General features: G+C 35.3%; 10 protein-coding genes across 15 annotated transcripts; 6 read left to right on the top strand and 4 right to left on the bottom strand.

Moving 5' to 3' along the window:
* Positions 1 to 1289: 1289 nt before the first annotated feature.
* On the bottom strand, positions 1290 to 3333 carry LOC132059270 (uncharacterized). The gene is made up of 2 exons (XM_059451835.1): positions 2810 to 3333; positions 1290 to 1901 (listed from the first exon to the last, which is right to left on the bottom strand). Exons 1-2 carry the CDS (start codon positions 3134 to 3136, stop codon positions 1431 to 1433), a joined length of 798 nt encoding a protein of 265 aa, XP_059307818.1. The 5' UTR covers positions 3137 to 3333; the 3' UTR covers positions 1290 to 1430.
* Positions 3334 to 3776: 443 nt separating this feature from the next.
* On the bottom strand, positions 3777 to 6967 carry LOC132059267 (protein GAMETE EXPRESSED 1). Of its 2 annotated transcripts, none has more exons than XM_059451831.1 (6): positions 6398 to 6967; positions 5340 to 5927; positions 4910 to 5036; positions 4643 to 4829; positions 4257 to 4404; positions 3777 to 4172 (listed from the first exon to the last, which is right to left on the bottom strand). In XM_059451831.1, the coding sequence occupies exons 1-6, from the start codon at positions 6862 to 6864 to the stop codon at positions 3896 to 3898; spliced, it is 1794 nt and encodes a 597-aa protein (XP_059307814.1). In that variant the 5' UTR covers positions 6865 to 6967; the 3' UTR covers positions 3777 to 3895. The 2 variants fall into 2 exon arrangements, with proteins under 2 accessions (XP_059307814.1, XP_059307813.1); XM_059451830.1 differs by having other exon boundaries at positions 6359 to 6966.
* Positions 6968 to 10270: 3303 nt separating this feature from the next.
* Positions 10271 to 36173, bottom strand: LOC132059265 (ubiquitin C-terminal hydrolase 13-like). 4 transcript variants are annotated; one of them, XM_059451827.1, is made up of 34 exons: positions 36037 to 36104; positions 34475 to 34493; positions 34039 to 34095; positions 33441 to 33507; positions 32904 to 33051; positions 32647 to 32804; positions 26990 to 27255; positions 26698 to 26916; positions 26476 to 26584; positions 26262 to 26377; positions 25646 to 25744; positions 23656 to 23765; positions 21874 to 21948; positions 21484 to 21562; positions 21244 to 21390; positions 21079 to 21159; positions 20872 to 20991; positions 20028 to 20150; positions 17787 to 17864; positions 17568 to 17656; positions 16742 to 16850; positions 16577 to 16645; positions 16341 to 16451; positions 15993 to 16048; positions 15737 to 15914; positions 15509 to 15610; positions 15341 to 15412; positions 13812 to 13877; positions 13401 to 13466; positions 12140 to 12226; positions 11910 to 12026; positions 11696 to 11770; positions 11499 to 11585; positions 10271 to 11001 (listed from the first exon to the last, which is right to left on the bottom strand). In XM_059451827.1, the coding sequence occupies exons 4-34, from the start codon at positions 33490 to 33492 to the stop codon at positions 10960 to 10962; spliced, it is 3306 nt and encodes a 1101-aa protein (XP_059307810.1). In that variant the 5' UTR covers positions 33493 to 33507; positions 34039 to 34095; positions 34475 to 34493; positions 36037 to 36104; the 3' UTR covers positions 10271 to 10959. The 4 variants fall into 4 exon arrangements, with proteins under 4 accessions (XP_059307810.1, XP_059307809.1, XP_059307811.1 ...); XM_059451826.1 differs by lacking the exons at positions 34039 to 34095; positions 34475 to 34493 and having other exon boundaries at positions 36037 to 36173; XM_059451828.1 differs by lacking the exons at positions 34039 to 34095; positions 34475 to 34493; positions 36037 to 36104 and adding an exon at positions 34298 to 34355.
* A 23190-nt stretch (positions 36174 to 59363) lies between these two features.
* LOC132060631 (probable LRR receptor-like serine/threonine-protein kinase At3g47570) lies at positions 59364 to 62820 on the top strand. Its single transcript, XM_059453613.1, has 2 exons — positions 59364 to 62018; positions 62351 to 62820. The coding sequence occupies exons 1-2, from the start codon at positions 60044 to 60046 to the stop codon at positions 62743 to 62745; spliced, it is 2370 nt and encodes a 789-aa protein (XP_059309596.1). The 5' UTR covers positions 59364 to 60043; the 3' UTR covers positions 62746 to 62820.
* A 4985-nt stretch (positions 62821 to 67805) lies between these two features.
* LOC132059264 (phosphoribosylaminoimidazole carboxylase, chloroplastic) lies at positions 67806 to 75934 on the top strand. Of its 2 annotated transcripts, XM_059451824.1 has the most exons (16): positions 67806 to 68129; positions 69078 to 69287; positions 69358 to 69469; positions 69569 to 69631; positions 69724 to 69862; positions 70221 to 70276; positions 71143 to 71216; positions 71352 to 71499; positions 71642 to 71815; positions 72196 to 72283; positions 72443 to 72559; positions 72915 to 73012; positions 73118 to 73235; positions 73316 to 73410; positions 74874 to 74980; positions 75363 to 75934. In XM_059451824.1, the coding sequence occupies exons 1-16, from the start codon at positions 67936 to 67938 to the stop codon at positions 75454 to 75456; spliced, it is 1887 nt and encodes a 628-aa protein (XP_059307807.1). In that variant the 5' UTR covers positions 67806 to 67935; the 3' UTR covers positions 75457 to 75934. The 2 variants fall into 2 exon arrangements, with proteins under 2 accessions (XP_059307807.1, XP_059307808.1); XM_059451825.1 differs by lacking the exons at positions 67806 to 68129; positions 69078 to 69287; positions 69358 to 69469; ... (2 more) ...; positions 70221 to 70276; positions 71143 to 71216 and having other exon boundaries at positions 71357 to 71499; positions 71632 to 71815.
* Positions 75935 to 77811: 1877 nt separating this feature from the next.
* LOC132059263 (uncharacterized) lies at positions 77812 to 79962 on the bottom strand. Its single transcript, XM_059451823.1, has 2 exons — positions 79270 to 79962; positions 77812 to 78816 (listed from the first exon to the last, which is right to left on the bottom strand). Exons 1-2 carry the CDS (start codon positions 79817 to 79819, stop codon positions 78080 to 78082), a joined length of 1287 nt encoding a protein of 428 aa, XP_059307806.1. The 5' UTR covers positions 79820 to 79962; the 3' UTR covers positions 77812 to 78079.
* Positions 79963 to 87718: 7756 nt separating this feature from the next.
* On the top strand, positions 87719 to 95638 carry LOC132059262 (calcium-dependent protein kinase 1-like). The gene is made up of 7 exons (XM_059451822.1): positions 87719 to 89151; positions 90225 to 90368; positions 91937 to 92089; positions 93168 to 93283; positions 93398 to 93565; positions 94234 to 94458; positions 95280 to 95638. Exons 1-7 carry the CDS (start codon positions 88344 to 88346, stop codon positions 95403 to 95405), a joined length of 1740 nt encoding a protein of 579 aa, XP_059307805.1. The 5' UTR covers positions 87719 to 88343; the 3' UTR covers positions 95406 to 95638.
* Positions 95639 to 97981: 2343 nt separating this feature from the next.
* LOC132059261 (large ribosomal subunit protein mL101 (rPPR4)) lies at positions 97982 to 102322 on the top strand. Its single transcript, XM_059451821.1, has 2 exons — positions 97982 to 98366; positions 100684 to 102322. Exons 1-2 carry the CDS (start codon positions 98130 to 98132, stop codon positions 101926 to 101928), a joined length of 1482 nt encoding a protein of 493 aa, XP_059307804.1. The 5' UTR covers positions 97982 to 98129; the 3' UTR covers positions 101929 to 102322.
* Positions 102323 to 107317: 4995 nt separating this feature from the next.
* On the top strand, positions 107318 to 117079 carry LOC132059260 (nuclear pore complex protein NUP1-like). Its single transcript, XM_059451819.1, is given in 10 exon segments — positions 107318 to 107644; positions 109350 to 109396; positions 110271 to 110386; positions 111472 to 111664; positions 111782 to 111888; positions 111890 to 112082; positions 112170 to 112256; positions 112378 to 113019; positions 113514 to 113836; positions 114798 to 117079. Coding segments are annotated over 10 exon segments (3915 nt in total). The 5' UTR covers positions 107318 to 107367; the 3' UTR covers positions 116728 to 117079.
* Positions 117080 to 119039: 1960 nt separating this feature from the next.
* LOC132059259 (mitochondrial acidic protein MAM33) lies at positions 119040 to 125139 on the top strand. The gene is made up of 3 exons (XM_059451818.1): positions 119040 to 119265; positions 122166 to 122500; positions 124614 to 125139. The coding sequence occupies exons 1-3, from the start codon at positions 119092 to 119094 to the stop codon at positions 124795 to 124797; spliced, it is 693 nt and encodes a 230-aa protein (XP_059307801.1). The 5' UTR covers positions 119040 to 119091; the 3' UTR covers positions 124798 to 125139.
* The last annotated feature ends 19040 nt before the right edge of the window (positions 125140 to 144179 follow it).

Genomic DNA, 144179 nt, shown 5'->3' with positions numbered 1-144179 from the left:
TTTTCCCTTTCTTTTGAATTATAGGAGTATTTACTTATGTAGTACCTTATGTAATGTTGGAATTTGACATAAGAGTATTATGTTAAAAAAATTCTTTCGGATTTTGAATTTAGGTTATATTTTTGACTTTAATTTATTTATCTTATTGATTTGTTAGCATTCTTGTTGTTTATTTTTCACTTATAATTGATAGAATTTTTGTTAAACATTTGAATAATATTGTGGCATTATATTTATAATTTTTTTCAAACATCAAATCCCATGATGTTCTCACAAAAAAAGTATGCTTTTAAGTTTTATAATCAATTAAAATAAAAATATTATTAATTTGAAATTATATATCAACTATTTTTTACAATATTAGTTACAAATATATGATTATTAATTAACATATTTTCAAGAAACAATGTGTTATTTTATAGCTAATTTAATATCATTTATAAAGGCACATATTTTTTAAATATTTATTTTAAATTTTTATAGTTAATAAGTTTTATTTTTAAATTAAACTAAGTGTGTAAACTTAGCAGTAATAATTACATTAGTATGTAATTCTAGGTTGTGTAATTACTAGGGTAGTAATTACACCAATTCCAATTACTGGTGGCTTTCCAAACAGACCCTTAATCTCTTGTTTGATTGCACTGACCAAAAAAATAAACGAGATTGTAGCTACCTATTTGCCACGATTCATAACTATCAAGCATTTAACTTCTCAACAATGATAAAGGTTTATAGCCATATATGTAATAGTGTTACGTTATATATTCAGATGCAAGTGCAAACTTGAAATCAGTATGTATCACAAATAATTCACGGTAGATGTAGAATTTGTGAATAGACAATTCTTGGGTGCATATGTTTTGAAACGAGATTGTAGCTACCTATTTGCCTCTAAACTTAGCAGATAAAAAGAAATAGCATAGTGTTTGTTGTTACAATTGAAATTTAAACCTTGGACTTGCAGATTTTTCTTACTTCATTAAGCACTTCGCCACACCTTTGGATGGTTAAATCTCGCCATAACACCATTAAGAAAACTAAGTCCTCCCCTTTGGTACAATAGCACTTTGAGGGGTCGATATTCTCTCCCACTTAAGAATATGCTTCCACGAATATAAAAGTAGGTATACTTGTGCTTTGGAAAAGGTGAGGATATCTTTCCTTCATGTTCTCCTCAACTTCCATGTTGCCACGTTGGTCAAATGGTTCCGCCAAAGAACTTGGACCAATATTTTAGTTACATAAACTCAGTACAAGCTAGTATATATTGAAGACGAGTATGAATGTGTACCCCTTACAAAATCGTTCACTTTTTATTAAGCTGCAATATTTTTGAAGGATCTTTACAAATTAAGAATCCATGATCATGCTATACTTGTTCAACATAGGTACATAAACAAAAATTGAAGGTCCCTATATAAAGTAGCCTAAAATATGTAAGGAATAAGTGCCTTGATATCCTTTGGAAAATCATCAAACTTTGACTTGTACCATCTTCTTGTAGCAATGCTCCTTCCCATCAAGTAAAAGGTAGTGCCCAAAGTGAAGGAAATAGCATATAAGGTTTGAGAAGTGCAAGAAATTCCTACAAAGATAAGAATCTCAAAGAGATAGTGTGGGCATATGGCAAAATTGAATAGGCCACCTTGAGGAATTTTGTACTCTTTTTCACCCTTTGTTCTCAATTTAGAAAGCAAATAATGATGGTATAAGTTGCCTATTATACCAACCAAAAATATTATGAATCCACCATACTTGAGATCAATTGATGGCTCTGGCAAACCCTGAGTTAGGTGTTGATTATAAATCATGATAACTGTGGAGAGGAAATAACTAAATGATATTGTAATTGTAGCTTCCACATCCATTGAACCGCTGTATTTGTGAACAAATAGGACCTATCAACAAAGCAAAGGCATTAGAATTTGTTCAAGATAAGTTAGCAGCTTCAATCTTCTAATTGCTATTATAACAACTGCATGTAAAAGAGACTCATTAATTTTTCCAAAAGTTAAAAGGATACACAAATTTTTAATTTGGCTTTGGGGCCCCACTAGTTCAGATTCCACCCCAAAAGTTCAACTTTGGAGGTAATACTTTCGATATCAAAGGTGACTACATTCTCAGGGCTCGAGATCTATGTTACTCTGACTCTCTAAAATGATTTCGCACCAGTGTTGGATCCTCCGAAAATGCACTATTTTTGGAGAATCCGATACGGACCCGACGGCATTTTTAAAGAGCCCGAGCAACATAGCTCGAGAACTCTGATTAGCGGGGGAAGAGTATCTCCACCACAATCTTTAGTGGTATTAAAAGAACACATTCATTCACAAGTACCAAACTACATAGTGGTGGACCTGGTTGTTCTCAGGTTTTAAGGAACATAAGGCTATAAATACACTGAAATTTGGACCACAATCATGTCTGGTGGCAATAACACTTCGGCATATGGTTCACATTAGCTCGAATTGTAGTTTGAATGATGACCTCTTGACGACAGGGTTGTTCCTTAGGATTTAATACATATTATAAGTATATTGCTATATGCTTGAAATTAGAATGAATTTACATTTTATGCACTGACGTCATTGTAAAAAACACACTGGTCACTTATAACGTAGCTATATTTACTTCTAATCTTAATAAGCATTGGTAAAAATGATCACTAACTTGTCATCACAGATTAAAATACATTGTTAGTATTTAATAAGTTTTAACATTGTCAGTATTTATAACGTAAATCCTAATAAAAAAGCAAATTAAAAATACCAAAAAGTATATAAAGAGACTAGTTGAACAGTACCTCAAATACTCTCTTGAAGAAATGTATGGTTAAAGCAGAACACACCAAAGCAAATCTGAAATCCTCATCTGGGAAAATTGCAAAAGATGCAACACCAGCAAGAAATGCAGGGCTATACAACAAAAGCATGCCTTTTTTACTCTCAATTCTGGCCTTCTCATTTTCACTTTTAGCTGTTCCAATGAACTTCGAATACTGCATATGCTTTCCTCTAATTTCCAAGAATCCAGCATTTGCTAATGAAGCAAAGCTTATAACAGACATTGTATTAATAAACAAAGATGGGGGTGGAGAGTATAGAAAATTCAACAATGTAGACATCACCATTTTTCAAATTCTTGAAATGTAGTATTTTTTTTTTCCAGATGTTAAGGAAATATGTGTATGTGTATATAAGTAACAAGACACCCTAATTTTTGTGCTACTTGTACTCTTCTTGGATTTGGTGTATTTGACCAGTTGGAAAAGCAGAATTTTAAGGGCTACAATTATGTGGGAGTAACAGATTTGGAGAAAGAGAGGGAAAGAAGATATGTATCTAAAGTTGTGAATGGTATTTGGACAGTTGAAAGACCAACGTGGTCACAAATTTTACCATTAAAATTTATAGGTTGGCCTAGTGACCAGGGTCCAACGCAGGGACTACTATTTCTTCCTTGTTTGAGGATGTCACTTTCCAAAAAGCTGGTACAAGTTCCACTTGAGATCACCACAAGGGGCAAAAAGAGGAATAAAGGTCTAAAAGATGGCACAACATAGATCGTAGGGTAACTCTATGGGTATGAAAACAAAGTCTCGTGTTGAAAGTTGATAAACAAAGAGATTACATTTTTTTGGGAGACTAACTTGCCTAACGTGCATGATACTCTTTATGTTGTGAGATTTTAGACTCATAACGCATATGTGCAATGTGCAGATTAGTAAATAACTTAATTAGTTCGTCTAATACAAAAACAGCCCAAGATGGTTCAAATGAATAATCAAGTCCCAAAATTAATATATATAACTAGTATTAGTATAAGAGAAAACACTGAATCAAGAACATTATGTTCCTCTTGATAGTTCTGAAAAAAATTGTTAATAACTTCAATATGTCAAAAGGTGATTCCTTAGGTTGTATCTCCTTGTAATTGACTTGCTTCCTACTGAATTCTCAGCAACTTCTTCAGGAAATACGAAGTCAGGATCCTTCAATTTGTCAACATCTTCTGGTAATTCAGCTTCAATCCATGAAGACCAATCCACGTCACTGTCCGAATCGTCGTTCTCCATTTCCCATGACAAGTACTCCTTGTGTTTCTGAATTCCATTCACCTTCTCCACCAGTGTTTTTAACATCTTATAGTTCAGCACTTCATAATCCCTGCAACATTTTGTGGATGTTTTATGAAAATTTGTTATGATAAAAAGAAGTTTTAAAGTTTATGTTTGTTCTGTTTGTATGTACCTGTATGTCCAAATGGAATATAGAAGCTGGCATGAGGCCAGTAGCACAAATAGTGTCCTAACTATGCTCACAATCCATGCCTGATTCTCCATTTCGTTCGTTCCGTATCGAAGTATGGCTAGCTCAATCAAGAATGTGAGTACTAATCCTACATCAAAGCAAGAAATGATGCAACAATGATGAGAAAAGATTATGAAGTGCAACCTTCCCGAGCTTAGAAATCCAAATTAGCGAAATAACAAAGTTGATTTTGCATTTTGGGGCTTAATATAGTGTACCACGTCTGAGAGGCACCAGGTTCCAAACTGGGCGCCCATTCCAGTGCCCGCTGTTTTCAACAATGTAGTGAATAAAAAGAATCTTTTTTGAAAAATGTGATATTTTACCTATGTAAAGCCTAGGTCGCACGTCATACGTTTGCTTCGTGCTAGTGAACATGTAGAGGAGAAAGATGGACAATGAATAAAGCAAGAAAGCTTTGATGAGTCTTGATTCAAGAAGCATGGCATTGTGCAAGGTGAACAGCTTCTCTAAGGCAAGAAACATGCTTGCTTGTTTAGATTCAAAGGTTTCCTGTTGAGACAATTGATGAAATTAGTGAACAAGTACAAGATATCCAAGTGAGTTTCTTTCTTTAATATGAAGTAACAAACCTGAGCAGCTAATATTGATTTTGATTTCTCAAATAGGTGATCATGGGTTTGCTGGAGTTGCTTTTGCCTACTAAGAAGCTCCTCTTGTTGCTCGTGCCCTAATTGAGCCAATTGTTTCAGAGTTCCCCTGTAAAAGTATAAGATAATGCATTACTTCCACGGATACGGCCAACATGCTTAGGTTAAGTTGACCCACATGTGGAGTAATAACCTGCTATAACTAGTTAAATTGCACCGATGGAGTAAATGGTTTATATAACATAATTCCTTGAATATAAGAACCACACAAGTTATCCTTCATGGTCTTTACTTGAAGTCTATGTTCGGTGGTCAATGTTAAAACTTTCCACAGCATCATGTTAAATTGAACTACAACAATTGCACATAGAAATTCTTTACATTGTGAACGTATATAACTTAAACTCTTTACCTGCTCTCTTCAAGTGCTTGAGACTGAACTTTATTGAGGAGTTGAAGGCCAACTAGAGCTTTAGATTGTCCATCCAAAACTTGTTTCTGTTTATCCAAAGCTTGGCCAGCAATATTCCCAATATCATCAGCTTTACTCTGCAATTTGTCCATCCTAGAACTCATTTCATCCCCAACTTTCACAATCTCATCCTCAATTCCCTCCGTTTTAGTCCTCAAACCATTGATCCCATGGTCTAAGTTAGTATACGATTCATGAACTATCGCCATGTTTTCCTGCAAAGTCTCCTTCATTTTCGACTGGCCTTCGTTCAGCTCTATTTGTGAAGCTGCTATTCCTTTAGATTGCTCCAGAATCACTTCTGACTGACTCAACACAGCGTTCACCTGGCCTTCAACATTCTTGGAAGTCTCCTCTACTTGTTGAGTACGAACATCAATCGAGGTTAAAGATTCTTGGACATTTTTCGAGTTTTGCAATAGCGACTCCCCTACTTGTAGTATGTTCTCTAATTTTTCCTCAGCAACTTCACCAGAATCCTTCAAATTATTCACCAACCTCTCTACTGCATTCTTCCACGCATCCCTCCTGCAATTATCAAAAAGCATAAGAGTAAGACCCTCAATTTATTAACAATATTTTTGGATGGTTGTTACCTATTGTATTGCATCATATTGTAACTTTAAATGCAATGTTTTTTTTTTATTGCTACTTAAACTTTATAGCATAGTATCGTTAAAGCCATCGTCATATATCGATGAAATGTCCCGACATAACAACCATTTTGGTGTGATCGGGTCATTACCTTTTACTTATAATAACTCTACAAGGTATCCTACTTTTTTTTATTATTGTAATATTATTCGAGAAAAACGATACAATCTATCGTACCATTGTATTCATCGAAAGAATATCATACAATACAATACGATACGTTATGAAACAATACGCAACAATCATCCAAACAAGCTGTAACTTTCACTAAAGCAACAAAAAATATAAAAGGAGAGAAAACTTACTGCAATTGATGGCAAATGGCAGGGGTTTCAAGAAAGAACTGTAAATATATCTTTTGAACACCATCATCTATTTTCTTGAGACAATTGGTAACTGGTGTATTTGCATCACAATGAGGCAAAGGAGACCTTCCAGTGTGTTGCTGAAAGCAATCACATAAATTCCAAGAAAGCCTAGACTTCATTTCATCATCAGGAAGAACCTTTGAACACACAGTAAATAAGTTCTGATATGCTCTCTGCCAACAAGAACTGGAAACTAACATCTTTTGTTTAGCGTTTTCGACGAGTTCAACTCCCTTTTGATTCTCAAAAGCATCCATTGAGAATTCAGACATCAACTTAACCATTTGGTTTTTAGAAGAATATTTGCCTGAATCAGTCTCTTCTTGTTTATAATCATTCTTGTTATTATTATTAGATGAAAAGAACCAACCCCATGATGATGAATTTTGTAACAGCAAAACCAATATCAAAATCGACAATTTTCGTATACGAAACCAATCCATTTTTGTTCTCAATCTGCACAACAACTCTGCAATATCAGAAACTCAAAATCAAAAAGCTTATGATTTTCTTTTTCTTTCTTTACTTTGACAAAAATATGAGACTTACCAGTTATACATACTCTAGAAAGTAAAAATCAAACTACAAAATCAAAGTGTATATAAAGGTTTTACAAACTTGGGGAGAAAGTATCGGATGTATGCATGTATGTATCATAATGCTTTAAAGTGAAGTAAAAGAAAGAGACATAAAGAATTTAATATAAGAATCTACAAATATCAGGAGTCAACAATTTGGAAATTTTATCATAACGTAAAAGGAAGAAACTTCCATGTTTGCATTATTTTATGTTTGATGCATGACCTTATTTGATATGGTAAAATTAGTGATAAACAAGAATGTCAGTGTCACTAATAATTAAAGTATTTCCAAGTGAACACTTGCCTAGTTAGTACGATTAATAAAAGGAAACAAAACTTTCCTATTAGAGAGGATTAAAAAATGTAAGAAAAGAAACTCATTGAATTATTTTTCAATTAAAACAGTAAAGGGAAGACAACTTATACCAGGATTAATCCCTAAGACGATGAATCTAATAATTAAGCCTCTGTCTTTTATTAATTATTATTATTATAATTATTAATAATAAAAACCACGAACAGTTATGAGTTTCGCGGCCTTTCATTACCGGTTGTGTCTTTTCCCTTTTAATCACTCTTTTCAAAATTGGAAAAAGAAAAAAAAAACTGTGTTTTGGTTGTTTTTAATTCTTTTTAGATTACACTAATGCTGCGTATTTTATGGTGATTGTTTGTATTCATAATCTTCTTTTGCATATGGCGATTGTCATTTGAGGTAGGTAGTGGAACCGTGTAAGGCAAGTTTCAAAAATTATTAGATCCATTTAGTGGGAAATATAATATACGCTCTTTGTTCCAATTTATATGATACAATTTGAATTTTGAGAGTTAAAACTTTTTTATTTTGACCGTGATTTCGTACCTATAATCTTTAAGTTTTTCGAAATGTAATTTACATAGTTAAAAACTACATAAAAAGTACTATAAAGTATAAATCACAATAGTTAATAATTTAAAATATTTAAAGGAGATATGAATAAATCGCAGTGAAAGATTTTTTGTTTGTTTCTCGAAATCTAACTTCACATAAATTGAAACAGAGGGAGATATATATATCGGAAACACGTTGTGACAACTCGAATTCCTAATGACCAGAACGTCACAGCGGCTCAAACCTTGTCTATCCCCCATTAAATACGTTAGAAATAGAACGTATTGAGGAAATAATGAAAAATATATTTTTGAGCGCTATTAAAGAATGATTCGTTCAAATATGAGTATTAATAAAGAGGTTTGAAATTTGGAAATTTCTAACAAAATAGTTATGGGTATCATTTTAACTTTTAAGCATCGAATAAATTGTCATTGACAGCAAGACATGATAGATTTCAACTGCATAGTAGTATAGTACTCGCTGTGTCCCATTTTAACCGTAGCTTTAATTTAAGAAGATAAAAAAGAGCAGTCCAACACACTAAACTATAGCCTTTTTTTTTTTCCGCAGATTTCCCTTCATTTGGGCTGGTCTTTGAATTGGTGTTCTTTAAGTTTTAAATTGTCGAAGGGCAAAATTTAAAGACCACCATTTTAAGGGGTAAAAATTAAAGACCACCCCTAGCAAAGGGCAATCCTGCAAATTGCCCAACTATCGCTATGGGGCAATTCGCGAATTGCCTTTTTTTGGTCTTTAAATTTTTCATATTTTGAAATCTTTAAAATTTGCCCTTCGGCTAACACCCATAGGTTTTGTTCGAACGCGCTGGCAAAATTTTAAAAAAAAATTCGCAAGGCGAGTTTAAATTTCGCTATAGGTGGGACTAGGCATACTTATGCCTTGTGACTTGGCATAAGTATCTCTTGGGATCGGCATAACTTTGATAATTCCTTCACAGTTAAAAATAAAAGTTTATGGATAAAGTGGATCCGTGCCTACTATGTCAAAGAGTAGGATTTGACCAATTTAGGGTGCTTGGCAACATATTGGATGGTTAGACAAATTATTGGTTCTTGGAGAATCTGGAGCAAGTGACTGGAAAAAGCTTGATTCGAACTAAATTCTTGCAATTATTAGGTAATCCCGAAAACCGAAAATTTATGGTGTTTACAACTCGACGAAAATATATTTCACAATGTGATTGTCTTATGGAAGCTACGATCGCTAATAGGATCATACAATGGGGCTTGAGTGTAGAACCAATTTGTGTTATGTGCAAGTGTTGTGATGAAGAAAGTTTGCCCATTAAAAGTATACCACCGGCATAACTTTGTGAAGGAATTATCAAAGTTATCTTGGGACCGCATACTTATGCCACTTAGCATAAGTATCTTAGGGTAACTTTGATAATTCCTTCACAAAGTTATGGGATCCGACATAAAAGTTTATGGATAAAGTGGATCCATACCTACTATGTCAAAGAGTAGGATTTGACCAATTTAACGATGCTGAACATATTGGATGGTTAGACAAATTATTGGTTCTTGGAGAATCGGAAGTGCATACTTCTTCTCAACTCCGGAAAAAGCCGAACTAAATTCTTGCAATTATTAGGTAATCCTGAAAGAGTCACCGAAAATTTATGGTGTTTCAACATGCCACTCGACCAAAATATCGGAAGGCTATTTGACCGCTAATAGGATCATACAATGGGGCTTGAGTGTAGAACCAATTTGTGTTATGTGCAAGTGTTGTGATGAAGAAAGTTTGCCCATTAAAAGTATTTTGTGAAGAAATTAAGTTATAGCATACTTATGCCAGCATAAGGTATGAGTATGCGGGTTCGGCATAAAATTTGTAATTCCTTAACAAAAGTATGCACAACACGCGATTGACCCTTGTCTTGCGATTTTTTTTTTTTTTTAATTTTTGTGAGCGAGGTTCGAACTCGGGCACACACGAAGGGCAAAAATTAAAGACCGGCAATATGAGGGGGCGTAATTTCGAAATATGAGGGGCAAAATTTAAAGACCACCCAAAAAAGGGCACTCCGCGCAAAAAATTGATCGCTATGTGCGGCCTCCGAAAAAGGGCCGAACCACAATAATTAGCTTAAAAAGACTGTCCCAAAATAATAGCATTATTTTAAGAATTCAAGACTAAAGTTGATAATTACCTCCAAATATGCTCGATATGCTCTTAGCATTCGAGAAGTCTCAAAAAAACAATTGTTACTAATAAATAGAGGTAAATTAGTAAACTGTACCTTGCACTTGTTGTTTTTCTTAATTGTGTGAAAGAGCTAAAGCACACTTATGGAGGGAATAATTTTCCAGATTTTGGAGAAATTATATTAAAGGTCGATAATACTGTAGCAGATATAAAAACAGATGAACCAAATTGTAGACGGTTAAGCATTCTGTTACCTCTTTTCATTTAAATTTAAAATAGAAAAATAGAAGTACAATTATTCTGACCTAAGCGACAACAACCATCCTCTTTTTGCATTGACCTAATAAACTGAACATCTTACAAATCTCCCATCTCTACCACCTATGACTTGGACATTTTGCAAACAAAGACGCTAAAAACTGCGATATATCCCTTTCAACTGTTCTACAACAATGTCACTATGGAATATCCCAGCCTTTTGTTCTTCCCGATCGTTATTTACGAGACATCTAATTATGGGAGAACTGAGAATGTCAAAAAGGAGGAACAGGAACTACGACAAAAAAAAAAAAAAAAAAACAAAAACAAAAAAAAAAACAAAAAACAAAACAAAACAATGTCAAAACGAACATCTATACCCTCTATACATGCCCACCCGAAAATCATGTGCATCGACTAAAATTACAATTGATCAACGTTTTCTGCCACCTAAACCTGCTTGAATCAAATAAGGTGTTGCTTGTCAAATAGAATGTAAGCTCATATGCTCAACCACGTCCCCACAAAAGTTATATTACCACCGAGATGTCACTGCATTAACTGTCAGGCTGCTATCTTCTGATGATCCTAGTGCTGCTTCTTCGTGAGATCTTACATGCCCCATCAAAGATATTGATCAGTCATTTAGAAGACTAATTGTAGATCCGAACAGGCTTCTCAAAAGTTTGTCGATTCTGCAGTACCAACATGAGCCAGTTATACACCAACTAATTCAAGGTATTATCACTCGTGAATTAAGCATTATCAAATTGGCTTTGGGTTGGATTAATATATAACGATACGTTCTGATTTTTAATTTGAAGGTAGGCCAAACGATATGTTCCTGAATTCTGTGATATATTGCAATACAAGACTACCACTGAGCCCACAGGTAAAAGATTAAGAGAAACCAATTTCAAGCAACCAAGAATCGTGAGCAGTGAAGTACTCTTATAATGCTAATATATGTTGACGTATATAAAAGTATTCCGGTCCAGCAGCATGGTGAAATCTAGTGTTTCCTTACGTTGACCGATGGGGGTAGTTGTCGCTCAACCAGCGTCAAAAGACATCCCAGAAAAACGGACCTCAAAAAATATTTGCTGTTATATTTTTGCATTTCAATGATTAAAGACTTGGATGGTGGTCTTCGATGCCCCTCATCACCAGGATAACAGAAAAAGTAGCATACCTGGTTGGTAGCATATGACCTTTTAGGAGCATTGTCCGCATGCTCTAATCCAAGATACTGCTCCCAAGCACCATAAACATCTCTCCTCTGGAAACCAGTTAGGGAAACAGAATAACCAAACATTACACGAGGACAATAGAGGGAAGGGGTTTGGTGGGTGGGAGTGGGGGGGATATGGAAGGAAAAGGGGCAAATACCTGAAAGCGACTGGACACAATATCTGAATCCTGGAGGTAGTCAGGACGGCCCAGGGACAAAAACGCAAACTTCCACTGCATAGTGAAAGTAGAACGTGTAAATAACAAAAAATAAATAAAACACATGAACCATTTTTTACTTCAAGTGAACATAGAAATTTTCCAAGACTACTCTCTATAGAAACAAGGAGGCAAAGCAAGGAAGCTTGAATACCTTTGAAAACTCCTCATTGGGAACCTGCAATTTTTTCTGAATGCGTGCTTTTACTTCAGTCAGTGTCTCACCCTCATGAATAACCAGAAAAAATGGCTCGCCAAAGTTTTGTACATGCTGCAAAAGGATGGCATCAGAAACGATTAATTGAGGAAAGAACCTCACCATATACACTGATGTAACTATAGCTATATATATAAGCACTTCTCAATTCCTACAGATGTACTTACTGCTTGATTTTGAGTTGCGTCCTTCGTAAAATGGTAAACATGAATCAAGCGATCATGAGGACCCAGGTTTTTCTCCTCTTCAGGGATCTGTAATGGAGAAAAGTTAGTCATTAATTGGATAACCATCTAAGAAATGTCCTACAAGATTACAACTCCAACTGAAGGTTATAAACTTAATTTATCACCAGACAATTTTTTTTTTTTTTTTTGGTGAAGATTTTACGCCTTTGTCTTCCCGGATTTATTTGGTCGGTCCAGTCCATAAGTGACTACCATATATGTGGAGAAATAAACAGGACAACACAAATGACCTAAGCAAAGCCTATTGGACCAGCTGAACTGCAGATACTCAACCTTGCCCGCTCAGCACTCAGCAGCACCACAACATTAAGGGAAAGAAGTGCAGAGTAAAACTCAAAAGTTAAGTGCATCATCAGGACCCTTGGCTTCCCCAGCCACAAAGAGTTCTGACTACAACCCCCCAACCACCCCTGCTTCCTTTAATCAATATATTATCTCCCCAGACTACAGCTGTCCATTAATGATCAAAGGACTAGTTCTAATTTTCAATTGATGAATATCCAGAAAGACTTTTGTGCAGTTGAATAACTACTTCATTAGCACATTGTCGCACTACCAGTATTATTTCCAAAATTTTCTTCATGATGTTCACATATTTATCAGGTAAAAGACACATTAGAAAAACAACAGGTACATGATTCAGCAGATAAACCATTCTGAGATTTGTGCAGCTTTTTGAGGCCACTGAATTGCAAATTTCTGCCCAGGACTTCAAATTTGATATTTACCTTGGGTTTATGGAATATCCAAGGCATCCACAAACAATAAATCTTACTTCTTAAATTCCCAAAACCAAAAATTCAATAATCTTTTCCATACCCAAAATAATAAAAGAGTTTCCAATTATAAGAACGAGAATAAAGTAGGTGTATCTGGTATTTCATAGCTTTTGCATAGGGTATAGCAAGCAAAACAGACTTACAGCACAACAACGACATCCAAGAATGGTCGATTGAATTAATTTAAGAAAAGAAAGCGAGAGCAAGAGAAAAGAGCCCATATAATTATTTGATCAAAGTATACTGGATGGTCTAGTTGACAAGAAATGAGACAATCATAAAGATTACAGCAAAACATTCAAATAGATGCACAATCACCCCTAACTGCATATCCCCAGTAAAATCGGGATCTGCTCTTCTGCATAAAATAAACAAAAATACCAACAGAACATTTGGCGTACCTCCTCTGCACGCAAAGTCCAGTACTGATCATTTATGTTCTCAATCCTTTCAGTAGGTGGAAAAATCTGCAAAACAAATGTGGAGGATATGTTACAAAGGCTACCAAGAAGCAAAGCTGAGAAGCACGATGCCGCGTGTCCTTTCATGAATTCTTATCTACTTCAAAATACATCAAACTGTTTGTGTGTGTTTTGTGTGTTGTCCTGTGTGTTTATATCTGTCTCTGTCTGTCCGTTTGTATATATCTAATGTATATCTGTATGCATGGGCACACAGACTGAAAGATCATTTAGAAGACAAAGAAAGGGTATCGTGCAATACTCCAACAACAACTTTATCTGAACACTGAAGAAGCATTTTCAGAAGATACAAAACTACAGCAGAAGGAAGTTATGCAACATACATGGTACCTTATATATCTTGTGATAGAAAACTTCCAGCAATCTCAGTTCAGCCTCTGGATGTGACAACTCAACCTATTCCATAACATGAGACAAGATCAGCAAAAACAACAACATACCCCATGAAATCCCACAAAACGGGGTCTGGGGAGGGTAGAATGTACGCAGACCTTACCCCTACCTAGGGAGGTAGGAGGTTGTTTCTGTTAGACCCTTGGCACAAGAACATGCAATTCAAAGCAGTATAAAAAGTCATGGCGAAAGACAAGAGACTACAAGAATAATACTATGCCTACTAGTATGACACACTCAACTAACTACTAACCTTCTACCCTAATCTGTGTCCTCCATAACCTCCTATCTAAGGTCATGTCCTCGGTAAGTCGGACCTGCGCCATGTCCTATCTAATCACCTCTCCTCAATACTTCTTCGGCCTACCTCTACCCCTCCTAAAACCGTCCATAGCCAATCTCTCACACCTCCGAACTGGTGCATCCGTGCATATCCCATGTACATGCCCGAACCATCCTGCATCTTATCCTCCACAGAGGCCACTCCCACCTTGTCCCAGATTTCTCACCCATCGCAACATCCTCATTTCTGCAACTTTCATCTTCTGAACGTGAGAGTTCTTGACTGGTCAACACTCCGCCCCATAAAACATAGTTGGTCTGACCACCACTCTGTAAAACTTGACTTTAAGTTTAGGTGGCACCTTCTTATCACACAAAACTCCGGATGTGAGCCTCCATTTCATCCACCCTGCACCAATACGATGTGTGACATCATCGTCAATCTCTCCATTTACTTGAATAATAGACCCAAGATACTTGGAACTTCCTTTCTTTTGAATGGCCTGAGTACCCAGCTTCACTTCCCCATCCACATACTACGTCCCGCTATTGAACTTGCACTCCAAGTATTCTGTCTTGGTCCTAATCAACCTGAACCCCTTAAACTCCAGAGTCCGTCTCCAAACCTCCAACTTAGCGTCAACACCGCTGCGAGTCTCGTCAATCAGAACGTTGTCGTCCGCGAATAACATACACCATGGCATCTCACCTTAGATTTGCTGCGTTAGTCCATCCATCACTAAGGCAAACAAAAATGGGCTAAGAGTTGATCCCTGGTGCAACCCCATCATCAATGGAAAGTGCTCCGAGTCTCCTCCGACTAGTCTTACCCGGGTCTTGGCTCCATCGTACATGTCCTTAATCGCCCTAGTGTACGCCACAGGTGCACCTCTAGCCTCCAAGCACCTCCTCAGAAATGAATCTAACAGTGTACTGATCAGAGAACCTTCCACTAATATAAGTTACCAGATGACATATCTCAATGCAGACATCAGGTAGTTCTTTCTAAATTAACAGTGACATTGTATGGCTGGGGCAAGACATGAAATGTTTTTCCTACATTTCTTCCTAATTTCTACTTTCAGGTTTAATAGTTTAGGGCAGTAAAAACAATTTTAAGAAGGCATCACATTTTTTTTAACCGAGGCATTACATTTTATAGCAATAGAAAAATTCAAAAGTACCTTTGTCTTCAGATGATTAAGGACATCACCTACAGTACTTTGTTTGGGCAATCTAATAGTATGGATTGTCACCTGAAAATGAACAGCCCAAGATTTTATATAAGAGTGTAGGAGACTGTATAAACCCTTATCAAAGGGCACTCTGCATAAAATGTATCAAATACTTACTTCATCTTTTGCAGCATTATAAAAGGCGACTTTGAGAGTTTTTAAGCCCTGTAACTCTGGTAATGGAATATCGAGGACTTCATAATACAAAATGTCTGAAGTCTATCCAAAGAGAAAGGATGGTAAGAAAATGTAGTTGCTGGTAAATAACTACGAGCCGCAAAATTTTATTTACAAAGAAAAGTTCCAATTAGCCCTAACCAGAGTAGATACTGTTCCAACAATTACCTGATTATAGTGAACAAGCATTTCCGTAAGACGGTCCACTCCTCGATACTTTATTGGCTGAGGTTTTGGCTGCTGTGAGTAGCAGTTATGTGATGTAAGCCTTATTTTTGATGGGTCATCCAAGCCGAGATGGCGAGCCAAACTTTCAACTACTTCATCATAATTGTTCTGCTTTGACCTAGAGTTTGTTTATCATCAATGAGTTAACCAGTACAGGAAAAAGCTTCTCACTGAACTTACTGAAACAGATACATACAACTCAAGACTAAAATCATCCTCCTTGGGTTTGTCCAATGAGCGGAAGCGAACAACCTGGGAGCGATCACATGGAAAACTCATAACCACGATAAATACAACATCTTGAGATTTACAAGACGATCAAGGTAAACTTTTATCTTAGCTATCAAGCCAAAAAAATTATTCAGAGCACTTTTGAAACTTAATACAAATGAAACAGTGTCACATGAATTAAAGTGAGTACAATGGAGTAAAGGCCTGTACTACCAGAGGAACTGCCTTCATCAAAGGGAAACAATTCTATTTCAGAGAGAACTACCCATCTAGCTACAAGAGGCAATATGACATATCAAGGTGCAACACATACCTGGCGATTGTGCACATACTCTAAAAATGAGGGAACGTCAGGAAATCGGTACTGTTCACTAGTTTGACTTCGAAGAGGTTTCTGAATGCAAATAATGTCCCCATCTTCAAGCTGCAAAAGCAGAGGAGTATCATTTAACAAATCCAGCACAAGAAATGAAAACCAGAACAATCGAAAGCAATTGGTCAAGACGGCGAATGGATAATAATATACAAATGGCAAGTAATAGCACATACCTGACTGCCACGAAATGTTTGCTTCCGGTCAATAGGTTCACACATCACATTGGGTTCAAATTTTATTTCCTGTCAATAGAACATGGTATTAAGCACAACCTGAAAAGTCACGTTTATTACTACTGCAGGTCAACAAACTGGTAGCAAGATAAGAAAGACATGTACCTCAAAGAGTTCAATCTCTTCATCAGGTGAAAAGCCAGCCAACTCATTTAGCTTGGTCAATATCTCCAGTGGCTTGCCACTGCCTTCTACAAAGAGCCGCCCAACATACCTGACAACAAGAAGGAAAACCAAGTAAAGAATAGACAAAGGCCCATCGATTGCATGGCCACTTGTATACAGACACCAAAATACGTGGACACTGACATCACAAGTTTCAATATCTCAAATACGTTTAAAATTTGAATTGTTCCCTACGACATAGAATTTACAGAACGAGGTTTCAATGATTAACTAATATTTTTCATGACAATAATACCTATAACAAACTATATTTAATGTCTACATCAACTCATCAAGTACAAGAAATTGCATAGACTGCAATGGAACTGAAGTAGTCTTTTTCCCATAGTAATCTCAGGTTCACTAAATATAGTTAGAGGAGTTAGATGCCCACCATGTTGAACGGTCTGACATCAAGTTGTTAACCTTAGTCGCTATGCGAACACTTAACACAAGACTGAAAGATTAGTGGTTTATGAATCAGCCATCAAGGATCTTAGCCAAGCGATGACCTGCTGCGTGAGCTCTTTGCGCTCAGGTTTCTCGATCGGACTTGACAAATTGTCATTGTCACATTTCATATACCTACCATGTCTGCAGGCTCTAAGAATGAGAAGAACATGATGCACTTTCTATTTTTCTTTGATAACCAATGATGCACTTTCCAGTTAGAAATCATATTTAGAGATCCCAAATTAGACAAGCATGGAAACAGCTACTCTTTTAAGGCAAGGATTTCAACCTATAGAGAGGCAAGAAGAAATACCTCATCTCCTCTTTCAGAGGGTCATAGAGTTTGAAAAATAGAAGAATATTGTCTTTGGTCTTCTCAGGTGGAGGACAAGGTAGCAAATCCTGCAACAATACAAAACACAAAAATTTGCAAAAAATAAAACTTGATATACACAAAAGTATAGCACCTGCGCCCACATAAATTCCAAGCGTGAACCCTAAATAGAAAAATGAGTAGGCAATATTCCATTACCAGGCCAACTTCAACCTCCAAATAAAGTTTTAGCTCAGCGTTATTTGTTTTAGTAGAGACATCTTTCAATTGTCCAACCTGAAATACATTGAGCAAGATCATTAGCACCAAGTCAATCAAGCACCAATCTTAGTAATTCGACAGACAAAAATACCATTCATAGGAAGAAAAAAACACCACTGAATATAAGTGGCCGAAATAACTGCAGCAGCTGTTAAACAATAACATTTGTCGACTTCATAAGGTAGGATGAGTCCTGCACGAATAAACCTATCATCCTGGGATGATTACTACTTCCCCTCCCCCAGATTAATAGAATGCTCATCCTGGCAACTTTTCCACATCCAAAGAGGACTAGTCACCTTATTAATCAAAAAAAAAAAAAAAAAAAAAAAAAAAAAAAAAAAAAGAGGATGAGTCATCTTAATGACTCCCCATCTCACATCCAAAGACAGGATGAGATGATGACTCGTCCTGATGTCTCCTCATCCACTCTCATCATGCTAATTGTTACAAAATGGACCTTAGGTCTAACTTAACAACAAAACTAGCTCATGAGATGAGGATTGTCCAAGACCATATAAGAAAACGAGAGTCCACACCCTCAACCAATGTAGGCACTCTGAACATCCCCCATCATCCCCCTCCCCCCCCGCGCCTCTTCTTTCCCCCCAAGAGCAAGCCACCCAAGGCTGGACAATTGGAGCATGGGCAACATAACAGTGAACCCAACATTGAGTAAACCAAAAATAAAGTGCAAAGAACATGGAACTTGGATCAAACTTAAGTCAAAAGCTAGCTCATCGCCCTATGACATGTAAAAGACAACTGCCCATACCATCAACCGATGTGGGAAACACTCACACAAACCATGGCAAGCCTTCCACACCCAAAGAGGATGAGTCATCTTGTTTATCGGGAAAAAAAGGATAACTCGTTTTGTTCACATCCAAAGACAGGATGAGATATGACTCATCATGATGTCTCTTCACGCAAATCAAACATACACTAAAAGGGAAGCTCTAATGTAAGAATGTCCAAACACTGAATATCCCCAAAAGCATATGTCTCATCCCTTTTTCCTGAGAGGGAGAGGACAGCGGAAAAGGGAGAAATCATCTGTGAACAAAAATAAACAGCAAAGCGTATCCAGTTACTCAGCAATAAACTCTGTTTAGACACTCTATTTTGCAGAGCAAGACAAGATCTGGGCGAGAAGCTCATAATCAATTTTAGGATAGCAGATTTAAGATCACCACAAAAACACATATGATACTCAACGACTCAAGGAAACATACTACTTTTTGTGTTACAAATTAAAGCAGTGCAAGGTACGAGTACAGAAATATCAATATGCAGAAGGAAGATCAGATGTCTCCCGCATAAGTAAATATGTGTTTCACAGAGAAACAACAGAAGCAACAACCAAAAAAAAAAATATGACTTGCGTTATTAGGGATAAATGGTAATAAAAAAAGGTCAACAGTTATCCCTATTCCCTAATTGTTGTTTTCCTAGCCATTTACACCTACTACAATGCAATAGATACACAGATAACAAACCACTGCACTAACAAATCCCACGAAATTTCATGCTTGATCTTAGCATTTTTCTTTGCTTGTTATTTTTTTTTTTTTGCTGACAAGGGAACCCGCAACCGCTACCCTTTGGGTGCGCACAGGGTAAACCCCGCTCATGTGCAATAGCCCACAGACCACACCGGAGAGATAACCCGCACTAGGCAAGCCCCCGTGTCGAGCTCGACCCAGAAGGCAAATCCCCTGCTGTCATAGGTAGGGGGTTTCGAACCTGAGACCTCCATTATGGAAGCCCCATGTTCAACCAACTGAGCCACCATTGCGGGTATTTTTCTTTGCTTGTGTAATTACTGGACATTCCCTTGATGATCTGCAGATGTATATGAAAGTATATATTCATTATTTCTCTCTTAGTCTGTTTCTTAACAAAAATCTTTTTTTTAACCAAAGTTTTATTTCTACTAAATGTCAGTCAAATTGTACTGATAGATGGCACGGAGAGTAAATATGACACTTATCCTGGAATCTTTTGATCAGTATGTCAATACAAGCAGAATAGTAGAAGTGATTGGAAAGCTAGCGGGGTTTAAATATGGCAGCTGCGCACCACCTGAAAACAGAGGACACTTTCTAGAATCTGGATACAACTGCAGTGTACTCTTAATTCAGCTCCACAGAACACAATATAAGTCAGATAACTTACAGACTGAATTTCCTCTTGAGGTGTCAACGGCCGATTAGGCCGATATGTGTGGTTTTGTCGTTTTGCCCATAGCCAGTACCGCTGAAACTGCACCGGTATACCCAATTCCTTAGCAACCTCCTCCTGGAAAAAGACTTGCCATTAAAATAATTACAAACATAAGAGGTACAAGCATTGACCAAATACACAAATATAGTCTATAACTGTTTGACTTAGCATAGAGCATACAAAAAGCTGAACCATCATATTCCAGCCATGAGATCCCATTTTTTCAAGAATCATTCACCTAAATTTGCAATCAGAATCTGAAGTTTATCTTTAACTCAAGGTTAGATATTAAAATCTCAACACCGAAATTGACATCCCATTACCCATATTTCAAAAGACATAAAAGTGGCACATGAACCTCCATTGTTAGTTACTTGGACTCCAAGAGTCTATATGTTCTTGTTGAATTACGTTATCACATCATCTAAAAGCCTATATTGTTTGAGAGGGGGCACTTCTATCCTATTGTTTTATGCATCAACATGCCCCTTTACGTGTTGACCTAATTCTTTTTCTCGGGCCCAACTTTTTTCTTGAGCCAAGCGCGTGAGAATATCTTATTCAAGGGTATCTGTGGGACTCAAAATCCGAACTTTTGTCCGCTTTGATACCATATTTAATCATGTAACTACGCAATCTAAAAAATCAAGTTGTTCAAGAGGAGACATTTCTATTATGTTCGTAATTCTGAAGCATATTTTGTGCAGTATCTACAGATTATGCTTCAGAAGAGCAACCAAAACAGCAATGATGATGTGTAAGTAAATATGTACAAAAATAAATTGCAAAACAATACCTTGAATTGCGTAAATGCCATCTGTTTCTGGATACGGAAACTACGGACTTTGTCATGATCCACAAGATCAAAATAAATCTCATTTCCAATTTGTTCACCAAGGTCTTCATCACGAGCAACCTAAGTATACAACACAAGTGTTTTCAGTAATTTCCAATTTACAAAGATGCAAGCAGTAAGGGATGGAGACCAGGTTTTAAAGGATACCTTGATGATAGTATAAAGGTGAGCCTCTGCTTTTTCCTTTCTCTTTTGCTCCTTTTCATCTTGCTCTTTCTTTAGCCTTACCTGCAATATAATGTTAGATAGAAGATGACACGACTCAACCATATTATCATGAATTAAATGGACAGAGTTATGTAGCACACACACCCTGAGATGCTCCGCAATGTCCTTCTCGTCCACATTGCAGACAATCTTTTCTTTGTCACTTTCACGTATATAAACAAGCATATATGCGTTTGAATATTTTGTAAATTTGAATGGTGAATTGTTGAACCCAGGGTTTGCATGAGGTAACTGTTGCAAGAACAGTGAATGAATAATAGCTATAATACAAGAAAATAATGCATATGCATATAACTTAAAGGACAGCAAGAATTGGACAAATACCTCTTCCTCACCACCATACTGCTCTTCCAAAGCCCTCTTTAAATCTTCTTTTGTCACACGCTCATCATCAAATTTAAACCTAAAAGTAATAAGCAAATAGTGAATCTTAAAAATCAAGACAGGCAGCAGAAACCAGAAAGATTCTGTCAAGGAAGTGAACTAGCTATAAACAATGCTCAAAGGGTGGCTGCTGCCTGAAATCTATCATGCATCATTTTATTTCGAAAAGAAAAAAGGACAATATAATAAATTATATCGCCTTAACGATGATTAAACTTTCCTTCTGATGACCCAGATTAAGTGAGAGAACGCTAAAAATTACATGGCACAGAAAAACCAAAGAATTAAAGGATAAAGAAACATGTCTACCGACCGCAACATAATACATACCATTGATCAGAGAGTGTTGGCCTGATATAAGCATAATAGTGTCCCCCATGGACTCCACCACTGTGAACCAAAACACTGAAAACAAAAATAAAAGGATCAAATAAAACTCATTACCTAGTAATCCTGTCATTCAGAAATATGCCAAGTATACAAAGATTAAGAATCAAAATATATCATAGTCTAGACTGCAAAAACAAACCCATATATCTTTCTTTTTTCAGAAGCAGAATATATCAAACTACAACGCAGAATGGAGGGGGAGCAGATGATAACAACGTTCACAATTGCAAAAGCAGTTAGTTGAGGGCGAGGGAAAGGAAGAGAGGAAGTGGGGGAGACAAAAAAGGAGGGTGCTATTTCCATTTAGACAGTATCATCCAATTATATAGGTATTTCAATGAATCCTCACTGCTCTAATTAAGCAAAAATAGTAAAATATTAGTTAACTCGGAGTCCTCTTTAGATGAATAGGACACTAAGAACACTAGCTGTGTAATCTCCTATTAGGAGCATAGATGGAATGGACTCACCTCTGACCAATCGTGCTACTAAGCTTTTAGTATATGAATAGGACACTAAGAACACGAGCTGTGTAGTCTCCTATTAGGAGCATTGAGGGAATGGACTCACCTCTGAGCAATCGTGCTACTAAGCTTTTAGTGTGTAGCATAATATAGTAGCAGGATGATATTCAAGATTAAGCACCGTTAAAAATTAGAAAGGTGTAATAGGAAGTACAGAAACGATTTGATCAAAATAAACATGTACTAAACCATGAGGTAGGAGTGTTCGAAGTTCTATGATACAGTATGTGGCCATTAAAATAAGGTTACAAATTGAGGTAGAGTATACAGCATAAATTCAATGCCTAAGTTTTAAATCCTACAATCCTTCAGGCAAAAGCAAGTCATGTCCACATTATCATATCCCTTGCATGATGACCAATGCATGATTTCTGACGTTAGAATTGTAGTGGACAACAGAAATCAGCATTGAAAAGAAAACAAACGAAAACAATTAAGGTAAATTAACTTGGAAACAGAAGATGCACACAGGCAGAGGCCATACCTCATGTACCAAAACTCAAAAACTTGCTAGGGGGTAAAAATAAAACTTGGTTCACTGTGGAAGGACCTCAATTTCCTAATTACATGTTTACTGAAAAAACTATACTGTTCTGTGAAATGTTCTGAGTGAAATCCAAAGTGATGGAATGCTGCAGTAAGAGTCCTTCCTATTGCTACCATTGCAGTGATGTTAGATTATTCAAATAGAGAAAGTTCACAAAGGCGGAAATAATATAAACCCAATTTGACAAAGGGAATTAAGAAGAAATTATATTTCTCGACAGATGGCTGATTTTGCACCATGGAACCAGTGGGAAATCAAGTTGTTAGTACTTAAAAGCAATCTTCTTATGTCTCAGAAACTTAAGAGCCTGCGGCACATCTAGCTTAAATAAGCCACATTGTCAAGTAAAAGTTGATTGGCCATGGAAAACAACAAAGAATTATGCATAACCGTAGGCAGAAAAAGAAGAAGTAAACAGAATGATCAAATTGATGTAATGTGGCTCTTATGATTAGAATATCCAAATCTGTATGCAAAAATGGGTAGATCTGACATGCTCAACTAATCACAAGCATAAAGAAAGCAAATTAACCAGGAGAAATTTGTCAACACGAAGAATGCGAGATGATGAAGGAATTCTCTTAATGCAACCACATGCCAGAGCATTAAGAAAATAGAAAAACATTTATATCATGGAAAAGAGATTGATACCTGTGAAGAGTATAGAGATTCCGAACGCTTCGATCTGCATCAGGAGATAAATATTTGCCATTTTCTCTATCAAGATCGAGTTGTAAAGGAAACTCATATCTGTCATTTATCTATTTAATCAATTCAACAAGAGAATCAGTAATTATCATAAAATATTTTCTTGGAATGTAAGGGGGTTAAATATAGAGAATAAAAGAGCTTTGGTTAGAGGAATAATTCAACAATGGGTGCTGATTTCAATGATTTGGTAGAAACTAAGACTCAAATTTATTACAACATCTGTGGTATAACACACAGATGGGTGAATTACATATGGATGCAATAGGGAGAAGTGGAGGAATAGTGGTGATGTGGGAGAGAAGGTACTGGAAAGGGGAGTTAGTGGACTGTGGTAAAGGTACTGGAAAGGGGAGTTAGTGGACTGTGGTAATCAGATGATAACTTGCAAGTTTGTGGTCATTAATCGGGAGTTGAGTTGGTTCCTGAGTGCAGTATATGCAGATTATGATAGAATTGAGAGAGGGGAGCTCTGGTAGGAGTTGTCTGCTGTTAGAAGTATATGTGATGGGCCTTGGGTGATATATGGAGATTTTAACATTACCAGATACCCTTCTGAGAGAACAAATTGCCACAGAATATCAGGGGCAATGGCTGAATTCTCGGAGTAGATTAATGATATGGAACTGTTTGATCCTCCTTTATTTGGAGGATCTTATAGTTGGAGAAGGAGAGAAAACCATAGGAGTGCATCAAGAATTGACAGGTTCCTTTACTTTTAAAGTGGCAGGAACTGTTCCTACAGATCAAACAGTCCATCCTTCCTAAGCTTGGTTCTGATCATAATCCAATTTTGCTCGCATGTGGTGTTTGGGAATACAAGAAGTCTTGTTTTAAGTTTGAACAATGGTGGCTTGGACTGGAAGGATTCAGGGACAAAGTTCAAGAATGGTGGCAGTCCTTCAATGCCACTGGTCCACCATGTTTTATTTCGGCATCTAAAATGAGGCTTCCTAAGGAAAAGCTAAAGGAATGGGGCAAGGAAAATAGGAACAACTTGAAGCATAGGAGGGATAATATTATAAGCCAGATTCCCAGTCTTGAAAGCATCCAGGAGCAGAGACCACTTTCAGAGGATGAACTACTACAGAAACTCATCTAGCCATGGACATTGAAGAAGTTGCTAGGAATGAGGAGGTAGCATGGAGGCAGAGATCAGGAATTCAGTGGTTAAAAGTGGGGATAAAAAGACCAAGTTCTTCCACAGAATTGCCACAGCTCATAAAAGGTTCAACTCCATTGATACTTTAGAGGTAGAAGGGGCAACAATCACTGACCGTGAAGACATTAAAGTGGCCATCCAAAGCTTTTACCAGAAGCTTCTGTAATTGATAATGAAGAGCAGGAATGACTACAATGACAGTTTGAAGAGCAGGAAGTTTTTAGCTGTATCAATTATGTGCCAGGGATAAGGCTCCTGGACCTGATGGCTTTCCTATGAGTTTTTTCCAGTCTTTTTGGGAGATGCTCAAAGTAGATATCATGAATCCTTTGCATCACTTTCATTTACTCAGGTTTTTGAGAAGAGTTTTAATGCTACATATGTGGCCCTCATACCCTAGAAGAATAGTGCTTCTGAGCTCAGAGGTTTCAGGCCTATAAGTCTCATGGGAGGTGTCTAAAAGATTATTGCCAAGGTGCTAGCAAAAAGGTTGAAAAGGGTGGTGAGTAAGCTGATAAACAAACATCAGATGGCATTCAAAAAACGGAGACAAATAGTGAATGCGTGGATTCAAGATTAAGAGGTGAAGATCCAGGTATTATGTGCAAAATGAGCATTGAAGATCCAGGTATTATGTGCAAACTGAGCATTGAAAAGGCATATGATGTTAATTGGGAGTATCTCCTTAATATTCTGAAGCAGATGGATTTTGGAGTGAGATGGCTGAATTGTGGGTTTTTGCATCAAAACTGAGAGGAATAAATTAAATACCTTGACCATAGTATCCCGTGCAAAATCATATTCAAATCGTTTTAACTGAAGCTGAAGAACAGGGGGGAAGTCAATGAAAAGGACACCTTTCCTAGCATCCTGAAAAAAAGGAAGTTCAGGTTAACAGCAATAAACATAAACATAACAGATGTCATTATCCTTCTCAAAAAGTAAACAGAGACCATTATACTAATAACCAACCAACTACCTCCTCATTCTATTTCTCTCTCTTTTTTTTTTTTTTGGATGAATACAAAGGAAGGTAAAGAAGTGCTGTTTTTTTCTGATAACTAATCAAAGGTAAAGAAGTGCTGCTTGCGGGACTTGAATCTGCATTGGCGGCGAGACTCTTTAAAAAGGCGACTTAGAGCAATTGAGCTAATGCTGCCCTCAAATGTAGAAAAAGCAGCATTATAAGGTGCGTTTTCCAAATTTCACCTCCTTGATTTTTGTTATTTTGTGAGTAACAGTTAGTAGCATCCTTTTGTCTCTCCATATACATCTGACTTCAAGTACCAAGTTATATCCTTCCTTTTATGGCTCAAAGTAATGGCACGAATTTAATATCTAACCAACTCTGCAAACCATCATCCAAAAATCAATGAAGGGATTTGACCTGTAAACCATATTTCTCTGCATGGTATTTATTATCACCCTCAAGGCGTTCTACTTCAACATACTTGTCAAACGAAGCATAGACATCACGACACCCTTTGACGTCAAGCTGCAAGTCTGTCAAAAGAGATATGATTGCAAGTTAAACTGATAATGAGGCATTCCGTGTTTTACAAGAAAAAACATGAATAAATAAATATTGGTTCCAAAAATACCATAAAAAGATTCTTTTCTTGTTGATCTATAGTCCACATTGATACATTCAATATAATTCATATGATGCCCCTCGAACAGTTGTTGTATTGTGCCTTCTACAACGGTTCCCTGAGCCAAACAAACCCAAATAATCCATACAAACTAGTCTCGAATCTAAATAAGCATACCATCTATGGTACTATTTCTTTTAAGTTCACGTGTGTTACACAATTACAAATTACCTTCATTTTATCTTCAAGTTTTTCACAAAGAACCCTGTTAAGTTCTTGTACATCATGCTGCATGAAAGAATCATATGTGTCCCATCCAAAGGACTTCGTCAACTCTTTTGTTGCTACACTAGTGTCACTGTACTGTAGCTTATAGAACAAACTCTGCAAAGCCAAAGGGATGCTCCCAGATGGATTGTCATTCTCAGTTGTTGGCATATGATACACAGCCTGAAACATGTGTGAATTAGTCATCTGCGGGAAAATAACATCAAGGAAATTACTCATGCTTTTCTAGGCTAACCTTTCTAAAATAAGGAATATGGTACAACGTTTGGAGGAGAGAGTTCATATAACAAGTGGCTCCCTGATTCTTAAGGCCAACACAACCAGTCTCCTTCTTAGAGTCATGGGACCAGTAATCAACGACCCTACGAACAGCAACATCAGCTTCAACTATGACTGTATCATCCATAAGATAGCCTCTGCTAGGATCATATAATTCACTAAGGGGCATGAAGGATGTGAAACCCCAGTCACTCTCTCTTGCATTAAACTGGTGTTGAGTATCTAGCATAACAATCATTTTTTAGACGTAAGTTTCATAGATTGCACCAAGAAGATGCCAATATGTACAGCAAATGTCTGCCATAAGAATCATAACATCAACGAAATAGCCAGCAGTTTACTTATCAAATCATAATAATATTTGGCACAAATTAGAACCTTCAAAAGGGAGAGAACACCAAAAACAGCATCCGTAAGGATTAAAAAGCTAAAGAGGCATAAATTAGAGAATGCTCGGACTCTTGCTTATTGCAAAATAAGAAATAGAGATTAAAGATACTCTCAAGAAAAGATGTCAGTAGAACTAAGATTATCCTTCCAGGCATCCCCCAATCGCATCAGTCTATATTCCGATGCAAAGGTATGTCAATCCTAGCATCAGCTAATTTTCTCTAATGAGCTACTTCAAAATCCTTTATCCGAGCTTTAATGCTTCATTTCGAAGCTCAACAAACCTTTATAGCATTTCCACATTCGACTTCACGAAACATCATAGGCTTAAAATAAGGTCAAGAATATTGTCAGCAAGATAAACAAAGCAAATGAAGCAACAGTTAGTAGTAAATATTGAAGAATTCTACTATGCGAAAAAACTAAATAATACTACTAAAGAAGATGAATCACCCTAACCAGCAGATAGCCAACTGGCCTTGGAAACACATCTGGAAAACTAAAATTCCCCATAAGGTTGCATGTTTTGTGTGGTTACTTGCTAAAGAAGCAGCTCTTACACAAGAAAATGTAATGAAAAGAGGACCTCCTTTATGTTCCAGATGCTATTTGTGTGGAGTAACAGCAGAGACAGTTAACTCAACTGTGGAGAATTATTCTAAACCTCAAAGGAATCTCTTGGAACATGCCGGGAAAGGTCACAGATGCTCTCAAAAGTTGGGAGGAAATAGGCTTACAGGCAAAGGACAGGAGCAGATGGAGAATTGTTCCTGCCTGCATTTGGTGGACAATTTGGAAGGAGAGAAATTCCAGATGATTTGAGAATGTGGAGAATGGGTTGCAGAAGATTGAGCTAAACTTTATCTTGCTTTTGTGTTTTTGGTGCAATCAGATCTACTCAAATGATACTGTCTCTATAATTGATGTTTTAGATTCAATAGAAATTGGACATTAAGATTTACAGTTTGTTGTAAATATGGTTTCAGTACTACCTAAGTACTGTTTTGCTACATTTGAAATATAAAAGATACAGTTACCAGTTTCAAAAAAAAAAAAAAAAACTACTACATAAGGAGAAGATGAGAAGAGGAGACTAGCCCCTGCCTCTCCCACATAAAAGTAGGGCAACACTCGGCTACCTACTACCCTTCTACCCTAATCTTCGACCTCCATACCTTCCTATCCAGGGTCATGTCCTTAGTAAGCTGAAGATGTGCGAGCAAATGAGTAAACCATTCATGTAATTCGTTTCGGGATTTGACCGGTTTGACTGAGAGTTGACATTTAGGGTTGACTTTGATTAACTATTCCTAAAATTATTTACTTTAGGAAAGGGGATATTTACTTGTCCAAAAAAAAAAAAAAAAGGTTAGGGTATATTTAATCTGCTTTCCTGAAATGAATGAAAAACTCAGATAATCAACTAAATCCCTCAGCGCAAGCATGTACATTAGGCAGAAAAGCAGAAGAAGACAGAAAATAGGTAAAGTATAGAATATAATCATTTTATTTATTTTTTATTGTTTAAAGTAGTACTATATGATTTTCAGCAGCAAGAATTGTGGAGATAATTATGTGTGCGTTTGTGGGGGTGGGTAGTCCAAAAATTTACATCTGGAATAGCCAAATTGTTGAAAAGAGTCTGCCAATGTTAGTAACTTTTAGCTTTTTTCCAATTTTATGCATTAGCATTTTCCAAGGTTGTACACACCTATTCCCCATGTGCTTTAAAAATAACCCTTTTTTGTTCTTTACTTTGTTTAACACCCTATATGCAATGCTTTACATAAAATATACATTGATTATACATGTAATAACATACATTATTTTTTGGATGAAGATACATTTTTGGATAATGTAATAACATACATTATTTATACAGTGAATATACATCACCTGAAGCCAAAAACTCTAAACTCGACTCTATCATTATATACACTACTCCCTCCGTTTCAATTTATGTGAACCTATTTCCTTATTAGTCCGTGCCAAAAAGATTGACCCATTTCTATATTTGGAAACAATTTACCTTTATGCAATGATTTATAGCCACACAAAATATATATGTGACTCATTTAACACCACAAGTTTAAAAGTTTTCTCTTTCTTCTTAAACTTTGTGCCCAGTCAAATGGGTTCACGTAAATTGAAACGAAGGAAATATTGTATATTATATATACAGTGTATAAATGATGTAACTTCTCTGTATAGCCATATATAAATATAAATATTGTATAACTGTGTATAATCATTAAAATTTGGTAAACGTAAAAAGAAACATGCATTGGGTTGAACACAACGTTTCTGATGTGTGAAAGTTAGCCAGAGATCTCGTGACTCATATTCCTATAGAACATAATATTTCACACCCCAATGCATAGGGTTGTAGGATAAATGCCCTCAATTCCGATTTACAAACAGTTTGGTAGCATTTTTCCCATTTTAATACCAATAAAAGTGTTAGATTCAAGCTTCTTCATTGATTTTGAAGTAACTTGCTATGGGATATGAAAAACACCATTGGAGACAATGAAAAAACTCGAAGAAATTTGAAATGAGTCTCTTTAATTTCGTTGATGCTAGCACAAATCAATATTTGGGGTTTGATCCTAGAATTATTTGTAGCTTGTGGTTGAAATTTTAACACTTAGGAGTAGAGACTAGAGAGAGAAGGCAGAGATAGAGAGAGAAGAGACAAGCGAGAAGCAGTCATGCGTGAGAAGAAGCAGCTGAGAAAGATTAAAAAATAGGGTTTTAATTAGGCTGAAAAAAAATTCAAAACATATACAATTTGGCTAAAACTGGGACAAATAAGGAAGTTTAGCCATTTTTGGTAGGCTAGATGACCGAAATGTTCTGGGACGTAATTATCTCCAATTACAGGAGGTGCGGGTGGGGGTTACATTATGAAATATAGACTAATTATATACCGGAGATGTGGGGGAGGGGTGGGGGGGTTGGGGGGGGGGGGGGTGGAATACATTATGAATTATAGACTATAATAATTTAATGCAAGACTTACCTCTAAACATAAGAAGAAACAATTAGAGCTTCTTGTACTAGTGAAAAACTCAAATGCTTGTTTTTCTTATTCTTTTTCTACTTCTATTTTTAAGATAAGTAAGATGAATTTCAGTACTTGAACCATGAAGGTGCTACCGTGCATAAGCCTTGCTAACTATAAATCTACACAAAGGAACAATGATTCCTCGAGGTAATACAGAGAACTGTTCACAGCATCCAATAAGATATCACAGAACGAACAATGTCAAGTGCAAAAAAAAAAAAAAAAAGATTGCACATAAATAATAGTATCTTCTACGTACACAACAAGATAAATATATTTGGAAACTCTGTTAAATGACTGATTAAGAAAATATAGTCAAGATCCTAAAATGACTAAGACGAGGCAGACTAATGACCAGATATTGTAAGAATTAATGAATCTACCTTTCATCAATGTCATCCCCACGAAGTCCAATTGTCCAATATTAAATAGGCCCTCTTAAGAAATATCAGAAGTGCAGATTACGGTGATAAAGATGAACCTGCTACTACGTCATAAGCAGTATTGTCGGCGCGCTTAAGCACTGAAGCGAGGCTCAAAAGATGTTAAGCGCTTCGCCACGCTTTATGTGCGCTTCAGTGTCATCATCAAGGCTCTAAGTCATACTTTTCCTTGCTAATGAGCCTCTCTTGAAGATGTGACACTAGATAATTGATACTTCACTTTATCGTAATGTTTTTACAATTTCTTTGTCCATAGATTTGTTATTCATGCTCATTATTATTAGTCTTGGCTATATATATATATACATATATATTTGTTTTTTGCACCATTGCGCCTTTTTTCATTAAAGCCCACGATTTATTAGCGCTTTGCGCTTAAAGCCCCAGCTGACCTTAGAGCTTTTTTGCGTTTTTCACTTTTGATAACACCGATCATAAGATGAAGCACACTTACAAATTAGCATTCACACATGTCTATACCAACATGACAGCTATGCAACCTCTCTTTCCCTTCACTTATCATTGTTGAAAATGCATTGCAAAATAAAAAAGGGCAGCAGCAGAGTCCGGGGAAGGGCCGCACCCCAAGGGGTATGATGTAGACAGCCTACCCTACTACAAGCACTTGTGGCTACTTCCACGGCTCAAACCCGTGACCTATAGGTCACACGGAGACACCTTTACCGTTTCAAAATATATAATTCTTTATCAGTATAGAAAATTTCATTCCAAAAGACAGCACTAAGAAGACGCTGAAATATGTACATTTAAACTAAGTAGCTCAGACACAAGTGCAGGTGTCCGATGCAGGTGCGGATCTAGAGGTCGAATCCTTCATGACCTAAATTTTAAGATTTGGGGGTACAGATTCGATTAAAATAATTTAAATATCAACATAGAGTTATAAAAATATGTCTAAATTATGAGACATTATGTGAAAAATTTATAAGGTATTCTGAGCAGAAAATATTGATCAAAAGGAGAATTCCGTGAGGAAATAAAAGGAAAAGGACTAGCATAGAAATTTCTAGATAGAAGGTATTCCATTTTCTTCAATTTCACCTTAACTATTCTTTTTATCTGTCTCGAATTTCTCCGTCGATTTTGGTCAAAGTATCCAAGATCGGTTGACCAGATTGGATAAGGATCCCATACCCACACCCATGTCGTGTGGACACGGGTGCGGCACCGAATGTGAAGTGTCCAAGCAACTTAGCATCCAAATCAAAAGAGGAATTTCATTACTCTTGTATGGAACTAATGAAATCTGTTAAAGTTTCAGGCTCATTTACATTTCCATGCTACATCAAAAACTAAGCAAAGGTATAAAGTTAAGCTTGATCTGGTACACTCAGCTTTTCCCTGAAAACATATTGGTTTCTCTCTTTCCACAATGTCCACCAAAAGCAGGCTGGTACAGTGTTCCAGATTCATCTCTGTTCTTCGCTCAACCCTTTCATTACACTCGGTTCTTTATAATCAAAAAGCTAACAGTGACGCACGTGACACGCCTGTACTAAGTAAAACCTGGAGAATCTATTATTTCACAACCTATCTCCAAGTAACGAGCAATGTCTCGAAAGGCTCAAACACATCACTTCTTCAACCAACAGTCAATCTTTTCTCAGCGGTTAAATTTGACAAATTCATGTCTCTTATTCAATAAACAAGATTTCTGTTCATGTCTCTTATTTAATAGACAAGAATTCTGACCTTTTCTCACTGTAAACTTGTTATGGGCTTGGTTGAGCACAGCTAAGCTAAACTGAGCATATCTACTCCACCCATAAGGCAATGACGGTGAATCTGCAACATCCAAATACATTGACAAATGGTCCACGTTGTTCCCTTTAGGAAATATCAATATCCTCCTGCCATACATAATGCACCATTAAGTACATCTAATCACTTACATATTAAAACAATAAAGCAATCCAGCAAAAGAAACACCTAGATACTTAAAAGATTACCATTTGTATCCTCCTACATGGAAAACTTCTGAGTATAGCTTCTTCACATTCAACCTCGAAAAGTTCTCTATCGTCCACGTAAACCGAGCAGATGGCGGATCATCCACTGGTGGACCATCCACCGTACTAGCTGTATCCGCAGTCGCAACTACCAACAATAAAAAGTGCAACTTCAAAACGAAATCTCATAATCCACAAGGCCACAAATAGACATTCAGAAACATGCTAGTAGCAGGAAAAAACAAAGGCATAATACATAGATAGACACTTAAACTTGGCCTCTACTGTGTCAATTGAATACTCCAACTTACTAAATGATCATATAGACACCTCCAAGATTTATGTGTCACGTCAGCATCAGGACACAGTGGAAACGAGTTGAGGTGTCTAGATGTGCATTTTCAAAGTTGGAGAATTTAGTTGTTAGTTGAGGCCAAGTTAAGGTGTCTATCTATATATTATGCCAAAAGCAAAAGTGGATTCAGATAACTACAATCAATTACTGCAATATATCAGTGTAAAGAAGGTAAAAACTACCTTCCATTGGCTGAGGACCTTCAACAGGAAAATCTGAATTAGGAACAAGCATCTCGTCTTCTTCAGGCTGCCAAAAAAAAAAAAAAAAAGGCAACTAAAGTAAGATATTAGATCTAACAATACCTCGCACTTCCGATTAACCTAATCCCTAGAAATTCACCATTGCCGCATTTACATAAAGTTCACCCTGCAATTGCTTGTAAATGAAAATTCACTACTTATCCAATCCAAAAAATATCAAAAATCTACGAAACTCCACCATATGAAGCTCCTTTTCAAAGTTAAAAAAATAAAACACTCCACGACAAAGTGAATTTCACCATTGCCGCGTTTAAAATAAAAACAAAGCAAGTAAAGTGAGATATTCGATCTAACAATAACTTACACTTCCAATTAACCTAATACCTAGAATTTCACCAATGCCACATTTAAATTAAGACGTTTGACAAAATACTTCACTCCGACATCGCTTTTAAATGAAAATTCACCACTTATCCAATCCAATGACTATCAAAAATTTATGGAACTCCACTAAGCGAAGTTCCTTTTCAAAGTTAACAAAACAAAACAAAACAAAGCAACTAAAGTGAAACATTACCTTTCACTTCTGATTAACCTAATCCCTAGAATTTCACCATTGCCGCATTTAAATCAAGATGTTTTACATAAAACTTCACTCCGCCATCGCTTTTAAATGAAAATTCACTACTTATCCAATCCAATAACTATCAAAAATCTACAAAACTCCACTACATGAAGCTCCTTTTCAACGTTAACCAAATAAAACACTCCACGACAAAGTGAATTTCACCATTGTCGCATTTAAAACAAAAACAAAGCAAGCAAGTAAATGTTACCTTTCACTTCCGATTAACCTAATCCCTAGAATTTCACTATTGCCACATCTAAATCAAACACATTTTACATAAAAGTTCACTCCGCCATCTCTTTTAAACGAAAATTCACCAGTTATAAACATAAAAAATTTACGAAACTCCACTACACAAAGCTCCTTCTCAAAGTTAAACAAAACAAAACAAAGTGAATTTTGCCCTGTAAGAAGTGCACGACAACGTGAATTTCACCATTGCCGCATGTAAAACAAAAACAAATCAAGTAAAGTGAGATATTCGATCTAATCCAATTAACCTAATCCCTAAAATTTCACCATCGCCGCATTAAAATCAAACACGTTTTACATAAAACTTCACTCCGCCACCGCTTTTAAATAACATTCACCGCTTATCCAATCCAATAACTATCAAAAATCTATAAAACTCCACTAAACAAAGCTCCTTTTCAAAGCTAACAAAAACCAACTAAAGTGAGATATTCGATCTAACGCTACCTTTCACTTCCAATTAACCTAATACCTAGAATTTCACCATCGCCGCATTAAAATCAAACACGTTTTACATAAAACTTCACTCCGCCACCGCTTTTAAATAACATTCACCACTTATCCAATCCAATAACTATCAAAAATCTATAAAACTCCACTACACAAAGCTCCTTTTCAAAGCTAACAAAAAACCAACTAAAGTGAGATATTCGATCTAACGCTACCTTTCACTTCCAATTAACCTAATACCTAGAATTTCACCATCGCCGCATTAAAATCAAAACACGTTTACATAAAACTTCACTCCGCCACCGCTTTTAAATAACATTCACCACTTATCCAATCCAATAACTATCAAAAATCTATAAAACTCCACTACACAAAGCTCCTTTTCAAAGCTAACAAAAAACCAACTAAAGTGAGATATTCGATCTAACGCTACCTTTCACTTCCAATTAACCTAATACCTAGAATTTCACCATCGCCGCATTAAAATCAAACACGTTTTACATAAAACTTCACTCCGCCACCGCTTTTAAATAACATTCACCACTTATCCAATCCAATAACTATCAAAAATCTATAAAACTCCACTACACAAAGCTCTTTTCAAAGCTAACAAAACCAACTAAATGAAAATTCATCAATTAACCTTATAGAACAATCCATTAAAATAAACACGTTTTACATAAAAATCTTTTAAATAACATTCACCACTTATCCAATCCAATAACTATCAAAAATCTATAAAACTCCACTATACGAAGCTCCTTTCCAAAGTTAACAAAACAAAATAAAGTGAGATATTCGATCTAACGTTACCTTTCACTTCCAATTAACCTAATACCTAGAATTTCACCATCGCCGCATTAAAATCAAACACGTTTTACATAAAACTTCACTCCACCAGCTCTTTTAAATGAAAATTCATCACTTATACAATCCAAAATAAACATAAAAAATCAAAAAATCCACTATACGAAGCTCCTTTCCAAAGTTAACAAAACAAGTAAAGGTAAGATATTCGATCTAACGTTACCTTTCACTTCCGATTAACCTAATCCTTAGAATTTCACCATTGCCGCATTTAAATGTTTACTCCGCCATCACTTTTAAATGAAAATTCACCACTTATACAATCCAATAACAATCAAAAATCTACTACACGAAGCTCCCTTACAAAATTAAACAACAACAAAAAAAAAACACTCTACAATTAAGTGAATTTGGCGTGTAAGAAGTATTATTACGTACATCAACTGAAAGAGTATCAATGAGAGTCATTTACAGTGACCCGAAAATGGGCGAATCGGTGATGAAGAAATCGCTAAAAACGAAGAAGAATGCAAATCGAATGGATCCAAGGACCTTTTGTTTCTTCAGTTTGAGTCTAGTTTAGTGTGAAAGAAAGAAAAATTAAAGAGGGATTTAAAATTGCTAAGGGTAAAATGGGAATTTAACTGGTTCTTTTATTATTTAATTTGTTACCCTCTTCTTTTTGGATTTATTTACCTTATAAATTTTGGCAATGTGATTTATTTTGTTGTGAGATTATACTGGGTGTGTTGTTGTTATTGTTGTAATTTATTTTGTTCCATGCATTTTATCTTGTGTAGTTGGTCATTTACTTTATCACTACCAGTATTAACAGATTAAGCTTTATTACATTGGCACTTTGCTACTATAGGTCATTTTAGGGGGTGCAAGGAGGGGGGAGGGGCCAAAAAAAAAAAAAAGTTACTCCTTTCGGATAAAAAAAAAAAGTCATTTACCATTATTTGCACATCCTTTTTAAAATACTAACTCCTAAACAAAAATATGTAATTTGACAAAACTACCCCTAATTAAATAGGCATTAGGATTTGGTCATATAACAATTAATAGGGGCAAATATGAAAAAATAAGGTTAATTCTTTCTTGATTTGCTAAGTGGATTCTTTTTTTTATTCAAGAAAAAAAGGTTAAGTGGACTCTTTTTTTTATCCGGAGGGAGTAAGATAAAAGATAGAAATTTAGTATAGTGAAAGGAAAATCAAATTTAGAGAAATTAGTATACTGAAATTTTTATTATTTTGTTATCCTCTTTCTTTATGGAGTTAAAATTGACAAAGGTGACTTGGGAATTTAACCGGCAATTTTTATTATTTTGTTATCCTCTTCTTTATGGATTTAACTTCCTTTTGTTCCCACTTTTGGGAGTTGTTTATCTCATAGATATTTGCAATCTGATTTATTGTTTTACCTGCATTTTATGTTTATCTTGTTATAGTTGATCATTTAATTTACTTCCAATTAGGGGTGGGTTTTTGGTTAATATCATAATCAAATAAATTTAGTCAGTTTTTTAAGTACTTAATTAGCATATTTAATATATAGGAATTTAACATTTTTTTAATTTTAGGTTGCTTTTTCATTATCTCACTTGAAATTATTTAAAATTTATTTTATCAACTGAATATCTGTGCGTATGATTTTTACTGTATAAAGGTTTAAAGTGTTTAACTTTAAGAAACAAGGATATACTAAATGTTGTAGCATTTTCATTATATATGACATATAAGTATTTGATTTAAAAATATAAAAAGTGTCTTTGCAATAGAGTCAAGTAATTTACACAAACATTAAATGATAACAAAAATGTTAAGGTTAATGAGCGTCATATTTTATTGGAGATACTCTTGTTCTTCTATTTTACTTGTCTAGTTTGTATTTTGCACCCCGTTAACAAAATAAAAAATAATAATTGTTTTACAATGCTGTCCTCATTAACTATGATAGAAAATCTAAACTAGACTACTAGTACTCTAATATAATGACAAAATGGTTATTTTAAAAAAAATCTTTAATTGTTTAAATGGACTAATATAGTAATAAACAATCAACTTTTAGTTTAGTGTCCGACACAAGTTAAAAAAAGGACGGACAAAAAGCAGTAAGAAAAATCAATTTACTGTGGCCGGTGGGGATTATATTTTTCAGATTTTATTCTCTTTTTCACTTTTTTACTTTTAGTGTTGTTGGGAAAATAATTTGTACTATTTTAAGGAATAATTGTTGTCAATGTAAGAATCTTTTTTACTTTTAGTGTTGTTGGGAAAATAATTTGTACTATTTTTTTAAGGAATAATTGTTGTCAATGTAAGAATGATTGAATGCATTTTGTTAAGGACAAGTCATGCCATATTCTCAGAAAAAGTTAACCAAGGTAAAAGTTATCAACCAACCAATCAATCACTTAATCTTCATTTTCAAACTAGTGAACTTATCCGCGCTTCGCACGATTGTATATTAAATTATAAATTTAATTGTACTGATAAAATAAATATTTTATAATACCAAAAATTACGCACAAATATATCGTAAAAACATGTAGAAGCAAAAAAAAAAAAACAAATTTATAATAAAACATACATAGAAAACATTAAACATAAAAACAAATCCGTGCATACTTTTTTTGTTGATTTATAATGAAAAAGTTCTTGCAGAAATGAATTATCAACCATTTGGGAAAAAGAAATTAACTTTTATTAGTAATTTTATTTAGATGTAGTTTCTAGTTTTCATCCATAATGAGAGATTTTTTATATTATGAAGGTTCTCTCACTGAAAAATAGTGTTGTTAAACGCTTAGTTAAACTGTGCCTAAATCCTGAAGTTCGGTAAAGCCAGGCCTCACCTCATCTTATCTTTTGTACTTTAGTATAGGCATTAAGATGTTAAGCCATGTGCATCTTCAATCTCCACGAATGAATTCTATCTTTAATGACACAATACTATATACATAAGTTAATTAATTACATATGTTTTCATTATTTTGTCCAAATAGTTAATTCTTTGTGTTTACAGTTATAACTTACAACTTTTTATCTCCATTGTTAACCCAAAAAAAAAAAGTTTTTATCTCCATAACTTTTTAATATATGAGTTTACAATTAAATTTGGGTAGTTAAACTTTGTGAGAATTTGAATGCCTCCTCGTTAGGCAACTTTTCATTCATCTTTGGAATGAAAAAACATAAGCACGTTTAACTTCTATAATTAATAGAGTGATTCATAAAAAGGAGAAAAATATAATTATATTTTTTAGTCAAGAGAGGTGCCACATCACTCTTCTTTTGCACTTAAAGCTCCAATATACTTAACGCTTTTTGACACTTTTCGCTCTTGATTAATTTGTTCATAATTAAAAATAAAAAAAATTAAATAGTTTATTGCTCTCACCGAAATATTTTGAATTTTTATATTTTATTATTTTGAAAATGCAAAAATAAATATTGTTCTTAGCAAGGAGAAGTGCAAGAAAAAAAAAATGGATTTCTCATAAGTAACTTCTTAAGATCTCTCTATTAAATTCACCATTGTACAACGGTTTCTTATTCTTAATAAGTAGTCATATTTGATCATGCTGCAAATTATTCCTGCTACATAAAATTGTAGCCAAGTAACTATACCGGTACTATATGCTAATCTTGTTTAAGCAAAACAATAGTGAGTTATAATTAACACCAAAATAGAAAACATATAATTGAACATCAATTCTGAACTATGATTTCTTGGTAAAATAACAATCTTCTCCATGAAAAAAGATAAGGAATAGAAAATACGAAAAATAAAAAGTTATCAAGAGGATAATCATATCTAATTAAGCTCATCATCAAGCACATCCAAGATGCTCCCTGCAAAACGTTAGTGAATGAACATCAATTTGAACTATGATTTCTTGGTTAAATGACAATCTTCTTCAAGAAAAAAGATAATGAATAGAAAATATGAAAAATAAGACAATTAGACAATAAAAAGATACTGAGAGAATAATCATGTCTAATTAAGCTTATCATCAAGCCGCACTACACATTCGAGATGCCACCTGTGCTTGGTTTCTCTCCTTTCTCTGATGAAATCTCTATTGTTGGATCTTGAGGATTTACATGAATGTAATGGGTGATGACCCAACAACCACAATTGTTATATAGCCTACCTTCATAACTTACAACTTTTCATCTCCATAGCTTTTTAATATATGAGTTTATTATAATTAAATATAGCCATTATTGGGGTAGTTAATTTTTGTAAGGACTTCAATGCCCCATACTCTTCAGACGGTTTCAATATTAATCTACCTTTGGAATGAACAAACGTTAGCACATTTTACGTTTCATTCATTTTTGAAATAAAAAAAACTTTAGCACATTTAACAGAGAAGAGAGTTAATTAATTATTGATTTTTTTTAGTTTTTTTCCTTAGCATATAAATGAGAAAAATAGGGAAAATGTCAAAAAAAAAAATGCGTTGCTTGGCCAAAGAGAGGTGTCACATCACTTTTTCTATTCCTTGCTATATATATATAAAATCATGTTGGTGATTTTAATTAGGTGTCATAACTTGTATACTAAATTAGAATTATGAAATTAATTACTAATACTAATTAATACTATAAGTTATGAAGATTAAGGGGTGTGAGTTATGGAGATGAATTTTTAAATTGAAATAAAATAATTAAAAATGATATAAAAAGCCAAAAAAAAGGAGAAAAAAGATAAATAGAATCCTTGGACATTGAGAGGTGCCACATAGGATTGTTTATTCCTAGTTTTATATTATATATTGATTACTAACGGAAGTATCCCATTCAATCACTTAACTTTTTATTTTCAAGTTAATTAAGAGTAAATTCTACTCTTCAACAGTTAAAATCTTTTAGTTTTGTAAAACAATAATCTTTCACTTCTTCAATTAAATGGGTTGCTCCTCCTTTAATCAGAGGTCTCGTGTTCGAGTTTTGGGTATGAAATTTTTTTTGGTAGGAAGTACTTTCCCCAAATGTGGCCCTATGCGGCGCGAAGCCGAATATAGTTGGGCTCCAATACGGGTATCAGACACGGGTGAGAAACAAACGAACCCCCATTGACTTAACAATCAACGGCAAAAGACAATACACTCATTGTCAAAATACCACCAATTTTATGGATTATAATACGTTTTTTAATAGAAAAAAGGCATAAATCCACCCCTAAACTTGCACCGAAAACTCATTTTAACAATTAAACTTAACTTGTAATTCTTTACCCCCTAAACAAACTATACGTGAATTATATTAGACCTTTCAATGCCCAGACCAGTTGTGACCTGGGTGTTGTTACACCACACCTCTGCTGATAGGTACACGTCATTTAATGATTATTTATTTTATTAATTCGCTAAAATTAATTTAAAACTAAATAATTAATTCCCCAACCCACCCCAACTAAAAAACCAGACCCACTCCCATACAAATACCTCTAATCCTAAACGAATCGTCATTCTAAACCCAATTTCACCCGATCAAAAGTAATAGCACACCCAAAATCGCCCACCAACACAAATCTTCACTTCATTGTTTCGCATTTTGGTTCGTATTTTGCAGTATTGAAGTGTTCACTGACGTACACAAAGAGCCAGATTAGTATTTTGCAGTTAGGGCTAGGTTTAAATTTGGGTTTAGTGTTATACTTAAAAAAAACCGGATCTTCGACTTGTATTTCGTTTTGTTTGTGAAAAATGTGAGTTACTAAGCTTGTATTTTGTTATTGTTTTCAGTTTGAAGATGGCAGATGTGTACATCACTTTAAGGTTTCACCATGGAGGAAAATTACAACAAAAACCTCGTATTAAGTACACGGCAGGTATTGTCACTGATTGTTTTAATGATGATGTTGATAAATTCTCATATTTTGAGTTTGTGGACTATGTTAAAGAAATTGGCTACAACTGTTCGTCTTGCATTGTATATATTAGACCACCTAAATGTCGACATTTAGTAGCAGTTACTAGTGATAGGGACATTATTGATATTGTACCTCTATTAAAAAATGGGAATATTGTTGAACTCTTATGACCTACTTAGCTAGAGAACTTGTTGTGGTCCCCCCTCCTCTTCCATACGTAAAACATGTGGGTGGAGAATCTAGAGCTGCTTTTGATAAATCTGATCAAACTTTTGGGGGTAGTGAAGGTTTAGGGTTTGAAGAGCCTGCATAAACTCAAAATTGTGCTGAGGAGGCTGTGGGTGAGGAGTCTTGTGCTTTTGATAAAGAGGGTAGTAAAGGTGTAGGTTTTGAAGAGGTTAGTGTTAGGGAACAGTTGGGTGGGACTGCTGGTGTTGGGGAGGAGTTGGGTAGGGCTGTTGCTGCTCTTACATCAATTGATGCTCCATCTCTTGATGTTCCAATAGTGGATTCTGATTGGGAAAGTGAAACTGAAGCTTGTGAAGAGTCAAAAAATGTAGTGTTAGAGGAAGGTCAAGAAGAATATGGTAGTGATGTTCATGAGGAGGTAGGATTCTTAGGCAAGAAAGAGTTGTTGCCAATACAAAGAAAACTAGAGAAAAAGGGAAGAGAAGTGAAGGGGTTGATTTAGGTAAAAAAAAAAAAAAAAAGGGGGGGGGGGGGTGATAAGACAAAAATACATATATAAATTAAGTTGTTATTTAATTTTAAATATTAATATTTCTATATTTTATTTGCAGGAGACACCATAATTTTAATAAATAAATCAACATAGCAAAATCAAGAAGAAGAATGAGAAAAGAAGAAGCAGAGGGGAACGGAAAGGTGCAGCAAAATGGAAAGCAAATTGTGCAAGTTTTCCTTAGTGTGGGACCCACAAGAAGAAAAGAAAAGCAAAATCTCATCAAATGAAGAAAGAGGAGTATAGTACCTGCAAGTCTCCATTTTGGAAATGTACCGTGCTCACTAATTGAAGAAGCAAGTTGCATAAACCAATCAATTTGATTGGCTGAAGAAGTTGGAAATCATTGCTATAAATAGAGGCACCCTTTTCCATTTGAAAGGGGACGAATTGAGAGATTTTTGAGAGCAAAAGGGAGGACTGCAAAATATATTGTTCCTTTCTTCAGTTCTTCTACTATTTCTTCAATTGTTTAATGTTAGGAAATTATTCTAGGTCCTACTTTTAATTAAATAGTGGAATTATTCTTCTTGAATATTTCTTCTATTTTCTTATTAATGGATAAGAATATTTCCATTAGCTGTATTAACTCCAGTATGGAGTAACTTTTCTTGTGTTGGGAGAATGACGGATCTTGATATTTCTATATAATAGTAGATAATATTATTCCTCAATTTCACATGTTTGAGCGGAAGCTTTCTATTTAACTTTTATATGCTTTACAGTTAGATGTTATTTTATTTGTTAACGTTTATCTAATTTATACTACCAATTAATTTGTTACTAATTCTGTAATCGAGAGAGGCGGAAGAAGTAACATAGTTAATTGTCGTATTGATAGATGTTAATATTTATTTAGTGACATCTATCTCTTTTATGTTATAATTAATTTTACACTTATTTGTAATCGAGAGGCGGATAGTGTATTGATTAGTTATAGCAAGTAAGGTAACCGAAAGGGACTTACTATAAAGAGCATGTTTGCTCAATATATATTTTGGGTGCTTTAATATTACTATTTTGATAATTAATTTGTATAACCGAGAGGAGTGCGATTAATTCTTCAACTTAAGTAATAATATATAAATGTAATCGGAGAGGCATTTATACATTTATGAGAAATAGAAATTGAAGATTAAAGCATTTACTTTATAATAGAAATATCATGAAGTCAGATCCCAACACCTTTTAGTGCGTTTGTGAAAAATTAAAATATTTCTCCATTGCTTTAATTACATATTTTTAGTTAATTAATTCACCAATCAACTCTCTTCTAATATTCTCAAATAGTAATTAAAATAAGAAACGTCTGTAGAATAGATAAACCAATCTTTGTGGGTTCGACATCTTTCTATACTATAATTTGACAGAGTACGAGTAAAAATATATATACGCCGTACACTCGTCGGGGGGGGGGGGAGTGGTAGATATGGGCATGATGAGTATTTGTCTAGAAATAAGAGTACTTTTGAAGGTAAAATAGCTAGTGATGATCCATATTATGATTCAGATGAATATGTTAGCTTTGAAATAAATACAGATGATGATGCTGATGATGAAGGTGAGGTTCAACAACCTTAAAAGAAAAAAAGGCAAGGGGAGCAAAAAAGAAACAGAAATAAGGTGATTTTTTATCCTAGTTGTAGTTTAATAGTTTGGGACACTAGGCTTGCTTTTGAAAGTGTTAAATAGTTTAGAGAAGCCATTACTAGGTATCTAGTTCAAGAACATGTAGAAAAGAAAAATATGTGAATGAACCAACTAGGTTGAGGGTAAAGTGTACTGCTGGTTGTCCTTGGCTATTGTTTGGCAGTTATGATTCTAGGACAAAATATTTTGTAGTGAAGAATTACAATCATGTGCACAAGTGCACTGGCACAACCAAGAACAAACTTGTGAATTTCAAGTATGTGTCAGAAAGGTACAAGGATAGAATTATTTATGAGCCTGGCATAAGAGTTTTTCAGTTGCAAGGAGTTGGAGGTGTATATTGGGAGGACAGTGGCTAGAAAAGCTAGAAACATTGTTTTGCAATAGATTATAGGTGACCAATGATAAGAATCGACTTGGGGAAAACACCAAATCAATACCTAAATGTGGAAATTAAAGATAACAAGAAATTGGGATGAAAATTGAAGAAAGGGGATGAGAAAAAGAGGGATAGAAGCTAGACTCTAATGATAATGAATCTATAGACAAACCTAGATATATCAAACCTAGACCCTTCCAATTGGATTCAATCAAGAGAACCTAAACTATTTGAATTCAAATCAAGAGAAATCAAATGAATCCACAAATGACAACTCTCATGAAAATCAATGGATAATGATTCATAGCCAGCAAAGGAATCCACCTATGATGAACTATCACTAAATCTATAGCTAAACAAACTCTCAATATCCAAATAGTATTCTCAATACATAATTCATCTAATCTAAGTAAATGAAATGACCAAGTATAGTCTTTATACTAACAAGCTAAAGAAAGCTAGGCTAGCTATTACAATAATACCCTTAATGAAGTAAGGGGTCATTTGGTAGGAGGGATTAGATGAGATGGGATTATTAGTCCCATGGGATTAGAATTATCCCATGTTTAGTTGGTGGGATAACTCCTTTGTTAACCCACACAATCCCATCTATTTGGGATAATAGGTGGGATAAGTAATCTCATATAGAAGGTGAGATAAGTTATTCCATCTTATCCTACCCAATCCCATATAATTGGGATAACTTATCTCTCCTACCAAACGACCCCTAAGGGCCTTGTTTGGTAGCCTTCTTTAGGGATGATGGCTTGAATTTTGAAAATAGCCCTCTGCATAGCTAGCCACCATCGTGTCTCATCTTCTCATCTTCACTCCATGCGACCAAACAATCATCCACACATCATATGATCTCTTAGAAAGCTCCTCAAAGGTCTCCAACGCCTCTCTTTGTAGCATCATGGCTTGTGAGGCTTGAAGTTCCCTGGCTTGGCCTCGGATGAAGGAACTTGAATCATGTGTGCTCCTTGGGATCGTATCACCATGTGGAGGAGTTTCAAAGAATTTTGGAATGAGCTTTTAAAGACTAATCCGGGCAGCACATGTGTGGTAAGGCTTAGTGAAGAAACATTTGAAGGTGGAGTCAAAATGTTTCCTATTCTCAAGATATGCTTTGATGCTTTGAATAAGGCATTCAAAGCTGGTTGTAAAAGATGTATTGGATTTGATGGTTGTTTTTTGAAAGGTATTAGTAAAGGGCAACTATTTGTGGCTATTTGTAAGGATGGTAACAACCAGATGGCCAGTGGTTGATGTTGAGAATACCTTTACTTGGAGATGGTTTGTCAATCTTGTAAAGAATGATCTTGAGCTTAGAGATGAAACAAAAGTGACAACTCTCTCAGATATGCAAAAGCTAATGTATTATTTTTTTTCTGTTATTTGAATTTCCTAATGTTAAATTGTGCTACACTACCATCACCTAATATGTTTCAAATGTTGTTGTAGGGTCTTGATATAGCTATAAAGGAGTTAATGCCAAATGCAGAACAAAGAATGTGTGTGTCACGATCCAACCCCGTAGGCCGCGACTAGTGCCCGATCTGGGCACCCGTACACACCCAGTAACCCGAAATAGCGTACAAGTAGCTCATACCGTGTACAAATTACAAATATTTACAGAAAAGTAGAACGTCGCCCCAAAGCTGTCACAAATGTACGAATATACATATCGTTATCATAACCCAACAGATAATATCACAAATAAGCCGGTAAGGCTATCATAGTGTAGGGGACGTCCAAATCACAAATCACACAAACATGACCGAACAGTGAATACCCATAACCCACACATATATGTCTACAGACCTCTAAGAGTCATAACGGAATCATATGACGGGACAGGGCCCCGCCGTACCCGTGAATAAACATATACATATGCAAACAATGCATCCGGATCGGAATAGAACAGGCTCCGAGAACAAGGAGCGCTCCAAGACACCGAACAGAATCCTAAGTCGGTGGATCCTCCAAATAAATGTCGTATTCGCGCGGCATGAAACGCACCCCCCCGAAGAAGTGGGGTCGGCACGGAATATGTCGAGTATGCCAAGCACGAAATATAGTAAACAAGATCATAGTCAAAACCGAAGTACGGAAAGTAAATGCGATATTCAAAATATCAAAATGCTTACTCATAAAATACAAATCATGCATAGGTGGCTCTTAGAACGGTGGTCGCCGCCCGTCGTTGGCGCCACGCCACAAAGATCACACCGGAAGGTTCATATCTCCGTACCCGACATATCCCCATAACACATCATAGCCTACCATAACGCCATAACACAAGATAACACCAAATATAAACGGAACCCGGCCTCAGCGAGGAGCTCGGTGAACCGTAGCACAAGATCACACCGGAAAATAACATAGTGCGCATTTATATATAAACGGCCCGGACTCGGTGAAGGAGGTAACAAACATATGCACGAGCAGAGTCGTGAGCAACTAAATGCGCAATTTTTAAAACATTTTTCAAAAACTCATAAAATAATCAAAGTGGATTATCATTTAAAACCAAGGCGAAAATAGTCAAATCAAGTTTCTTTCAAACGTCGATCGGGGACAAATGGAATCGAACTTTAAGACTCGTAGACACATATCAAACCATATGAATAGCTTATGGAAATTAAGGGCATAGTCATCATTACAAAGTCGTTAGAGAAGTAAGTAGTCAACGTCCGAAGTTTAAGACAATAATTATACTCAATCCTTTCGAAAGTCACTAAGATTACACAAAGGAGAGTCTCGGGGCCCACGGACGAGTATCGAACCAATCCGGGTCCATTCATGAAAGTTGGAGACCTTATCCATTATAGAATCTCCCGCGAACGTTTCGAAGCGATCCGAGCTCGTCTATGAAAGTTACGATTGTTCGTAGTTACAAAGCCTTTTAAAAGCAATATTCTTTATGCAAAACTTGAAATCCAACTATACAAAAGACTTATGAACCATAGCTTGACCATATCAAGAACATTGACATCCGAAGGAAACAAGAATCGTATACGGCTCGGATTTTAAGAGTGGAGTTACCCCGAGACTCGTGTTCTAGCCTACATACAATCAAGACATGCCAATAGAAAGAAGAGTTAGGCTTTACGTACCTCGTCCGCTTCCTAAATTAACCCAAACTTACGTCTTGGCTTCTTCAAAATCTACAATAACATCATTAGACGCCAACCATTAGTTATACACACTTAGGAATCTAATTCTAGGCTAGCACTTTATTTACAAAAATTTGGACAGCATCTCCCCTGTAAATTCAACATCCCCGAGATTACAACTCGGCTAAGTCTTCAACAACAATACCAACAACCATTCTAACAACATCAATAATTAATTCAAAAGGCATTCTACCACCAATAACTCTTTTCTACATATTTCGACGACATTCCATTTTTATTCAACTCAACCACTTACATTCAAACCAATATCAACGCTTATATATTCAAATACTAATCCAGATCTATACAAACAATATTCAAGAATATTTTAAACGATTCACACAATATTTCAAACGGCCCAAATATCACTCCAACTCACCCGAATTCCCCTCCAAACCCGAGAACAATCCAACACACATTCTTCTCCTCCAAATTCATAAATTACGCCACTAATCCACACATTAACAATGCCATTCTCATACATACAAAAATTACATTAAAGACACACTAACTTCCAAATCAGTCCATAACCATACAACATCCATTTGAATCATTAAACTTGCATTTTTCGACATAGAATTCACAACGACAACAACCCAAAATGCTAAAGAAAGTTAATTCATTCTTTGTTGTGAAACTTGACCTACATTCGGCCAACTACACACACACACACATTGATGATTCTCTTCCATTCCAACACACTACAACAACACTAGGCATGTTACATAGAACTTAGTCCATCACCCCAACACAACAACACACACACGGCCCAACTACCATGCATACGACTTCAACTTCACATGCAAATTTTTCATGAAATTCATCCATTTTGGCATACTACAACACACATAAACCATTTATAACACCTAAAAACAAGATAAAACTCACCTTTCTTCACTTAGTTCTTCACTTGGCCAAGGTTGAGAACTTGCATAAACCAAGGATTTGCTTGCCCTAACAATTGTTCCATGATGTTTAGCACCTTCCAATGAATGGAAAACATAGAAGAAAATAATTTTTTGATGGTCAAATCTTGGCCTCAATTTTTTTTGAGCTTTGGGTCGTGAGCCTCTCTCTCTTTCTCAAAGTTTCTTGATTTTTCTCTCAAGTGAAGAAGATGAAGAATAAGATGACTAAGTCATCTTTATTTTCATATTATGGCCATCCATGTGGCCATGGCCCACCCCAAGGTGGCCGGCCACATGGCCCCTTATAACTATTTTTTTTTTGCTCCTTTTTCATGAATAAATGCTTTCCAAAAATAAAATTCAACCCCAAATGTTTCCTTAATGCTTCCATGCCAATAACATCATACACAACTCATGCCTATAAAACAACTAAAAGTCTCTACTTCATCTCCCGGAATAATCTTGTCCTTAACTTATCGTAGTTAACTCGGAATGTCACAATGTACAAAAATACGGGATATAACATCCTCCCCCCCTTTAAAACATTCGTCCTCGAATGTTAAACTAATCTTATAGGGTCTCATAGATGCTTCGGGGGGAGGGTCCTCTTTTTATCGCTGTCACACATAGCCCCTTTATCAATTAACGTAACCAATTAGGGAATTTGATCGCTTGTAGGCACAGGAGACAGGTAGGGATATGCATTCTGCATCTCTTTTCTGCCATTGTTCCGCCACAATACCTTAACGAAAGTTACGCCTGTAGTATGTAATCTTTTCACCTGACGACTCAGTATAGTTATAGGCTGTTCCTCGTGGGCTAATTTCTCTGCCGCCTGGATATCCTCTATAGGGGATACTCTGGAGGGTCGCCTATACTTTTACGAAACATTAGTATGAGTGGGGACCGGACGCGCACCTTCGGTGGTAGGTCTAACGTATAGTAGCCTTGCCTCGCTTTACGGCCGATCCGACAAGATCTAACATATCTTGAACCGAGCTTCCCTTTCTCGCCGAATCTCATGGCACCCTTCAAGGGATACTCCAAAGATACCCAATCGTCGACCCAAAACTCTGGTGTCGACGTCGAGTATCCGCATATGACTTCGTTGCCTCCGAGTCGCTAATAACCGCTCCCGAATGAGTTCCACTTTGTCGATTACTTACCGAATCGTATCTGGGCCAATTAACTTAGTCTTGCCAACAACGAAGTAGTTAGCCGGCGATCTGCTCTTCCGTTACACGAAGTCTCATACGGTTATCTAGAGGTTAGGATGGTAGGTATTGTTATATCCAAATTCACCGGTGGCAAATGGTTATCTTAGCTATTTTTGAAACCGCTAACATAGGCCCGCAACATAACCCTTAGCGTCCGGATAGTACGCTCGGTCTGCCCGTCAGTCTGAGGGTGACATACTGTATCGAAATTCGTCTGTGACCCCATCCTTTCTGGAGTGACCTCCAGAAGTTAGCTGTAATTGAGCTCCTCCGTCTGAGATCATAAATGTGGGAGCTTTATGAAATTTCTCTATATAATCGCATATATCCTTTAATCGGATAAGTGGTCCCGAATATGCTCTCGTACCGACTCGCGTTCAACAACCAGTGTCATCAGTCCTTATGTCTTTGTTACCCTTACTGTTTACCTTCCGAATGCTCACTCAACCTAATTTTTGTATTTGGTGCGTACAATGGTTATATCCTTCAAACTATTCCTCCTGATTCCTCCTCTGGACTATTTTCCCCCGACCTAAAACAGGTATACACGTAATGGTTCTGCACCCTTCACTATTCTTTACGGTACAACTACACTTATGGCAACTCATGATTTGAGTTCAAACTAAATCTTTGGGCTCTCGTCACAACTCTCCCCTTAGCTTCTTGCCCTCAAATCTCACCGTATAACTCAAACGCTTCGGGCTACGAAAATTCTTACTCCTTTACAATTTTTTCATACCACAAGTGTATGTATTTCCGATTCCCTTGTATTGGCGATCATTTCGAACGCTAGCTCTAGGCTAATAAATTTGCCTTCAGTCAGCAATGAGGATGCCATAATCCCTTCCAAGTTCACTATGTTCTCCCCCCCCCCCCTTTTACTAAGGGGTCCTAATACACCAATAATAATAATAATTTTTGATATCCGTCACCCTCGGTACTTATTCTTCGCAAGTTAGAAATCTCTTAGCATCATTGCACGGCCTCGTCTTTCTTTCCTTTACTTTCATTCTTCGTTGTGGTCATCTTACCTCCCGTCCGCTTATCTTCTTTCTTTCCCAAGTATCGTTATCTTAGAACTTTCCAAGCTTGACTCCGTAGGAAAACAAGATCGCCTTGCCTCATAACATTTGTGCCATTTTCGTTTTCTTTCTTTTTGAATTTTCTTACTCATCGATTAATCGCCTTCCAATATGTCTCAAAGATCGATTTTGAATTCAACATAACCATATAAGGGACATCATATACATACATATGCATAATTCCTTCCATCTTATTCATAAAATATTTCTAGTACTATTCACAAATTTTACCCCGTTTCTAAAGCTATAAGGCACCTTCCTCCGTTTTCACTAATTCAATCTCGTCCTGGCTCTACACAACCTCTTGCGGGGTTTTCGCCGCTCGCGTACTCTAGTTGTTTCTTAGACTAACTTAGCTTCACATTTGCTTCTTACGTCTAAATTGTAAGACTTCAAGAAAACTTCCCAGGGGGTCACCCATCCTAAAATTGCTCCCACTCCAGCACGCTTAACTTTAGGAATCTGACGAAATTCGATGCTCTAACGCCAATATGACCGCGTCGATTTTGCTACACAACTCCGAATGCCTTCCAATATCTGGAGTAAGTTGTAGTCTTGACAGATTCCGAAACGCCCTCGTAACACATCCCCCGCCGAATTAAAAGGGGTCTCTTACTTCGACCCAATAATTGTTTAATACTTGTAGTTATTCCAAATTCTCCGTTAGGTGGCATTTATATTCCAACGATAAGTGTCCAAAATTCTCTTGGAATAATATTTTTATCGCCGCTTATATCATCCGCTTCTTTGGATGAAATTATATTGCACCATCTGCTCCTTAAGCCTACCGTCTATGTCGCTTAAAGATCCCATTATTTCTAGGGTGAAGTCGTGTGCACATAGTACCCTTTTATGTTTTATGCCTTTTTACGCCATCGAGTACCCAGCACGGGGTCCCGACTTACTCAAACATACCAAGTCCGTCTCCATAACGGTCTTATCTTATCGTCGTATCGTCGTACTACACCTTTAGATTCATAACTAGGTGTTCTCTTTGCGTTCCATAATCGTACTCATTTAATTGCATCTATCTCGGGTGCTTCCCTTAGTATCCCCTTACAACACATTTTTTTTTTCCAGTCTATGATTACCCCTTTCTTGTTCTGCGCACGAGGAGCTTTATAATACCGCTACATTTTCGTAAATATTGCTCCTACCTAATCCCTTTCTCATTTTCAAATCATATTTTGTTCACCCCTATTTGTTTTCATATTCCTATCGTGTCAGTCATTTCCTAGTACTGCCCCTACTTCGTTGTTCGTCTCTCTATAATCCGGGTCTTTCAAGGGCCCATTGCTGATAACACTCATAGTCACGGCTACACATGCCATCACCTACATCGCTTCCGTTATCTTACCCGCGTTTCCTTTTTATCTCTTTCTTTTTTTTTTTTTTTTTTTTGTGCTCGCTATCATTTCCGTTATCTCGTAGCTTCTATTCTGTATTTTCCCTATAGAAGAACTTCATAAATCCCTCTCTCTCTTTTTTTGACCACTAGCTCACCCTCATACTTTTAATTGCACGGGTCGCGTCATATCCTTTGGTTGCTTCCTCGCTAAGCTTGCTCATTTTCATAACATTCCTTATTATATCCACATAATATTCTGTTCGTAACCAACTTTGTAGCGTCGCACTTCTTAACTTTTTGCCCTTTCCGATCAATCTTATCTTTAATATCCCGCAAACTGTCTTGTCAGCACATTTATATCCGTCACTCATTTTTTAACTCATCTCTTAGTGTCACAACCCCTTTTCCGAATGCTTTTTACCATATCAATATCAACCTCCTAATTACCATTACCGCCAATTCCGTAGTTAACTTATTTTTCAAGGTCCACCGTACTTGCAACTTAGTCAAATTCTGTCTTTACTATTAACACGACCTTGCATGGCATATTACAAATCCCTACCTCATTCTCGTTTTATTCCTGGAAAAATTTCGGCAGAGTTTCCTCTATATCTCTTATTATCGCAAAACATGTACGCAAGAAATACCAACAATGCCTCACAGGGCCAACATATTCATATATATACACATCATATCACAACACACACGGGGCTCGATTATGCCAATAGCATGAAAATGGTAAATTTACCTCGTATGTCCATCTTGGACTGCACCTGTTACGCTTTTCTGTTTACTTTTCCTTTCTAAAATTTTTGACTTTACATCTCAATCATACGTTAATGCCTTAGCCGACATGTGTCTTCCGTACATTTGCTTACCTGCGTGCTTTGTATCTTCCAATGTCGTCAATCGCTTCCTTCCGTCGATGTCATTCCTTACCGAAATTAAAGGTTAGTACGGAGAGAATCTCATTTCCTATGACTTGGCCTCTATCGCACGATCTAAGACAGAAAAAGGGTCACCGATTCCTAAATGCCCCGTGTACCTCCCGTTTATGAGCGTGGCCGGCTTCACACCATAAATAAGATCACGGACACGGCTCGTAGACAATCCGAGGACTAACCGTCTGATACCACTTTTGTCACGATTTTTCAGAGGCCGCGACTAGTGCCCAACTCGGGCACTCGTACACACCCAAAAGAACCCGAAATAGCGTACAAGTAGCTTATACCGTGTACAAATTACAAATATTTACGAGCAAAAGTGGAACGTCGCCCCAAAGTCACAAATGTACGAATATACATATATCGTTATCATAACCCAAACGTATAATATCACAAGTAAGCGGTAAGGCTATCATATATGTAAGGGTTATGGGTATTCACCGTTCGGTCATGTTTGTGTGATTTGTGATTTGGACGTCCCCCACACTATGATAGCACTTACCGGCTTACTTGTGATATTATTCGTTGGGTTATGATAACGATATGTATATTCGTGTGACAGCTTTGGGGCGACGTTCCACTTTTCTGTAAATATTTGTGATTTGTACACGGTATAAGCTACTTGTACGCTATTTCGGGTTACTGGGTGTGTACGGGTGCCCAGATCGGGCACTAGTCGCGGCCTACGGGGTTGGGTCGTGACAGTGTGCTAGGCATGTCTTTGCCAACTGGTCCAAGGATTGGAAAGGCATTGAGAAAAGAAACTGCTTCTGGAGATGTGCCAAGTCTACATATGAGCAAGAGTTGACCAGAAATTTGAATCATATAGAGAAGCTAGGGGATGAAATAAATGAGGATCTGCTCTATTACAACATAGAGAGGTGGTCCAAGGTCTACTTCAAGACTTTCAGCTGTTGTGATAGTGTTGACAACAACATGGTGGAAAGCTTCAATTCATGGATATTGCATCCGAGGCACAAGACCATCATCACAATGCTTGAGGAAATAAGGATCAAAATGATGAGAAGAATAGGACAACTGAGCAAGTTCTCTAATACTTGGATAATTGATATTTCTCCAATGACACAAAAAGTATTGCAAGAAAACACATCAAAGTCAATGAAGTGTAATCTTGAATGGAATGGTGAACATGGGCTTGAGATTAAGGACAGTTACGGAAATAAATTTATAGTGATTCTGAACAACAAGACTTGTAGATCTTGGGTGTTGAAAGGTATACCCTGCTGTCATGCTATTGCTGCACTTCATTTAAGAAGATTGGAACCTATTCACTATGTTGCCCATTGGTATACTAAGGAGACTTACCTCAAGGTGTACAATTACTTCATTCAACCTGTTACAAATTTGGACCTCAGATAAGTGCTTTCCTTATCCTCCACGAATAAAAGTCGTAAGATCTTGGACCCTTTAATTTTATGAAAAATAATGAAGGAATTAGTGTTGTGAAAATTAATACAAACTAAAATATAAATTTTACTAAATGAATCTTCTAATTACCCCATAATAAGGACACGCCCAATTTCTTCTATCGGGATTTCTAGTAGTCCAAGATGTTTTCAAAGGAACCACAAAGCCATGATTGCAATGAACTTCTTCCTTCAAAGCAGGATTTTTCTCTTCGATAAAAAAATTTGTCAAATTAACTGATCGCATTGTGTTAAGAAATTTCAAAATTCAGCCACTCCTTTCAAAATCTTAAATTTAGGTTTGAACAAAATTTGGGTTGATTGAAGGTGTGAGAGAGAAGAAATTTCAGGAATGGAGCAACATTTGGGGCTGATTGAAGGTAAGGAAGAAGAGAAATTAGGGTTCTTATTAATAGGGTCGGGTGTGGGTTTGGGAACGGTAATATAACCGTTGAACCCATTAAAATATATTATGTCATATTAAAAAAAAAAATCGTTAAAATAAGTGAATGACGCGCCCAGCTGCTATGGCACGCGCACATGTCTGGGTATTGAAAGGTCTAATATAATTCACGTATAGTTTGTTTAGGGGGGTAAAGAATTACAAATAAAGTTTAATTGCTAAAGTGAATTTTCGGTGCAAGTTTAAGGATGAATTTATGCCTTTTCTCTTTTTTTATAATGAAAAAGATTAACTCAAAGTATTGTGTAAAACTGGAATACTTGTCTTGCCTGATGGGTTTTTTATTCCCTAGTTTTCAAATGTTGATCAGACCGACGTTATTAATAATTACAGTTATGAAAATTTTAGTTTACTAGTCAATGTTGTTTCAACTTTCCAGGATCTTTTTTTCTTCTAATTCATGCCATTCTACTTATCCAATTTTTAAAATATCACATAAGAGATTATTTTAAAATAAAAATGACAACATTAAAAGTTAAAAGTTTTAAAATAAAAATGACAACAATTTAAAGATATTTCAAAATTGTGAAATAAACCTGGAAAAGTTAGCTCCATAAGGATGCTTTATATTTCATTCAAAAGTGAAGGCAGCAGTATTGTCTCATAAATCCAAGAGGTTAGACTTTTATGATTTTAATACAATACTATTGGATAAAATTCTCGTTTACAAAAATAAAAAATGGTGTAGTGGTCATTTTTGACATTTTAAGAGTTTTGGTAATCCCTATCTCGTTTGACCATTAACTTTGATCAGAAGAGGTTTGTTATTGCATTTTCAAAAGATAAAGTGGCTATTGTTTTTTGTTTAAAGATTTTGAGTATGATTTACTTTCCAAGTAATGTATTATAGTTGACAGCATACTACAATGAAAAACACTTACTGTTCCTGATATTTGCACGAAATTATCGGAAATAAGTAATGTCGGCTTACACTCACCATTTTCATATTCCACTTGTGAAATCACACTGAGTATGTTATTGTTGATATTTCCACAAAATTAATTTAACCATTGATAGAAAATAGGCATATATACGCAGCGGAAGCAAACATCCAAGATCATATTCTTACATGTAAACTAGACAAACATAATCAAATACGAGATTATAACACTAACCTTTTGAAGTTGTTGCACAAGTCTTCAATAGCGTCCTTGCTCTCCAGGTCTACGATCTTCTACTGTGTATCCTGAACTTCTATGAACGTAATACTTGAAGTGGCAAGTATTCGGCTAAAGAGCAATAATATCACTTAGGGTTTTATGGCTTTCTTTATATACACACGTTTTAGGGTAAACCCTAGCCAAAAACGTGTAGCCCCTTCCTAACCCACCAAGGATATTATTTTTCCTTTTATTTTCCTTGTTCTAGAATATTCGTACGGCGGGGACCACGATTTAATAACGAGGCTTCCTATTGTGGTATTAATTCGGAATGTGAATGAATTAATCCTACCACAATAAATTATAATTTATTCCACTAGAAAACTGTAATTGCACTCCTCTGTTTAATTTCGAAATCATTCATTAAAAACTTATTTAACTCCCCATGTTAAGATTACAAACACCAATCAAATAAATTAAATTATCGACAATTTAACTCATCGACTAATTTAATCCTTTATACTTCCGCTTAACTTATTTCATGTGACGGATACAAAATCCACTGTGTGGTTTTCACATGAAAACTTATAAGCATCCATAAAGGGTATCATTAATCTCAAGGTCGAGACACGGATTCTATCAACTAATTATTATTTCACAAATGCACTTTGCCATTATCCAATTTACGTAGAATACATTAACTCGCAGTTGAGTCGCACCTTTTAATAAATCAAAACAATGAACGAAGCACATTGATCATAACAATCATATCAAGATTAAGAGTATAAGAACATTTAATGAGCTAGAGAGGTAGTTTTATATATTCAGCACAAAACACTTATCTCTACTTGGTCCGTCCAATACACACAAAAATGTACTAGCATAAGAAGTTGGAACATAACCATTCCCATAATCAAGATAGATTATATTTTAATCTTATGCTACAATCATCAAGATACTTTGCCCAGTTTCATCTTTGATTGTGAACATTAACTTTATAACTTATAAGAACCGACAATTTAATCTTCCGCGCATGAGCTAAAACTCCATACACTAAATCGTCTACTATATAAGTAAAGGGCACACATGAACAAATGATCTATTTAAATTAAGACTTTATTAAATTGAATAAATAAATAAATAATTGTTCCAAAAGAAATAAGAAATAATACTATAATCAAACCGCATGGTTAATAGTATATCCTAACAACCATAACAAACACAAATTAAAAATATGAATACATATCACTTAAATATAATTGAATTGAGCTCTATTTGCAATCATTGAAGCTATATTATACTAGATGCTACTTGCAAGAGATGGAACTATTAATGAATGAGAGGAGCCGTGTTGTACATCTTAGGGTTTGTTTGGTACGGAGGAGTTCGAAGCTAAAAAATGTTTTTCAATTTTTTCATATTTGGTTGATCAAAATATTTTAGAAAGTATTTTCTCTTAAAAAACAATTAGTTTCTTACAAAAATAAGGAAATGACTTGCTAATAGGTGTAGAAAAACAAGTTTCGTACGTGTCATTCGATTCATTGTCTCATTTCCACCATCCAATACCCCACCCCGACCTGATCCCACCTTTCATTACCCACCCCACCTCCCGCCCATAAGGTTTACCTAGATTATATACAAATATTCTTGGAATAATATTTTCTACTTATCAAACATCAATAAGTAAAAAAGTAACTTATTTTTTGGAAAAAGTATTTTCCAAGAAAACATTTTTATTGACAAAGATTTTCATTCATACCAAACACAACCTTAGTTTTGTCATTTTAATTATCAAATTCCATGTACAATTGATTATATATATATGTATGTCATTATAGCAGTATTTGTCAGGGACAGCTTAGAAGAGCCCATTTCCTGTTTTCTTTTTTTCCCTTCATTGTCTTGGTCATTTTTTTCTTATAACTATAAAATTTCTTAATCCAATGGTATGAAATAATGCTTGGCTGTTGAAATGAAAGTTTATTCTACATAAATTTCTGCTTTTAGGTGCTACTTATATCATTGCTATAATACCATGTTGTCACTTTTAGCGTTGCTAATTGGAATATAATTAAGATTACAAAGTTAAAAAGATAGGGAGAACTTAATAATGTGGCACAATAGTTGAAATAGCCACATGAACTTCAGGAGATTTTCCTCAAGTTCAGAAGTGTTGCAAGTGAAATGTCATAACAGTGTCAACTAAACTTATACAAGTCGAACTACTGCAACTGAAACTCAAGGATTGTGTTCAAGAGTTTGAAACTTATACAAGTTAAACTCTGGGACACTGCCCTGAAGAAACTTATACAAGTCGAACTTCTACAACTGAAACTCTAGGTTAGGATCCAGGAGGTCGAAACGTATACAAGTGAATTGCTGAAAATGAAACTCCGGACAATGTCCTGGAGGTCAAAACTTATACAAGTGAAATTCTAGGACTTCAAAACTTATACAAGTGAAATTTTAGGACAGTGTCCTGGAGTTAGTGCATATAGTTAATGTCAGGTTATATTTTATTATTCCCTCGTGAATTCTGGTCGTCCTCGTATTTTCAATCTAGTTCTTTTGGCCTTTTCACTCTTTTACAATTGTTTTTGGATAGAATTATTTGGAAGATAGGGGAAGGAGAGTGTAAAAGTCTAGTTTTCTGCTAAGATGTACTCTCATCTATTCTAATTTCCAGAGAACATAGTCTCTGAATGTAGAGTTTATTGTAGATTCATTTAACTTTATGACTACATCAACTAATTTGGTAAACTTCAAGTGACAGGTTAACAGTTGCATCTTTTTTTGTTTCTCTCCGTATCTTGTCTGTTTGAAGTAGAACAAGCGCAGAAGAAGAAGTGCGTGTGTGTGTTAGCTGCTTTGTTAAGTTATGACTAATTTGCAAATGCATATTTCAAGCATAGTACACTAGCAAACATTCAGTAGTACAAGAATGTTTGGGATTCTATCATTACTAAGAAGACTTTGAGCAGCAGCTTTTGACTTAATTTGTATTATAGTGCTTGTTTCTTCCTCTCATCTTCTTCTGAGAAAAATAAGATTTTATAGTCATTTAATGGTTTGACATTGACCCATAAGTTGCCCCATCCCATCAGGTTCTTTGTACCTGTAACCATCAAACACCTTGAAAAGATCATCAAGAAATGTTTTAGTTTGATAGTTGACCAAATCAAAGGCTACACTATGGTAACTCATGTGGTGTTTATCGTTTTCTCACGCGTTGTAATTTCAACAAAAACTGTTAAAAAATCTGCCCCCTTTTAAAATTATTTATAGCTGCTTTATAATCTACCAACCGTGTTTACAAACTCATAACTTGCATTTCCCATAAGCCGGCCTCTGTCTACTCTTGCCTTAGTATATATTAGAATTTGAATTGCTCCTGAAAACTTTTGTAGTCACTTATTGCTCCAGGCATGAAGTCTCATAATGTTTTCCTTTGTCTTATGCTTTCTTGTTTATTACGTGTTCTCTCTGTAGCTGTATCTTCCAGGCTTGCTGGAAATGAAACTGATAGATTATCCCTTCTCAGCATCAAAGCACAAATAGCATATGATCCTTTTGGTGTTACCAATTCTTGGAATGATTCCTTTCATCATTGCAGCTGGCAAGGCGTTACATGTAGCGCCCGACATCAAAGGGTGACCGTGCTGGATTTAAGCTCCAAGCAGGTTGTAGGAACATTAGTTCCTCAGATAGGGAATATGAGTTTTCTTAGAGAACTAATTCTTCGAAATAACACCTTCAACGGTGAGATACCACAGGAAATTGGAAGGCTATTCAGGTTGCAGAACTTAAGCCTCAAGGATAACTCATTTACTGGTGAAATTCCAGTTGAACTATCAAATTGCTCTAGGCTTATATATCTTGATTTGGATGGTAATGCATTGACTGGGAAAATCCACGCGTGGAGCTTGGTTTGTCTTTGAGAAATCTTGAGGTACTTTTTCTTAGATCAAACAATTTAACAGGTGAGCTGCCTTATTCTTTGGGTAATCTTTCATCCCTTATTGCCTTAGCAGCACCAGAGAATAGGTTAGAAGGATGTATACCGTATTCGTTCGGCCAATTGACTAACTTGAGCTATATCTCCCTTGGTGATAACATGCTTTCTGGTGCTATTCCCCTTTCAGTGTTTAACTTATCCTCTCTTTATCATCTTGCTGCTCCAGTTAACCAACTTAAAGGAACTCTTCCCATAGATATTGGATTCACTCTTCCGAGTCTTCGATTACTTTATTTGTTCTCAAACTTATTGAGTGGGGTGCTTCCAAGTTCCATTGCCAATTTAACCAATCTTGAAATTATCTCATTATCAAGAAACCAGATGTCTGGGAAAATCCCTTCTCTTGAAAATCTCCATAATCTTCGGGGACTAGGAATGCATTTCAATAATCTTGGAACCGGAAGAGAAGACGACATGGATTTCTTTTCTTCCTTGGCTAACATTACCAGATTTAAAGAACTGAGTTTGAGTGTGAATAATATAGGAGGCCAGTTGCCTAAGAATATTGGCAACTTCTCAACCAATTTTAGGTCTATCGGTTTTGCTAGGAACAAACTATTCGGACGAATACCTGATGGATTTGTAAATCTCAGCAACATGGAAATAGTAAGTTTGGAGTATAACCAATTGACAGGGGAAATTCCAGCTAGTCTTGGTAAACTTCAAAAGCTCAAGTATTTCTATGTTAAAGCAAACAAGCTTTCTGGGGAAATCCCTTATTCCGTTGGAAATTTAACATCCTTGTATGGACTTAATCTAGCTCAAAATAACATAGAAGGGACTATTCCTTCTGTTCTTGGAAATTGCCAGTTGTTGCAAATGTTGTATCTTTCGCGTAACAGACTCAGTGGCACAATACCGAAAGAGGTTCTTAGTATTTCAGCCTTGTCGATCCAACTAGACCTCTCTGGAAACCAATTAAGTGGCTCTCTTCCACTTGAAGTAGGAAGTTTAATCAATCTCGGGTATCTTGATATCTCCGATAACAAGTTATCCGGAAAACTTCCCAACACTTTAGGCAATTGCATCAAGTTGGAAAACCTCTATATTCAGGGTAATCTGTTTGAAGGTGTGATCCCACAATCTGTAAGTTCCTTGAGAGGGCTGTCATATTTGGACTTCTCGCGTAATAATTTCACTGGTTTTATTCCAAATTTCTTTGAAACTTTCACATCATTGAAAAGTTTAAACCTGTCATTTAACAATTTTGAGGGCGAAGTACCTAAAGGAGGAGTTTTTAGTAACGCAAGTGCGGCAATAATCAGTGGAAACAGAAATCTATGTGGAGGTTCTTCCATGCTAAAGCTACCACTATGTAAGGTTCCAATGCCGAAAAAGGGAAGATTGTCATCAACCCTGAAGATAATTATTTCTGTTGCCAGTGGATTATTTGGAATAACACTTGTTTTGGTACTTCTAATTTTGTGTTTCTTACGGAGGAAACGTAGTCCTTCACCTGATTTAACAGATGATTCGTTCTTGAAAATCTCCTATGGGGAACTGCTGAAAGCAACTAATGGATTCTCTTCAGAAAATTTAATAGGTAAGGGTGGTTTTGGTTCTGTATACAAGGGAATTTTTAGTCCAGATGAAAAAACTATGGCGATCAAAGTACTCGATTTGCAGCATAGAGGAGCTTTGAAGAGCTTCAAGGCTGAATGTGAAGTCCTTAAAAACCTCAGGCATAGAAATCTTGTCAAGTTAATAACTGCATGTTCAGGTACTGACTTTCAGGGCAATGATTTTAAGGCCCTGATTTATGAGTTCATGGTCAATGGTAGCCTGGACGAGTGGCTGCATTCGTTTACCAATGATGGTAGTCAGCACGTTCGATATCTTGATCTGTATCAGAGAATAAACATTGCAATGGATGTTGCTTTCACACTCGAGTATCTTCATCATGGAAGCCAAATACCAGTTGTTCATTGTGATTTGAAGCCAAGCAATGTCCTTCTAGACGAGGACATGACTGCCCGTCTGGGCGATTTTGGTTTGTCAAGATTCCTCCAAGAAACAGTTCAAAGAGAAACTAGAACTATTGGTATTAAAGGATCAGTTGGCTATGCAGCTCCAGGTAACCATTTTAAGCATTCTTATAGTAGATTTTGCAGTAGATTTTGCACAATGAGCTTTAATTTTAGTATTTTTATTTTTGTCTCGTCGGCCAAAATTAATTACTGGTGCTAGCCAAAATATACAAATTATATACACTGATTATGTATATATATGTATATTATATGTATATTGTATGTATTTTTATACTTAATATGCAAAGCCTATACATTTTCCAGCTATTATTTCTTAGAGTGGTCCAAAAACATAATTATCCCTTTAATTTTCTTGGACACACTTAGCTAATAATTACTAAGTGATTGTCTTTTGATATGACATTACTAAAATTTGCAGAATATGGAATAGGAAGTGAAGTATCAACTAATGGTGACATATACAGCTATGGCATTATGATACTGGAGATGTTAACAGGGAAAAAGCCGACAGATGACGCCTTTTCAAATGGATTGAACCTTCACAACTATGTTAAAATGGCTTTCTCTACTGGTAGAGTCATGGAAATTGTTGATCCATTGCTATGCCACAATTTGCAAGAAGAGGAGACCTCCAACAGTACTATTGCTCAAAGGAAAACCAAAGATTACATTAAAGAATGTTTAATTTCTATGTGTAAAATTGGGATTTCTTGCACTATGGAATCACCAAAAGAAAGATTGGGAATCAGTGATGTTGTTAAAGAGTTGCAGTTAGTCAAAGAAGCTTTGTGTAAATGTGATAGGGTATTATGATAATAGAAGTGCAGTTCATTTGAGGTATATGTAAATGTATTCAAGCTATTTTTGAGCATTTTATTGGTAAAGATTTCCTTATTTGATATATAACTTCAAAAAGACTTCTTTGCCATTGTTAAACATTCCCATAGCGACAACTACAGCATTTCTAGTAAGTAGGAATATTGCAAATTTGCAATCACAAAACCAAACAGATTTAGATACAAATTATGATGGCACATCTAAATTGATAATAGAATCTGAGCTGTCTACTGTTTTAGCCAAGCTTTTGGGACATTATTATTTTATTTTTATTTTTAGATTTAAGGTGTTCGGCAAAATTCAGCATAAAATTCGGAAAAGCATGAACTATATATACTATTTGATCAATAGTTTGGTTCTGATGCCATCGAAAGAAGCTCATCCATCATGTTTCTATTGCACAAACTATATGACACTTAGTCACCAATTAGAGGTCCAGTTAATTAAATCAACACAAATTAAATCCTAAATTAAACTGACCCACAAATTTGTCTTCTGTTTAATTAAAATGGATCTAAACCTAAAAGATATTTTAAAAACGGATGAATATGACTAATAAGAAAATAGACTTTTCCGTAAAATATATACTATTTGATTGGCTGAATAAGAAGAATCATTGCACAACTAATGCAACCATTAGTTATTAATACTACATTGTTGTAAAATCAACCTAAAAGAGTAACAATATGAAATAAGAATAGACAGGAAATATAGAGAGCAAACTGTTGGGACCGAAATAACAGGGCGTCATGCGGAAGCTTACAATTGCAAACCTTGAATGACGATAAATCGGACAACAAAGAAAATATATTAAAAAGCATAATATTATAATATGGTTTGGTCAAGTGACCTATATATTAAAAAAACTATTTTAAAAGAAAGCATTAAAAACTATGGAGAGAATAATCTCCCATAAACAAGACTCTTTAGTGACTATACTATGGATGGTATTGTGTGTTCTCTAATTGTGAGAAAGAGGTCTTCAATTTATAGATGTCCAAAACTTTTCCTCCAAGAAAAGGGTTACTCAAATATGGAAGATTTGCATTTTCCTTTTGAAAAAAGTAAAATCAGTTATGGTAAGCTATTTGCCTTTCCATCAAGAAAAGATAAAATCAAAATATGGTAAGAAAATTAGGGCAAAACCCTAACAAATCTCTCCTTTTGGCTTGGATTTTCTTGACAAAACTTGATCCGCCTTCTTCATGAATCTTCATCACTGCTGCTTGCCATTATTAAAAATAAGGTAAAAATATTATGGGTTAAAAATTGGTTTAAAAATATTTGTTTTATTTTTAAAGATGCAACAGCAGAGATGTTTAAATTATGGTCGAAACTCATCTCCACATGTAGTACTCCTAGATAAAATCTTTATTATCGTGAAATTGGTTGCTCTTGATTTGAAACCGCCTTGAACATGTCCTGAACATCGCCGAATCATTGGCTGAACCTTTGGCTCTGATACCACTTGTTGAGATCGAAATAACAGGGCGTCATGCAAAAGCTTGCAATTGCAAACCTTGAATGACGATAAATCGGACAATAAAGAAAATATACTACAACAACAACAACAACAAGCCCAGTATAGACAACAAAGAAAAATATACTAAAAAGCATAATATTATAATATGGTTTAGTCAAGTGACCTACATATTAAAAAACCTAATTTAAAAGAAAGCATTAAAAACTATAAATAGAATAATCTTCCCATACACAAGACTCTTTAGTGACTACATTGTGGATGTTATTGTGTGTTCTCTAATTGTGAGAAGGAGGTCTTCAATTTATAGATGTCAAAAACTTTTCTTCCAAGAAAAGGGTTACTCAAATATGGAAGATTTGCATTTTTCTTTTGGAAAAAGTAAAATCAATTATGGTAAACTCTTTACCCTTCCATCAAGAAAAGGTAAAATCCAAATATGGTAAGAAAATCAGGGCAAAACCCTAACACAAACGAGAACTTTATTCATCCTTCCAAGTGTTGTTCAAGTATACAACTATTACATACTCCCTCTGTTCACTTTTACTTGTCCACTTTGGACTTTTCACGCTGTTTAAGAAATAATAAATAGAGTACATAATTTACCAATATACCCATATTAATTTATGCATATTTTTATTGGATTTGAAAAATGATTTGAAGTGAATAATTAATACTATGAATAAAACATGAAAAAAAATATTATCTTATCTTGATATGTGAAAATGACAAGTAAAAATGATAATCTATTTTAGGAATAGTGGACAAGTAAAAGTGAATGAAGGGAGTACAATCCAACTATATATAGGAATACATTAAGAACACTAAAAGGTGTGTCATAAACATGGGTAGTAACTATTTGGGGGTTATAGAAATAAAGTATGGCAATAGTGGTCATGAAGTAATGGGGTTATTTCTACAAGAGTTATGAATATAAAGTAGTGGGAGTTATATGAAGAGAAGTAATAGACATCCACACATTAATATTTTCATAACATAAATAATATCTACATTAAATTAAACTATTTAGAGATAAAATGCTCATTTTTAATAACACCATAATGATCATCTCATTATTAATCTAACTCAACTAATTCCTAGATTATCAATCGTTGCTTCGCGAATAGACCCGTCCAAAAGGCGGACACGAGTCCTTCACGACTATAAGAGGGTGATAAAAGCCTTAACGTATATACGAGGACTCGGTGAAACTAGGTTCGTCAAAGGGAACGGAGTACAAGTTATGTTGGGAAGGATTCTATGGGTATTGAACTAATGAATAGTTAGTAGGGTCTTGAGGACGAGTTATAACGTCCGTTAGATTGTTAAGGATGTGTTACACAAGTACCAAGAAGGTTCTATCAGGATTCGAGATCAAACGAAGCGACGAAAACGAATTCGGAAAAACTGGGGATTATACGACCATATATACGAACCGTACATTTTATACGGCCCGTATACTTGACCATAGAACCCTTCCAGTGAAGGGTGACTTTTCTCGAGTTTCTGGAAGAAACATACGGTCCGTATATGAATTGTATATTCCGGGTGGTCCGAATCTATTTTTATATATGCACGGTTCTCTCTTCTTTTTCTCACTTTTCACCTCTCCAATCTTCCAAAAACCTCTAGAACTCTCTTCATAACACCTTAATACATATCCAAGAAGGGGAAATCAAGAATCAAATACCAAAAGTTGGTAGAATTGTCTGTGAATGCTTCTAAGGGTTAATAGAAGTTGAAAATCTCTTTGGTATTGAGTTCTTCTAAAGTGAAGTATTCTCATCCAAAGACCATCTTTACATAAAAAAAGGTGAGTTTTACGATTATTTCACCCATTAATGATGTTGAGGGAGTATTGTGTAAATGATAAGCATGAAGTTGTATTATAGTTATGGTTATGGGGAATTCCGGAAATGAGTTTGGAAATTGAACAATGTTTAACTTGAGGGAATTTGCGTACTATGATATTATGGATGTCGTTGTTTTGTTATATGAGGGAAAGTTGTCGAAACAAACGAAACCCAATTTTTGTTAGCCTTATCCGCTTTAGTTTAAGCTTAAGTATGCCTTCAACAATCTAACCTTTACGAATCCCTTTGTATGTAGAATCGTAAGTCGGAAGGAAAGCTTTTAGTCGACGTCGTTAAGGTTTTGATGTAAGGCTATCCCCTTTTCCTTTCAAGGCATGATTCCTATGTTTTGTCCATAATCTTCTTACTCCTAGAAATGTCAGAAGTCTATAGTCTCTGAAGCATCATACGATGACTCCAATTCGAAAGATTTTCAAGCCTAAAATTCTAATGATTTCATGACGTGACTGAGTGGGCTATAAAGCATATGGCCTCGGAATGTTCGAGTGAGTTATATAATATGGCAAATTGCATATAAAGCATATGGCCTTTTCGCTTACGTCGAGCGAGTTATATAACAATCTTATAAAGCATATGCCTCTTGAGCTATATAACATATGGCCTGGTTAATGTCATGGATCACAAGATTGCATACCTAATGATGATGATGACGCCATAATGTGATGTGAGGTTTACGACCTTACGTCACTCCGAGAAAGTGCACTTTCTTGAATGCATTAGTGGTTACGTATATTATGGTATATATGTATATATATATATATGTATATTTTGAGGCGCTATAATTTGAGGTTTGCATATTATGATCTTTAAAGACGCGGGATTGAACGCATTAGTGGTTGATGGATCGGCCGTACGTTCCACGGCAATATATTGACATGATGATACGTGGATTCGTTCCGCAGCAATACATGATACGATATTTACGCGTATGCATGCATGGAATCTTTAAAGTTTCTTCTTATCTTGAATTTTCTTGTTTATTAGTGGATTAGTTCTTGGTACAAATCGTGCATATACCGACATCCTTTCTTTTTGGATGCGTAATTTGATGTGGGGTTTGCTCAAGTATCTTTAAAGTTGCCATCTTGAATGCATTAGTGGTTAGTTTGGTACAAATTGCATATAATCGTTCTCCCGTCGAGTTAATTTGATGTGGGGTTTCGTAGATACTCGTATAAAGTGCCATGTGATGGGACCCTCGATGTATATTTTATACATTATTCATATAATCGTTCTTTTATGTAGATATGTGATGTGTTTTATGAGGCATATATTTAAAGTTGCCATCTTGAATGCATTAGTGGTTAGTTCTTGGTGTCAAATTGCATATGCGGGTCGTGACATTAATTCCTAGATTATAATTAGTACTCCCTCCGTCCCAAAAAGATTGTTCTCATTTTGACTTGATGCAAGTTTAGTGGTTTTTTGGTACAAATGCGTGGCATAAATAAGTCTTTTAGATATTTGATGTAAAAACCCACCCCCAAAAAAAAAATTATCTCATAGAATCTTTAAATTGTTTTTAAATATAGTGGATAATTTTTTTGGTACAAATTGCATATAACAATCTTTTGAGATTTGATGTGGGAGTATATAATTTATGCATATCTTTGTGTATGTGTGAATCAAATCTATTTTCCTTGACGGGTCTTCCTTTTTGTTAAAACTCAAAACCCACCCCCCAAAAAAACCTAGTTTTAACTTTCCTAACTAAAACAGAACTGTGCTACAGCTTCAGCCTTGTCTTTGCTCTGTTCCTATTGCTCCTCCTTTATACTTTGTCACTTGTTTGGAGGAAAAATTAGAGAGGGAATGCTGAGCCTAAGCAACACTCTCCCAACACTTTCTGCCCATAAAAGGACCACTTTTGCCTCTCAAAAGAGTACCCTTTTTGGCAGTATGGTTAAAAATCAAAGCTTTTTGTTCTCATCATCACAACAAGTTCAGAACAGTTCTGCTGTATTGTCTTGCAAAGCTTCATTGGATGTTGTACAGGACAAACCCAGGTGCTTGTCTCCCACCTTGCTTGATTTTTTTTAATTTATTTAGTGTATGTTTTTTAGTCTGTATAGCTGGAAGTATATTTTTTTGGCTTAGTTTTGATGTGGGGTTTTCTCAAGAATCTTTAAAGTTGCTATCTAGAATGGATTAGTGGTTAGTTCTTGGTGAAAATTGCATATAGTATTTCTTTTTTTCTTAATTTTGATGTGGGCTTTGCTCAAGAATCTTTAAAGTTGCTAACTTGAATGTAGGAGCGGTTAGTTCTTGGTGCAAATTGCATATAATCATTCTTTTTGCTTAATTTGATGTGGGGTTTGCTCAAGAATCTTTAAAGTTGCCATCTTGAATGCATTAGTGGTTAGTTCTTGGTACAAATTGCATATAATCGTTCTTTTCGCTTAATTTGATGTGGGGTTTGCTCAAGAATCTTTAAAGTTGCCATCTTGAATGCATTAGTGGTTTGTTCTTGGTGTAAATTGCATATAATGCTGCTGCACATTGATTTTTATGGGTTTATGGTGGGGTGGTGTTGCGCCGAGGGTCTATCGGAAACAGCCTCTCCACCTATACAAGGTAGGGGTACACTCTTCCCTCCCAGACCCCACCTGGTGGGATTATACTAGGTGTGTTGTAGTTGTTGTTATGATGGGGTGGCGCTAATTAAAATTTGGTGCTTTACTTGCTCAGCTTTTATTGGGATTTTATTGAAATTGATTTCCTATGTCTTTTTGAGATTTCATACATATTCTAGTCACTTCTTGTACTTGGAAGTTTATGCGATATTGTGCTCTTCATGAACATTGCTAAGAAAAGCTTTGTAGTTCATATTGTTTCAATGCGTAAGATAGATACTTTTTATATGGTTCTGTAAATTTCTAGTGCTACTTTTAATTTTTTTTTTTTAAAATTATTAATGGTGCTCTGTAATGTGTCAACTGTCAAATTTGATGCAGTGGTTCAGCAGTCCATGGACTATCGGGAACGGTTGTGGGTGTTTTGGGAGGAGGGCAGCTGGGTCGTATGCTGTGTGAAGCGGCATCCGAAATGGCAATCAAAGTGATTGTCTTGGACCCGATGGAGAATTGTCCTGCTAGTGCACTAGCACATCAACACGTGGTAGGAAGCTATGATGACAGTGCCACAGTTGAAGAATTTGGGAAAAGGTTCAGTATTTACTTATCATATGTTTATGGATTTTGATTTTTCGGTAAACTTATTTGGACGTGAAAGCAGGTGCGGAGTACTGACCGTTGAGATCGAGCATGTTGACGTTGCTACACTTGAGAAGCTTGAGAAACAAGGTGTGGATTGCCAACCCAAGGCTTCTACCATTCGCATAATCCAGGTTAGCCTTTTAATATGTCTTAATTTGGATGAAAGTGAGGTCTTTGCTCTACAATGTTTAAGATTATTTCATACGTTAACTCATTTTTTCTTGTAACAGGATAAATATCTTCAGAAGGTCCACTTTTCTCGTAACGGTATCCCACTTTCTAAGTTTATGCAGGTTTGCTTTTGGTGGCATTGCTATTTTTATTTTTCTGCCCTCTTTGATAAAATTTGATATTTTCACTTACGTAAGAAATACAACACAAGCAGATTGATAATCTTGAAGGTGCTAGAAGAGCAGGGGAACTCTTTGGTTATCCTCTTATGATAAAGAGCAGGAGGTTGGCATATGATGGACGTGGCAATGCTGTTGCTAAAAGTGAGGAGGAGCTTTCATCTGCTGTTAATGGTACTATGCCAACCTGTACAAATTCGCTATTTCTTTGCTTCTAAATTTTTATCGAGTGCGAAAATAGGGCTTTGGGAGAAGAAATGACTAGATAAATAGTTTCCATGGGTTTTCTAATTTTGTATGTTTTTGAAATTGTTCTAAGAAGCCACGTGGAGGTTTATTAACACATTTATGGGCTTTATATTGAGATGATACTATCTCAGGGGTACATCATCTGCTAATAATAGTTTGAGAGCTTCTTTGGTTAAGAATCAATTTTTTTTCCCACTTTTTTCTCTCAATAGGAATGTATGACACCCTACTTTATTGAAGCTTAATCAGGCTGTAATAATATGTGCTTCAATTTAATTTTCAGTGCTTGGAGGATATGATCGTGGTTTATATGTTGAGAAATGGGCACCATTTGTGAAGGTTAGAATTTGCTTCGTTATTCAATGGGTGTTCAATATGCATTTACCAATCACTTTCTACAAAAAGGAATAGAACTATATTTGTCTTTGCTTTATGCAACTATACAAGGTATCACATTCATGTGGTGCTATTTATACCAAGACGTTATATTAATCAGATCTCATTGCCTCTATCTTGAAGCTCAAAGTCAACACGACAACCACTCTCTCTTTCTTGTTTCAGAAGGCATCATTAGCTTTACATAGATATTGAAGCTGATTTTAGCCTAACTTGTATTTCTGGATGCAAAACCTACCATCTTGCAATAAGGGTTGTTCAAGACAAACCGAAAATTCACATCAAATTGATGTAATAAATATCAACTTGTAGCTTGATTTGAATTTGTTTGGTGCTAGTTTGGTTTTGATATTCGTACACAAATCATTTGTGGGATTTTTTATTTTTTTTTAATTTTTTTTATTTAAGGATAAAATACATGTTGAAAGGGGAATAATCTTCAGATATGTCTTCTAAAGTGAATATAAAAGTTATCCATGTTGAGTGACTATTTGCCATTAATCTAACAGTGAAAGCTTTGAGCTTAAAAAGTTTGAGAAAGAGAAGTTTGCCATATTCCTATGGTTCTGGGCTTAAGGAGTTCGAAAATATAAGTTTTCCATTGCTACTGTTTTAGCAATCTTTTTTTGAGAAAGGTAACAATATATTAATCATCAGCACAAGGCTTATTAACACTAGACAGGAAGTTTTCATTATACCTGACAGGGCATTTCAGATACTTGAAACATGTGTAGAAATGACCACCTTCCGCTACTGCTTAAGCAGGGATTGGCCTGTCTTTTCTAACTTCTTTTATCTTTTTATTTCAGGAGCTCTCTGTGATTGTGGCGAGGGGAAGGGATAGTTCAATTGCATGTTACCCTGCTGTAGAAACTATTCACAGGTTTGATTGTCTTTCTTTGCCAATATCCTTTGTGTTAATATGACCTATCAAAAACAAATCCTTTGTGTTAATATGAACTTTTTCAGAAGTTGACTCTTGCGTAAATCCTGATTACTGGAATTTGTGTGTTGATAGGGACAACATTTGTCATATCGTAAAGTCGCCTGCTAATGTATCTTGGAAGATTATGAAGCTTGCAACAGACGTTGCACACAAAGCTGTTAGTTCATTAGAAGGTGCAGGAGTCTTCGCTGTTGAGTTGTTTTTGACAGATGATGGTCAGGTTGTCTGGCAATTTCCACACGCATTCAATATTTTTTTTTGTTTTATAAGGAACTTTATCAGTAGTTATGTATTTACAGATATATTCAAAAGTATTCCTGTTTTTTAAACTTAACCTCCCTGTAATTGTTAGCTTTTTGCAGATTTTACTAAATGAAGTAGCTCCTCGACCTCATAATAGTGGGCATCACACCATTGAGGCTTGCTTCACCTCACAATTTGAGCAGCATTTGCGGGCTGTCGTTGGCCTTCCACTTGGTGATCCATCAATGAAAACTCCTGCTGCTGTCATGTATAACATATTGGGGGAAGATGATGTAATCTTTCTTAGTAATTCTTCTTCTTTCCCTCGACAATTGACTGAGATTTAGTAAATGCTAATTACTGAAGTAGTGTTTAATTGCTTTAGGAAATTTTGAAGACATGGGCGTTCTGTCTTTTCCAATATGCATTTTCACATTAGTCTCAAAAAAGTTTCATGCATTTTCACATGAATGTGCTGAAGGACAATTGCTTTTACCATCTGTTTCCCAAATACATTTGCTTGCGTGCAACGATTGGTGTTTAAAATAATGTCGCATCTTCACAAAATTCGTTGTCATGCATTTTTTAAGTTCGTATTTGTTGTTTGCATTAATACAAGTTGCAGGAGCAGCAACTCTCATATGCTTGTCTGACATTGTCTTTTTGCTTCCAGGGTGAACCTGGATTTCTTTTGGCTAATCAACTTATGGGAAGGGCATTGGGAATTCCGGGGGCATCTATTCATTGGTATGACAAGCCAGGTTGGTGGATTTGACCTCGTATAGCTGGTCTTTGTCTCCTTCATTCCTCATATACATTTTTGGATGTAACCTTAAACACACTCTTTCCCATTTAAAAAAAAAAAAAAGCATGCATGTATGCCACCAAACAGTAAAACTGTATGCTTCAATGACTTGTAGAGATGCGAAGGCAACGCAAGATGGGACACATCACAATAGTTGGCCCTTCTATGGGCATTGTGGAAGCGCAGCTAAGGATGATGCTAAATGAAGAAAGTGTTCATGACCAGCATGCAGGTTAGTTGTCGAAGTGCTTTCATAAACATTTATTTCTTGCTTTCTTTGCTAGAAGAAATCTCTGTGCTTGTGTCATTCTCAAAAAGAAATCTCTGTGCTTTTGTGCTATTGTGGGCAGTCAAATGGGGTATCTGGTCATGCTTCACATGATAATTGGGCTTTAAGAATGTTAAATCACAATTGAACAATAGTTCTTTTGTGTTATAGTGGTATAGTGTCGTGTTTTATAGACACAAACTAGCTTATCCAAATAAATTAAGGGACCGGTAAAATTAGTTTTTTTTTCTTCAGTTGCAGATTATTGTTTGAATATTTACTTGAACATAATCATTCTTGTTTTTCATTCACTATGCAGTTGCACCACGTGTTGGGATCATAATGGGATCTGATTCAGATCTTCCTGTTATGAAGGATGCTGCCAAAATTTTAAAAGAGTTTGATGTTCCTGCTGAAGTATTTACCATTAACTATTTCACCTCATCTTCATCTCATTTGACGTCTTGCCTAATGTATGTATCATCACCTCCTAAGTGACCGAAGAATCTTGTAATGATGCAGGTAAAAATAGTTTCAGCCCATCGTACACCTGCGATGATGTTTTCTTATGCTTTGTCTGCACGGGAACGTGGTATCCAAGTAATAATTGCTGGGGCTGGTGGTGCTGCCCACTTACCTGGTTGGTGTCTTACCCTACAAAATAACTTACCCTGTTGTAGGTCTTCTAGTACACTAAATGTGGCCTTTTTGCTTGGGCAGGAATGGTTGCTGCATTGACTCCGCTACCTGTTATTGGTGTTCCAGTACGGGCTTCCACATTAGATGGACTTGACTCCCTATTGTCCATTGTTCAGGTACTTTTGGTCTCTACTCTAGAATAATACTCTCTCCGTCCCAATTTATGTGACAGCCTTTCCTTTTTAATCAATCCCAAAAAGAATGACACCTTTCTAAATTTAGTAACCATTTAAGTTTAAACTTCCCATTTTACCTTTAATGAGATGACTTTTAGCCACACAAGTATCTATAGCTTATTTTAGACCACAAGTTCCAAAAGTCTTCCTTTCATTTCTTAAACTCCGTGCCCAATCAAACACCTTCAATAAATTGGGACTGAGGGAGTAGTATTCAGTCATATCAAACTCAGTAGTTATGGGGGTCTAGTATCTTTTATAAGCTCAATGACATTGTGGGCCAGCTAGCTGGAAACATACATAAGAAAAAGGGCAAAGGGTAAAAAATACCCCTCTACTTTGGGAAAAGGGCTAAAAATATCCTCCATTACAAATTTGGGTCAAAAATACCCCTCCCGTCATTAAAGTTTTCAAATATATCCCTGTCTTAACGGAATCCCAACATAACCCGATTTCATTTTTAAATCCGCTCCATTTAAACCCGACCCAACTAAATAAAAAACCCATATGGTTACCCGCTTCTGTGCCTAGTCGCTCTAGATGTAGGACTCGGGCACAAGTTGGTTGGATATGGGTTTTTTTTATGTAGTTGGGTCGGGTTTAAATAGAGCGGGTTTAAAAATGAAATCGGGTTATGTTGCGGATTTCCGTTAAGACGGGGATATATTTGAAAACTTTAATGACGGGAGGGGTATTTTTTTTACCCAAATTTGTAATGGAGGATATTTTTAGCCCTTTTCCCAAAGTAGAGGGGCATTTTTGACCCTTTTCCCTAAGAAAAATTAATAATGATAACAATTTAGGCTTTTGAGTTCACAGAGAGAGAGATAAGAATTGCAAAGAATAACGTGTGGTGCGTTATTTAGAGGACAAAGTGTCCTTATCATTAAATATCTTGGTAAAAATAGATATATGTACATTCTTAGTTGGACTAGTGCTCAAGTACAATTACGCTTCAATCCAAGCTAGTTGGTCAGCTACGTGAATCCTCACAGTTCATTTCGCTCCACTTGGAGTGAATTACCTAGGTTTTTCTTCGACCGAGCTCTATGCTTTACTGTAATATAATACCTTGGACTCATGAATGGAACCGTTTCACAGCTTGATTTTGCCTAAAATTTCTGCAGGTAGCGGCAATCCGCCCTGACCTATTAAAGGCCTATTTTTGTTTAAAAATGCTTTAGGAGTAAAGTTTATCTTTGTTCCTTTTCTCTTTAAATGCAACCTTGCTGTTATGGGAGTGGTATTTTTGGGCAAATATTTTTAGTTGCCTGTGTAATCAAGCAGAGGCTTAAAAGTGACAACTTAGTAATTGGGGATGTTTCTTACCAGTTTTATTCATAAGGCTTGTAAGACATTTTAGGTCATAGCAGTTGACAGATCATGGTTTCTCATTTATGTAGATGCCAAGAGGAGTCCCAGTTGCAACGGTTGCAATCAACAACGCGACAAATGCTGGTCTGCTGGCAGTAAGATTGTTAGGGATCAGCGACATAAAGTTGCAAGCTAGGTAATAAAACCTTCCTCTCATCTTTTCCTGTAAAAACTTCTTCTTCCCTTCCCCCTTTTCCCACATCCTATTTATAGTCATTAGAAGAAAAATGAAAAGAACTTAAAAAAAAAAAAAATTCTTGTAAAGAGTAAGTCAGAGATTATCTTCCCTTATCCTTCGAAACAATAAATAAATAAATGAGCAAGTATGAGATGTCAGTAAACGGAAGAATGAATGACTTCAAGATTCTTTTTCCAATGGAAGTAACAACATTATTATGTTCCAAGGCTAGTAGCTCTTTTTACCCAAATAGCTTTTTTTTTTTTTTTTTTTTTTTTTTTTTTTGCTCGACCCTGTTGAAATTATGAGAATGACGTGGAATTTAATGATCTCCTTGCAGGATGGCCCAGTACCAAGAGGACAGAAGAGATGAGGTTTTGGTCAAGGGGGAAAGACTAGAAAAAGTTGGCTTTGAAGAGTATCTGAACTCTTAAACTATTGCTCGGGGTTGGATAATCTATCAAATGCCGATTCAGTGTGGAGGATATAGGTTGTTTAAGAAGAGAGTCATTTCAGCACCAGCTGTTTCTAACGTGCACTAAAGTGTACCAGCACAATGTTACCTTCATTGTACAATAGTCGATATTTAGATAGCATAAGCACAAGCAGTAGTCAACAGTGTATTCGTGCTGTTCGGGAGAAAATGCATTTTTGAGGCAGGTGAGCAAAAGGCACGATGCAAGATTATTTTGAACAAGCTTTCTACTTGGAATCTTGTTAAAGATTTGTTCTTTCTTATCCTTTTTTTTTAATTCTAATTTGAATTTGAGAGGTCACGAGATTTTTATTGTTCAAAACTGAACTACTGCCCCTGTTGTGCAGAGCATTTTGATCTACTTTGCCAATTTAAAATGATGATAATTACTATTTCTGATATATGAGATTAAGGAAGAATATTGAGTTTTTGCTGCATTCTTACATGCTTCTAATTAACACCACCCCTCACTTTCTGGGGCTCCTTCCTATGAGTTAATTTATAATAACCCGAGATCATTGCATAATTCAAGAATTCCTTAATAGTGAGCTAAGTTATGTGTAGGTTGAGCCGTCTTCACATTACATGTTTTTAAATGTACAACAAGGCTTATAATACTCTTCCAAGTTCACATCAAAACATGAAGTGATTTAGGCTCTGCTCAAGTCATGTCCGCCAACTATATTTTATTTAGTTTGGTATATAAAATCAGATAATTAAGTTAATGTTAAGTCGATATAGAAGAGAGGGGCAAATATACTTCGCAGATAATGCTTCATGCATGCTCACTATTTGCATCGAACCCTATTAGCCTTAAAATCTTCAATTCATCTGTATGCCTTGCATTCCTAGGTATTTTCTTTGTTGCTCATCTTAGTTGGTGGGTTAACAACATTTGCAAGATCTTCCATCATATCTCCTCAGCTTTGTGAATTATACCGACTACGTTCTGTTGAGTGAATTTTATGCGTTGGGAGGTCGGAACGTTCTTGTTTTTGCCTGTCCTAAGCTATTCTTCCATGTATGTAACACTTACGTCTCCATAGATACGTTCTTGATTACTGTAAATTTTATCTGATGAAACTCGTTTTACTTTGCTGCCTTTGTTTTAGCTTTATTTGATCTCTAACATTAAGTTTATGTTTCACAGTTTGCCTAACAACTTAGCAATGACCACCAAACTTCTACTTGAAATCTAGAACTTCTGCTGTTTTGCTTCGTGTTTGGAGTTTCGCTCTTTTGCTATCTATCTTGTCGTGTTGACTGTTGCTGGACTGCAGAGACAAATTTTTATTTAATTACATGCTGCCCAACATATTGGAACCTTGGTGATATTTAATACTCCCTCCGTCCCAATTTATGTGGCACCATCTGACTTAGCACTGGATTTTAAGAAAGAAATGAATTTTTTTTGAAATTTGTGTTCTAAAACAAGTCTTAGATATTTGTGTGGTCGTAAATCATTTTATAAAATTAAATTATTTTTAAATATAGAAAGATAATTTTTTTTTTAGACAAATTAAAAAGAAAAGTGTGCTGTGGGACAAAGGGAGTACTAGTCTCTGGGTCGACGTGCATGTACCTCGTCGAGAGGCGCTAGCACATTCTGAGTCTGACTACTATGCATGAGTTACATAATATGATTCAACATTTTCTCCGTCCAGTTTTATTTATCCACTATATTAAAAATAGTTATCTAATTTTACTTGTCCACCTTAGAAAATCAAGAGATAATTTACAACATTTTTCCTATTTTACCCTTAGTATTACTAAGTCAAAATTTTGAATTTCCTTTTCCAACACTTTGATATTATACTAGTCAAACTTAGCTTAATATGAAAATTTTGGCTCCAAACTAACTTTTTACGGAATATGTGAATTGTTGGAACACATTACTTAATTAGTTAGCTGCACATTTTTATTTTGTAAGCTTTAATTGATTTTAATCATTAGGTAATTAGCAATTATTAGGATAATATGGTAAATTTTTAATTTTATTTTTAGCTCCTTAATAGGCGTGTCAAGTTAATATGTGACAAGTAAAACTGGATGGAGGGAATAACATCTTATGACGATGCTTCAAGCGGAAAAAAACCATAACTCAGTCCTTTCAGTGTAGATAGGAGTTAATCTATGAGTTAATCAAAAATGGGAAGACGTTGATTTCAGTATCTAAAGCTATTTGTTTGGATTGCGACAAAAATACATTAAAAAAAGAAAAGAAACGTCAACAAATACAGTAAAATACAAACACTGATGAAATCCCACAAACAGACATAATAGCCATCGTGGTGAATTATTGCTGTAATAAAAGTCACAAAAATCATGATGGATGCCAAATAAGTCCGATAGCATCTTATTTATTTTAATTGCTTTCACTAATGTTTATTAAGGAGCACTTGTCAACCAACTTGAACCAAAAGAAGAAGTAACACCTCAAGGGTCCGATACTCAACAAACAGATTGATAGATAATATAGAAGCGAAGGAAGGATCTTTCCCCAGATTTTATTAGAAACACTAGACAACCAACTTGAACTAAATCTTAGACATTTAACATAAACAAAAAAAATAAAAATAGATTTACCTAACTAGACCCAAATTAAGAATACCCCATGAATTTTGTGGCCAAGACTTCTCTTTAGCCTTCATCAACAAAACTCTAGTCCAAGCAATCCAACCTTCCCAAGACATTCTCTTATCCCATGGACTCCCCCATTCCAATATAAGTCTTAACCCCTTTTCAGCTTCTTTTTCTGCCTCTTCAAACTTCCCTTTACTTAAATAAATCTGTCCCAATACAACATGTGGCTCTCCCACAAAAGAATTCTTCTCAACACTCTTCAATAACTTCTCCTCAGCCCAATCTAAACCTCTATTAGACCCTTCACAAACACCTTCCCAATACAACTCTCTTGCCTCTTTTTGCTCTTCTGCATCCAAAACTCTTGTACAATTTTCAAACACTGGTGGTATTACAAGCTCAATTTCTTCATCTCTTCCTTCTACAATCCCATTTTCGCCGTTTTTCTTTCGTTTTTCAATCATAATCTCTTCTTCTCTGACTATTAAACTGTAAATAGCTCCCATTCTTGAAACAGAATTCATCCATAGCCCTGGTTTTCCATCACCGGGCCATAGAGTTATTTGAGAATTGTTTCCAGTAAATTCCAACCTACCATTGGAGTTATCAAACAATAAATCCTGAAAATTAAACAGTTGATCACTAAAATCAGCCATTGTCATGAGCAGAAACACAGCTACCAATCTCCTGGAAACCAACATATCTTCCCCTGTCTTAATATGCTTCACTGTTATACCTGTTATGGAATCCAAGAGATTATGGAGAAAATCAGATAGAGAGAATGAATGAAAACTCGTTGTAATGATTCTTGCATTAAATATACTATTTTCCTTATAAATATTACTCCCAACTGTAACAATTTATGTGATACTTTTCGATTCCCAAGATTCAAATCGCAAGAACTTTGACCAATATTTCAAGAAGTATTTGTGCATCAAATTGATATGAGAAAAACTGCAACTTATACTACTTTTCATATAGTTTTCCAATATACAAATTTTAATTTTAAAATATTAAATTAATCTAATTTAATCCAATATTAGTCAAATTGACTTTCAAAAATAAAAAATATAACTAGATCTGAGACTCTGAAGGAAAAAAATATATTCTAAAATATTCCTAGACTAAAAAAGAAAGTAAAAATTTCTATGTAACTCATAAAGTAAAGGAAAGTAAATTGTAACAATACCGTTTTCCGGCAAGATTGACTGCAATTTCTTCCTCCAGGCTTCATCTTCATTAAACAAACTCTTTTCCTTAGCATTTTTTACCGAAATTTCAGAAACCTTAAGGTGTTCAATAAGTTCCAAATCACTATACTTAAACAACAAGTCATCATGAATCAAAGGCTGACGTGGGACAATACAGAAAAGATGAATTAACCTCTCAGCATCATCACCAACATGAGCACGTACAGTTTCACGACCAGTATTAGGATCAAAGATAGCAAGATTAACATAAGAGTTAGAATAAGCTGAATGAAAAAGACCACAAAGACAAACAGAATCTGGTGCTTTCCATATTTTAAGAATCTTGTAAATATCGATTAAGTGGTCGAGAAAGCTGCCATGTTTGTGCCAACATTCACCAGCGCCAACGGAACGTAAGACTGTGATGAGAGTTGGGAGATTTTTGTCGATGGATTCGAGTTCACCACGAAGGAAAGGACGGCATGATTCAAGAAGGGTATGGAGATATGGGTTTGAGGTTGAAGATAGAGAAGGTAGTGATGAAGGCATTTTCTTGATTGTTTGGAGAAAACAATTGAAGGACACAACTATATGGACTATATGTTGAATTTATGGGATTAGCGTATGTAGGATGAGACGTATAATAGTAGGAGTTTGATTAGTAGAATTTAGTATTGTATAGATGATTGTTAAAGATAAGGATAAGGAACTTAAATAAAAGGAGTGGGGGTAGTATATACAAGTTGACAAGAGGTGGACTGTGCAAACACTATTTTCACTTAAAAGTTCATCCGGTAAAAGGGCCAAAAATGTCTCTGGGCTATCTCAAAAAATCTAAATATATCTTTTATCCACTTATCTCTCCGCCACTTTTATGGTTCACTTTTACCCTTAAAACTAACAAAACTCTTTTTTATTTTATTTTTGGGTTAAATTTTAAGAATCTTGAAAATATCGATTAAGTGGTCGAGGAAGCTGCCAACGTTTGTGGCAACGGAACGTAAGACTGTGATGAGAGTAGGGAGATGTTTGTCGATGGATTCGAGTTCTCCACGGAGGAAAGGACGGCATGATTCAAGAAGGGTATGGAGATATGGGTTTGAGGTTGGGGATAGAGAAGAAGGGAGTGCTGAAGATTGTTTGATTGTGGAGAAAACTATGGAATAATGGAAGGATTTGGCTAGGGTTATGTGGTGGCTATATTGGATTAGCATGCAGAATGAGACGTATTAGTGGTGGTTTTGTACGCGGCAAAATTATTCCGGTATTATAATATGGGTCTAATTTATCCCATCTAAAAGGTGGGATAAAATAATTTAAGCTTAATGAGATATCTCATTTTTAAGATTGTCTTTCCCATATTTATACTCTATTGACAAATAAACTAGTTAAAACCTACGCTTCGTCGCGATAAATTTATATTAACATACCTTCCATCAAAATATGGATAAAATTAATATTTACATATCTCATCTGTTTATATATATATATATATATATATATATATAAACATACACCAAATTGATTATTGTGACTTGTCATTATCAAACTACTCCTTTTGTTTCAATTTAAGTGTTTTAATTTGACTTGATACAAAATTTAAAAAATAAAAAGAAACTTTGGGACATATAAAAAAGGAAGTAAAACACTTAAATTGAAACTGAGGGAGTAGTTTTTTGTTTTTGGTAATTAGTGGAGTATTATGTATCCTTTTAATTTTATAAGTAATATGGTACCTACTACTTTTGTTAAATGTTTTAGGAAAATTGGTAGTAGTACTTTTTTAGATTTACAAATAATTAAATTTCTAGAAGGGTATGGAGATATGGGGGTGAGGTGGGAGAGAGAAAAGTGAGGGATGACGGCATTTTCTTGAATTGTGTGGAGAAAACTATGGATGGACGCCCAACCATATGGACTATATATGTTGAATTTATGGATTAGTTAGCGTGTAGGATGAGACGTATAATAGTTGTGAGTTTGCTTAGAATTTATCGTTGTGTAGATGATTGTTTAAGGATCTGAATAATAGGAGTGGGGGAGTACATACAGAGAGACAACTACAAGTTGACCAGAGGAGGACTGTGCAAACACCATTTTCACGTCAAACTTGTCCATTAAAGCGATACAGCAGATACTTTATTAATTAGTGGGCGTTCCAAAAATCGATTGTGCACGCATAAATCTCATTCGTCGAATGCGATTATCATTTGGTAAATGTGATCTTGTACCCTTTAACCTTGTTTTTTTTAGGTGTCTTCCCAATTATTATTCAAATTAAAACTGAATATATTAGAAATAATCAGAAATAAAAAATAGTGGGACACCCTCATTCCATTGAATCAGACATAGAAACATCCGCCCTAGCCTAAAAGCGTGAAATTTTAATTAGCTGATTTTCTAAGTAGAGAAACATACATTAATTAAAAATCTTTTATTAGTGTCTTATTAGAATAATAAACAAGAGAATCAAAATAAGAATTATTTGATATGTTTCCTTCGAGAGCTTGATAAACTAGTTGATTATCCATCTCAATCACCACACAATTATTAGCAAAGCCGCTCTTTTACCAGCTGAGAGCTTCCCGAACGCCCATAATTTTTGCAACTTACAGGCTAGATACTTTATTAAAACACCTTGCTTCCCCCGCCAATGAAATCTCCTCTATCAATATGTATCAACATTCTTACTCTCGTCAGCCTACTGTGAATATCCAAGCTAGCATTTGTGTTACATTTAATTCCATTCTCATTCGATTTTTGCCATTTAATAACTTAATTTTTAGTGGATGGAACACCTCGTGACAACAGGGACTTTGCCATACAGTATCTTTCTACAAGTTGATTCAATAAAATAATTTGTTTAATATTATTATGATTACCATTTTTCTTTTCACGCAATAAATTTTGCGTGAGTACTCAACAAACAAGTCACAAAATAAAAAAAAGCTGCATTATGCTATGTCATCTACCTCATCAATTATTTGGCGACGTTGTTGGTAGATATTAAAAACGAGTACAGTCAAATTTCTCTATAACATTGTTGGTTTGAAATTTTTAGATTGTTATAGAGGATTGGTATTATATACCTATAACAACATTTAACATTTAAATGCAAAAAAAAAATACATAAAAACTAATTATTTATTTAATGTTATAAAAAATAACAAAATTATTTAAATTTCAAATCTCAAAGATATGCAAACTTCACTACCTAAACATTAAAAATCGTTAATACAATTTCAATAAATTCATAACTGAATGTATAAAGTTTTAAGCTCTAAGACACAAATTTTAAATCTACTCAAAAATAAAATTCTTTCAAGAGTGATGGAATTTTTTTATAATTATAGCATATTTGTAGATTCCGTTTTAAAAAGATTAGAAGGAATCAAAGATTTGTCTCTTCGCTTGTCCTAAAGAATAGGATCCGTATCCCTTATTCACATTGTTTTCCTTTTTGAAAATTATTTATAAATAAAAATAGAAGATAATCATATTATGTATTTATATATAATATTTTGTCATAAATATAGTACATTAAAGTATTAAATTAAATATTTGGTCAAAATCTCTACACTTATTATTGGTAATCATAGATACTATTTTTATAAAAATGGTTAATTATTATATTACTAAAAAAAAAAAAAAGATGATAGTTGTTATATGAGGGGTAATTTTACCAAAAGCGTACTATTGTAAAGTTGGTCGTTGCTGTTATAGGTAAATGTTGTTATAGAGAAGTAAAATATAATATAAAAACTCAATTCCGTAAAAACTTAGATGTTATAGAGAGGTGTTGTTATATGCAGATACTGCTATAGGGAGGTCTGATTGTATTTAGTGATTTTGTTTTAACCTTCAAAATCCCTCTACAAAAAATAAGATTCGTTTTACATGTAGGTTTCACTTCCATTTAATTGTTAAGATAAACCTCTCGCTTTCCTAATTCGGCATTAGCAAATCACACAATTACATAACTGAGTTCTACTCTAAAACGTGATATTAATGGTAAATTCACCGGTAAACCATTATACCCATTAGTCATTTTATGATTTGTATTTTTCAATTTTTTTAATGATATTTATGTAAATATAATTCGAGACGAAGAAAGCAGAATGAAAAGTCGCCAAGAGAGTAGGGCAAGTGTGGTGGGGTGGCCCTTTGCTAGTTTTTATTAAGAATTTAGACCCCGAATTTTAGGTATTAGGTGGCAGGACTCCATTTAGGATTAGTGCTAATTAAGTGGAGACAAGTTAGCTGAGCGTCAAAAAAAGCCTGCAAGTTTTTAAAAATACATTTTCTTTCAACGATTTAAAAAAATATATTTAAAAAAATAATAACTATTCCAAGCTTCCAAACTAGCCTTCAAGTTTTTTTTTTTTTTTTTTTTAAAGTTAGAAATAATAAATTAAACCAAAATAAAAATCTAAAAATATTTTTTACCTTATAAAAAAAAAAAAATTATATATCCCCTCTCAAAATTCATTCCAACGTTTTTTTCCTCCTACACTTGAAATATACCTCACTGGCAGTCATTGTTGGAGCTTGAGCTTCAAGCTTGAAATGAGTTTTTGAAAGAGTAATTCATTTCAAGTGGGTGTTATTGAATTTTGTTGGGGATCTTTCGATGAGTTTAATTTTAGAAAGTTTCGAGAAGATTTAAAATGATTTTGGATTAAATTTTAGATTTGAGCTTAAGGATAGTCATTGTTGAAACTTGAGCTTCAAACATGGAAATAGGTTTTATGAAGGAGTGATTTATTTCAAGTGGGTGCTATTGGGTTTTGTTGGAGATCTTTTGAGGAGTCTAAATCTTAATTTAAGGGAATTTGGAAAAGATTTAAGGTGGGTTCGCATAAAATTTCAGATTTGAGTTTGAGGTAAAAGATGAACATTTTAAATTTGAGCTTGAGGTTATGAACACTTCAAATTTATAATTTTATTATAGACGAGACAACGTCTATGTATAGACCATCGAACTATTATCAGCAGAAGACATTCGTTAAAAGCAAATAAAAGGGCAACGTTTATGCATAGACCAATAACATAAACACATTCACTGCTGATTTTGCCTTTATGAATGTTTTGTGCCGCTTAGTCTGTCTCTCATGTCTTTACCACAAAGTGGTCATTACCCATCAAATCCTAGCAATACCTTTTGGCCTTCTCAAGAATTGGGGATCGGTAGTAGTTAAAATTAGTTAATGAGGTGCTTTGTGACAGGAAAATGGGGTCCTCAAAAGAGTTATGTCACTACACTTGCATCCTCTGCCTTATTAGAAGCCAGCTACATATTGTTAGAAATTACAACCTAACATTTGCCTTTGCAACCAAAAAAATTAGTTTTTTTTAAATGAGAAATGAACTAATTTTAAATTATAAAACTTATTTGTAACTAAACAATATGTTATCACCATGAAATTAGTGAAACAACAATATAATAATCTAAAATAATGATAATTAATGAGTAATGTTAACGCTATGAAGAAAAAGTTATGATGATCATAGCTATATATAACAACTTGAAATTGGTGACATAACTATATGTGAACATCATATATTTTATTTAGCCATGTTGCAAATGGTTACTATACTACATATGATCTATATTGAAATTGATACATAACTACATGCGATCAATGTGAAATATTTTTGTCTCTATTGCAATAGGTGAAATAATTATGCGACCAACTTGTAATGTTGAGATTAATAGTGAATGACTTGTATTATTTCATTGATATTAGTGTTTATATCAATAATGACGTTATCATTTTGTTAAATATTCATTTAAATCCCAACAATGATAAGTTTCAAGAATTAATTCATCAATTTTCAAGATGATTTCGTTTAAACCGTAGGTTGCTTACGGGAATCACAGTCGCTTCTAATAATATACACGTGGTCTAGTGGCTATGTGTAACTCTTTTTAGTTCTTAGAATATATACCTAGTCTAGTGGCTATGTGTGACTCTCATCAGTTCTTAGTGGCTAATTAAGTGTGATCCTTTTCAATTTTCAGTGCATATTTATTACATTCTTCACTACCGTCTGCTAGAATATACACCTGATCTAGTGGATATATGTGGCCCTCTTCAGTTTCTAGTGGCTAATAAGTGTGACCCTCTTTAGATCTCAGTGCATATTTTTACATTTTTCACTATCATCTATTAGAATATACACCTGCTCTAGTGGCTAAGTTCGACCCTCTTCAGTTCTTAGTGGTTAAAATCTGACCCTCTTTAGTTCTCAGTACATATTAACATGGCAAAAGAGTGAAGTACATGACATAAAAAAATACCAAAAAAAAAGCGAAAAAGAAGATGAAAATAGAAACTACGGAGGTTGTAAAGAGGAGAAACTGGAGGAAAGAGGGTGTTAGTTTTTGAGCGTCTCTCCCAGAGCAACAAGGAGTGCAGCGAGAATCCTATTGATTCTCCTATACGACCGCTTGTTCTCATTTTTCCCCGTAATAGAACTATAACGGATATTCCAGAAGTTACCATCAAGTTGTCCACAACTTATCTTAGCATAGTGATATTGACATTGGTAACTGCTACATTCCATATACAACTAATTTTTTTCAAGTTTATTATATATATACATATATATAGCCATTGCAGAAGTTTAGTAGAAACTATAGGTTGCTAATAAATCTATTTTAGACCTGAATAAAGTTTCTGCTAGACTATTTCTAGTAGTATCTTCTTCTTACTTTTGGACGAACAACTGCTATAATTTGATCCAAAATCATGTCAAATCTTCACCAAACTGCTTCAAATTTTAGATATGAGCTCCCCTCCATGTTTCGGTTCTTTTGAGATACCACCCACTTGAAATAGAGCTCGTTTGCGGTAATCTAAAATTTGAACAATCTTCTTCTTCAACCTTGAGAGATGCCATAAATCGATCCAAAACCATGGCAAATCTCAAAGAAATTGCTTCAAATTACATATATGAATTCTTATCGATGTTTTGATTTTTTTTTGAGGTATCACCCACTCAAAACAGAACTCGTTTGCAGTAACCCACATTTTTTAATTGGAGCTTCGAAGCTTTTTAAGGGTCGTCAATGGCTTCCAGCTCTTTCGCCACGTTTATCAGCAACCAAAATGTATATATACTTCAAGATTAACATCCAATGATGACTACACACATAGAAGATGAGATGAAAGAATGGGAAAATTAGTGAGTAAAGGAATGATTTTCGAAAAAAAAAAAAAGAACATGAAAGAAGAAAGAGAAACAGAAAAGAACTTTTTTAAAAAGTTTAAATCTTAACTCCGAAGTTTTTAAAAATATAAAAAAGCCCCTATGTATCTGCTAATCCTAGCATTAGTAATTTTTGGGGCGAAAATAAGTAGAAAAAAATCAAGAGCCTGCCACTTACATGAAAAAAATTCGGGCTCTGTCACCTCAATCTTCCAAGAGAGTACAAAGTAAGCAAAGTTGGGCTAAAACCAACCAAAGTTGACATGGACGCCTGTGCGGCCAATTTTTTTTCATCTTTTGAAAAAAAAAAAAACTATACGTCACGTCTATTTATACGAAAAAAATATAAAATATCCAATAGCTATATATATAATTCAAAAATATATAATTGTTTCATTCAACTATTCTTACGAGGGGCAAATTTAAAGGTTAAAAATGGGGCACATGAATCCATAATCTCTTTGTAATATTAGATATTTTATGTATATATTTTCTAAAATAAGTATAATATTGTATGCTGGCACCCTATAAGAAGATCAAAAGGTGCTACCTAGAGAACTAGAAATCAATTTCACTTAATACATTTTATCCTTTTTTTTTTTTTTAATAATAGCTCGCTCATTATCTAGAAATTCTAGATTCGCTATCTAACCATCGTTATATACCTGAAGATATACCATGTATAAAATTATGTTGTGTAAATTTCTAAGAGGCAAATTTTGTTAATGTGTACTTGCGGCTAAAAGTTTTATCCCAATTGGATAATAATCATGTAAAGGTTCAACATACCCAGTGTGATCTCATATGTGAATTTGGAGAGGATAGGGTGTACACAAACCTTACGTCTATCTTTATGGGGCAGAGATACTATTTCTGAAAGACCTTAGGCTCAAAGAAAGGAAAAGAGAAAGAAAGAAGAGAAAAGAAAGTGAAAGGAACATAAAAGAATTTCGAAGTAGATATAAAAAGGTATAGCAATAAAATAGCAAAATATAATACAAATATTTTACAGATGGTAATGCATGTCGAAAAGTAAAAAACTACGTGAGTACTAAACATAATATTGATAATAACAAGGGTAAAAGTCCATGACATACATGGCAAAATCCATCCAAATCCCAAAGGCTTAAAAAATGAGATTCCTGGGCAAAACCTTAGGCTTATTTGGACTTATATCCTACCAAGACGCGTTTTTGTTGTAGGTCTTGTCTGAATTGTCGTTACATGTGCACGCATATATACCAACTACCCCATATTTACGGTTAAAAAAATGCATGTAAGTTATAGTACTATATGTCAAATGTTAATGCTACAAATTTTCCACTAAACAAATGAAAACCCAATAATAGTTCATAGTCCACTTTGTTCTTTTATAATCAAGATCTCAAATTTTTCCCTTTTCTTGTCCTTTCTTTGACCTTCCCATAGCTTAGCAGAAATTTCCTTTTTTGGGTCCATTTGCTTTTTCATTGTTCTCTAGTGATTTAAAAGATTTGAGCTTTATATAATCAATTTATTACTATGTCTTTGTATCTGATTACTTGGAAACTTTGATTATTCTTTTTGGTATTGTAATTGATTCTTTGATTCTGTTCTATTTAATCTCTGCTAAGCTTCTATATCAAGGTTAGTTAACAGTCTTTTAGCTCATTTTGAATCTTGATTTGATAAGCTTGAATGAGTCTTGGATTTGAATTCTTGTTGACTTGTTTGTGGTTAATCCTGGGAAGTTTGACTTTGTTTTTGGTAGTGGATTATTTGGTGAAGTATCAAGATCCTGTTGATTTTTTGGGTACACTATAGAAAAAAAGGATCTTGATGTAAGAAGTAACTAAAAGGGTTGTTAATTTAGGATCAAGAAATGGGGAACACTTGTGTAGGACCAAGTATTACTAAAAATGGAATTTTTCAGTCAGTTTCAGCAGCAATGTGGCGAACCGGATCGCCTGATGATACCGCTTCCACCACTACTAATGGTGAAAGTGTTAGAGTTGAAACACCAACTTCTGTTAAAGAAACTGATTTACCTAATTTACCAGTTCAAGATAAGCCACCAGAACATATAACAATGCCTAAGCCAGAAAAGAAAGAGGAAGAGAAACCTAAAAAAACGAAAAAGCCGGCTGAAATGAAGAGAGTGGCAAGTGCTGGACTTAGGACTGATTCTGTGTTACAGAAGAAAACTGGGAACTTAAAGGAGTTTTTTAGTATAGGAAAGAAATTAGGACAAGGGCAGTTTGGTACTACATTTCTTTGTACTGAAAAAGCGACAGGGAAGCGGTACGCTTGCAAATCGATTGCTAAGAGGAAGTTGTTAACAGATGATGATGTGGAAGATGTTAGAAGGGAAGTGCAGATAATGCACCACTTAGCAGGTCATCCTCATGTTATATCGATAAAAGGAGCTTATGAGGATGCTATAGCTGTTCATCTTGTTATGGAGTGTTGTGCTGGGGGTGAACTTTTTGATAGGATTATTCAACGAGGGCATTATACGGAAAGAAAAGCAGCTGAGCTCACAAGGACTATTGTTGGAGTTGTAGAAGCTTGTTATTCTCTTGGTGTCATGCATCGTGATCTTAAGCCTGAGAATTTTCTTTTTGTTGATCAGAAGGAGGATTCACTTCTCAAAACAATTGATTTTGGGTTATCAATATTCTTCAAACCAGGTATTTGTATGATATATACTTGCCTTCTTTTAAACTAGTTTTAGACAAAGTTAATGGGTATACAATGAGCTCGCAATCTATTAGAAAGATTAAACATGCTAATGAAATGTGTTACTCCTCCAGTCCAAAATAATTGATGTTTTAGGCTTGGCCACATGGATTAGGGCATTCACGTACTCCTAAAAATTAAGAGGGGTTTTAACTAAAATACCCTTAATTATGAGCTCTTCTCAAATGCTTTGAAACAATAAGAAGCATTAAATATTTTATATCGAATGCTTTGAGTACATAAAAGGACATGTCGTATACATCATTACATTTGTACATTGAATTAGGAATGTGTTAAGGGAAAATCTGGGAGAAAGAATTAAACATCTGCTTGATTTTGTGAAGCATCAATTTTTTTTTGATCAACTTTCAGAGTCTAAAACATCAATTATTTTGGACTGGAGGGAGTATTCATGATTTTGATGCTAAAATTGGAAACAACAATTGTGTTTCTTTCAATGAAGTGGCCAAGAGCCCGTTTGGATTGGCTTATAAGTTGCTTATAAGCTGTTTTCAGCTTTTTTGATTGTTTGGCTGGCCAACTTAAAGTCATTTTGTCTTAAAAAAAAAAAAAATTATTTTGGACTGGAGCTTATCTAAAGTATTCATGATTTTGATGCTAAAAATAAGTTAGACTAACAACTTATTTTGTTTCTTTCAATGCTTATAGGCATAAGCCCATAAGATGAGTTTAAATGGAGTAGCATGGTCATGGTCATTGAGTTTAAGTTATCGAGTGTTTCAGTTGGGGTGTCCTCAACATGTTTCGCTAAAGCTGTCTCAGAATGATATTGGAATTTTAACCAGGTCCTACACGTAATCATTCAAGCATTCTATTATCTTGACTTATATGCATAAACTATGTTCTGTTCACTGTGATTCGGGTAGTGTCAAGTTTTGGCATTTTAATAGAACTTACTGGACAACTAGTTGATCCATTTTTTTAATTTGTTCTCCTTAATTGTATGTTGACCATATTTCTTCTTTTCCAAACTGCTTCCTAATTGATATTTTTCTCTTTTCAGGCGACAAATTTACTGACGTTGTTGGCAGCCCGTATTACGTTGCACCAGAAGTTCTCCGAAAACGTTATGGTCCTGAAGCTGATGTCTGGAGTGCTGGTGTAATTATCTACATCTTATTAAGTGGAGTACCTCCTTTCTGGGCTGGTAAGCATTGCTAAGTCATCAAAATTGGCATTTGTTGGATACTTTTTGCTCCATTCTGTGGCTCTTCTACATCCGGTTCGCTACTTTTCCACTTAAATTTCATTTTAAGAAACCTAGTATGTGCATTTGTTATCAGAAGAACTGATGCCATGTTCTTCATGTTTGCTGATATCCTCCCACTGACTTATTTTGGTATATGGACATTTCAACACCTCTATCAACCATCTCTTCACTTGTCCATTACTATCTCTCAATCTAACCCAATTTATCAGAGAGTTGCTCGATTTTCTAATAATTCTTATTGTCGTGATTTGTGTCAAATTCCTGCTGCACCCCTCAATGGAAGATTTGGAAATGATTGAGAATTTTCCCTTTGTGGACCAATTCTCCCGTGCAAGGAGGGCAGATGTTCTATCTTTCTCAAGGATGACGATATCTATTTAAATCCAATTAGCATAGTCTTTCTTCAGTAATTAATTTATTGATCTTTAAATAGGCAAAGGTATTACTTCGCTTAAGATCTACTTCTGAACTCTCTTGGAATTGGGTTCTGATCTATATTGCTCGGACGCTTCAAAATTCCTGCCGCACCCGTATTTGTCCGACACGATTTGGGTGTGGGTGTGGAATCCACACCTAATTTGGTCAACTAGCCTTGGGTGCTTTGACTACATCTATGACCCAGAAATATCGGTAAATTGAGTATTTGGTTTGATATTTGGGTTTGTGTCATATATATATAGTCATATAAATTATAAAAGCACTTTGCTATTACACGAGATATCTCATGAATAAAATTTTAGGCGTTTATAAAGAATTAAATTTTATGATTTTTAACTTAGTAATTTTAATTAATAGAGATGCATACTTAAATATGCCATACTATACACTTATTGGATGTATCCCACTACCTGGATCCACACTCGGATCCATACTCCTCGAATGCTAAAATTATGTGATGAAGAATCCGACCTCTAGATTGGCACCCGAGTCGGAGTAACACAGGTTCTGATTATGTTTTGGCACTTAAAGTTACTTAGTTAATGTCAAGACTAAAGGAGTGCAAGACTGAACGAAGGAATGATTCAGAGAGTTTAAGTTTGTTGAAATAATAGTGCAAGTATGTATTCAAGGCCATTGGAAAATTTTACCAGGCTAAGATTGATGGTGTGATGGCTAATGGAGGTTGAAATGGTCTTTTGGTTTATCCATTGATAGAGAAGTGCACGTTAATAGAAACATGACTGATGTAATGGTTGGTTAAAACAAGAACAAATCAAAGGGACTTTTTTTAACTTGATTTTTGGTGCAAGGAGAAATACCAGGTTGTATAGATAGTTGGTCAAACTTGGTAGATAACTACGGATGATTCCGTCTGAGTAGTTACACAGTTTGTGCATGTTCTTGAGACCGACTTGGTTTTTGTCAACTATTGAAGTGAAATTGAGTCATAAGTATGTTCATGGAGAGGAACATGGAAAGGTTTTCTGGAATCAAATACTGCCCTTCCAACCACATACCATCTTTTTGTATCGTTTTTCTGAATTTTTCTTTTTCCTATCATACAGAAAATGAGCAAGGAATATTTGAACAAGTCCTGCACGGTGATCTCGACTTCACATCAGACCCATGGCCAAGTATTTCAGAAGGTGCAAAAGACTTGATGAGGAGAATGCTCGTTCGAGATCCAAAAAAGCGTTTAACTGCACATGAAGTTTTATGTAAGTAGTTTAACAGCTTCTCTTTTTCTGAGTACATGTAAATAACAACTGAGCTAATGGGGGTGAATTCAGTAATATTTGGTATTTGGAAACGATTATCCATCTCTAGATTTGTAATAAGAGCTACTGGTTTAAAGGCTTTCCCTAATAAGATAGTTTGTTCTGTACTCATTATTCTCTGTCAAGCACAATTGTGCTACAGATCATTGCCATACATTGGTCTCCACAATTTCTTGGGCTTAAGCTTTTGAGGACCCCGATGACTGACAGTGCATGAAATATGTTACTATCAAGCCAAATAAAATAAAATAAATCAGATTATCTGCTTGTAACAAGTTCTCTGCAAGATTGTCAGATCGCTATGGTATTCAAGTACACTGGTTTTCTTTCTTTTGGTTCTTCTTGTTCTGATGTTGCCCACAGTTAGTGGACAGCTTTTCTTCTTTTTCTCTTATGAAAAGATGATTAAATTCTTTACATTTTCTATGGTAAGTAGAATCTATATGTATTCCTTGAGAGGTTTGTTACTTCTTTTATGTAATTTACCATAATCTCTTATAGTCTTATGTTTATCATTTTGTTATGTCTGACTTAGATCATGTAACTGGAAAAAGTGCACTCTAGCCTTTTTTTTTCCCTTTCCGATTACATAATTATCTTTTGGGATGAGAAATTTGGATAGTGTTCAAGTACAGAATTAGAAGCAAAATAGTTAGTTACACTGTTAGGGGCATAGTGGTAATTTCCCACTGTTCATAAGTTAGTTTAGGTTTCCGGAAAACAGTTATTTAACTAACTGTGAGTTAGTTAGTTAGTATAGGATCCTAGCTAGTTAGTAGATGATTCTAGAAGCTAATTACTCTTTTTATATATACATCATACATCTCATTATGTGAATCACAATTTGAATTACATTGAATGAAATTCATTTCTTCTACTTCTTCTTCTACTTCGACTGCATCAGTTTCTTCTTCTCTTTTCTTTCTTTCTTTCTTGCTGTCTTAATCAGTAATGGAGTTCATCTTGAACTCTGATTAAGTTCAGATAGTCACTGACGGTGATATTGAAACTTTTGTAGGCCATCCATGGGTTCAAGTTGATGGTGTGGCTCCTGATAAGCCTCTGGATTCTGCAGTTCTGAGTAGAATGAAGCAATTTTCTGCAATGAACAAGCTCAAGAAAATGGCTTTGAGAGTGAGTCTATTAACGTGCTAATACATGTGATGTTAACACTAATTTATGAGCATATTGGAGATAAATATTTAGGTTGAAACTCTTCTCCAGATACTTATGTCGTATGTGCTGCAGGTCATTGCTGAAAGCCTATCCGAAGAAGAAATTGCCGGTCTTAAAGAAATGTTCAGGATGATAGACACAGACAATAGCGGTCAAATAACTTTTGAGGAGCTCAAAGATGGATTAAAAAAATTTGGCTCTACTCTGAAGGAGTCCGAGATTTATGATCTTATGCAGGCTGTAAGTATCATATTAGTCCTCCATCCAGTTTTTTTCAAATCTGTGATCCATGGAAATGGCAAAATGTGGACAGTTTTTTCACTCTTTTACACGAGTTCTCTTTGTTGAGAGTACTGAAATTGTTTATCTGAAGATATGTAACTTACAGTAAAATAATCTTTTTGGTTGATGCTAATGTTGTATTAATGCAACTGATATATAGCGTAATTCTTTTAGACTTCTTTTCTTTCTTGTTAACCTCCCTCTTCCACTTCCATGCAAATTGACAAAGTGTCACTATTAGTTGTTTTAAGTGGAACTTGAAAGATATTAAGCCCATGTAGCAAAGAATTTTATAAATAGCATTGTTTGTGGAAGTTAATCCTTATCCCATCTCGAATAAGACTTTGATTGGGCAAAGAAAGAATGGAGCGCCATTGTTGGTGTTCAGAAGAAAGTAAGTAGAATGACGCAATCAAAATCTCTTCCAGTGGGAGTATTTGTGACGGGAAATAATTCAAGAAGAATCAGTTATTTTATATTTTTCATTGCTGTAATGATTTGTATTCATCAGCTCGTGATCAAAGGTTTAGATTCATTTAGCTTCATGGCATGCTGAGATTTTTCATTCTACCAACGCGAAGTTGAAGGCAATATCGAGTAACTCCTTACATTCTCCGAAATTGCAGGCTGATGTTGATAACAGTGGAACAATTGATTATGGTGAATTTATAGCTGCAACATTACATCTTAACAAAATTGAAAGAGAAGACCATCTTTTTGCTGCTTTCTCATACTTTGATAAAGATGGAAGCGGCTACATCACCGCAGATGAACTTCAACATGCTTGTGAAGAATTTGGCATTGGAGATGTTCGCATGGAAGAAATGATCAGAGAAGCTGACCAGGACAATGTAAGTTCTGCTTTTCACCACTTGATATTAATTCCTACTCCCCCCGTTTTAATTTAAGTGTCTTACTTTCCTTTTTATTCTGTTTAGAAAAGAACGCCTCTTTCAGTATTTGGTAACTCTCTACTTTCAACATTCTTTGGGTACATTACATGCATCTTTTGTTTAAGACCACAAGATTAAAAAAACTCCTTTATTTTCTTAAACTTCGTGCCTAGTCAAACTAAGACACTTAAATTGAAACATTGGGAGTATTTATTAAGGGGTGTCAAGGAGGGTTTTGATCAGGGAGAAAACATAAATTTAGATATGTTGTCCTAGTGAAGTGGACGGCCAAGTGGTTGTGACATGGGAGTAACAACCTGGAGATCTCAGGTACAAGTCCTAGTTACACAAACTACTACTCTCCCAGAGAACTTTTGATAAATACTTCTCAAAATAAGTTGATTTTGGCTGTTTGGCCGAGCAGGCTCTAGGACTAGTTCCTCTTATCCCAAAATTTTCGGGCTCTTTCTGCAGTTTGATTCACCAACAAGGAATTTTTGATGGGGTTAAGGGACTTACTTTCCGTTTTGCACAATTTCAAGCAATTTATTGGTTCCCAAAAGTCTAGAGCTTCTTTGTCTTTCTTCTCTTACTATTCCACAGTTCATACTAGTTTCTTAGCTTTCACTTCATTGGACCTACTCAAAAGATGTCTCAATCCTAGTACTAGTAAAGGTTTGCCAAAGAACTAAAAACGTATTCACTCGAACATGGAATATATCCAACATGTGCTGCTTGTGTTGTGGTCTCAGTCATGGAAAATTTTCTTATTTTTTCAGGACGGCCGCATTGATTACAATGAGTTTGTTGCTATGATGCAAATGGGAAATCCAGTGCTTGGTGGTGCAAAGGAAGGTTTAGAGCATAGTTTCAGCATTGGATTCAGAGAAGCACTAAAACTATAGATCTTTGAAGAGTGTTTGTCTATTATTTTCTTCATTTCCTTCTGGATCTTTTGTGTTTTTAGGAGTGTATAGTATTAAAATTGTACTTGCTAAACATCATTGTTGTTTTCCTGTGCATCTTTCAATTCTTTCCAAATTTTGCACCATTTTTTTTTAATATGGTAATTATCCTGCTGAGTAATTGTTATACATCATAACGTGGATGTTCAATATTAAACTGCACTTTTTAGTCATGCTGTTTATTGAAATCTTATTTTACTCAAGTGAGTGCAAACTATCAATTTGTTTACAATTCTTGCTGGATTTAACTGTTTGTTTCCCCTAACTGTGGAGTTACACTGAGAATCCATCTTGAGTGTGTACGCTTGTTTAGCTAATTATTATGAGTTTATGACACAGTAAACGATAGTATACCAAATGAAGGTTCAATGATGCATGCTATTTGCTGATGCAATTAGTGACAGAATCAATCAAATGTTCAATGGAAAATAGACCTATAGAGTAAGTGGTTTTAGGATGCCCGCTTCAAGTGTAGTATAAGAAGAATGAGGGTCAAGTGAGATTTATCGTGATTAATACTCTTTAATATCATTTGCACATCTGCTCTAATGCTAGTAACTTTAAAAATTGGGTAAGTTAAAGCACTATTTATGCGACTAATAACAAATTATGTGATATTATTGAGTTTTTAGAATATAGCAATATTTTATTGTTACCTTTCTCCAAAAAAAAAAAAAAAAAAAAAAACAAAACAAAACAAAACGAAAAAAAAAAAAACATAGCAACATTTTTTTCTAAACATATCAATACATACACATACACTAGCGGGTTCGTATGCGTATCGTCTCAATGTTGACATATACAATCATAACAAAAGGCATAAACGAAAGCCGAAAAAATTGGATGCGAACTTCACTAAACCGAAACCGAAAGAATACCGAATTAGTTTGTTTCGGTGTTTTGTCTTAAAAACCGAAACCGGATCGAACTTTAGGGAAATTTATACATTACCCAAAAAAATTAAAATAGTCCGTACTCATTAAGTTTAAGCCCAAAAAAACCCAATTGTAATAAGCTCTCTTTGCTTTTGTACTAATTTTCCACTTGAGTTGAGAAAATCAAATATTCTTAATAAAGTAGGATGTATCTTTAGGATTAATGTATTCCTTTATGCGTTTTTTAATTATTCTTATTGTATGTATATAACACCTAGTAATCCTATATTATGGTTATGGTTTTTTGTGTATCTTGTTTGTTTGATTTTGATTTTAATTTGTTAGTTTTATGTTTTATTGCTTTTGAGAATATGAATTAGTGTAAATGGAATCGCTTCTAATATCATATTAAAAAAATCGAATTAAAAAAACCGAACCAAACTTCAAAAAACCGCGAAAGAATACATATATCCACCTTCAAAAAACCGAAACCGAAATAGCTAAATCGAAGAACCGAACGCCCACCCCTAGTCCAAATCTCCTTCGCTCGAAAACTATATACAAGGTCAATTTTTTCGAATCTCTTGAATTCTTTGTTTGTTTACTTTTTTATTTTTTGAATTTCCTTAGTGAAACTTCTGACTTCACCATTGACTAGCCGCCGTACGTGCACACAATCTTTCATAAATGCATACATATATACAAATGCCCGCTATTTCAGGGCGGTCTTTAATTTTGTCCCTCAAATTTGTGGTCTTTAATTTTTGTCCTTCGGCAATGTTGGCGCGGAATAAATTAAATTTCAGTCGGCATAGTTAGCATTTAGTTTTGGCAAATGTATCATAACATCCCAAAATTATGCGGACAAGGAAAAACTTTCAACATTAAAAAAGGCATAAGTTTAGATTCCGCTCGGCATAGTTAGCGTTTAGCTTCGGCATATGTATCATCACATCCACAAGTTATCTTTGGAAAAGACAAAACTTTCAACACTCAACATAATCTGAAAAATACTACACAACTTACGCCGCATAACTTAATTCCTACAAAACTTATGCCAAACAAAACAAAAGTTCAGCTTTCAGAGATAAAAATATTACAGAACTCACGTCGAGCAAAGCATATCTAGATATTTTCATTAAATAAGTAGTAGGAACAAAAGTTGAAGACCGTAGATATAAGGGCCAAAAATTAAAGACCAGTGCGTTTGCAGAACAATCCGTGCAAAAACGGGCAATTTGCACGATTGTCCTTATTCGGGGGTGGTCTTAATTTTTACCCCTCAAATTGCTGGTCTTTAATTTTTGTTCTTTCCCTAAAATACCCCGAGGTTCTGGGTTCAAATCTCGACTCAATAAAAAAAAAAATCTGCAACACAGAGGTTCATAGAAAAATTAGGCCTATTCAGGTAAGGCCTAACTTTTGTAGAATTCTAGCAGAGTAAAAAAATAAAAAATTCTGCGTTGCAAAATTTCGTAAGACAAACTTTTTCCCTAGGACAAATTCGCTTATAAAAGACTTTAAAAGTCCCTTGCAAAAAAAAAAATTCTTTTTTTTCGAAGGAAATATCCGCATTTTTTTTTCAAGAAAATTAAAGAAAACAAAAAAAATGTGTAAGAACTTCAAAATAATGCAGTAGGCCCAGATCTAATCAGAAGCCCATTTACCATTTTCACAGTCTCCATTCTCCATCCTCAGCTTGCCTTAGGGTTTTTCCCACCTGAAAATTAAAACCCCAACAATCAATCACATTGTAATAAGCAAAAACAAGGAAACCAAACCAATCAAAATGACGTCGTTTATACAGAAATTCTCTATGAAAACGAAGAACATTGGGAAAAGATCAACAAAAAAGTACTTAGAAGATGCACTTAACAAAAATCTATTCAAAGAAGGTGGTGAAGAAAATCATGTTAGGAAAAATCTGAATGAATTCTTGAAATCACATAAAAGTGCTTATAAATGGGAAGTTGGAAAATCCCTTAAAGTTTTACGTCAACGCAAACTTTATGCTCCAGCACTCAAGGTCTCCCATTTTTCTCACATTCTTGATTTTTTTTTTTTTTTTTTTTTTTTTTCTAAACTGTGCATTTCTGTATCTGTATATTTGACCTGAACAATACTTGGCCTTTGAGTTAAAATGTTGTAGCTTTTAAGTAGGTTTTCATGATTTGGCCTTAGAATAAGTGTGGGGTTTTGTCATTTTTGGGGATTGTGTCCCTTAAACCTTGTTGTTTAGTTATCTACCATTGTTTGACCTGAAAATAAATCTGGGTTTTGAGTTTGCTTCTCATACCTTGTTTGGATGGTTGTTACATATCGTTTCATAATGTGTTGTATTGTATTGTTAACGTAATGCCAGAAAATAATAAAATAGGATTATTAGATAATAAACGAAGACAAAATGAGAAAAAAAAATTAATTAGAGATCACACCAAATCGGTCGTTACATAAAATGGGACTTTTTGTCATTACATTATGATAGATTTAACGATACGATAGAATAAAATTTTAAGTGACAATCAAAACAGACATTTATTTAAACTAACAAAACAAAGGCTATCCAAACAAACTGTAGGAAAGAGATCATCTCTCTGATTGCGTTAAACCCTAAACCCTATTAGCATTTCTGTAAGATTGTAGTATTTGGCCTAAAAAAATTTATCGTTAATATGAAAGACTACTTCTTGCAAGGTCTTTCATTTTTGAAATGGTGAACTTTAAACCCCAAATGCTTTGCGTATATCTGTATGGTGCCATGGTTTTAACTCAGAAATTTAGGTATCTGAACTTGATTAGTCGCTTTATAGTTCATGCATATTCCAACTAACCTTGATGTTGGAAATTCAAAGGGTCGTGTTTGCTTTTTATCATTATTCCTTTTGATTAATTAATCTTTGGCTGTTCTCCTTGCATTCTTCCAGCCATGTTGAACAACTTGCATTGCAAAGATAGTTCTGCCTTTTCAGATTAAAGAAGATATTGAACCAGCAAGTGAAACTGCTAGATTTTTACTTAATTCTTATGTTATTTTTTGGTGGCAGCTTTGGATAAAAAAGTGAATAACTGCTTAAGGGATGATGCCTTAATGCATATTGTAAACCACTATCTAAGAAACCCCAGAGTGGGTTCATTTTATCTCTAAAATCTTATTATGACAACGGAGAATTTGAAGTAGAACTGTTATGTACTTAGCACTGTAAGTTGTGACTTGTAAGCAAGTAATTCTTTATGGTTCCTTGGTTTCTTTTAGCAAAATGAATGCTAAGCTGGAGGTTTGGAGACAAACTCTGAAGTCTAAAGGGTTCAAGTTGAGTAGGACCAAGACAGAGTACATGGAGTGTAAGTTTAGTGACGAGACACATGGTGGCGTGGAAGTGGTGGGTACCTGTGCCGTCAAAAGAAAAGAAGCTTTAAGTATCTTGGGTCTATTGTACAAGGAGATGGGGATATTGACGATGATGTCACGCGTCGTATTGGTGCGGGGTGGACGAAATGGAGGCTCGCTTCGAGGTCTTTGTGTGATAAGAAGGTGCCACCAAAGCTTAAAGACAAGTTCTACAAAGTGGTAGTGAGGCGAGCTTTGTTGTATGGGGCGGAGTCTTTGGGCGGTCGAGAACTCGCACGTCCAGAAGATGAAAGTTGCAAAAATGAGAATGTTGCGATGGATGTGTGAGCACACCAGGCGAGATAGGATTAGGAATGAAGATATCCGAGATAAGGTGGGAGTGGCATCAGTGGAGGACAAGATGCGGGAAGCGCAGCTGAGATGGTTTGGGCATGTGAGGAGGAGAGACACGGATGTCCCCCACTGCGGAGGTGTGAAAGGTTGGCTATGGACGGTTTCGAGGAAGAGGTAGAGGTAGGCGAAGAAGTATTGGGGAGAGGTGCTTAGACGGGACATGGCGCGGTTCCGAACTACCGAGGGACATGACCTTAGATAGGAGGCTATGGAGGACTCAGATTAGGGTAGAAGGCTAGTATCCCGTCGTACTAGTAGTCGCGGTTTTGATCTTCATTTTCTTGTCCTTTGATTCGTGCAACTATATGTTAGTCCGTGTACCACGATTATCGTATTTATCTGTGGTAGCCACTGTTTCTGTTTTTTCGCTTTCGTTAGTTTCATTTTCGTATTGCTTTGAACTGTTCCTGCTTATCTGACCTTTTCTCATCATGTTTTCTCTTGAGCCGAGGGTCTTCCGGAAACAGCCTCTCTATCTTCCGAGATGGAGGTAAGGTCTGCGTACATTTTACCCTCCCCAGACCCCACACTGTGGGATTTCGCTGGGTATGTTGTTGTTGTTGTTGTTGAAATGTTTCAATTTGCTAGTTGCTATGTGCAGTTATCAGAAACAATGGAAAAAAGGGGCATGAACAAGACCATTAATGATCAAGCTATACATCTAGATCTTGTTGCCAAGAGTAAAGGGATTGAAGCAGCAGAGAGCTATTTTCTGAATCTCCCAGAGGCATCGAAAGATCTTGTCACTTATTGTGCTCTTCTGAACTGCTATTGCAAGGAATTAATGACTGAAAAAGCTGAGGCTTTGATGGAGAAAATGAAAGAACTTAACTTAAGTTTAAGCTCTATGCCTTACAACAGCTTGATGACTCTTTACATAAAAACTGGGCACCCAGAAAAAATTCCAGCCATTATTCAAGAAATGAAGGCCTATGACGTTATGCCAGATTCTTTCACCTACAACGTCTGGATGAGGGCTCTTTCTTCTGTGAATGATATTTCTGGGGTTGAGAGGGTTATTGATGAAATGAAGAGGGATGGCCGTGTTGCTGAAGATTGGACTACATATAGTAATTTGGCATCGATCTATGCAGATGCTGGCTTAGCTGATAAAGCAGTGAAGGCACTCAAGGAACTGGAGAAGAAAAATGCATGCCGCAATTTAACTGCTTACCAGTTTCTGATCACATTGTATGGCCGTGTTGGAAACTTGCTTGAAGTATATCGTGTATGGCGTTCTTTGAGGCTTGCTTTTCCCAGAACAGCAAACATAAGCTATCTTAACATGATCCAAGTTTTGGTTAACTTGAATGACTTACCGGGTGCTGAGAAATGCTTCAAGGAATGGGAGTCTGGGTGCCCAACTTATGACATACGTGTAGCAAATGTTCTTATAAGAGCTTACACTAAGCAAGGTTCCATGGAGAAAGCTGAAGATCTCAAGGAACGGGCCAGAAGGAGTGGAGCTAAGCCCAATGCTAAGACATGGGAGATTTTCATGGATTATTATCTGCAAAATGGGGATATCAAGTCAGCAATTGACTGTGTTGACAAAGCAGTTTCAATCGGAAGGGGTGATGGTGGAAAGTGGTTTCCATCATCTGCCACCGTCACAAAATTCATGAGTCATTTTGAACAAAATAAAGATGTCGCTGGTGCAGAACACTTTATGGAAATTTTGAAGAAGGCTAAGGATGAGTTGGGGGTTGACATATTTGAATCTTTGTTAAGAACTTATGTAGCTTCTGAAAAAACAAGTCCTATCATGCGTCGGCGGATTAAAATGGAGAACATAGAGCTGACCGATGAAGGTAAAAGATTGCTCGATGCCATCTCCGTGGAGTGAGATCATGTTAAGGTAATTTACATACCTTGAGCTTTCACAAACTGAAACGGAGATGTGAGTTTTCAGCGTGTTGCGAGATGTGGAGCTACCCTTTTTATTCCAAGTAGATCTCTTTGAAACATTGTGTGCTTGAATGTTGTAATTCTGGTGCCATGAAGCAAAATAAGCGCAAGTTGTGATCACTTGTTTAGCAAGTAGGCCATCATGATTTCAATATTGGACCAGAGCCTTCTGCAGTTACTGAGTTTTATATTACTCCTGGTTAAATTCTAGACTTTTCAGCTATTTATAATTTCACCCTTCTGCTAGTTTATTTTGAATAACATCATTGTTTTGTTTTTGGTTCTAGTGTTGATAATGGAGAATATATTGCAAGAGATTGATGTTTAAAAGGGTTATATTTTGTAACATCGTTAACCAAAAGCGAGTACTGATCGCATTATCAAACATCTTCATCTTGCAAGTTGCAGCCGCTGCATCCTTTTTATGAGAATGATATATTTTGTGTTAATAATCATTTTATTGTATTTACTATGCTCAACATATGGGAAGTTATGTTGAGCATACTAAATACAGAGACACTCAACTATGAGTCTATGATCATTGCGGTCTCTGAACTTCAACTCTTTTAGAGGTTCCTTCTTCGAGTTTTTGACCAAAAATATCTTTACTCTTTCATCCAAACTTCCATTACATCCTTGTAATATTTCATTTAACTGAGACATCCTTCAAAATTCGCAAAATGAACCAAAAACATCCCTTGGTTAAGTTTTCCATCTATTACTAACGGAATGCATATTTCTCACGTGTTACTCCTTTGTAACACCCAGAAACAAAGAACTTTTGGCAGTGAACACAAACTTTCTTCCTTCTACAGCTTAGTCAATCTGGCTCCTTTTGCAAATGCATCCTGACGATGGCACAGTCTTGACATGTATGTTTTATTATATATGCGGAAAAGGGTCAAAAATACCCTTGTACTATTGGAAAAGGGCCAAATATCTTGGACTCAATCGTTATATTTTAAGCCAAAATGGCTTTAAGGGGCTCAAATATACACTTCCTCCTTTGTAATACCCATAAACAAAGAACTTTTGGCAATGAACACAAACTTTCTTCCTTCTACAGCTTAGTCAATCTGGCTCTTTTTGCAAATGCATCTTGATGATGGCACAGTCTTGACATGTATGTTTTATTATATATGTAGTGACATTTGATGAGGTGGATGCCATGCGGCATTGCCATCACCCCTAACCCATTTTACTCCTCCCCTCTTCCATTTTTCTCCAAGGGTTATAGTGAATAAACAGGTGATTAATAATCCTGAAGTTGCAATAAAGAAGGCACAAAGACAAATTCTTCGTCAATCTCTCTGTTTATCGATCTAATCTCGGTTACGTGCTATTTGTTCGTACAAAGTGATTTTCTTATTTAGTTTAATTCGTTATTTTTCTATTAGTGTCATTGTATGTACTTAACTGATTCTAGATAACTGAACAGGAGATTGATGATGGAATCATCACCATCGTCTTCTTCTGTCATAATGCCTGAAGATGTAATGGTGGTAGAGGGGGTGGAAATTTTAGTGGTGGAAGAGGGGAAGAGTAAAATGGGTTAGGGGTGATGAGGTGGCAATGCCATGTGGCATCCACCTCATCAAATGTCACTGCCACATAGTATAGGATGTCCAAGGTGGACAACTTTTAACGGAGGAAGGGTATATTTGAGCCAATAGTATAACGCATGGGTATATTTGGACCCAAAGTATCACAAGAGGTATATTTGGCCCTTTTCCAATAGTACAACGGTATATTTGGCCCTTTTCCAATAGTACAGAGGTATATTTTTTTTTCTTAATTGTGTGGATTACTTTAACTAACTTTACCTGTTAGTTTGAAAATGTTTCCTGCATTTCAACATTTTTCTGTATGAGAACAGTTTAATAAATTGCTGAAATTTCATATCTCTAAAGGTGAAAAGCAATTACTAGTAGTTACTAATTACTATAATCTTGGATTTGGTTGGCATACCGATTGAAAGTATCCACTTCCTGGCCTGCATATTGTTCAATAGCTGGAAGTTTGGTCATTGAAAGTGTAATCTTTGCATTCAGTTATAAAACAAGCAATTAAGATCTGGTTTCTTCTATATATGTTTGGTGCCATTCTCGAGGAGGTAAGCTTGAGCCGGAGAAGTTGACTCTAAGGCTTGTATAACTATAGTTTCAAACTTTACTAGGCATTTGAATAATATTTGGTTGAAGTTTGAAAAGAAAATATTTGAAAATGAAGAGAAAAAAAAAAGAATATTGAACATCTACAGCAACAACAACATACCCACTGAAATCCCACAAAGTGTAGCCTAGGGAGGGTAAAGTGTGCGCAGACCTTACTCCTACATTTTAAAATAAAGAAAAAAAAAATAGTGAACATCTACAACAACAACATATCAAGTGAAATCCCACAAAGTGGGGTCTGGAAAATGTAGATTGTACCCAAACCTTACCCTACCTTGGGAGATAGGGAGGATGTTTCCGGTAGACCCTCGACACAAGGACAAGCAAATCATGGCAGTATAAATAGTCATGACAAAAGACGATAAAAGCATAATAAAGCAGTTTAACAAAAAAGAAGCAGCAACTATCAAAAACTCATACGATAATCAAAGCACAAAAAAGCAACATATAATAGCCGAAATGGAAGGACAAGAAACTGTAAAGAGTAATACTATGACTACTAGTATGAACGGATCAATAGGACAAAACTCAACTACCTACTAACCTACTGCCTAATCTTTATTCTCAATATATTCTTATTCATAGTCATGTCATCGGTGAGCTGAACCTGTGTCATGTCCTGTTTAATCACTTCTCCCCAATACTTATCCGGTCTACCTCTAGCTCTTCTGAAACCGTCTATAGCTAATCTCTCATACCTTTGCACTTGACATCCGCGCATCTCCTCTGCATGTGTCCAAACTATCTCAACCTCGCTTCCCGCATCTTATTCTCCACCGAGACTACTCCCACCTTATCCCGAATATCTTTAGTTCTAATCCTATCCCTCCTAGTATTCCCACACATCCAACGCAACATCCTCATTTCCGCCACTTTCATCTTCTGAATGTGAGAGTTCTTGACTGGCCAACACTCCGCCCCATATAACATAGTTGGTCTAACCACCACTTTGTAGAACTTTCCTTTAAGTTTTGATGGCACTTTCTTGTCACACAAGACTCTGGATGCAAGCCTCTATTTCATCCATCCTGCACTAATACGATGTGTGACATCATCGTCAATCTCTCCATTTCCTTAGGTAATAGGCCTAAGATACTTGAAACTTCCTTTCTTGGAACTTTATCGTATGCCTTTTCCAAATTGATGGATACCATATGTAGATCCCTCTTCCTCTCCCTACACTGCTCCACCAATCCCCGTATAAGATGAATAGATTCTCTAATTGAGCATCCCTACATGAACCCGAATTGGTTCTAAAAAAAAGACACGCTTTTCCGCATCCTCATCTCTACTTCCCCCTCCCAAACTTTCAATTTGAACATCTAAACTTGAGATATTCATTCATTTGTATTTTACAGGTTAAACTTAAAAAACATAACTTACTCAAGAGGGAAAATGCTAAAAAGAACCAGCACTTATTATCAAAAAAATAAATCTATTACTATAAGTCTTGTGGGTGAAAAAGGAAAAATAAATGAAAGAGACGAATAGTAGTAGCAAGAGAAAAATATAGATTCCATTAGTAGTGGATGGAAACTTAACAGACAGATGGCGTTGGTCAAGTTGAAGAAATAAGGATGTTTTCAGTTAAATGAGATATTACAAGATGTATTGAAAGTTTGGATGAAAGAATAGAGATGTTTTTGGTGAAAAACTCTTCCTTTTTTCTGATGGAATTGGTCTTCCTTAGAAATTGTTAATATTTGATTGGTCGATAAGAGAATTTTTTTTTTTTTTTTTTGTAATTTCCTTCTTTATGCTACTAATGACCGCCGAATTGTTAATATTTTGTAATATAACTAATTCACAATATAATAATACATTACTAAATTAAGGTTGGGGTCTTAAAGTTGGGGGGTATAATACATGTATTTCATTCGCTAAATTGGTCAATACTTGCCGAATGACCGTTAACCTGGAAAGGTTAACTTTGTCCGTGTGAATTTCATGCATTAATCTTACTTTTATTTCCTTTGCATTTTGTCATTTATTTCAATTACAAAAATATTTTTTGTATTATTTTGATTATGAATTCCTTTATGCAACATGAATTTAAATTAGTCCAATCAATGTGATTTAAACATAAGTTGGTTATAAAATAAAGGCATTTTTCTGAAGACTGAAAAATGTAGTACAATTTGCAAGTATAGTGTACTTTTCTGGCAAGTACTGAACTTGCTAAAACGGTAATCACAACTACACATATAGTAAGCTGAGCAATATTAAAGTTAGAGTCACAGGCGCCAAAAATTTGGTCCCCCATACTGGCCCGCCAACTTTTCTCAATTAACAACGTTCAAATAATAATCGAAAATAAAAACGATCAAATAATTACATATGCTCACGCTCCTCCTCAGATTTTTATTTCATCATATCTAATAAATAAAGAAGAATTATATTGCTCTTTTGGTCGCAATTTATGTCGCACCTTTTTGCTCAGAGTTAAATTTGACTATCTTTTAAAGTTAAATTGTAGATCAACTTGATGTTTTCCAACTAAAAATTAAATATTTAAGTACTACATAAAAAATTATAAATTATGATATTTCTTAACTCAATACAAAATAAAATAAAATACATTCGTCTCAATTTATGTGATAATTTTTGAATTTAGTGATTCAAATAAAATTTTCTTTTATCATAATATTTTCATATATCTTTTAAATATTTTGAATTATCATTTTATTGTGACTTATAATAGTTGTCAAATATGTACATTTTATTTTAAAAAATCTAAAGATTTCATGCACGAATTTATGGTCAAAATTAAATTATTTGTCTCTCGAAAAATGCAAACTGTGTCGCATAAATTGAGCAAAAACAGTACACCTGTCTCAGTTTGATTAGGCAGGAGATTTAAGTAAAAAATGAAGACTTTTAAAATTTATGGTTTAAAACAAACCTTAAATATTTATATTGCTGTAAATAATCTCATAAATTAAATTATTTCTAAATATAAAAAGTGACTTATTTTTTGAGACATACTAACACGAAAATTGTGTGACATAAATTGAGACGGTATATAAATTCAGACAGAAGAATTAGGGAGTAGAATTTTTTTTTTTTTTTGCACTATTCGATGAAAACAAAATAATAATGAGCATCGCTTTCCGTGTCTTTCCAACGAAATAAAACCCTAATTTCCCTCTCTTCTTCAATTTCATTACCCGTTGCATTATTCTCTCTCTCTCTCTCTCACTAAAATGTCGACGGCGCGTGATGGCACGGCGGCGGCGGGCGCGTACGAAGGAGCCGGAACCGGAGCGGGAGGTAAATTTAGGAAAAAACCTTTCCGACGGAACCAAACAACACCTTACGATCGTCCACCACCACCAGCACAAAGAAACCCTAGTTGGCTTACAAAGGCTGTTGTTGATCCAGCTTCAAAGCTCATAACTAACGGTGCTCAACGGTTATTTAACTCCGTATTCCGTAAACATCTAGAACCTTCTACTTCAATGCCGTTATCTCTACCTCCAGGTAAGTGTAATTTTTTTTTTTTCGAGTTATCTAATGTGTGTTTATTGCTTGCGTTGTTAGATTTATCAATTTTTGCAAGGAAATGATGTAATTTTGGTTGGTTAATGAGACTGTTTAGATTGAAAAGAAAAACGATTTCTATATTTTAGTTATAATAGTAATAGTAATGGATGTGTTTCCTGAGGGATTTAGTTATGTGATTTTTGGACTCGTATAGTGTGAAAAGTCGATATATTTTAGAGGAAATTTGATTATTGGATTCCAAAAGATGTATTTCCAGTTATGTAGCATCTATTTAATGCTGTAGTTCTGAGAGTTATCAATTTTCTCAAGGAAATGATGTAACTTTGGTTGATTAATGTGACTCCTAGCTTATTTAGATTGAAAACAGAACCGATTTGTATAATGATTTCTATATTACAGTTATAATAATAGTAATGGATGTGTTTCCTGAGGAACGTAGTTATGTAGCATCTATTCATTGCTGGAGGTGCTAGATTAATCAATTTTCTCAAGGAAATGATGTAACTTTGGTCTTGTTTTTGGTTAATTCAAAATTAGTGGTTGGTTAATGAGACTCCTAGCTTAATTTAGGTTGGAAACAAAATTTATTTCTATAGCGATTTCTGTATTAGAGTTATGTAGCATCTATTTATTGCTGGAGTTGCGAGATTTATCAATTTCGCGAGGAAATGATTGCAACTTTGGTCTTGTTTTTGGTCAATTTGAACTATTGGTTGGTTAATGAGACTCCTAGCTTCATTTAGATTGAAAACAAAACCAATTTCTATATTACAGTTATAATAACAGTAATGGATGTGTTTCCTGAGGGACGTAGTTATGTGATTTTTGGACTCATAAAGTGTGGAAATTGGATATCCTTTGGAGGAAAGAGTTCCTTTGTTTTTCATTGGAGGCAGAACCGATGAGCTTTAGCTTGATGATTGTATCTGAGTGTATGTTGGTTGTTCAATGAATAATGTATTTATGTAGGCGAGCACAGAAGTTTTGTTCTTTCATTGTTGAGGTTTTGTTGCTGTAAATTTGGGTGTTTTGGGTATATAGTTGGAGCTGTGAGTTGGTCGGTTTGCTTTGTCTGACCCTTTGAGAAACCAGTAGTTGTTTCGATTTGGATATAGCAGAACATTTGCTTACTGATTTGTGCCCCTGGTTGAGCTTGTATAGTTAAGAGGATGGAGTTTTACCATGTGTGATATTGTTATGATGTTTGGCTTTAATGTATAATATTTTTTTACTTGCTACTCGAGGCCGGGGAAGGAGTTTTTCTTTTTCCTTTTTGGAATATCATGAAGTTTAAAATTTAATAGACAATATTTGCATGTTTTTTCACCTGAGCTTATATAGTCACTGAGGATGAATTAAACTATTTTCATAAATTAGCTGTTTTGTGACCTTGTTGATTCGATTTAGACATTCCTTCTTGGTTTAGTTTCCATTTCCTTCTGATCATTGTTTTGTCAGCTGAGAAACACACTGGCTATTCAATTTGGTTGTAAGTGGCAATAATTTCTGTTGGGATGCTACCTTTGTTTGACACCAACTAGATTGGGAATAAGACACAGTTGATTGATTGGTATAAATTAAAAATAAATAATCTTCCAGTGGTGTACTAGTAGCATTCTCTTTCTATTCTGCTTTCAGCAATGACTTCAGTTGAGACATGATTCCGTTTTGATTTAAACAGGACCAAGACAAGAACCACAGAATCTGCCTCAGGAGTCACGTCCCAATGTAAGTTTATTATTCTTGAACTTTGTTCACAAAGCTATGGTGCCTTTATAATCAGATTTGAGTTGATTATGTGATCATATGTCTTCCAAGTCGTTTACTTATCAAAAAAAAAAAAAAAATTATATCTTCCAAGAAATTGCAGCTTGTGTTTTTTTTTTGGCTGCTATAGTCATAATCTATTAAGAAATGCATGTTTCACTTCAAGTTCATGATGAAAGCTGATAAAACACCATGCAATTCTTGTAGGAGGAATGTGCTGATGTACTAATTTTTTATTATGTGGATAATCTGTCTTCCTATACATAGCAACTTTTGTATTCCTTCTATGCTGACTGTCATCCTTTCTTTTGGTGTCCTTGTATCCAAAAGAGTTCAATAATTTATATATTAAGTAATGTTATTAAAAATCGCCGCTTTGTCTCTTTAAGCGATGCAAAGCGAGGTGTATTGCTTCAAGGGTGAAACCATGCCCCTCGGAGAAATCTGAACTTCAAACAATGACGTGCAAAGTGACTATACCAAAAATGCGGATGGTTCTTTGGATCTCAATCTTGATGAGTTGGATTAATATCCATATTACTGTATATTGGATGCTGAAACTAGTTATTTTAGTTACAACTTGATTATTATAGTACTCAATTCATATATGTTGGGTAGTAGTAAATTCTTGTAATTCTTCATCAAAAGTAAATTCTTGTAATTTATGCGCTTCACTTCTCACTTTTCACCTCAAGCCCCATGAACCTTGTCACAGCTTGCGTTTTTACTTTTAAGAGCACGGCTTTTAAGAAATATATGCTCTACCTGAAATTTATATATGGTTAATGCTGATAAAAGTGCCCCCTATGCGGAACAATTCTTCCTCTCTGTGAAGGAGTATGCTGGAGCACTGGTGGAGGCAGGACAAGGAGGTGACAACGATGCATGCAGCTCCGGGGACGGCGCATTCTCAGAGCTTGAGCAGCTCTTGAAGCAGAAGACATTTACAAGGTAAGATTTGTGGTAATTGACTGGGCCTAAAAATGTACTTTATGATAACTCATTACTGGAAAAAATTGTTATAATTGTAGAATCATCTGTTTTTTCTTTTGTTGAAGTGATGTAATATCTTATTCTTCTAGCATCAAGTGATGCTGGGCCTTACAAAATAACAGAAAACCAGTTTGCTTACTGCACATTTATTGAATTGAGAAATTCTATCGTTCCATCTGTATCGTGTACATCTGCCTCCCAATTCCAAAAAGCTAAAAAACAATATACATCTGAACTGAGAAAACATTCCTTCTCATGGATTCTCTGGTTCCTCTTCCCACGTCATCCCAAAGCCCCTCCACCCTCCCCGCCGAAAAAATTGTTACAAGGATGATGTTCCTATTTTTCTTCTGTACCTTCTAGTACCAGCATTGTAGCAAATCTTTGGTAGTTCTTTGCATGCACCCCTGAAGTTCTAACAAGTTCAGCATCGTGTCCCATAATTGATGAATGACATGTATCCTTATAACCTTCTTCGTAAAGCCCATAGTTGTTACATGTAATCGTTCCTCTCCTTGGTAATATGCTGTGTAAACATGCTTCATGTGTTTCCAGCCATGTGAAACATCTCACCTTGTGCGGTGCATTTGTTTTCCAAATACTTTTCCATGGCCAGCCCGCATCAGAGCTACTGGACAGAACCTGTATGCTGAAAACAACAACAATAACATGCTGACTGAACCTGTATGCTGACATGACTGTGAATTGGCCTTTGCCTTCTTTGCTTCCTTACCAAAATAAAAGAATCTGCGTCTGCTCTCTAGTTCCAGTCCTTGCAATGCATCCAGAGTTGAATTCCCACCTTTCGGTTGACCAATATTCTGCAATTACTGCGATGGATGTACTGCCAGCTTGAAGATTTCGGGGAATTGTTCCTTTAAGGGGATTGGTCTTTCTATGCATCAAGCCATAGAAATGTAGCCTCTGGATTCTATTAGATTTATGAGTTCGTTTAAAAGATTTAGAAATATTCTTTAGTGGAATTTTCTGTTACTCGATTTCAAGGTGGGTATGATTTACAGACATGAAATGTCTTTGCGCAGAACTGAGATTGATTGCTTGACAGAACTTTTGCGCTCAAAAGCTGTAGACATGCCTATGGGAGATGAGGAGAAAAGAGCCGAGGCCATTCAATCTAGATGTGCATTGGATTCTTCAAGCAGCTTGCTGGAAGAAAATAACTCTGTTAAGGTTACATCCGGCGGAGTTGTTGCAACTCCTGTCATGAATTCCAGGGTTAGATCCTATTCTCTAGTGTTCCTTCTGACTATTTTCTATGGATACTCAAATTTTGACCTCGCAAGAACCGATAGATTCTTGGTAGTCTGACACATTTGTGGTTCATGTTTACAGATTCTTGAAGATGATATTGCCTCTCCTGCTGAGCTTGCAAAAGCTTACATGGGGAGTAGGCCATCAAAGGTGTCACCATCAATGCTGAGCACGCGTAGTCAAGTTGTGAGAGGGTACACCACTGCTAACAAATGCACAATATGTCCAAAGATCACCCGTTCCATCAGTGACAACTAGGACTCCTGGTTTTCTCGGGGTTCGAGAAAATGGGTTTACCACTCCGAGATCTCGTGGCAGATCTGCTATATACAGCATGGCTCGTACGCCATACTCTAGAGTTCGTCAAACTGATGTTCAGAAGGTTTATTTGCTCTCTGTTTACTTCGATGTTGGAAATCCTTCTGCATGTGATTCAACCTTTTTGTTCTAAAATTTGATCTACTACCAGGCTACCAGCTCGGCAAATTATGACTATGGTGGGTCTTCATCATCTAAGCCAGTGTCGGAGCACGATATACTTTTTGGTTCTAAGCAGGTGTTTATTCCAAATTCCTATGTTATCTTTTTGAACTCATTTGTGTACTTGTGTTATTATTCTTTTCACTTCTTTCTTTTCCTTATTTGCTTATTTTATTTTTAATTTCTAACTCTTTCAGGCCCTCAAGCGAAGAAGTTATGTTCTGGATGATGATCTTGGATCTGTTGGTCCCATGCGTAGGATTAGGCAGAAACCTAATCTATCTTTTGGAGCTTCACGTCTCAGCACGAGAGTTGCTTCTGCAGCTAACCTGCATCCGGAGGTATCAAAAGTTGTCGGAGATGTCGAAGATAACAAAACCACGCCTGCAAGACATGTAGCCATCCCTCCAAAGTCCAGTGAGACTGCTGCAAAGATATTGGAGCAACTTGAAAAGATAACCCCAAAGGGAAAATCATCAGAATCCAAACTAGCTGCAGGGAAAGAGAATAAATTGACACCAAACATGCTTCACGGACGAGCTCTCAGAAGCTTGGAGGATTTGGATTCACCCAAGCTGCTGCAGAGCGCACAAGATAGCTATAAGTTGGAGAACTGGTCTAAAATTCTTTCTCCTAATCCCAGTGAATCGAGGCAAAGTGAATTTAAACAATATGGGCATAAGAGTTCTGTTAGCGAGTCAACTGTTATAGCAAAAAAAGATACAATCTTTTCATTCAAAGATACTCAACCTAATGTTGAAACCAATTCCCTAGAAAAAAATAAGTCTGCAGCTCAACCTCCTCTCAAGAAACGAGCTTTTAAGATGAGTGCATATGAGGTGCGCACCTTTTGTCTCAGTGCATTAGATTCTTTGACTTGCTTTAACAGGTTTTGAATTGACATGGGATATCGCCTTTTTTGTGGATACTGTTAAACAACTTGTTTTCTATATTGTACTTATTTCGGAAAAATGGTCTTTTGTGTATGAATGGTTATTTTTCTGTTGATAAAGTTTCCTCCCGTTGAAGAGATTCATGTGACCATTTAGTTAGTTACTTGATTCTGCTCTATAATTGTTACCAACTACTATTCTGGTTTTAGCATTTATGCAAGTGGGATATATCCTGTGTTCCGTATTTGCTTGTTCCGTTTGTCTGACTTTTAGCTGCTTCACTGGTTATTATGAATTCAATTTGCAGACTACTTTGCTATTTTGTTCCTAGTTGTCTTCTTTACGATTCTTTTGAGGTTGATTTCATCTCTTGTCATTACCAATTTATATGATAAGACATTTCTTTTTTAACGTGTTTCTGCTGGTGGTGTGTTCTATAGGATTCTTTTGAGCTAGAAGAGGACATAAACTCTAATGGGCCTTCATCTCAATTAGCTGAAGGGAGAGGGAAGCTAGAAATATCTGCTGCTGACCAGAAGCCCCTATGTGCTGCTGAACCCACAAGCAAACCTGCTGCTTTGCTGGATGTAAAGACACCTCCTGGGGTTTTAGACAAGAGATCTGATATGGAAACTCCAGATACTGGTGCGGTCGCTGTCACTGTGTCTAACAAAACAAAGGAGACAAATGTTGACATGGTTCCACCATTTCTGTTTTCATCGTCAACCCCAGTGACGGGGTCAAAGCCAGGAAGCTCGAGCAGGTTAGTTCCTACTACAGTATACTCCTAGAGTATGATCAGTTGATTCTAATGATTTTGCAATTATCTTGCTTCGGCACCCTTACTTTTAGTGATATGCTAGTTGTGTACTTCTCAATATGTATGGGTTTTGGGGCACTTGTTTCTTCTGATGCATTTCCTAGCTGATGTTTGCATTTTGATTTAGGGTAACTAGTGGGGGTTCTTTTCCCTTTTTTTGTTTCATAAAATAAATAAATTATCTGAAATAAATGGTATATAAATTAATTTCTCAATAGAACTGTGGAAATGCTATGGTTGACAAAGGTCGTAGTCAACCAAAACAATGAGCAATTTAATGTTCTACAGAATTGTAAGCTTTTGAAGAATTCTAAGGTAGATTTGAGCTTGTATATTTTCAAATTTACTATAATTGATGAAGGATGCTCAGTTTTTTGAGTTTGTGTTCTGATTTTGGGGATCATTTCCAGTTTCTTGAACCCTGACCTTGCAGTGCACAAAGATGAAGAAAAACTATTACTGAGTACCATGCTGACATTTACAATTTGTTTACTGCCACCACTACTTGGTATCTTATGCGTAATTGAAAAATAATATCCCAGGTCTCTTGCACAATCTACATATCTGATATTTTTTCTTATTATCACTCGTCCACTCTCAATCCATGTCAGAGTCGCAGTTTTGTTTTTCAATGGAGTTGTTAGTAAAGGAAACTTAAGAGGAAATTGTTTCTTGTGATCAGCAAAAAATTAATAACTTGTGCACCCGAGTGTAGTCTAGCAGTCGCTGAAGTTTATATGGGAAGGGAAGATGATGAAAGATTTCAGGATGTTTACTAGCTAGCTGTTAGGCAGTAATTGGAAAATATGATGAATAAGGAAATGAGTAAGGTTCTTGTGTGTTTTTGTGCATCCTTTTTAAGTCTACCTGAAAGTGCATCTGATATTTGTTCAAATGTCTGCAGCCTCTCCAATCTAGCGTTCGGCCGAGCTGATGGTCGGCCTAATCCTTTTCAGTTGGATAACTCACAGAAGGCTGTGGACAGCAATGGCAAATTAGAAGCATCATCATCTGGTCCATCAAGTTCAATATCAACTAGTGGTATTTTCTCATTTGGTGCTCCATCCAGCCCTTCAAGTAATGGACTGTTTGCTCCCAGTCCTGCTATCTCAGCCACCTCTGCCTTGGCATCGGGTAGTTTTACAAATGAAGTTTCGACTAGCAGCTCGAATGTTGGTGCCCCGTTGACAAGCATTACGAGTACGATTGGTGGCACAACAGGAAGCTCTACCGCATCTGCTAGCAGTCTCTTTGGTTCCAGTGCAGCATCCTCGTTTTCCAAGGAACCTCTTATCAAATTTGGTTTCTCTGGGGTTCCGCCAAAAACAGTTTCAGCACCAGCAACAACTTCCACCGCAGAAACTACAGACGTGAATGCCAAATCTGAGAGTGGAACTGCTTTTGGCAACTTGAAGAGTTCACCTTTCGGGGGTGCATCTTTTGCAGCTACAGGCTCTGGATCAGTAATGTCCACGGGTACTGCAGGTAGTACAGAGTCTCAGGGTTCTGTTTTTAGTACAGGAGGTGCATCACTTGTTAGAGCAGAGACTTCTGTTGGTGGATCTGGCATTTCTGCTGTCTCAGGGAGCATGCCCGCTCCTTTCAGTTCATCTGCTTCATTGCCATCCACAGCAAACTTTCCTGTGTTTGGTTCTGCGCCTGGTACTACTGGTCAAGTTTCTGCTTCTCCTTCACATAATGCCCTAGTTGGCTCCAGCAATGCTGCTTCTGGAATATTTAGTTTTGGTGCAAGTTCATCATCTTCCAGTGCAGCAGGCAGTTCAAGTGGGCCCACAAATGGTACGGTCCCGTTGGCATTTACTTTTGGTGCCAGTTCTGCAGCTCCTTCAAAAACCAGTGTACCTGCCACGTCCAGCAGCGCTACTCCTGGAATATTCAGCTTTAGTGGTAGTTCTTCAGCTTCCTCAACAAATGCTGTCAACAGCTCCAGCAGTACTACCCCCAGTGTATTTAATTTTGGTGGTAATACTTCATCCTCCTCAGCAAACACCATCAATACTTCAGCTGCTCCTGGTATATTTAATATTGGTGGGAGTTCTTCAACTTCTCCTGCAAATGCTGGCAACACCTCCACTAGTGCTTCGCCTGGCATCTTCAGTTTTGGTGCTAGTTCTTCAGCTTCCTTGACAAATGCGGCTAGCACAGTTAATCCTAGTCCATTCCACTTTGGTGCTACTTCAGCCTCTTCACAAGCCTCTAGCACTGCTGGAACTTTTGGATCTAGTTGGCAGCCCCAAAAGTCTCCTGGCTTTACTTCCTCATTTAGTTCTTCTACCCCCTCTGTGTTTACATTTGGAGCATCTTCATCTTCTTTTACTACTCCAAGCACTTCACCAGTGGTCTTTGGATCAACACCCAGTGCCGCAAGTGGTTCTGCTTTTTTATTTGGTTCAACTTCTTCCACAAATTCACTTTCACAGCCCATGTTTGGTAATTCAGCGTTTGCTGCATCCCCTGGAAACAATGTTAACATGGAAGACAGCATGGCTGAGGATGTTGTGCAGGCTCCTGCACCTGCAGTTTCTTTTGGGCAACCTTCTGTTTCGCCCTCTCCAGGTGGCTCTGCATTTGGTTCAGCACCGAGTCCATTCCAGTTTGTCGGCGGTCAGCAGAGTCAGGCTGGTCCCCAAAATCCTAATCCATTTGCAGCAAGCAGTCTAGTTCAGCCTGCTCCTCAGAATTCTTCTCCATTTGCAGCATCAAACAATCTAGAATTTGGTGGTGGAGGGAGCTTTTCGTTGGGTAGCAGTGGCCCTGACAAATCAGGTCGGAAGATTGTGAAAATTAATAGAAACAAACACAAAAGGAAATGAGGACATTAAGCAAAGATCTTCGATTTGTTGGTTAGAATATCGAGTGGCAGGAGACGACTAAATCATTTGATTATAGCACAGCAATCAAAGGTCACAATTTTGTTTACAGTTTTTACACAAAGACATGAATGATTGTATTGTACGGGTAGGGCCATGAAGGTTTGTCTTAGTTCACCAAATTGTTTAGTCAACTTTGCTTTTTGTACTTCTACATGTATAATAGGAGGGAAATGGTTGTGCCTCTAAACATCTCTTTCGATGAATCCACTGGTAAATTGATCAAGAGAAACATCCATCCCAATTGTCTTAAGATTAATAAAACAAAAAATCGAAAGGTTGATACGTCGGAAAATGTTCTCTTATTGGAAGTATTTCTAGTGTTTGCTTACATTAAATTTTGGACATCTTTTTCACTTATGATATATTTTCCACCAACTGGATAAAAATGATTTCGTTTGTGTAGGAGTCGTACTCAATTCTCACTACAGATAGTCCTTATCTTCTCTGTATCAATTGCATCAATTAACATTTATTATTAACCTAAATGCCGAATTATTACCGAAAGACATCTTCATATCCTTACACTTTGTATGGTCATAGTGATATTTTATCACGCAGCTAAACACTAAGAGATAATAACGAATTTGCAAAAACAAACTATTCACAGTTCGAAGCCAAAAACTGAGGTAATAAGGTGGGAATTTTGGCTGCTATCCACCCAATGAAGCAAAGGAGCACAAGTGACAAATTAAGAAATTAAGAAATTATCATTAAGTGATAAAATTTAGTGTAAGAGATCTACTATTTTCATGCTAACATCATGTACGGGAGAGTTTTTTTTTTTTTTTTTTCCGTGAAAACCATCCTAAAAATCACCATCTGCTTTGGAGATGAGTTATGTAGGTACTAAATCATGCATAAGTGATATCATGTTTGGTAGCTAGTTAGGAGGTAAATTTTTCATCTATATAATATCATTACGGTATTTGGTTTGCAATTTAGAAATTACATAACTAATATATGTATAAGTTATGAGGGAATTTATGTAGAGGCGAATCTAGGATTTCATGAGGATGGGTTCACCATTGCTATAAGATATAAAATTTTATAGTGACATCGATTTCTCGTTATAGATTATCCCATGAAGTTTTTTTTTTTTTTTTTTTTGCTTTTTGAGACTTGGTATAATTAGAAATAAAGGAAAGAAAAGTCATCTGATGCAATATAAAATTAAAACACGTTTTTTACTTCGTTAATAATATAAAAAGGAAGGTCAAAAGGCAGCTTTAGAAAATAATAGCAAAAATGTGCAGGAGCTGGGGATTGAACCCGTGATCTTGAGGATGTAAACATAGCCTCTACCTAGTGCTCCACTCAGCCTATTTTGACCATGTGTTTCTTTAGTTAATATTAAATATATTTTCAGAATTATACACATAATATATCGAGTTTAGTCGAGTGACTATGTGTTCACGTGACTCAAAATTTATGCATAAATTCGCCCCTGAATTTATGTACTATTATTTTATGTAGAATAAAAAATGGAATAACAAATACTCCATGAATAACTAAATCCTACATAACTATTTCTTGCAATACTTGCGTAACTCTAACAAATTACCAAACCACCCCTAAGTGTGGGGTTCTAATATTTATATAGGCATAATACATAAACAGATATTCAAATTTGACCTCAGCTGGCAACTAAACACTTCAACTTTGAGAATGCACGCGTTTGGACATAGAAACCAAATTTTTTTTCACTTTTTTTGAAATTTTGGAGTTGGAGTTGTGTTTAGCCATAGTTTTTGCAAATAGTATTTTTTTTTTGGTTGAAATGTACTTGTTTTTCAAATTTCAAATACAACTTGAAGTTGTATTTGGAATTTTAATGGCCAAACACTAATTTTTGAAAAAATTGAAAAAGTTTTTCGGAAAAAAATGAATAATTCTTATGGCCGAATAGGTCCCTAGACACCTCAACTCATCTCCACTGTGTCGGTTGAACACTCCAACTTACAAAATGATCATTTAAATACCTCCAAAATTTATGTATCATGTCAGCATCGAATGTCCACGAGACACAGTGGGGACAAGTTGAGGTATGTATTAGTGCATTCCTAAAGTTAGAATGTTTACCTGCCGGCTGAAGCCAATTTTAAGGGGCTGTTTATATATTATGCCATTTATATACTGTACCTATTTAGTATTTTTTCACCAAATATATTGTTGTAAACTAAAGTAATTAACCTTACCCACCTTACCCAATTTTCAACAAGGGCAAAAAGAGAATATGGGCATTCGCCACTACTCAGACCACTAAAGAGCACTGAAAACAAAGGAGTAACAAAAAAGGGGGGGAAAATGTTACGGAAGGCTCTAGCATGCGCCGGAAGCGCACTACAGCAACAGCATCAGCCATGGCGCACAATAGCATGTCGGCGCTCGTCTTCAAGTGTATCGTCAGCAGTGAACAGTATAATACTACGGTCCCTTAAAGATCATTATCTTGAAGTCTCCAAAATGACGCCTCCTCCGGTAACCCCCTTTTTCTTCTTTCTTTTTACCTATGGGTGTGTCTATATTTAACTGTAATTTGGTTAAAGTTTGAATCTTTTATGTGTATGAAGGTCAGTTCTGCCATTGTGTATGTGTGTGTGTGTGTGAATTTCCGTTAAAGTTCGATCTTTTATGTGCATGAAGGTCACTTCTGCCATTGTGTGTGTGTGTGTTGGCTCTTCTTTATTGTTCTTTGTGGTGAACCTACTACCCCATAGTTCATATGGGTGTGTGTGTATTAACTGTAATTTGGTTAAAGTTTGAATCTTTTTTGTGTATGAAGGTCACTTCTGCCATTGTGTGTGTGTGTGTATTTGACTGAAATTTGGTTAAAGTTCGAATCTTTTATGTGTTTGGGGGTCACTGCTGCTATTGTTTGTGTGTGTGTGTGTGTTTAAGTGAAATTTGATTAGAGTCTGAATCTTTTGTGTGTATGAAGGTCACGGCTACCATTGTGTATGTGTGTGTGTATTTAACTGAAATTTGGTTAAAGTCTGAATCTTTTATGTGTTTGAGGGTAACTTCTGCCATTGTGTAATGTGTGTGTCACATAGAGAGTGTGTGTGTGTGTGTATTCGCTCTTCTTTATTGTTCTTTGTGATATGGTGAACCTATTAACCCAAAGTTCATATCGGGTGTGTATATTTAAGTGAAATTCGGTTGGAATTGAATCTTTTATGTCTATGAAGGTCACTGCTTCCATTGTGCATGTGTATCTGTTGTTTGTGGTACTTTTTTAATTACTCCCTCCATTTCAATTTGTTTGTCTGGTTTTGACTTGGCATGGAGTTTAAGAAATAAAGAGAGACCGTGGTCTTAAATTAAAGACGTGTGTAGTCCTTTAAATCTTGTGGTCTTTAACTTGTCATGTAGAATGTGTGGAATTGGAAAACTTATTAAATATAGAAAGATGCAATCTTCTTGGGACAGACCAAAAAGGAAAGCAAGACACATAAATTGGGATGGATGGAGGGAGTAATTACTTTTTGTGAAATGGTGAACCTACCTACCTACCTACCCCCTCCCCCCCAACAAAAACCCGCTACCCAGAAACCCAATAGTTGCATTGGGTGACTCAAACTCCCAACCTTATGATGGAAGGTAGAGGGTCCTTACCATCAGCGGCAGATCCAAGATTTGAAGTGTATGAGTTTCTACCACGACTTCGAGTTAACAGTCAATATTTATAGTTGGTTAGGCAATTTATAAACATATATACAGAGTATGGGCAACAGTTGCTAGGTTTATGTGAACCCGTAACCGAAACTATGGATGATGATAGCTCAAAGGAGAGTATTGCTTCTTTTTGTTTTTTCTTTTGGGCCGGGGTTTATAGATACTTGAATAATTCTTGAGTGAGTGAAGAAGGTAACAAGCACAATGGTGCAGCATGGGTTAAGTGGACACCGAACTATGGTGGGATATCATTAGATGGTTTGGCGTTTCTTGGGCAATGCCAAGATCCGTGAAGGAGTTGATGTTCAGCTGGAAGAGTGGAGCTAGAAGAAGAAGGTGCAAGGCTTGGAATGTTACTCCTCTTGCTAACGTTAATGTGGGTCATTTGGAAGGAGATAAATAGGAGAGTTTTTGAAGGGGTGGAAATGAGCTTTGCTCAATTGAGGAGTAGTCTCTGATCCCTTATATTCTTTTGGTGCACCCATGTAGTTCCTGTTTGCAGAGAGGATTGGGTGTCTTTTGGGGAGAACCATATTATGTAGGTCTCTCCTTTTTTGGTATATCTCTTGTATACCGCCAAGTTGGCCTTGTTATTATCAATGAAATCTTTTACTTGATTAAAAAAATGATATGCATGCAAGGTGAATGCACTTTAGCAATAATAATTGTAGGTAGTGGTGGTGAGTAAAGTGATTGAAATAGATAATTATGCAGGATTGATATAGGAAGAGAATTTTGTAATGGAAAAATGTAAACCATGTCCTTTGTTGTAGTGTAAGGTTCTTGTACCTTGAGAAACATCGTCTAAGATGCATTATGAAACACTTGTACCTTGAGAAACATCGTCTAAGAGGTATTACGAAACACCCAAAGACGAAAAATGAAAAGGAATAATCATTGAAATTTGAGGATATTGATCCTCTGAGCAGCTACAGGCCCGACCTTGTCCCCACTGGATCTGTTCCCGAGAGTACCCTAAAACAGGAACCTTTCATCTCCCCAGCCATCTCGAGTTAAAATGTGAAAGCGCGTTTATCTCTATAAGAAGGGTGCATTCCGAGGTGTGAAGTGGGAGAGAGGGGAAGTCACAATTGGGTTTTGAATAAAATCAACCTTTTGATTTTTCATTTTTTTTCCGTGAAAAAGTCATAAGAATGAGAGGTGTTAAGCTTTCTATCATACTGGCGTTGAGCTATTTTCTCACAGGACCTCCCCTATGGTATTATCACCGCAATAGAGTTTAACCACCAAGTTCGGGATGGATGGGTGTGGTTCCTCTACGCCCAGGACACCAGAATATCGAACCATGGACAAAGAAAGGCACAAGAGAAAGGCATATTAGCCAGTGATTCTGCTGTCCCAATTCTTGACTGGAGGGGAGACCAAAGGCCTCTGCTCTTCCATCACTTGGAGAGATAGAGAGGCTGGGCAGAGCTTTTGGGTGTTTAATGTTGTCAAATAGTTGAACAATGGTTTTTAAATGTTGTCGAAGATTTGAACAACAAAATAGATTCCTTACTGTTCAAAGTGATAGCTTCTGTAGATGATGACACCCACATCTAACGCTTGTAATGAAAGTCTTGATACTCAAATCTGAAGCAATGTCTTGTCATTCAATGCCTGGAAATGAATTGCTGCTAGTTTTGACTACTCTTGTTTATATGATTTTTGATTTTCTTTTCCCATCTTTGGGTGTTTGACAGAAAGTTAGCCCTCCTAATCCATTCACTGTCGTCAAGGGGGCACTTGATCATGGTGGTCCTGTTCTAAGACGAACACATGGAAATGAGGAAATCGGTATCTCTGTCATGCGGTTGGCCAACATTATTCCTGGAGGTGCTGGAGATGAGGAGGAGGATGGTATTAATCAGCTTTTTCTACATGTTGACATTTCAAAGCCAGGACAGAAGGAATCTCTGCATTTTCTTTGCGGGCTATATCCAGATGCTTTAGGAATACACTCAGTCTCATTGAGACCAAAGGATGAGTCTAGCGGGTTTCTTGCTGTTCCAACCAAATACAGTGGCCCAGTTTTTCAGTAAGTCCTCCAATAAAACTGTGTTTGATTGTCTGCTATATTTCGCCCCATCAGACATCATGACCTAGTTGTTTATTCATTTCTTCTGTAGAAAAGATGATTGGATTTGAACAATAGTCAGAGTTTAAGCATCATAGTTTAGTGAGACACCAATTGATACAAAAGTGAGTAGTTTTTTCATCGAGTCCCATATTTGATAGTATAATCAAAACTTTTAAGCACACAACCGGAAAAAAATAATGGCACATTTTATTAGTTGGACATTGCTGTTGACTTGCTATGTAACTGAAGGGGAACTTTATAATACATAACTGTTGATTTAGGTTTGCTTCTCATATCCACAGTTCCTCGCCGATAGACATCTTGCCTCATCCATGTATTCATTTATTCATTTATTTAGGTAAATAGTTTACTTTTCCTTTAAAATAGCCTGAACTGACCTACAGGTTATGAAGGACATAATTCTGTATCTGGAACTGTTATAGCTTTGCCATTATGAAATAAAAGATGGTCTCTTCTTCCATTTGTCTCTAGCATCACAATGACATGCCAATTTGCAAAAGAAATTTATAACCTTGCGATCCCATATCTTTCCATCCGGATAATGAGAAAATTATGGACTAGTTTCTTGTAGAGATAAGTGATGCAGCTACACCATTTATCTCCCTAGCATTCAGATCATGAAAGTGATTCAAAAATCTTTTCGTCTAAGCACCAGGGCGAGCCACCTCGGGCAGAGTTTATGGGTGAAAGTCAATAATGGAAAATGGTAACTTAAGGGTTACTTGGCCTTTAAGATATCTTTGAGGCAGAAGCGTGAGCACCGAAGGCTCCTTAAGTGTTGTCTTTTTTTTTTTTTTTAATAAGGTACCGGAGGCTCCTTAATATATAGGTGACCTGAAAAGCTTATAGGTAGTAAAGCTATTCTTGGCGAAGTACCTTATCCACTAAAAAAAAGACTATTCTTGGCCAAATAGTATCTGTCTTAGTCCTGGTACAGTGTGAATATGTCCTAAGTTGATTGGATGTGAACAATCCTGAACTCTGATGCGTCGTGAAGCATTTTGATGATATGAGTAGTTATGAGCTCGTCGGGCGCTCCGTTTGCAGAGGTGTATTAGATGAACCAGAAGAAAGCAAGTTTTTTTATGGCCAGTGATGACATGAAATGTCACTATATGTTGTTTATGGGATCTCTTCTTTCTGGCTGTTCTGGGGGTTTTCCTAGCATACGCCAAACTTCAGCGTAGACGTGTTCAGAAATGTAGCTAAACTTTACATTGTAGGTTTTTTTTTTTTTAAGCTTGTTAATTGGTTGTGATTATTTGAAAGATCCAAATTATAAGCAGTGCATGATGCTGATATCTTTAATAATTTTGAATCGAGTTAGGGAGAGAGAATAAGTAGGAGTAAAAGAGTTAACTGGGTAAGATGATAACCGCCTTGGCTTATGTTGGAAGAGTGAGATATCTATCAACCTAGGATGAATCGGAATTTGGTCGTTTCTGGTTTTATGTGTTTTTGGGGTGGGACTTCTGTTAAATGAATTATTTACTTCTCTAGAGATTCTTTGTGGAGCAATGGAATCACAGTTTGTGAACAAGGATCGTATAGACACCTGAAGTTGTTTACACTGAGAAGTTTTGGTAGCTGAAAATGTCGTTTGCTAAAACCCATCTTTTCAACGTGCACATTTGTATGCTGTCAATGAAGGATAACTGTTTTTCCTTTCCCTTTTTAAGCGAACTGTTTGGATGAACTGGAATGGGAATTTAATTATCTTGCTGTTTTAGTGCTTATCTCCAGTAGTTAATAGCTGATATTATTCCAGTTTCTGATTTATCAAAAAGAAGATACTGTTCCAGTTCCACAAGGGCTTCTTCTCTTTTGGATTTTGTGTGCAATCGACTTTTGTTTCCATATTGTTTCGTTGTTCTTAAACAAGCTGACTCTACTCTTTGATGTATTTATTTGTGCATGCTATTATTCATGAATAAAAAAGGTCTAGTGGTGAGGGCATTTTGTTGTGAACTGTGGTTTTTTTTGCGGCGACTTAGACTTGCAAAACTTCGTAAAGTGGAACCACTTCTGATTTATTTTATTGCAAATGCAGAGATATTGATGAGAAAATAAGAGATGCACTGCACAGCTTCATTGAAGAGCGAGGAATTAACGAAAGCCTCTTTCCATTTCTACAAGCTTGGCTCTATGTGAAGGACCATCGGAATCTTATGCGTTGGTTCAAAACAGTTGGCGCGCTCGTTAATGACAGTAAACAAGGAGCTTCTCATGCCTAATCTTTCATTTGATTGTTCTTTAAAGTGGTATGTGTACCATAAAAATGCAGGACTTCTAAAAATTTGTCGAAGCGTATTCGAGAGTCCGAGTGATGGAAGGTAAAATGTGCAGGTAAAATGGAAACTATGTCACGAGTTATATGCCTGCTAGAAGGTCTCAGTGAATGTATAGTTTGCTTGTGACAACTTTCAATTGTCTTGATCGCGGAATATCATTGAGACACAAGGGATATTTTTGATTTTCTGAGAGAACAGGGCAATATCTCCTTAGTTTTCTATATCTGATAGAAGCTCCGCTTTCTACTTTTCAGTTAATGGATTTTCCTTTTCATCTTTTTGATATTTACTGAAGCCTAGATTCTGCAGTAATTTATAGGGTCTATGAAGTACACTCACCTCAGAGTTTGGAAAGGCATGATATTGAGGTATCAGTTATTGTTGATTGTGCCTAAGTTGAGTGGATCTTGGGTTCAAATTATAATTCCTTTGTGGGGAAATGGGTCGACTTAACTTTTTACAATTTAAATAGAAAAAAATGATCCTGGATAGATTTGTTTTGTGTTATTTGAAGATCTTTTAGAAAGAAGACAAAAGACATTAAACAAATTTGTAAAGGGCTACGGAACCAATTCAACTGGTAAAATAGGGTTCACTTATATAGTTTACACTGTTATATTTGATAGCTTAGCTTTTTATTCTTTTATTCACCTTTTTTGGATCATGTAAAGGGTGCAAAGATTTTTGTTTAATCCTTTTTATCATTTGAAGATTGAAGCTTAAAGCAACTGGAGTAATGCATTACTCGCTTTCTCAATTTATGTGATGCATTTTTCTTTTTAGTCTGTCTCAAAATGAATGATACATTTCTATGTTTAGAAATAATTTAACTTTAGACTTTTCGATTTACCCTTAATGGAATGATTTACGGTCACACAAATATCTATAATTTATTCTAGACCACAAATTTTAAAAATCTTCCTTTATTTAACTCCGTGCCTAGTCAAATTCTATCACGTAAATTGGGACGGAGTGGGTACCAAAAAGAGGATTGATGACATATTTGAAACGCAATCATACCATTTGGATTACTAGTCCAATTTAGAAATTCTATAATTTGTAAACCAAGCATGATAAGCAAACACCAGTTTTCATGCAAGTAGAGTATGTGATGCTTTTACCTAAGCTCCTCTCTCTCTTTTCACATCTATTCCAAGTCTATTACAGTTAGTGAGCCGGGTTGGAAGGTGGGTGGGGTGTGGGTGTTGGATGCAACTCAACTACAATAAGCTTTTATCGAATATTAAAATAGGTTTCTCACTCAAGGGACGTGATTGAATGATTGGGATTCTTGCTCTGTTAATCATATGTTTCGGGTCATGAGAATGGAAAACTTTGTGGGGAGCGACTTCCTTTGTTAGGCCTATTAGCTTGAATCTGGACAAAAATAATTACAATTATATATATATATATATATAATTGTGCTGTACTTGAGAACTGTCCTATATTGTATAAAGTTTTTGGATTTAATAGTTTTAATTGGTTTTGTTGGAAAATTTGTATATCTCTATCTACGTCTATTACCTCACTTAGCTGTTGATTGTTTTCTTCTGGTCTTCTCCTATTTAGAATTCTTGATAAAAGATTATTACCTATTCTATTGTCTGAAAAACTTACCTATTCTATTGTCTGAAAAACTTACTCTGGGTCTTTCTTGTCCTTGCCTTTTTGGTCCTCCTTCGTTTCTTGGTCTAATTGAAAGAAAGTCCATTTTTGTGGTTTTCTAATTACTTTAACTTTTTCTTTCTGAGGTGTTATTTCAACCTTATTCAATTGTTCTATTAGTTCCTCAACTTCTTTATTCTTTGGGGTTTCTATATTTTTCTCTTTTTGTTTTTCAATGATTACTCTTAAGTGCTCGCTTATTATTTCTAGCCTTGCCTGCTCTACATTCTTAGTTATTTCCAATAATAAAGAAAGTATAGTAATATTTTGTTTTAGTACTATTTGATCAGATTTAGCGTTAGGTATATAGTCTATATAGTCTTGTGGTAAAGATATAGATTTTTCTATTAACTTTGAGGCTTCTTGTTGAACTATAGTTAATTTATTCATGAAAGAGTAATTTCTTTAAGTTCCTCTAATGTCTTTTTCAAATCTTTAATATCGCTATTTAGTTTTTCTATTTGTTGTGTCGTTTGTGTTATTATGTGGTTTGTTTTTATTTCTATTTCTTTAGGCTTTTCTAGAATAGCCTTAATTAACTTTTCTATTTCAGTCTTTATGGGAGATTTTTCTAAATTCGATTTGTTAATTAAAATTTGAATTTTTCTTTCTAATTCTAATTCTTGCGTTTTTAAGTAATCAAAATTCTGCTCGAATTTTTCTAGCTTCTTCTTTTGATTAGTTTGAGAAACTTCTATGACTTCTAATATTCTAGTAATATCTTTATTATTTTCTTGAGTCTTTTCGCTAAAATTTATGACTAAATCAACTAGTGTATTAAATTGTTTGTCTTCACTATGTAATATATGTTCTCCGTTATTAAAATTACACTTTATAATACTATGATCTTTTAATGCTCTATATTTCTTTTCTGGGTATATTCTTAAGTCTAAATATTCTAGATTCTTTAGTGTATCTATTTTATCAAAATTTGTTTATTATCCTAAAGGAATTCTTATTTTACAAATTTTCTTTTGATATTCTATATTGTCTGTAAGTCGGTTTATATCTTCTCTTATGCCTTGTAATTCCCAAGTTATAGCCGAAATAGTATCTTCGTTAATTTGGCTTTGTAACAATCTATTTTCTATTAGGGATGACAAAGTTTCTGTATTTATTATTTCTAAATATGAACTTAGGGCTTTTTCGACTTTTCTATATTCTCTTCTTTTCTCTATATCTTTATATAAATATCAATGGTTTATAGCTATTTGTCTAACAAAGGGCGGTTTCTCATAAAAATAACTAATATGGCTTAAATCGTTTTGTACCGTTTTTTGAGAGTATTTCCTAGATCTTATATGTCCTAATAATTTATATTCTAAACACGATATTATATCTATTAATTCTTGTAATCTTAGCGATTCTCTTTAGTATTACTTAGTCTGATATATTCCTGATATAGTTTTTCTTGTTTTACCTCTAAATAATTATCTTGCATTACCCTAAGGGGATAAATTTTACTTTTTGCTCTAGATGTCTAATACGATCTTCAGCTCTAACTATCTCATCGTTGATGAAAAATATTTCCCAATTAAGATTATTTCTTAAACTTAGTATTGTTATATTATTATGTAAGTCTCAGCGATGGACTATGTCTATGTATCTACTGTATTCAGTTAAAAACTTTCTTGTTTGTCTAAGATTTTTAAGTCTTTTTAGGTGAAATATATCATACGATAATTATAACTTATATATTGAGTAAAACTATGTTGTCTCATATAATCTTGTCTATAAACAGGTATAGCAGTTCGTCTTTTTAGTCTAGCAGAAAATGGTCTTCTCATAAAATGTTGTCTAAAATATAGGTTTAAGATATAGGTTTAGGTCCAAAAATCTTCTTGCTCTGATACCAAAGTGATAGGGGGGTTATATTTTTTGTTTCGATAGAAATATAAATATGGCTAGCAATATTGTGTGGTTTTTTGCTAATATTTTAAACAATCCTACTCGGTACTCCCTCACCCCTTGATTCCTCTTATCATGTAGGTGTATTTCTTATTTCCTGTCTATTCTCCCAATTTTTACTTTTTTTTTTTTTTTTAACTCTGTTCAGTTATGAATCTTATTACACTGTTCATCTCTTTCTCTTAATCTTGGTTCTTAATATCCCTCTTCTTTAACCACACTAAGTTACCAAGGCCAACATCGTCCTTATCATTTGGACATTAAAACGGCCTTTCAAACACACTGAATTTCATCGATTAATCCATCGAGTATATTAAGAAATTAAAAGAATAACCATATACTAAGAGTAATAGATTCATAATAATAAGTAAGTAATCACTCAAACATTATCAACATAATACTTTAATTAAACATAGAATAATTTATATAGTAGGGAGATTAGTACATAAAACATAGATAAAAACATACATGACTTGAAGATGGAGAGAGGTTTCCCTTTCAGGGAACCCGAAAACTACTTCACACTAATAGAAAATTACTTGAATGCTTAATACTATTTTACAAAGAAGTTATATTACAAAAGGTTTTACTAGAAAAAGGAGTTGGGGCATTATGAAAGGGAAGAGGAATATGGAGATGTTTTTTGAGAGAAGTGTCAGAAGTTCTCTTTTTCTCGATGATTTGCTTCTCCACAAACGCTGCTATTTATAGGAGTCTGGCGGACTTCAACTGCGGACTTCAAATTTGTGAAGAATCTTTTGAGTTCAGCCGGGTGCTCTTGGGGCCCCATCGTCACGTGAAACTTTTCAAAAGATACTTTATAATTTTGTCCGTTTGCTGAGCTGTCCCATTACTTTATTAAAGCTACTACTTTATTAAAGCTACTTTAATAAAGTCTGGTCTTCTTTTTCTGAGATGTCCTTGTCAGATTTCCACCAAAAGTCTTCCTTTTCTAATGTCATTGTCTTGTCTTCTTTTTTCTTTCTGAAAGATGATGCCACTAAAGTCTTCAAATGTCATTGTCTTTGGCTTCTTTTTCCTTTCATTTTCCTTTCTGAAATGTCTTTCTATCTTTGTTCTCTGTATCACCTTTTTTTATTTTGTCTTCTTGCTAGGCTTATTGTTTTCAACCAATGTCTTCAACCGTCTCTTTTTACTTAGGTTCTATTATTTTCTCCATTAACTGATCTAAGTGTCTAGATTGTGTAGAGCAATTGAATTAAAACTCCGAGTCTACATCATTTAGATCTTGAGAGTCTTGAAATGCACTGTCCTGGAAATTAATATCATCTCCTTTGAAATCTGAACTATGGACTGGTATAATTCTGGATTGGGATTTTTAACTTTATGTTTATCTTGTTCTTTTGTCTGGAAATTTTTTTCTAGTGTCTCTTTTACTATATTTTCTATTTTTTCATTCTTTTTCTTTTTTGCAAGTATGCTTTTCTTTGTAGAAGTTGCTCCTTGCATAAGTGTCTTTGGTAGTCTCCGTCTTGTTTGGAGAGATGAACATCCCTCATCTTCACTTTTTAGCAAAGTGACAGCCATCAATGGATTTGATGAGTCTTTACCGGCTACCGTTTGAACCGGATTAGCTGTATCCTTACCCGATACAAGGGGTAGCATTGCATTCGTTGGGAATGCACACCCGTCTCATCCATTTTTATGGGAGATGGAGAACTCTGTGATTGCACTAACTCGAATTTAACTGCTTGTAGTCTTTGTTCTAATGTCTTCACTTGATCCAAGAGTTTCATTTTTTCTTGAATCAATGTCTCTTTCTGCTGGTTTAATCTCTTGACCACTTCAGTCATAGTAGAACAGTGATCACAAAAAATTATCTTGTCTGTGTCTTTTTGTACGTTGTACTGAGGGATTTTGTCTAAGAGCTGGAGAAATATAGTAATTTGGACCCAACATTCCTCTAGCATAGTCTAATGCCTCAGTAAAATCATTAAATCCTTTAAAAAGAGGTTTTCTTATGTCTTTAATAGAGTCTACAACTTCTAGCCAAGTTTGAAAAACACCATTAGTTTTAGTATGCACTACAACATAAAATTTAAATTTTTTGTCTAAATTTTGATCTGTAAAATACTGACAAAGAGAATTTATAGTAGCTACAAAATGTTAAGCATCCTTTCTATTATGCGAGATCCATAGATTATCTACTAAGCATCTTTGTTGTCTGTCTATTACATATTCTGGTAATACTTTAAAAGTCCAATTTGATGGTGGAAAAGCTACTAGATTATTGGCTCCAAATTGTATTCTTTCCATAGTATTTCTCTCTAATAAAGATGTAGGTCTAAAATGAAGGTTACCTAATACTGTCTGTCTGTATGTGTCTTGGGTTGAGGCTATGCCTTTCCCCTTGTCTGCTGTCTGAGAACTGGAAGGTCTCATGCTGTTCAAATAGAAAATCAGTTAGCAGTAATCTTTAGTCTACTTAATTGGTCTGCTAAATTATTATCTTTTCCTTTTATATGTTCAAATTTTAAATTATAAATTGAAATGGTATCTAAGAAATTTAGCCATCGTCTTCTACTACTATTTTTATCATTTATCTTTTGATAGAATTTAACTATAATATGATGCTAACTAACTAGTATTTGGTTTATTCGGGATATATAGTCTAAAGCTATTTTAATCCATATATTCTGACTAAAATCTCTGCATCTATACTACTCATATTTCCTTTTTCCTTATATTACCACTTTGATAAGCACATATCTTTTCTTCATTTTTATTACTATATTTATTGGGTTTTGCTTTTAGTACTGCTCCCCATCCTTTAAAACTACGGTTTGTTTCTATAATTAAATAGTCTGTTTCTAGAGGCATGTTTAAATCGGGAATGTTTTTTATTTTTTCTTTAATTTTTTGTACTAATTTAATGTCTTTAGTATTAAAGTGTTTTTGACCATTAGATCTAGTCTTTGAATACAATGGTCCTGCTATTTTTCCTAAATCTTTTATAAAATTTCTAGCATAATTGATTATTCCTAAAAAAAATTGTAATTCTTTAACATTGTCTAACTTATCTTGCATTTCCAAAGCTTTTTTGGCTATATGAGGTTGTAACTTTATTTTACCCTCTCCTAGTACTACTCCTGAAAGTTTATATAATTTTTACATAATTCTACTTTTTTCTTACTAATTATTATTCCATTTTCTACAAATAATCTAAATACCGTTTGTAGGTGTCCTAAGTGTTCTTTAATATCTCTACTAAATACTAGTATATCATCTACATATACTAATACAAACCTTTTGTGTTCTCCAAATATACTATCCATTTTTCTTTGAAAAATTGACGGAGTCAGTCTTTAATCCAAATGGCATTACTAACCATTCGAAATGTCCTTCGGGGCAATTGAATGCGATCATTCTATACTTTCTTCATGCATTCGTACCTGCCAATATCCTGATTTACAATCAAATTTACTAAACATTTTCTTTCTTTGTATTCTATTTATTAATTCGGTTTTGTCTGGTAACTTATATCCATCTGTCCTAGTATTATCATTAAGTCTTTTATAGTTTATTACCATTCTCGCTTTTCCTCTTACTATTTCGCTATGATTTCTTACCATAAATGCTGCAGATCTATGTTTAGAAGTAGATCTCCGTATTACTCCTAAATCCAATAGTTCTTTTATTTGTACTTTAAAATCTTCTACATCTTGATTTGTTGCTTCAATCGAAGTTGTTTTAATTATATAGTCTGGATTTATTATAACTAATTTACATACAATCCTATCATTTTTCCAATGTTTTAATGATTTTTCTCCTATAATTTCTATTTCATCTAGTATTTTTATTATATTATCTAGGTCTTTTTGATTCTTTATTACTCCTATTCTTTCTATTCCTGTTTTAAAATTATATAACTCTGTTTCTATATCTATTAAAGTATAATTTTTTTCTAACGAATCCTCTTCTCCTAGAATTTCTTCTTCTTCTAGAGTTAAATTTTTTATTTCTGGCTTATCTTTACAACATGTATTATTTTCTTGACACTCTTTACAACAACTATCTTCTTTCTTTTGCAGGTTGATTCGGTCTGTGGTAGGGATCTTCTTATGACGGATTCTAGTTTCAGTCTTAAGAACTTGTACTGGTGTATGAGTAATATTTTTTTTAAAAATTACTCCATCTCTTGTAATCATATAGCTGCCATTATTATGTAACATAAAGTCTAATCCTATGACAAAATCTACATTATATTAAGGTCTCTTACCCATATCTTGTCCATTTTATAGATTGGTTTGTAAAATTCTGAACATGTATTTATAAAGCTAATATAGGCCTTATGAACATAATGTCTATATATGTTATGTGTTCCATCCATTTGCATGGCTGCAAATTGGTTTTTCTAGAATTTTTATTAAATTAGGTGGAACTATTCTTTTATTTATTATGTAACTTCAGCGCACCCTGAATCTACTAATGCTAATGTTTCTATCTCATAATCATCTATTTTAATTCTTGCAAGTATTTTTATTGTTCCTAATTTTTTATCTTCATTACATACTAATGCTTCATGATCTTCTATACTCATTAATTCAGCTTGAGAATCTTCTGGTATTATTCTTAATGGTCTCATTATTGGTTGTATATTCGATAATCTTATTTCTTCATTTTCATTATCTACTTCTTTTTGTTTTCCTTTTTCCAGTTTACATAATCTAGTTTCTAATTCATTTATTCTTGTTTCTAATGTTATCATTCTTAGATTAATAGTCGGATCTTCAATTTTTTTATGGGTTTCTTCTTTATTTATTTTTGTTTTAAATTCTTTTTCTATACACATTGTACATCCTTCTATATAACAATTTTTACATTTAGCTCATTTGTTCTCTGAGGATACCATTTACAAAAGAAACATGCATTACTGTCCAATCCCTTATTTCTTTCGAACTCATGGTTACTGAGTGCCTTCCGCTATATTTGCTAAATTATCTATTGCTTCTAAGTCTAGATTTTCTAATCCTATTTCATTGATTAATTCTTCTGCTTCTGAGTCTGACGAGTCTGTTTTGATTTTTTCTTCAGTGTCTACACTTACTATAGAATATATACTTTCCGTATCTGACATATATTCATCTACATTTATTAATGTTTCTTGAAAACCTTCAATTAGTTGAGAATTTCTTGTCTTATTATTTATTCTTTTTGGACATGTATTTGCTAAGTGTTCTACACTTCCCACAAGTAAAGCATTCTAGTTTATTTTTATAATTCCTTTCTGTTCGATATTTTCTTACATGCCTATTTCTGTCTAAATAAGGTTTTCTAGTTGCTGATTTTCTAAGATAATATTTATTTCTATTATATTGAGGATAATTTCTATTATAATGTGTTATGTATTTTTTATGATTTTTCTTTTAAAATTGTCTTTATCATAGCTTTGAGCAGTGTAAACCACACTTTTACAAAAGTTCATTTCATTTTGTTTTGGCTGTTTTTGTATCTGTATATGGTGTTATATCTCGTAATTTGTACGTGGGGCGTTCCGAGCTAGTCGTGAAAATTTGAGGACAAGATAATTGTGGAGACGAGGTTGAGATTTGTAATCTTCGATTCCGTTTTAATGCACAAGTCGCATAAAAGTATTGGCATGGAATACTAAGGGCAAACTTGGAATTTGGAAACTATTATTATGTAGGAATTCTTGGAGAAGTCAAGTGGCTGGGGGACCCACCCATGGTTGGCCAATATTTTTAAGCCATGGAATGGCACATGTGTTCATTTTACAATTGTGTAGGCTAAATATATACATGTGGGCAAAGATGACAAAGGAAGAATTCATCTTTTATAATTTGAGAAAAATCTAGAAAATTGGAGAAATTTGGAGAAAAGGAAAAAAAAAAAGAAGAGAAAAAAAGAGGGGGGCATGACCGGCCATGTGCATGGTCATGTGCCATGTTAATATATATATATAGAGAGAGAGAGAGAGGAATGATCAAATAAGGCAAGCATTTATCACTTCCATTTCAAGAAAATTCAAGAAACTTTGAGAAAGAACCAAGGGAGCCATTCGGCCATGCCATGGCTGAACTTGGTCCATGGAAAATTGAAGGAGAAAAATTGGTTCCTTCTAGCTTTCCTACTAATTAAGAGGTCCTCTACAACATGGAGTGGTTGTTGAAGCAAGCAAGGCACTCTTTCTTGCAAGTGCAAGTCTAGCCGTGTGGAAGGAGTTGAATGAAGAAGGTGAGATTTAATCTTGTTTACATGTTCTCATAGATGATTTGTATATGTTGTAGTATGTTGGAATGAACGAAATTCATGAAAGTATGGTGTGTGTAGTGTGGCCGAGTATATGTGGTTTAATGTAGGTATGATGAATAAATTTCATTTAGTGTTTGGTTAATGTCATTATGGATGTTATGATGTAAAATAAAGGTTTAATGGTTCAAGGTTGGAGTTGTGATTGTGCGGGCTGTTTGCTGGCTAATGTGAATTAACATGCTTCCTTATATTTATGGTAATAATGTTGTTAAATGTGTGGATTGTTGGTGTCGTTGGTGAATTTGGAGGAACGAAATGTGTTGTTGATGTCCCTATGGAAATTGGTGGTTTCGGGTGGCTTGGCATATTGGAGGGATTGTTGGAATATTGTGCGGGTTGTTGGAAATGTTCTTGAATCGTGTTTGAATGGCTTTGGATTGGTATTTGTATATGCGATCGTTGATATTAGTTTGAATGCATGAAGTTGAATTGAATATAAATGAATGTCGTCGAATTATATGAAGGGAGCTATTAATATTAGAATGCGTTTGGGATTGATTATTGATATTGTTATTATGTTTGTTGGTATTGTTGATAATGATTTGGCCGAGTTAAATTCTCGGGGATGCCCAATTTATAGGGGAAGTGCTGCCGAAATTTTTGCAGAAAAAGTAATGGCTTGGAATTGGATTCTTCGATGTTTATGACTAACATTTGATATCTATTAACGTTGTGTAGACCTTGGAGAGTCGAGACTTGAGTTCGGATTAAATTAGGAAGCGGCTAAGGTATGTAAGCTTAACCCTTCTTTCTTTGGCATGTCTTAGTGAAAAGTAAGCTATGACACGTACCCCGAGGAAATTCTACTCTTGTGATCGAGGCATGATTATGATCATATGTGTTTCTTGACATTCATATTCTTAATGTGCTCAAATTATAATCTTTATGTTTTTCGCATGAATGGATTTCAAAGGTTGCATAAAAGTTCGTTTTCAAAAGAGAGTTTGTTTCCTAAACAACCCCGAAACTACGAACGACCCTAACTTTCACAAAAGGACTCGGATCGCCTCGATATGCTCGTAGGAGGTTCCATAGCGTATGGTGACACTAAAATCCCATGGGTGGGCTCGGAATAGTTTGGGATTTATCCGTGGGCCCCCGAGACGTTCCTTCGTATAGTCCAACGGTTTGTTTGAAAGAACCTAATATGTTTATTATTCCGACCCCCGAATGTGATTGTTATTATTATTATTATTATTATTATTATTATTATTTACTAAGCCCGAAAATAAGGATTGTTATGTATATGATTCCGACACGTAGTTATGATTCCTAAAGTTCGGTTTGCCATGTTTCAAGTGATGTCCGAGAGGTATTTGATACGACTATCGTTCCGAGTTTCAAATGATAGTTCACTTAATCTATCTAACCTCATCGAGTCTTTGAGATGATATATGTGCATATGGTTTCTCACTACTCTGCTCGTGCAAGCTCAATATGTCTTTCACCGAGTCCCGGGCTGGGTACGTATTCGTGCAACTCCCTGCATTGTTCACCGAGTCCCTCACTAGAGGGCCGGGTACGCTATATATATGTGTGTATGATGATATGATGATTTGATGATGTGATGAGACGGGGATGGCGGCCGGGATGGCATCACAAGATCACCTTCAACGGGGCCGGACACGCTTATTCACCGAGTCCCCTCGACTGTAGGCCGGGTGCGGTATGTATATATGTATATCCGTACGCATACGATTATGATATGACCTTACTCACAGGTCCCTCACTAGAGGGCCGGGTGCGGCATATATGTACGATGATGTGACGATATGATTATGATAAGATTTTACTTACCGATATATGCATATGCGTGACAAACCTTTTCAAAAGGCAAGTCTTATGATTTTTCGTACTCTTTACTTCGGTGTGATCCCGCTTACTACATTTCATGCTTTACATACTCGGTACATATTAAAATCGACCCCCTTTCTTCGGGGCCGCGTTTCATGCCGCGCGAGTACGCCGTGACGAGTTGAAGATATTAGCAGATGATGTTCGGCGGGATTGGCGAGCTCCATTTTCTCGGAGGCCGCCGAGTCCGAGCACTATGATATGGATTCATGTTCCATGTTAGAGACTTTGCAGACAGTGTCGTGTATGTAGTATATCAGTTATGTAAGCGGCTCCATAAGCCGATGTATTGTGATGTATTATTTTACGGGTTTTGTGTGATTACAGGTCTTACTTGATTTGAAAAAGATGAAAAGCAAGTTTGTTTTCCGAAAATCTTTCATTATGTAGTTATGTTATGTTATGAGGGCCCAATATGATTATGAGTGTCACGAGTGTCAGCGGGTTCGCTCGGCCCTAGGTAAGGGGCGGGTGCCCATCACACCCTATCGGATTAAGGGTGTGACATATGGGTACATTTTTCTTGTAGTATATCCATTATATGTTGCATTCTATGTCCTATAGACCATTTTAGATTAGGATTCTCCACTACTCCGTCTCTCTTATTCCGTCTATCTTCTATTTTTCTTCCTAAGGCTCCTGGTAGTTTATTAAATAATTTTTTACTTAATTCTTGATCAAACGCATTTCCACTAATAGTACTGTCACGACCCAATTCGCGAGTCGTGATGGCACCTACACTATCCCTCCGAGTAGGCGAACAACATTACTAATAACTGTTAAATAAGCGAAAAATTAAATAAGAATAAGTTATCAAGTCTTAAATACTTATCATAACTAGAAATGTCACGACAACCCAAAAATCTGGTCAAAGGGTACAAGAGCGCTAACATAGTATGAAATATAAGTCTGAAAATGCCCGAAGGTTACATATTGTCTGTCGAATGCAAAAACAGAAATAAATAGAGGAGGTCCAGGGGGCCACGGATGACAAGTAGCTCCCGAATTGCCCGAAAGATGTCACCTCGCGTATCGGACCCACGGGGTGTGAAGCGAAACCTGGATCGTACTCGCTCTTAACAAAAGTGCGAAGAGTAGTATCGTACAACACTAGTACCGGTAAGCATCATAGGCCGACAATGATTAGATAACGCATGAAGAAGTGGAAACTAACAAGTAGCACATGAAAAACAGTATGGTCACGTATCATATATAAGTAAAGTGTAAAGGAATCATGAAATCAACCAAGACGGATATAGTTCACTCAGATGATCGGTCAAATATATGAGTGAATGAATGCAATGCAACGATCATCTCTCTCTCACTCCACTCTCGTACACGCGTACTAGGGCGGTGCCTCGAAGCCATGACCCATGGGAGACCCGCGAAGTCCATTTACCACTCGTGCTCTCGGCGAGAACTACGTGAGGCTATCAATCACTCTCAATCTCCGCAAAGACCTCGGAGTCTTTTCATCCTCTCAATCTCCGGCAAAGACCTCGAGTCTCTCAATCACTCACCCACCAATCATCACAACAATAATATGGAAAGCATGTCATGCATGATATCGATCTCAACGATATCACCAATATAAAATTAACAAGTACAAATCATATTACTATCCACTGTTCAATTATCAATATTACCATTCCTTTTTATGTGATGAGTGAGCTAGTATGTGACGGAGATACAAACAGGTGATAATCACAAAAAATAACACATATGAAGATAAGCCTACATAACAAATTTAACCAACTTAATTGGAATTCGCCTCCACTTCATGCCCGAAGGCCTATCATGCTATTCCCATCACTTTCTACAACTATATACGATTCTCTAATCAGAGTCTAACTAAAGTAGACCATAACCTACCTCAATGCCGAGCGGGTACCACAAACGATCAAACTAGTGCCTTTCCTTTGCGTAGAGCCTCTGAGTGATCGAAATCTATCAAATACGCGATTTATATTAGAATACGAATCTAAGGACACCCATATTGCTATACTTATATTCGAAACCCAAAAACGCACCCCGAAAAGTGACCTCGAGCCCAGAAGGGTAAAACTAGAATTTTCTTTAAAAATCATTTTGCCCATAACCTAAGGGTCCTATATTCAGAAAATTAGTCAATTTCATCCATAAATGGACTCTCAAATCATAATCTTCTTCCCTAGGACTAGGACTCAAAACCTTTAATTTCCCCAATGTTTTAACTCGGACAAAAATGCTGAACCCAATCCGTGAATTCACTATAAAGAAGAAGAAAAGGACGTACTGTGCAGTCAATGTAGGGAGGAAAACGTGTGAAATTTTCAATTTTTTTTTTTTATATATATATATATATATATATATATATATATATATATATATATATATATATATATATATATATAAGAAAGTCATAGATTGCATTTAAAATAGAGGAAGAAGGACGAAAGTGGGCTGCCATTATTTCCCACCTACTCGTCCTTTCCACTGCCAGCCACTACCATAATTATTAATAATAAATTGAGTCAACATCCGGATAAAAAAAGAAAGAATGGAATGAAAACAGTGACAATAGTATTGTAGTAAAGCTTTAACCTATAACTTTCCTTTATTCTCATCATTACTACCTACCTAACAAATTTATTACTCCCTCCATAAAGTCCAAACAGTAGAACCAAAATTGTACATAGCAACATTCGCTCTATATTTTTTTCAATTCTTAGCAAATCCTCATTCTTTCTGTCATTATTACTCATCATTATACAATGATTCCTCTACCTTCTTTTTATAATAATAAAACTTAAATCAAGTATTATCATACCTGATGCCCACGCTGATGTACCCCTAAAAATTGATCCAAGAAAATATATTTCCTTCGCTCGTCTTCTGTCTATTGTTATGCCCAGTAGGTTTTCTACTAACTGCTTCTTTCTTTCACAAATTAAGAAAATCAATTACCTTGATATTTTATTCCCACAACCACTATAACGTGGTTTCAAAATAGGCAATGGGCTTGGCCCACTTCTTTACGAATAGCCTCCCTAATTCACTTATTCAATTAATCGCTTTGTTTTATTTAAAAATTAACCACTTCATCAAATACTATATTTACCAACTTATGCCTTATATGTGTAAAACTCATATTCCTATAAATAAACTATTCACACATGTTAAATAAATATTTTTCAAAAAAAAAAAGTACTCGCTAATTAAATCACCGTGCCACCAATTCCCGCAAGTCAAGAATACCCTTTAAAACTACGAAAAGGGTATTTTAGCGAAAACAAGTTCAAAAGTGCTAAACAACCAAACGAGTCGTTACAAGTACAGTAGTAAAAATAATCATTTAAAAATTTCTTAATATGAAACCAACTACTTATGCTTAGTTGTTCTAATTTTATTACCGCATTTCTTTGTAATACTAATAATCCACTATTTGGATCTTCCCCTGTAATTAAAGTATGTATTTTATTAGTAAAATTATATGGATTTGCTCCCATGGATACTAAGTGTTGAAATTCCATTGGAAAATTTTCCTTATAAGCTTCCCATAAAGCTTTGGCTGATTCTCCTAAAAAAGTTTGTAAATATTTATGCATTGTTTCTGCGTCTGTATCATTATATGTTTTTATATAGTCTGCTACTACTATTCCTTTCCAATGATCTATTACTGAATTCCATCTTTGTGGATCATGTCTTTGCTATATTTAATATTTTACCTTTATTACCTCCTTGAAGAATAATAGGTTCTTCTATAGGCATTCTTTTCAATCGATGATTTGACATTGTCTAAGGGTTCTCCGTGTTCTAAAACTCTTCTTCATTTTACATTTCATGTACTAGTATCTACAGTGTATTGTTCTCCAACAGTTGTTCTTTGGAATGGACTAGAACTAGACGCGCTAGATTCCATTAATTCTTTTTGACTTATTATCGAGTCTATCTCTATTTCGTCATCACTATATTGCATATCTTCTAATATTTTATCGAATTCGTCTGATTTCTTTTGGTAGATATGTTCTATTCTATATCCCCAATTATCAGTTCGAGCTTCACATAATTTAAAATGACTTATGGTTTCTTTTATTGTTAGTTCTCCTAACTTACACCCTTTACATCTAAAAAGCATATTTTTGTTCTCTTTTTGGAGTCTTTTTGCTTCTTCTATAGCTATGTCTACCGCAAACTCGTCTTGTATTAGTTCTATATTCATAAAATTTGATTCCGTAATTTCATTTTCGTCTAAAAAGTACTTTCTTCTTCTATGTCTTTTTGTGGCGTATAATTATAATTAGTAAAACGTATAGATGTCTCCCCCCTAGAATTAGTGTACATTAGGTGAGATTACTTTGTGAGAATCTTTTTTCTATTAAAATGTTCTAGATTCCATTCCATCCCTGCATATTCTTCAGGATTTATTTTTATGGGTTTTATTAGTCTTATTCCTCTATTTCCCATTACTTCTACTACATCTTCTACCTTTATTGGGATATATATATATATATACACACACACATTAAGACAAAATGCATAGTGTATATTTTGTATATTTATTATCAATATACAAGAAATATACATTTGTTGCCGCTCACCAAAATAATAGCCAAAACAATGGTATATTTTTGGTATAGCAACCTGTGATATACATAGTTTATACATAATTGCTTTATATATTTTGTATATTTGACTAGTGATTGTAATTATTTTGGCAAATGGCCAAATATGTTAAAAGCCCTTGAATGAGCCCTCTATTTTGGGTTAGTATAGCGAAAGGCTTTACATTGATCAGTTAGGGCTATTTCTGAATTGGCTAATTTTGTTCTAGACTTTTGGGGTTACATGGGGGTCTATGCATAAGCCAACAATCATCATACTTTAAGCAATATTTGAAGTCATAGTTAACTGATTTTTAGAGTACAAGAAGAAAAAAAAATAGATACCCTTGGTCTAGTTTTGTGTAAAGGTGTTACTGTTTGGAGAGTCTAATAAATTTTTCATTGATTAAAGTTCCTTCAAACATTTTTTAAGTATCTTCAATTATGAAAAGTTGAGAGTACGTTTTATTTAGTTTATAATATTTCTTTATATAGCTCTTAAATATGTAAATTTTACTTTTAAAAAAAATTGTAGAATCGATGTTTAAACTTACACAAAAAGTTAGGTCATCCTATCTTTATATTTCGAATTCTGTCATTCTTTTTAGGTAGTATAGGTGTTAGGTGTGAAGTCAACCATATAATTACTAAGTGGGAGAACAAAATTTTCAATCCAGCAAAGCAATGGGGAACAATGGGCCATCAAATGTGCCCATTCTTGATTTAAGACTTTTAGTTCATTTTTCTTTGCCCTCCTCTAACCACCACTTCCACAAAAAAATGTAAAATAGAATTTGTTTTGAAAAAAGTCATTAGCATGAAGTCAACCCAACATAGTGGGGTGATGAAAAGAAGTTAATGTAAAGGAAAAGGTGTTGTGTCATTTGAAATGGTCAATTGTTGTGTGTGTCTCACAAGCTATATTAGTTCATTAATGGACTCTGGTAAGATTTATCAAATGGGCCCTTCTATGTGATGTGGCTTTGAGTAGCTCCAATGTTTTGCCATGGGATTAAAGGTAAAGTGGATTTTTTTGTAAAGTCATGGACTTTAGATAGTGTAATATCCCTGAGAAAAAGCAGATGTTTTACTTTGGATATGTTTTTTTTTTCCATCTGATATTCAGAGCTCAATAATTCGACTAATTTAGATTCATGTTATGAAAGGTTTATTTAAGGAGAAATGCTTTCATCGGGAATTTTTTCATTCCCAAGATTCAAACCCGAGACATATGATTAAAGATAGAGAAATCCCATCCATCCAATCACTTTTATCCATGATGCGTATGGTTCTTGAAATCAAACAATAAGGTGTAGTATGACTTCTTTTTGCCTAGGTTTCTGTTTTTATATCTTTTAGGACCAATAGAGGTATAGGACAGCTAGTGAATTAAAGAAGAAAACATACTCTACCACTTTCTGTCATGAAATAAAGGAAAGTAGCTTTTAAGTCTAGGAGTGAGGTTATATTTTTAACAGGAAAATAGGATAATATCACTGAGAATAATCAAAACTTTTACTTTGTTTGTGGTTCTTGAAATCAAGCAATAATCTTTTGTTTGACTTCCTTTGCTTAGGTCTCTGTTTGTAACCATCAAAGGATATGGTGTAGCAGAGAAGGCTGCTCCTCCCTTAATCAAAGGCCTCGAATTCGAATCCTGAATATAAAAAAAATTCTTGGGAGCCCTTTCCCTTAATGGGCCCTATATGACGTAAGTCCGGAATAGTCAGGCTCCAATGCGAGTACTGGACGCCGAATGGAGAAAAAAAAAGTCTCTGTTTGTATATCTTTTGGGACCTATAAATGTATAGGACGGCTTGAAAAGAAAAATATGATAATAAATTAATAATAATAAAGTGGACTTGAATTAAATGCAGGAATATTAGATTGTTCTTGTTCCAACTTTCAAGTGTGATGAATCATTTTGCTGATTGAAATATCTAAACGAAAATGTAAATTAGGCCAAATATGTGAAAATATCTTTGTTGGTACGTGACAGTTGAGACTCGAGCTTTGGATCTATGTCTGTCTTAAGATCATGTTAAAGTGTATGAACTGATTTTAAAAGTTTCAGGTTATTAGAGATATCGTATTGATATTTCTATTTATTTAATTTGGATTTGCAAGAGCCTTCAGCCTCTTTCTACTAATAAAGAAATGAAATTTGTAAAATTCAATTTTGTAGTCGCATAATTCAAAATGCCTCCTTATTATTTAATAAAACGAAGTAATAGTACCATTAGCTCCAAAACGTTTAAGGGTACTTAGGTCATCACAAAAGATATCGTCCAACATTTCGTAATTTTGCAAATAATACAAGAATGAAATTGGGATGAATTGTCATAATTTGTTATTTGAAATTGTCAGCAAAGCACAATGATAGATGCTAATCTTCTCTTAAATTGGATGTGTTGAGAATGAAACAGCATAATCCATGTTTTGTCACATGTTGTTACTTTTTTCTTGCTTCATTGACTTTCGACAAAATTATTTTGTAACACATAATGTGCATTGTCCCCCGCCCTTCCTCCATCACACACATAATTATTATTAGTGTTGTTATTTTTTTTCTTTGTAAGCTCTTTGTAGATGTTTATTTGAATGGGAAGAGAGGGGAAGGAGCTTGGGACAAAAGAAAATATATGTAATATTTTCCATCCACTTTCCCCTCCCTATAGTAATATATAGTAGTAAACTAAAAAAATAAGTTGTAGTAATCTGGTTGGTTGGCTATTTGAATTTTCATTTTATTGATGAACAATGTCAAAGTTAGAATTTTGAGTTTATATGTTTTGAATTCTAAGAAATATAGCTTATTGGGTTTTGGATAAGTTATTATACATAATAAGTGAATTTCTTAACAGAATTACAGATTTTGACCAGAGCTACTGAATTCTTCTAAACTCGTAGCTTTCTCTCTAGCTCCGCCCCTATTGTCAGGGTTGGATTCCCCCCTATTTTTCCTTCCCCTAGGTATAGTAAAAAAAAATTAAAAAAATATAGGAGAAAAGGTAGAATGGC

The sequence above is a fragment of the Lycium ferocissimum genome, chromosome 6, assembly GCF_029784015.1.
Source record: "Lycium ferocissimum isolate CSIRO_LF1 chromosome 6, AGI_CSIRO_Lferr_CH_V1, whole genome shotgun sequence".
Classification (NCBI taxonomy): domain Eukaryota; kingdom Viridiplantae; phylum Streptophyta; class Magnoliopsida; order Solanales; family Solanaceae; genus Lycium; species Lycium ferocissimum.
Note: the sequence above shows the minus strand (reverse complement) of the source record. Positions and strands in the feature narration are given on the sequence as shown.

What these genes read in the sequence shown, in the direction of transcription:
- LOC132059270 (XM_059451835.1), bottom strand. Translation starts at nt 3,136, where the DNA reads ATGGTGATGTCTACATTGTTGAATTTTCTATACTCTCCACCCCCATCT. An exon ending in TCTTCAAGAGAGTATTTGAG is followed by an intron (nt 1,902 to 2,809) that starts GTACTGTTCAAC and finishes CTTTGTTGATAG; the next exon opens with GTCCTATTTGTTCACAAATA.
- LOC132059264 (XM_059451824.1), top strand. Translation starts at nt 67,936, where the DNA reads ATGCTGAGCCTAAGCAACACTCTCCCAACACTTTCTGCCCATAAAAGG. An exon ending in TTTTGACAGATGATGGTCAG is followed by an intron (nt 71,500 to 71,641) that starts GTTGTCTGGCAA and finishes AGCTTTTTGCAG; the next exon opens with ATTTTACTAAATGAAGTAGC. An exon ending in CCCTATTGTCCATTGTTCAG is followed by an intron (nt 73,411 to 74,873) that starts GTACTTTTGGTC and finishes TCATTTATGTAG; the next exon opens with ATGCCAAGAGGAGTCCCAGT.
- LOC132059262 (XM_059451822.1), top strand. Translation starts at nt 88,344, where the DNA reads ATGGGGAACACTTGTGTAGGACCAAGTATTACTAAAAATGGAATTTTT. An exon ending in AACTGCACATGAAGTTTTAT is followed by an intron (nt 92,090 to 93,167) that starts GTAAGTAGTTTA and finishes AAACTTTTGTAG; the next exon opens with GCCATCCATGGGTTCAAGTT. An exon ending in GAGAAGCTGACCAGGACAAT is followed by an intron (nt 94,459 to 95,279) that starts GTAAGTTCTGCT and finishes TTATTTTTTCAG; the next exon opens with GACGGCCGCATTGATTACAA.
- LOC132059263 (XM_059451823.1), bottom strand. Translation starts at nt 79,819, where the DNA reads ATGCCTTCATCACTACCTTCTCTATCTTCAACCTCAAACCCATATCTC. An exon ending in GTCAATCTTGCCGGAAAACG is followed by an intron (nt 78,817 to 79,269) that starts GTATTGTTACAA and finishes ATTCCATAACAG; the next exon opens with GTATAACAGTGAAGCATATT.
- LOC132060631 (XM_059453613.1), top strand. Translation starts at nt 60,044, where the DNA reads ATGCTTTCTGGTGCTATTCCCCTTTCAGTGTTTAACTTATCCTCTCTT. An exon ending in AGTTGGCTATGCAGCTCCAG is followed by an intron (nt 62,019 to 62,350) that starts GTAACCATTTTA and finishes TAAAATTTGCAG; the next exon opens with AATATGGAATAGGAAGTGAA.
- LOC132059259 (XM_059451818.1), top strand. Translation starts at nt 119,092, where the DNA reads ATGTTACGGAAGGCTCTAGCATGCGCCGGAAGCGCACTACAGCAACAG. An exon ending in CCAAAATGACGCCTCCTCCG is followed by an intron (nt 119,266 to 122,165) that starts GTAACCCCCTTT and finishes GGTGTTTGACAG; the next exon opens with AAAGTTAGCCCTCCTAATCC. An exon ending in TACAGTGGCCCAGTTTTTCA is followed by an intron (nt 122,501 to 124,613) that starts GTAAGTCCTCCA and finishes TTGCAAATGCAG; the next exon opens with AGATATTGATGAGAAAATAA.
- LOC132059267 (XM_059451830.1), bottom strand. Translation starts at nt 6,864, where the DNA reads ATGGATTGGTTTCGTATACGAAAATTGTCGATTTTGATATTGGTTTTG. An exon ending in GCGACCTAGGCTTTACATAG is followed by an intron (nt 4,405 to 4,642) that starts GTAAAATATCAC and finishes GCTTTGATGTAG; the next exon opens with GATTAGTACTCACATTCTTG. An exon ending in TATTCCATTTGGACATACAG is followed by an intron (nt 4,173 to 4,256) that starts GTACATACAAAC and finishes AAAATGTTGCAG; the next exon opens with GGATTATGAAGTGCTGAACT.
- LOC132059261 (XM_059451821.1), top strand. Translation starts at nt 98,130, where the DNA reads ATGACGTCGTTTATACAGAAATTCTCTATGAAAACGAAGAACATTGGG. An exon ending in TTTATGCTCCAGCACTCAAG is followed by an intron (nt 98,367 to 100,683) that starts GTCTCCCATTTT and finishes TGCTATGTGCAG; the next exon opens with TTATCAGAAACAATGGAAAA.
- LOC132059265 (XM_059451826.1), bottom strand. Translation starts at nt 36,066, where the DNA reads ATGACTCTCATTGATACTCTTTCAGTTGAT. An exon ending in AGGTCCTCAGCCAATGGAAG is followed by an intron (nt 33,052 to 33,440) that starts GTAGTTTTTACC and finishes TATTGTTGGTAG; the next exon opens with TTGCGACTGCGGATACAGCT. An exon ending in ACCTTTATACTATCATCAAG is followed by an intron (nt 20,992 to 21,078) that starts GTATCCTTTAAA and finishes TTGTATACTTAG; the next exon opens with GTTGCTCGTGATGAAGACCT.